We start from the raw sequence: 143355 nt of genomic DNA, 5'->3' as shown, positions 1-143355 counted from the left end.
GTAGGAGACAGAGAGCATACGCGTCTGGGAAGGGCTCCTTCATTGGACCTTTTCAGGGGCATAGCCGGTTCTGTCAGCGGGCCGGCTTGTGTGCATTTAGTAAATATGCAGAGAAAAAGAACAAGAACAACTAATATCTATTCCATATCTAACAATATGTAGTATTCAGTATCAGTATGCCTGATTCAGACCACACATTAGAAAAGTAAGATAATGAACATCCTCAGTTTTTTCCTTTGTGACTTGTGACTGACTTGTGTGGAGCTTGCTCAGATGTTGCAATATTATCACAAAACAAACCTGAGAGTGAGGCAGTGACAGGAATCAGAGCCACGCTTTAACAGGGCCGGTATCTCACAACCTCGGTGTGTTCCCTTCACTCTCCAGCTGTGCGGCAGCATCAAAAGCACAGCTTCGGTTCAAGGACCAGGAGGAAGAATTCTCTCCTCTGTGACCCTGAGCACTGTTTGCTATAGCAATCTGCTTTGAAAAGGGAAGATGTGCTGATGTAGACATTGTACATGACAACTCATCATGTTCACACAAATACTGTACACTTAGAGAGACAGGGTGAGCATCATTACTCGCCTATACCAGTACTCAATGCCCACTGTTTGTGTTTGTGTTATAATTGCTTTGTGTGTCGCATATAGATCATGTTTTCTCTGTAAAGGTCAGATACTCTGTGACCTTTAACCTGCTGCTTTCTGTTCACACCTATCAGACCCTCTGCTCCGTCACGTCATTCTCCGTATGAGAGAAAATATCCGACTTGGACAAACATTTACAGCCTGTGCTGTGCAGAAGAAACATTTCCTGGAACCGCTGCATTGCACATGAATGATCACTGTGGCAGGAGCATTGACTTTTACTGCTCCCTGCTGGGCATGTTGTTTTCCTGCACACAAGATCAATTATCCACATCCCCTTGGCTAACATCTAAATTAAGTGTCATTGTATTTCTTCAGTTCCACATCACAGCAAATTACTGCGAGCGATGGATATGTGTTTTTTTTGTTCTGTGTTTCACAATTGGAGTCTTACTTTATACTGAGTTAAACTTTTTCTAAAATGTACTCAGGCTTCTGAAACACTGCATCCATATCTCAGGATCAACTCAGACCTTCACACTGACAATGTTTTTCTATTATACAAGGGCACCTGTTTAATACATGGATTATGTAACCTTGCAGTGTGTTATGTAACAAGAAATTATCCTCCATAGGATTTATTTTCCTGAACTAAAGTATTTCAAGGTATGTATATCTTCATTGCTGTCCTTAATCTCAAGGTACTTGTACTTTACTTGATTTTTTATTGTATATTACACTACTTTATATTTCTACTTCATTACATCTTCGAGGCAAATATTGTCCTGAACTCCCCTACATTTGTCTGACAGCTTTAGTTGCTAGTTACTTTTCAGATGACAATTTTCCTGTCCAATCTCCAAATGTATTTGATTTTAAATGTTTGTGATAAACCGAAGGATTAAAGGCTAACCCCACCAATTTTACACATTAAAGTGTGTTTACAGGTCTTGTGTAGTACTACTGCATATGTGAAAAATGTAGTATAATGTATTTTGAAGCTTCAGAGGAAGCTACATGTAATCTGATAATTGCCTCCGGTGATGTCACTCAGTGGCTAAGTTGCATTGTGGGTAAAGGCGATGGGTAATGTAACACTGTTGGACAGTTTATAAACAAACGATCAAAATCAAACAACAGAACCAGAGATAACTTTTATATTACACGCATTCTTCTTCCTTTTCAAAACCTGGTGCCTACATTACCCACAATGCAAACTAGCCACTGAGTTACATCCCTAGAGGAAATTTATCAGATTACATGAGCTACACAAGGTTTTATACCGCTTTTTCACATATGCAGTAGTACTACACAAGACCTGTTAACACACTTCAATTTTAACTTTTGTGTAAAATTGGTGGAGTTACCCTTTAAGTTGTACTTTATGTGTTGACTACTTTTTAAATAAGAACTATTTAAAAACCCTTTTGGATTAGCTGGAAAATGCATCATCACAAAGTGTAGGAATGTTGTTAAAATGAACTCAACCTTAAACATCTACAGCAGTAAAACACAATATACCCTATAATGCAGCAGTCATATTCATCCAAAACCATCAGATCTAATAGCAAAACACTGACGGGGAACATTTTATTGCACAAAGTAAAAGTAATGTTGGGGGAACATATGGTCATCAAATGCATGTTGTTTAAACGCAATCTGCTGCTTTACCCACACTGACTTCTGTTGTGCTGACTGTGTGAAGAGCTTTGAAAAAGTGAAATCAGTATTGTGAAATGCACATAACTGATTTATACAAATGTAATAACTGTGAATTATTGTGTGGTTTTGTTTGCCCGTGTGGTGTCCTGGTCTCAGTGTCACAGATACAGTAACACTGTGAAATTACCACTAGGTGGCAGCAAGGTTATCTACATAGCACCGTTCAGACACAAGGCAATTCAAAGTGCTGCATGGCGCCACTGAAATACAATAGGAATAAGACATGAAACAGAATATTGCATTTAAAAGAAGCAAATGAATAGTTATAGATTGAAAAAGAGATCTGTTTTTATTGGAAAGCTACAGTGACGTTATCAGGAATCTTGCTCCACAAGTTGGGAGGGTGGAAGCTACACGCTGCTTCAGCTCGCTTGGTTTTGATCCTGGGAACACTGAGTAAACTTGTCCCAGTCAAATAAATCACAGTTGCAGTTAGGCCTGAAACCATTTGTGCTTTACAGACAAGTAATTAGATTTTAAAAATTTCATCTGACACACAGGAAGCCAGAGCAGGGATTTAAGGACTACTGCAATGTGCTCCACTTTCAAAGCAGCAAAAACACAAAGTCAGAGAAAAGAGCGTCTTATATAAAGTGTACCTGCCCCAATCTTCACCCTGACAATGTATATTAATCTCAATATTGAGCTGATTTAAACCACAACTAACAGCTGTGGGTCGGTGATAGGAGCTATTACAGTCAGGTGAGTCCTACGTGAATTGGAAATATTCTCCCTGGAATCGCTCAACGTCAATGGAGCAGCTCCAGCCTTCCAGGAAATTCAAAAATAAAAGTAAACAGCACAGGAGAACGTGTCCCGTGTTGACACTACACGGTTTTATGTCTGAACTGCCCTTTTGATCAACATCATCAACTTCCTCTTACTCTCTGACTGATATCATACACTTCCAGTAAAAGTGAATCTCCGCAGACAACCTATGTGTGAGGAGATATGAGAGGTCAGAGAGCGCAGGAAGCAATAATTGGATTATCTGTGGAGAGGTAATAAAGATAATGGCTAATGATTGCAGCCAATGGCTTACTCTTGGAGATTAGTCACGAGGGTGTGTTGTGTATTGTCTTATTGGAAAGTAACTGAACATGTGTTGGTATGAGCTTTTAGCCTAACTCTGCAGATGAGCACAAGACTGTCTGTCCTGTTTGTGTTGCTGTAAATATGTAGATGTTGTTCTGTATTGACAGACGTGTGTGTGCTGACACAGATGATAGGAAGGAGCAGGAGCAGCAGGGATGACGCACAAACCAGATCACAGAGTTGATCAGCTGGCGGTGAACCTGCAAACTCCAGCTTCCTTTGACTGTCCTTGTCTATTTTCTCCCAACGGACAGACATGCCTGTGAGCGGGCCCACCACACACACACACACACACACACACACACACACACACACACACAGATAGACACATGCACGCTCATGCACACGTCATAGTTTCCATTCTAAAGATAAATAAACCCCTCCTGAGAGCATAACCATACACAGTCAGCTGTATGAGGTCTATTATGACACCCCAGCTGCTCTTGTCTTCATGCTGTACAGCGTCACATGATGAGCGAGCGGCTGGAAATTTTTCACAGCAGCTCATATCAACACAACATCCGATGGCTCACCGAGCTGCTCATTCACCCCCGAATCAATGTTTTGAAAGATGCCGACCAAATTTTAGGCTGATGTCAATACTATGACCTGAAACACCCCAACACTTGAGAGTCTAAATGACCTTCAGCAGCTAAATCATTACACAGTCACACCATAATGACCTCCCACGTGGTGCTGAGCACATGATCCACTTTAACAACAGGGCAGCAAAAACATAACCCAGTCTGAAGTGTAAGTAAGCTGCTGCTGTGGAATGGTATAGGTTTGTTTTATCATGTTGGTGTTTATAGATGTTGTAAAGCAGGCAGGGCAGTTCAATTTGCAATTTGCAAATTCAGTTGGGATGGATTGTGAAACCAGGAAATGAAGAGAGGCCAGACATTTTCAGCAACCTATTTAATTTGAAACCTTTTGTTGTCTTTTAGGAATGACACATTTTTAACTTAAAGGATAACTACCGTTTTTTACAACCTGGACCTTATTTCTGGCAAAATATATGATCATTTACTCCCCCAGATAACTTTGGTGTCATTCGGCGTCGTTCGGACGAAATTAGATCCAGTGTAGCGGCGATATATCCATATAATGGGAGAGACGGGGCAGCGACACACAGCCTCTATATAACGCATTATCTGCCACGAAACTAGTTAATTTCATCAATATTTTGTTATGAAATGCTAGCGCTATTAGCCTCTGAGTCCGGGCTCGTCCGTTATCAACATCCGGGGTCAAACTAGCAGTAGCAGCTACAGGTAAACAAGCCGCGCTGTCGCGGGTGCGCGCGCAGCTCAGAGACGACATCTTCCAGGTCAGAGGTAGTAGATCAGCCTACAGACCCCGGATGTTGACAATAGACGAGCCCGGACTCAGAGGCTAATAGCGCTAGCATTTCATAACAAAATATTGATGAAATGAACTAAATTCGTGGCAGATAATGCGTTATATAGAGGCTGTGTGTCGCTGCCCCGTCTCTCCCATTATATGGATATATCGCCGCTACACTGGATCTAATTTCGTCCGAACGACGCCGAATGACACCAAAGTTATCTGGGTGAGTAAATGACCATATATTTTGCCAGAAATAAGGTCCAGGTTGTAAAAAACGGTAGTTATCCTTTAATCAAATGAAATTGTAAGTCTGCACGTGTCCAGAGAGTTTGCTGTTTCTCAATGTAGTTTCATATCACACGCTTTAATAATAAGAATAATTGCAAATTAAACCCACGAGTTTGGAGCCCTGATGACGACCTAGTAGTCGAAACCTTTTCGATTTTTTTTAAAGGAGACATGTTATGCTCATTTTCAGCTTCATGCTTTTATTTTGGATTACTACTAGAGTAGGTTTACATGCTCACGCTCAAAAAACACCTCAGTTTTCTTATACTGTCCAGTGCTGCAGCTCTGTATTTCCCCCTCCGCTGATTGGTCAGCTTACGCACACCTGAGCCAGCACTGCTAACAACAACAGAGCAGATGTGCGACATCAATTCTTACATGCCGAATTTACCGCTCGACATAAATTATGCAAATGTGTGTCATGGTGATGTATTGTGATGTCACGAAGTCACAAAATTAAGGGCGGGACTACTGACGAGGCGTTTCAGCAGTGTTTTCTGTGGGAGAGAGGAGCATCTGTTGGTGCGGACTTTGACCCATTTAATTTTCAAGATCTTTTATATACACAGGAACCATAAAACACTGAGGGAAAGGCTAAACATGCAGGACAGATCTTTAATAACTGGCTTTGATGAGTTATTTGATACACTTTCTTACATTTTGAGTGCCTGGATTGCCTCAAGTTTTTATGAAATGTATCATCTTCTGGATGCAGTCTGATTAAGTATATGATATGAGTATATGGCAACTTATACATCACATCTATAAGCATATGTGTGTGAGACATACATGGATATATACACTGTATGTGTAGTATACATTCTTTGTCACATATCATATTTAATTTTCACTTGGAGGTTGCTTTTGGGCCAGATTTGACCCAGGTGCAGCCAATTTTACAGGCCAATAGTAAAGGTCATATTTATTGCCTGTGATGACTGTAATAAACAGTGAAAGTGATCAAGGTCTTAACTTAATGTGTCACAGTGGAGTTCTCCATCTAACACCTAGGCACCCGGAATTTGTTTTCAGTCTGTGTATGATTAATTTTCATGTCTAATTGTGTTATAAGTCTTATTAGTTTGCCTGCACGTGCATCTAAGAATGTGCATCAATGATATGTGTGTCATTGAGTTTGTATTGGTGTCTCCTGCAGGTTTAAAAACATGAACACTGGTCAAAGTGAAGAAATGTTGGTACATGTGTATCGTAGCTGCCCTTTCCTCTACTTTACGTATGTTTCCACATCACCTGCTGCTGTATAGTTCACACACACTGTTCCACATGCAAGAAAATACAGTACATTATTGATCTGGACCCTTTCTAACACTGTACACAATCTGGGTACACAAGTTGCTTCTGGGTCAGTTTTTTTTAAAATCCTGTTTTCAGGAGGAGAGTCAGTCTCAACAGTAAGTAGGCTTACCAATGCTAAAATGAAAAGGATAGCCATTTTCATTTTCAAGTCTTTATGTTAACAAAGAACTAAACCTGTTCTCTCTGGTCTGAGCTGAATTTGATATCCAACCTCTAAACTGGGCTGAGAAGCTACATCCAGTTAGCTTAGCTCAACACAAAGCCTGGAAACCTGAGGACACGGCCCGCCTGGCTCTTTTTTAGAAAAACCTGTGTCTGAACTTGCTATCAGCCAAACAAGTATACAATATGTTCCCTTAGTGTCCCTGTCCCCTGCTACAGTAGATTGTCTCTGTCAATCCCCCAGCATTTTGCACAGAGTTGGTTTTTGAGTTAGCTTTGTTTTGTTAATTTTTGGATTTCTGCCTACAAGCTCTCTGAATTTGAACTTGTGTCAGTCAGACTGACCTCTGGTATGTCACCACCTAAAATTAAAAAGAAAAAAGATCCACAGAGCTTATATTCATATTTTGAAAGTAAAAGCCATGATCTAATGTGGAGTCTGACTCCATAAACAAAATTCAGCACAAACATAATTGGAAACTGCTGTCTCCCCCAAACTGACTGACAGATCTTTAAATATAGAACTAATCAAACCTCTAGTCATTTAATAATTATCTTGATTTGGCCTTCAACCAAACAAACATCAAGGTGTGCTGTATTGAGTACGAGTTGGTTTTGGTAAAAAAGGGTGCGGTGCAGCAACCAGGAATTTATGTGCGTAGAAATGTGGTTATAGTAATTATTAAACCGGATTGTGAAGCGACAGTTATTGTACATGCATGTGTTCACCTGTGCATCTCTGTTGGCAACAGAGCAACAGACTGTTGCTATGTTTTCTTATCCCCACTAAACCAACTGCAGTGCATTTTCCTTGTGCTTGCAACGAGGTCTTGTTTTGCACATGTCAACATTGTCTTTCTTTCTTTCTCACAAATCTCCTGTTCTCATTCTTTCCCCTCAATGGTGCCTGAAATTCCCTGGAGTTTCTATGATATCTGCATCATCACATCAAGATACCGACGTGCAGCACTGTTGACATGTGTTATAGATCTTTCTCAGTGTGAGCCGTTTATTATTACTGTATATTTTTTATAACATCTTGATCTTTTCTTCTTCTCCTGCCCGCTTTGTGTACCGTGCTGTGCAGAGAACATCGCTGAAAAGACGTCTCCAGTCACAGACCCCTGCTGACGTGGGATGAGATGAGATTCTTTTCACCTTTCTTGGACTTTTGACTCAACTCTGAAGTTTTCTTTGAGCCTTTATGTTGCTCAGAAAGTTTGCATCTAAAGGTGCAGCATTTTATGTATGAATACATGGGGACCCAGCAGTGAAAAGCGACTCTTTCCCAATACGTAAGAGCCTCTATATTCTCCTTATTCACCTAATTTATTAGCTTGACATCATATGTTTTCTTGGAACAGGTACAAAGATGTTTTTAGCCAACCAATGTGTGAATGTCCCTTAAGCACAACATCCCCTCGGGCCTATATTACCTTATGATGTGAAAGCAGACACACAGCCAGTGTAAACACAGTGACATCACTTGTCTGGGTGAAATGTCATGATGCTAAACAGGTCAGTCCATCCCGATAACGACGTGGCACAACGTTCTGTCAGTCTGAGCCACAGTGTCAAGAAATATGGACTTTGAAACAATCGCCTGCGTCTGCAGCAGAGGTGGCGTCATGACAGGTGATAGACATGTTTTACAATGTTAATTTACACAGTGGGAATATCAGTGCATTTTTTATTTTATTTTTAATACGCACTTTACTCTTGAGCTGTCTTTTCCATATTGCACTCTGACAACCGACATGAAGGACGTGTTGAAAGGTGTGAACTTGAATGTTCACACCTTCGTCTCTGTGGGTTGAGGTTTTCCAGTCAAGGAAAAGTGTATTTCACTAAAAACACAGTCTGTTCTGTGCCTGCAGAACACTGTGATCCGTGACATCATCTACGCTTGGCCATGTTTTTGCAAAAATAAGATTGGTGTTCCTATTAAATATGCAAATATCTGTCATAAGCAATGATGCATGTATGATAGTATAGGGTAATGCAACTTTTTAGGGCTGTTTGTGCCTTTATTTTGATAGGGTAGCTGAAGAGTTGATAGGGCACGTGGAATGACATGCAGCAAAGGGCCACAGCTTGAATTCGAACCACTCTGGCTTCAGTGGGGACACAGCCTCTGTACATGGGGCACACACTCCACCAACACAATTACCTTTTAATATCTACACTACAAAGTACTATGAGGAGCAGGAAGCAGGAAAACAGTGTAGGGAAATACACTACTGAGACAACCAGGGCTGCTGTTCGTCAGATCTCTCTAAAATTACTCAACTACACTGGTGGACTCAAAAACACAGTGAAGTGCCCTCTTAGATGCCCCTATGGTAGATAAAACATGATAAAGTGCCCACTGGGCAGCTCTACCAGTGGACAAAACGTGGTGAAGGGCCCTCTCTTCACTATAAATATATGACTTTCTGCACGTTGGTGCCCTTTTTATCTAATTTGCCCCTCAAACATCTTGTCCACCACTGTTCAACCACACAATATAGTGTCACATAAAGTTGTGTACTGTTTGAATTTTCACATGAAATGTGTTTCCTTAAAGCATTTCACCTCGATCATTTTTGATAAAGGTAGAATAGGTAGATAAGGTAGATAACGTGTTTGTTTGGTACAGGAAGCAACAAGGAGATATAAAATTGCGATGCAAGAAGAATCGTTCCATCTAATCATGAATCATAGTGCAACTGTAATATCTGCCAAAATAATTGCGATGATTTTTTTCTACCATATTGTTCATCTCTAATTATTATCATCATTATCTTCCAATGTTTTGATTGAAATGGTAAATATTATGAAGACCGCTTGTCCAAACTCCAAACACTGTGAACAAAAAAATGTATTCATATAATAAAAAAACAGCTTGAAACAATGACTGGAAAATTTCCATCCAATTCATTAGTGCCCTTAATCTCTGTACATACACTACAAGTGACAACTTGGCTGGACAAACAACATTCTGATGTGGATTAAGGACGCAGCTTTTATTTGTAAGCCAATCTATGATCTCCCAAGTCCTGCAGATGAGTGCACTGTCATGCTAAAAGCATCCAGATGAGACAGTCTAAGTAAAATATGCAGCAGTGGAACATGATGTGACTGCTCGTCTGCTTGATGAAAACCAGGATGCTTACAAATTGAGAATGGCGACGTTAATATGAAGTCTTTCCTTTGTTCTCGCAAATCTAACCATTGGATCTGACTTGATCTGCACGAAACTAATTCTGTTCTAAGTATGAAGCTTCTTAATCAACACAGAAATGTAAAGGTGCTTACTCAGAATCAAATTACTCGGCTCCCTGCTGAAATTGTGTGCACACATAATCGGAAAAATGAACTCGGTAAACTTTGTGTACCCGAACATCGCCTTCGGTTAGCAAATAGCAGTCTGTTGACATTCCTGCATCGGGCATTTAGGTGCGGATGCATGCAGGTAAAAGGGAACAGCTTTTAATTCAAGCCACGACAGGTAGACTGCAAAACAAAAGAAAGAAAGAGTCTCGACATTTTCATTGGTATGATCTCTTACGCCCTGCAGGATTAACTGTGATCACAGCCACAAAGACTTGCTAAGTCAGAGCTGCAATGCAAAGGTGACTGAGGTCCAGAGAAATTATGTAGGTCACACTTTATAGCGCTTACACAGAATCCTATTGGGTTGAATGCACTTCCTTATTTTTCAGCTTTTGTATATGAAATACCATTTTTTAAAAAACGTTTTTCTTCACAGAGATCACAAATACGGCGAACAAGTTCAAACTTATTTCAACGTATTCTTTCCCAGCAATCAAGCTCTGGGCTTTTAAACAGTTTTGAGTTGAACTGTTGTGTCATCAATGGTAGGCGTTGCACAATGCACAACGGAAGCAGCAATAAAGGCAAGGTGGCAGAGTGCATTGATAACCTGTGAGCTTTTGAAGAACGACAGCCCGAAGAAAATATGACACCTCAGATCAAGGAAAACCTGCTATTTTGTGGCTCCGGCTCGGTACCATGCACCGAACGGTTCAGATTTAGGTGCACGAACCAGAACGGATCCCATTCCGTGTTGGTGGGAAAAGGGTAAGGACGAAAAAGGGAACAACTGCTCCCCAGCTAATGTAATGTCTTCTCTGAAACCCAATTCATGGGAAAATACCTGACACAAGGCACATGACAACACCCCGTCCCCTTCAACTCCCCTCGGATAATTTGTGTGTGTAATGTTTGTGCTCATATATGTATGTGTGTGTGTGTGTATTGAGTTTCCACCCCACCTGTAGCTATGTATACCCCGCTGCTTGGCTGACATGACGCACACAGAGCTCGACCTATTGCACAGCCTCTGCATTCACCGCATTGCATCGCTCTCTCTGACTTTCACACTGTGTGTTTGGTAACAAATAAAGCAGTCATGAGGCTGTACTCATAGAAACACTGCACACATCGAGTACACACACACACACACACACACACACACACACACACACACAAGCACACACACAATAAATATAGCCAGTTGTACACAGTACAGTCATCACAAGTGCCATTGATGTCTTTCAACAAGTGGCGTGACTTTAACAACAGCGGTGCCACATCACAAAGCACACACACACACACACACACAAACACACACACACATATGCATATGCATACACAAGCTCACGCCAGCCAACTTAGACTTTGTTGTGCCCATGCCTGGATCAACCTTTCCAGTGTGACCGTGTCCCCTCTTGCACTAATTTTCCAACACTACAGCCACAGCACCACAGGCCAAATCCAAGTCATTATTTCAACAATTGAAATATCTCTTCCCAGTTTCACACAGGGTCACGGCAGCTCCTCTGGGGACGCACACCGAACCGTTTCTGGGGTTTTCTCAGTAGAAAGATAAAAAAAATAAATGGGACAGGTAAAGTGATCCCTGGGAAAGCACCTTGCAGGATTAGGGTTAGGTCTCTCAGGACATAGTCTTTATCTTGTTGCAGTAAAATGCAATGGAGTTTTGTTTCTAATCAGTTAAGAAAAGTCCCTTTTGGTTTAGATGAGCCCATTAGCTGTTAGCACACTTTTTTCTTACAAGCAATTCGGTGTTTGTCCCTGGCTACGACGCTCAAAGAAAAAGTGTGAAAATAGGCTGACAATTATAGGATATGTGCAAATGTGTGTTTTATTGCTGTTAAATTCAGCTTTTCATTTGTAAAGGAATTCTTTCTTCTTTTAGAACACATTACATAGTCGGACTTTAAATGTTCGGAAGTGCGTTAAAATGTCATTTGCTCAGTAATGCTGTACAGCAATATCTATTTTAAATTAGCCAACATTAGCTGAGTTCTAACATTAGTAGATGCTCATGTTGCAGCTGCACAAGATTAATAAGTCAGCGTACTGACTCAGTAATGGTTATACAGCAACATCTATTTAAAGTTGGCTAACTTTGGCTAAACGCTAACATCAGTAGGCCTATTTCTTCTTTTAAAATGTACCTAATCTAACATTAAATTGTAATAAGTGCTGATTCAGGACAATGGTAAATCCTAGTGTTACAGTCATAAAGTCAGCCTAGCCTAATGCTTATACAGCAATATCTATTTAAAGTTGGCTGACATTAGATAAATGCTAACATTAGCAAATGCAAGTGTAACAGTAGCCTATCACATACAGCAATATCTATTTAAAGTAAGCTAACTTGAGCTAAGCTACTGTTCATATTAGATCAAGTAAGGCTGCAAAATGTCTGTTCTTGAATAAAATAATGAAATACAAAATGTCGTGAGGCAAAATAACATAATGCTTCCCTCCTGTATCCTTATTTCATTATACCTTGTCGCCTTCTCTCTCTTGTCCTCCTGGATATTAAACCTATTCAGCCTCTGTCTGTCAGTCTTGCAATTTGAAATATTACCACCATGTCTGAAATCTTCCTTCCTGCTGTGTGAAATTAGCCTCACAGACAGAAAATATTGTTGTTGGCAGACGGTAATATTGCAGCATTAAAACAACATTTTGCAACAGGCCAGTAAGTCTTTGCTCCAGAGGTATTACAGCAAATCTTTTCACTCTTTTCAAATGAGACCAAAGGCGAGGAGACAACTGACGAGTGACATTTTTTAAACCTGAAGCAGTTGGACAGAGTTTTCCTACCTAGAGTAACCTACAGAAAGAAAGGCACTTTTTTGTATTTGTATTCCACACTGTCACATAATTTACCAACACAACTTTAGCCAGGTCATGCCTTATCTAATCTGCAGTGTGTTGACTCACATTGATTCGTCCGTACCAATACGAATTTGCACCACGTGTGTGTAAGGTCTTAACTTGACTGTACAGTTGGCAAGGTCATGGTTCAACAAGGACGTTTAATAATACACCTGGGGCAGTTCATCTTTGAGGTCTGTGTGTAAACAAATAGGTGTACGTTTCAGAGATAGGCCTGCATTGTCCATACGTTTGAGCCAGGGGAGGCGGCAGGTGTGTGTGTGCGTACCTTAGGTGTGTGTGTGTGTGTGTGTGGGTGGAAAGATTGTGTGCATTCTTGGCCATAAGTAAACACTGCAAATATCTATAAGTCTCCTGCGATCCAGAGGTTCCTACTGGACACAGATGAGTATTCAGACTGTGGTGTGCATATACTGCAAATGTATACTGTAGGCTTCCAGGTATGTGTGCTCAGCTAAAACGAGAACATATACGTGCACAGCCTCTCACCAGGGCAGAACACGATTTGCAAATAAAGACCTCAGTCAGTCAGAGAGTTTGAGGCGGCGAGCCGGCAACCTCTGACTAGCCGCATGAGAAAAGCTGTTGTTGGTTCTGCCACACATGAGGGATCTCGTGTGTGCTTCCATTTAGCAGCCAGGCTATATGTGTGTGTCCATATTAAAAGATGTTAAAATGGTCGCTTTGAACCGTCTTCATTGATGGTCAGTACAGAGGAAGGTGGTCACTTTGAGTTTACAGCAGTATGCAGGACATGTTACGGTTGAGATAAAGAGCATGACCATAGCAGTTATACACACACACACACACACACACACTGTGGAACCACTGATTTGCCAAAATAAACAGTCGGAAAAGAAATAGCTGAAATATGCAAAATAAGCATTTGCATAAGCGGATGACCTTGATTCCATGGCAGTATTTTCAAAATATAAAAGATATAATTCAGCAACTCATAAAAACATATTTTGGGTCATATTTGTATAATTGAACCTTAAGTCTGCAGCAAAGTTCAGACTTTGTTCTGTATAGTTTGTATTGTATATATGTAGCAAGGGAATTTAAGTGTGACAGCTGAGAGCAATGTTGATTTTTCATTGTCTTTGGTATCGTGTGTGAGAATATACCTATAAGGAAAGCAAAATGATCAACATATTGTGAATAATACCATTTTTGACTTTATGATGTCTATGTGTTGTGTTGCAGAGATGAAGTGAGCATGTCAACAGGCTAACGCTTGTCCCAGTCCAAAGCTCTAGTGTAAACGCTAACTGAGCTAACAAGGGCAGCAGCAGTTATCGGTTACTCTGGTGATATGCTGCCCTGTATTTCTGTTGAGTATGAATTTGACAGGTGGCCAATTCTTCCATATTGCACTTCCAAATATTAAAGACAGGATCATAATAGATGGGGAATGAAACAGACAGTGAAACTAGGGATGCACTATACTGGATTTTTGCCGATATCCAACATGCTGATGTTTTCCAACTCACACTGGCTGTTTCCATCTTATCACTGAGAACATCAAGTCTCTCCTGAAGTGGAATTAGCATCGTGTTATGCCTCCTCTTATTGTAACGACCCACTGACAGTTGCAGATAAATAATCCTTTTTAAGGTTTAAATAAGACTTTTTCAGGTTTTAACATTGTCATTTTAGCAGAAATGTTCATTTTGGCCCAGCGCCAATATTTAATTTAAAGCCTTTATCAGCTGATACAGATGACATGCAGTGCATCCCTAACTTAACCTACAGAAAACTATATCATACTTCGGGCTGCACAGATGTGTGCAAACTGTTCTCTCCTCTTCTAGGAGCACGCCCCAAAATTGTATAAATATTGAGATCATGAGACAAAGCTCCTTTAACACACACACCACACCCGCTCACAAAATGTTACTTATGAGTAATTCACATAGCTAACTTATTAATTCTGCGGGTTTTATTTCACAACATGAAGCTCTGACTGCACCTCTGCTGCCAGGGACAAAACTCTGGACACTGACTCCATTATTCCTTTTGTGCTGTGAAGATAGGCAAATTTGAAATCTACTAATCAGTCTACAAAACAGCCCACCAGATGTATCTTCACAAGGACATGACCTCAGTGCAGCCCTGGACACTGGAGCAGTGTGCTTGATTATAGATATGCCACATGTGACACGTTGACGGGTGTGATACAATGGGCTTATTCCCTAATTTGACAGTCACAGCAGCTGTTTGCACTCAATGTTGACACTCGGAATTTCTTCAGAAAGCTCTTCAGTGGGAGTTGATCGTCATCTCTCATGGCTCCAAGTCAGTCAGATGATACAGGATCAGGACACAGCCCGAGCAGCCAGTCAGCAGCCTGACTGTGACCCGCCTTCAGAGGGGCGGGGTGAAGTGTGGGGTGAATGGCACGTTGGAGGGGCGGGGACGCTTTTAAAATTACTACATCCGACCATACTGCTGCTACCACAGCCACTCAGTTTTCAGATTGTGTGTGTAGACCACGACGATACGATTGGACGTGTTTCTTCGAGCCTTATCAGAAGACGTACTCGACATTTCTACATTTTTTGGTTGTTGCTGGTGTTGGTGTGCGTCAAGTTCAAACCAAGAAGACAGATATTCTGCTATGGCTAAAGGAGAAGGAGGTGAACAATACTCCAACGCCAGTTTATTGAATAAACCGGTCAGCTCGGATGGCATCCAGCTCGCCAGAAAGGTGAGTTAATTCATTAATTAAAAAAAGAGAGTGATGTTTTTTTATTGAAAATCACCTCACCAGATAGCAGTAGATGAGGATGAAACCTGGTTTTGACGGAGATGCAGGTTCAGCGTTTGAATGAATGGAGCACACCGGAGTCTGGTGGGCTGGGAGTGGGTCTGGTGCGTTAGCTAGGCGCGCTGTGCTCATTGTGGTGTGTCGACACCGAAATATGACTCATTAGTGACTCGATACAATTTTAAATGAACGAAAAATTGGTTAAGAAATGATAAACTTGAACAAATATAATCCATTCCAGGCCAATAAATCAATACTACTTGAGCCGAGGAGTCTCCCTCCTCTCATCCTCTTCATTCTTCAAACGGTTAAAAATGAAATGAACCGAGTATTTGGACCGAGCTAAACACGGTTAAATATAGCGGGTTTAAGTCATAATTTTTGTTTGCAGTCTGTAATGATAGTGGTTTTCTGTGTACTCATTACCCCAGCCACGCAGAGCTAAATTTAAACCCCTGAAAATGCTAACGTTAGCCACTCCTCTTTCATAACGGCTGCATTAAAATATGATTTTATTGCCGTCGCTAAGCTAGCTTGTCTCATTTAGCCATAAAACGTTACACTGGAATTCCTCATTTAGATAATGGTCTCCCATATTAAATTAAATTAAATTGAATTGGATTAAAAATGTAAATGATGGTGCAGTCACGCTGAAAATGTGAGTCTTCAGGGTGCTGTCGCCTGATAATAACATGATGTGTGTGCTGCATCATCCATATGGATTTATTTGGGATTTTCTGTCGCCAAAATAGGTGTGTTTGAGTGCTGCGTTCAAGGAAGCCCCCTCACATCTGAGAGAAGGGAATCCAGCCCTAACACTTACTGGCATACGCAAATCGAAAGCTAAATTGTGAATCGAAAATGTCACCAAACAAAAGTTGTGTTCTTAGGTGTCTTTTGGTTTCAGAAGCTAGTGTGACACAGTGCTTTGGATTATAGTAGCGAAATTAGGAGGAGGAAATTGGCAGCAGCGTGTTAATTCAGTGGTTGTTATGAAACGGTGGTAAATGATCACTTTTCAATGTCAAGTCTTTTTCTTCTCAAAAGTCTCCTCGGTTGTTGTAGAAAATCCACACTTCATTTGGTATTTCGAGTGCATTTTTGGGGTAATTCCCATGTTTCCTGCGGCTGTGAATGCAACAGGAAGCACCCAGGCAAGGCGACGTGTCAGAGACGGAGGCAGCAGCCAGACGATCATTTCCCAAAAGCTCATCCGAAATGAGAGTTTTTGCTATTTCTGTTTTTAAATATGACATTATTAACAACGTTTTTGCACATTTACAGTAAACCCCACCCCTTTTTGGATGTACATTTGATGTACGCATGTTTTCAGCCGTCAGTGGTATCTTATCATCACTGGTGGCGCTGATAAGAGGAGTGGTAGCCTCTGAGATATTATGGGGTGGCTAGTTTTTACGTCACTCAACACTGTTGGACGTTCTCATGAAATAAACCCTCTGTGAAGGAGGCTGAAAACACCGACAAGATACTTTCACCCTCTGCTGTTACTGATTTAACAGATTTAGCATCGGTGATGCAAAGAGTCATTGAAGTGGATTGCTCCAAAGCCCAGTGACACTAATACAGTGTCATAGTGACACCTCCCCAAAACAGGTCCATGACACAGTATGTACACTCACTGCAATGTCATGTTAAAACAAGGAGTGGCAGAAATGTGTATTATTATGCAGACAGGTAGAACAGGTGTAGGAGAACATGTAAGAGTTTGCACGCTGTCTGCAAAAATGCTTTGGTTTGAGATCTCCATCATCACAAGTCGCTAAAGTCTCCAATGTTTTGATGGTGCTGGTTCCCCATTTCAGCCCGAGAGTGTTTTGTCACCTAAACAGAGCCTGCGTTGGCTGTATCAACAAGACAGAGGCCGGTTCATTCGGTCACAGTGATGTTTTGTGTTGTGGCGTGACCTAAGAGGCAGTGTCCATTTTCTTCTTATACATGAGGAGCACCGAAATGTGGCCACAGGCCAAGGTCGTTTTCATAAGCTGGTGATACTATCATCTATCTTTTCTCCGAGGCCATAACAGTATCTGCATTCAACACCAGTACGATGAGGAATTCTTTGCCCAGCTGAAAAGAGGGCAGATTAGGCAGCACCGAAAACAACCTTTTGATTGGCCAGAGAGGAGGGTGTGTTTTCACCCGTCTTTGGGCAGCAGTGGTTAGAGCACTGGTTAAACTGGCAGGCGGCCGCTCAGATATTATGCCAGTTCAGCCTGCTGCCAATCGCTGTCAACCATTCCTTTTTGGTGTGGTGTTGTCAATCCCTGGCAGTGATCAGCGGAGATTTGTGTCGCTGTTAGAGGAGTTGTTTAGTGTCTGTCTGCTGAGGAAATTATTACATCTACAGTGGAGAAAATGGAAAAGAATGAGCGCTTGTAAGCAAACCAAGGGTTTCTTGTTTCCCAGTGGCTGACTCTGACTTCTGCCAAATATGCTACACGATGGTTAGCTTTTTGCCAGCTGAACTCTCTGCTCTTAAGACTCTGGCGATTAAGAATTTAGGCCACATTCCTAACGAGGCACCGAAAAATGTGTTGTCTTAATTGGACGAGTGAGAAGACTTAGGCTGAAAATTAGAGTAACAACAGGTTTAGGATTTGCTCGTTCAGACAGAAACTGAGAAAGTTACCTATTTATAAGCCCTAGGGATACAAGTGTTTGCTGCTGTATTGCAGTCACCCTGTTAGGAACCTGCACATGCTTCGGCCTGTCAAAGCCCGGAAAGATTGACCGACAGCTGTAAATACTTACTATACTTACTTTCTTTAAAAGCTGTTAAATGTTGAATGTGTAATCTACCTGAAATCATATGTGTATATCACCTTTTAGATGATAAACAGATCTTGTTAGAGCTGCGACTCATGATTATCTCAATTATCGATTTAATCTGCCGATTCTCAAACGATTAATTGATCTATAAGTTAAGTCTACAAAAAATGTTTCCTTGTTTTTCCCCAGAATGAGCACAGGAACAGGCTGTCAGTCTGCAACAAGATCTGCTATGCCATCGGCGGAGCACCCTACCAGATCACAGGATGTGCCTTGGGCTTTTTCCTGCAGATCTACCTATTGGACGTAGCTCAGGTGAGTTGGTTGCGATCCTTTCACACCTGTCCAGAGATTTGGTGTCACTTTCATATTGCAGACCTAATTATAGCCCCCCTGCTGCCCTTTGAGGACCACCTCCCTGGGAACATACTGTGCTCCTACACTTGTCCTTCCTTTACTCTGTGTCCTGCCACAGTATGCGCGGTGGCATTTACAGACTCAAGGACAAGGACTCGTACACGATCTTTCCTGTGCCCTCGAGCCACCTCTCTCATAAGGGCACACACAGGGACATTGTGAGTGCCAAAGCTTGCTAACAAAGGAGGCGATTATCCTGGAAAAATGAAGAGGTGGAAAAAGTTTCCATTATTGTCTCCATAATGGAGCTGTACTGTATGAGCAGGCTTATACGGGCTTGCTCTGAGAAATCTTGGGGAGGGGGGTCTGATTGGTAGCACGACGAGGAGGGGCTCACTTTAATGGGCTCTGACACTAATCTGATGGTAAAGGCCAAAACAGCGTGTAAGTCAACCGCTTCCCAGGGGTTTAGCTTTGTCCTGCTACTAAGATCGTTGATTAAGAGTCTATTGGCCGACGCAGCATGGCGCAGGAGTACAGTTGGGAGCGGAGCATTCATCGTGCCTGGCTTCCAGTCAGGCTCGTCTCCTCTGGATGAACAGCAGAGGGGCTGAGCTGCCAAATGGCACCTTCACTATTTGACTTGATTCTTGCTGCCTTTTGATTATTGACTTAAAACAAGCTGCTTCATCAAATGGCTTAACAGTTTAACAATACAAACTATGTACCCTTGTCAGCTTGCTCATGACAGTTAGTCACAGCGGAATGCATTAACAATGCCTAGCCTTGGTAGCAAAGGGATTAAATTACACCTGAATTACAGGTTTTTTGAGCATCAGCAAACAACCCACTGTATTGACAGTTGTGTACTTTTACAGCCACAGTTGCACTAATTTGCGTTTCTTCTTCCTTTGGCAGCTTGATCCCTTCTACGCCTCCATCATCCTGTTTGTTGGCCGAGCATGGGACGCCATTACGGACCCCACAGTGGGCTTCCTGGTCTCCCGAAGCCCATGGACGCGTTTCGGACGCATGCTGCCCTGGTAGGTCGAAATCCCAGCTACTGTTTGACTTGATTTCTATGATGACTAGATCTATTTTTAGAGCTTTTTAGTATATCTGAGTAATTGTCTTGAGAGCATCCTCCTCCTCCAGCTCTAATGTTTCTGTCACACCATTTCCATTACCATGTTGTCATTAAAGCACTTGTCACGCATTTGCTGTTGGAAACCCTGAATGAGTCAGAGCTGCTAGTGGAAGTTTTTCAACCAGATACTGTACATGTGTCAGTGTTTGGGGGCGGGGCTTTGTGCCAGGACTGTGTTTGGGAGCCTCCCAGGAGGGGTTACTGTGGGTTGTGCTGATGCAATTACTGCTGTACGACTTCGTTATTGCCCACACATGCGTCCTTGTGTCCGTTCGAGCTCCCTCCCCCTTTTTTCATACGCACACACATACTCTACTATGAATACAGGCCATGAAGGAATGTCCTGAAGAATGTGAAAACTGTGAAATGGTCAGGGATGGACCACTAAAGCCAAATGCAAAGACACTTCCAGCCTTTTTGTTTTTATACCAAACAAATATTGGGAGTTCCTGCAGGTGCTAGGCTTGCACATTTCCCAGAGCATGGCCTTTGGCATGGCATTGACAAATATAGCTCCTGCCTGCTACCAAGTCTGCTTCTTTCAGCAACCAGGAGGACTCGGATAACTGAATCCATGTATGTCTGAATATAGAGCTCATTTCAGCTATCAGATATTTTGATTAGAGCCTTTTGGGTGGGGGGATTAAAAAATACCTATATCGATATACACACTTTTTTTTTTACAATAATCCCTCTAATGTGGTTATCAAACACCTGTGACAAATATATGTAACAGGATATTTTACAGTTTAACAATTAAAGTGTATTGTTTAAAATTACGACATTTAAATGTCATTGGGAATTAAATCATTTTAAAGGTGCAGAGAAAAAGAGCAAACAATCTGTCTTTGTTTTCGCCTTCATCATTTTTTTTAAATAAACAAACTGACCTTAAAGGACAACACATTTTCATACTGTTTTACTGTTTATATTTGGCGGACCCTGCCACCTTTCTAGCTTCAGCTTTTAGCCTTATTTTCCTCAATAATATTGTAAATATTAACATTTTTGAAGTTTGAATTTCATCTCCAAAACTACATAGTTTTGAGGACGTTCGTTTAATTGCATTGACACTATTATTTCGTTTTTCCTGTCCGTTTGACAAGAGCAACAATGACGTCCCCTCATAAAAAGCAACGCAGCCTGAAGCTAAATTAATGTTAGGATGTTCACTTTGTGTGGCGGCCAGGCTGAGGGAGTGGGAGGCCTGTGATCAGACCTTTTTCAAAGAAGGTTACTGACCCCTTTTTCTTTATAGCTGCTATATCCCCCTCCCCCACACTTCTGCCTCTCAACCTAAGAGCAGCCTACTTGCCTAGATATCTCATGAGCTATCTGTCTGTTCATGACTGGTGCATGAGTGTTAACCCGCGGTTCCTGCATTGTCAGAAATATTTCAGACCTCCTTCGGCTCTCATGTCTAACAGGTTCCATTCACACTGTTACGTGAGTAAAGAAGTGTAGGGTGTCAGTGAGATGCTGGATATAGGAGTGATCGCCTGTCAACACCGGAGACATTTTAGAGCTACTGCACCCTCAGTGTTGAGCAACATGCTGTGCCTTATTGAGTGAAAAGGTGACAAGACAAGGTAAATGTCTCAGAGGGCTTAGGCAGCACATATAATGAGCAGCACAGGGAGATGCATGGCCTGCTTGATTAAAATATGATCTCCCTAGTTGGGTACGAAATGTGTGAAAGAAGGGAGATGAACCCAGTCGCGAAGGTCTTGTGTGGGCCCCCTCCTCAGCTTCTTGTTTTAATGCTCCCATGAGTGTACGTACACAGAAAACACCTGCATAATGAATATAGAATACAAAGGAATGATCTTCCTCTTCAGCTGTTGGCTAGCAGTTCCCAGGGAGGGACAGAAATGTACCTCTGTGGTTGGGAAATCAAGCGGTGGCAGTTAGACATAAAAAACACTGAAGTAGCTTCTTGTTCTGCAGGTTTAAGATGGAGGTTTTATAAGCAAACGATAGGAGCCCTCTTTCAGACAAATATCATTTCTACACCTTATCTTGACTCACTTTTTAATCCAAAAAATGTAGAATTGAATGCACCCTTTAGAAATGTTGTTGCAGACTTAATGTTTGTGCATACAAGTCTGTTTAATTGAACTAATGTGAGGGAGGGCTGAGGCTATTAAATCATTATTGCAATTTCCAGCCGACATCAAGATGCTGATGTTTGAGATCTCAGAAGTGGGTCACACCACCGCTGCTCGTGCGAAGCGAGATGCAGCTCGTCCATGTATTGTCAGAGATGGGTGTGGACCCGGAGGCTGCTGGAGGAAGAAGGGGATGGAGGAATGATTGGCATGTTTCGTTCACACTACAGTCAGTTGGGTCGTAAAAGATGTGAGGAGATGGTTGCGGCGCCTGAGAGAAGGGAGGAAGCAGCGGAGAGGCAGCCGGAGCTGCTCCATCTTAAAAAAATCCGTGTTTAGGAAGGTGGGGGAGGGGAGAGCGGGTTAGGTTTGCTTCCCATTGGTCCAGCCCACAACACACCACACGCGTGAGCCAATGGCATGTCAGCTCTGGGCTGGGAAGGGCCCCGGTAGGATTTTTAAAGACTGGCTGAGGAATCCTGGAGGTTACTAGAGTTCAAGTTGCGACGCAGGGTTAGACTGAGCCGCACTGTTGCTGCAGAGCTGCTGGAGCAGTCACAAGTGACAGACTGCAGGTTTCCTACTATTCCCTTAACATGCATTTAATTTAATTAACTTGGACACTGTTGAGCATCTGAAGTTTTTATTAGTACCTCAACAAATACAGGCGGTTTTGCTTAATGTGAATTTCAAATTCAGCAAAGTGTGCTGAGAGATGTGGGGAGTTTTACCTTACCACTGACTGATTTATTTTTTCACATAAAGCATGATTTATTATTTTTTTAATGTAGTTGTTGTCAAAATATGTCGACATGAAGTCAAGGCCTCAAAACTAGAATGAGCCTCACTGAAATATCGGTTGGCCAATATAACCGGCCAATATTGGCCTGTCACAGATATATTGGTATCAGTGTAAAATATTCTTTTTAGAGATTGTAATGCAGGAAAAGATTAATATTAATATGGTGTTTTCAGGGTAAAGTGCTGGAAGTTTTAGGCCTAACTGCATTACTTTAATAATAAATAGATTTATATTGGCTCACTTAGGTTAAATACAGTAGGATGCCAAGTCTACTTACAGACAGGTGACACATTTTGAAACATGAAACTTTTTTGTCTTTCCTTTTTAGAAAAAAACTTAATTTTGGCTGTTTATTGCAAAATGATTTAATGTGATCATTTCAAGCACATGTCTATAAATATGTAACTTAAAAACAGATGTAAGTTAGAAGAGCTTGAAAATACACCTTGAAAATGCCTGAACAGTGCTTGAATTTGACTATGAAGTTTACTGTTTCAGTACACTGGTGTCATTTTAGACAGTAAGTTTATAGTTAACTTGTAAATGATCCTGCCTCCATTACATATCTTTATCACAAGAGTTTGATAACCACATTTCAGGGGTCATTGCCAAAAATGTGTGTATATCGGTGGATATATAGATGTCTGAAACTTTTTTTTACTTCTTTACCTCTTATTATTGGTATCAGCTTGGTTGTCATCTTTAATTACAGCTTCTCTACAGATGGATCAAGTTATATATCTATCTATCTTCTCATGCACCCAGCCCAATGATGGCTGCCAAAAGAACATTTTTGCATGTTGCTGTCAACGTATACGAGATGTTCTCACAGATAGAGATGGACTGAAAGCTGTAACTTGCAACCAAGTTAACCAGCTGAGATATAATCCCCGATCCTGAGTCAGCATGGTTATTTCAGAGGACATTTGAATATGATCCGGGGGGGCATTTGACTACTATTTATATGGCCTACTACTTGTGTCACTGCACTTATGCAAGTACAGTGCAACTGTTGGCTCAGTCTTGCAGCCTGTCTGAGAACAGCATACACTGAAGTCAAATCAAATGGCATGCATACATGAGTAGGTGTTGGTCTCTTTTGGCACAGAGGAAATAAGCTTAAAAAAAAAAAGCATTCCTAAGCGTAAAGTCATCTCTGGATGGAGCACCTGCTTTGACTTGTGCACCACGCCCTCAGTGGCTTCACGCCAGTGTGCAGTTAACATCACATGTGGGAAAGGGAGAGTCTGCACAATGCTGCTCCTCCGGACGTGTCCGTCTCTGTGAAGCACACAATGTTCATCAAACTGTGTGTTCCTGTAAGAAAGGCTGAAGCTGGTCAGTGTTGAGTCTGCAGTGAAGTTACTTTGATTGGACATCAGTCGCTGCCGAGCGTCATTTCTCATTTATGTATATGACAATGGAATGCCGCTGCGGGGGTCAATTGTGATGCCTTTATGACCTCACATCCTGTCTGATGGATCACCTGATGTTAAAAAGTGATTAACATTTCCCGTGGACAAGCAGGATGCCCGGGCTGCTTCCTGTTTTGTGGATGAGGTGTGGTTTGCTTTCACAATCTGGTATGTGATTGGAGAGAGTTGATCAGACCACAGCAGAAAGGAAGTGACTAAAGAAATTCTACTCTGGCAGGATTTCAGTATGTTTCATATTACAGTGACCTCATTTTGGTATTTACTGGATGTTACACTTATGAGGAAGAGGAGGAGGAGGCTGGATACAGGATGGCACGGATGCGTTCAGGAAACTTGAGTTATGTTCTTATTCATATCAACATTCTTCTACTACTAACACACGTACAAGTACCTCAATGACGCATTTTTTTATGCAATGAAAGTAAATGAATCCTCTGTACATGATGAGATCATAGCAAGTGTCTTGTTTGGCAACATTGCCCCCCAACATAACCGTTACATCCAGGCCTGAAGGCCGACCTGTTTCATGCGAGTGAAGGCAGAGAACACTGTCTCTCTGTGCTTGATGATCAGTGTGAAGAAAAGTTGGCACAATGCAATGAAAGCCATCCTTAGACTATTTGTTATGTAACGCGTGGCCCCTCTCTTTTATAAAGGCTGCTAATTGTTTACAGGGTCGGAATGTTTCACACACGAGTAGGCTCACGTTTTTGGACATCCACTGATGTTGTTGTTGTTGTCTCTCCTCTGTTCTTCTGCAGGATCGTGCTCTCGACCCCTCTGGCTGTGCTTTCCTATTTCCTCATATGGTATGTTCCTCCGTTTGAGGATGGCAAAGTCATCTGGTACCTTTTCTTCTACTGCATCTTCCAGACGCTTCAGACTGTGAGTACCACACTCGTGCAGACACGCACACACTCGGCATGTGACTGCTAAACATTTCTATGACTCAATGTTGCACATGAGTTTTACACTTCCTAAATAACTCCTTATTTTAAAATGAAAGGTTACTATGGGGTCAATATGAAGTAACATTAATTGTGATTCACCCTTTTTTTTTTGACTGATTTGATAATCACAAAGTGTAGCAATCGTTCCATCACATTTTTGTCAGGAAGTATCATATAATAATATATATATAATATAATATATATATATAATAATCTAAAATAACTGATGTAAAAGAAATAGTTCCTCATTTTGGGAAAAAGCATTGTTTTATTGCAAAGAATTAAATGAGAGGATTGATACCACTTGCACTCTGCAGAGCTGCAGCAAGGGAAAGGGGGCTAAGAGCTAGCTTTGCTCTTTTTAAACACGTTATATCGTGTATGTGTAAAAACAAGAATTTGCTGAACGGTTATACTAATGGCTACATGCGGGCCTATTTCTTGGCTAAAAGCAGTAACTTCCTTGAGTCTCATCTGGTTGCCTGGAGACTGCTTTTTGTAAGGACTAAACAAACAAAATGTAACTTTTTAATAAGTGAGTTTTCAAGGTTATGATGGGCGGATTTTATTACAGCTGGACTGAGCCAAGATAGCTTTTCTCCCCTTTTCCAAATGCTTTCCAGTTGTTGATAGCAGCCTCAGATTTAATTTACAGACAGGGTAATCTTCTCATCTAACCCTCTGCCAGAATGCAAAGAAGCAAATTACCCAAATTGTCGAACAACTCCTTCAACTCATCTTTTCTTCTCTGCATGACAATCAATAAAGCTCTGCGCTCACTGTTCTCACTTTGTTCTTCTTTTTCTTTTCAAATCAGTGCTTCCATGTGCCGTACTCTGCCCTCACCATGTTCATCAGCTCGGAGCAGAGAGAAAGAGACTCGGCCACAGCGTACAGTGAGTATCACAGTCTGCATGTAAAACTTTCCGAATTAAATCTCCTGACAGGAAAGACAAGTGGCGTGTGTCATCTCCTTAATATCTTTCCTGTGTTTCCCTCAATCAGGGATGACGGTGGAGGTTTTGGGAACTGTTGTTGGTACAGCCATCCAGGGGCAGATCGTGGGCATGGCGAACGCTCCCTGCCTCCCAGGGCCCGGCGACATCGTGGCCAACCTAAGCAACTCCTCAAAACTCCTCAACGACTCAGAGCCTGTTATTTCCCTGGAGCACACGGTAAACACACATACTCATTAGTCACATTTTTGGCAGTAAACCCTAACGACAGCTTTACTGTTCCAAGGAAAAAGAACTTTTGGAAAACGGATGATGTTTGCTAACTGTTGTCCTTTTCCTCTCTCGTTCCTTCCTTACAGAGAGCGGCCTACATGATCGCTTCCGGTGTCATCTGCTTAATCTATGTCCTCTGCGCTATCGTGCTTTTCTTCGGTGTGAGAGAGCAAAAAGGTAAGGCATCGATCTGTCGGTCAAACTGGCTCTATTATCACTCTTTGAATTGAAAAGTGTAAAAAACTCTCAAATAAGGGGCGAATCAGAGACAATTTCTTTGCTCATCAAATTATTGATCCATGCCTTTGAAATTGCATCATATTTAACGGTCATTAAAATGTTTGGTTTGAATTTTTAACTGTTAAATCAAACACTTTCTTTAGTTAAAAGCGTTCATTGATTTTTGCCACTTTCCGAAAACCATTAAAACGCCATTCGATCGAGTTAATCTCCCTCATTGGACGCAAGCAAACACTCTAACGTGAACAGTGAACAGAGCCGTCAATGACGCTTCCACTCTAGTCCAATAGGGATGCAGAATCATAGCTGTCTGCTGTGGTCTGACTGTGGGCTGATGGGCCGTATGAGAGCACACAGGATGTGGGCCAAATTAGAAAGCTTGTGACTAGTGACGGCACTAATAGAAATCCAGTTAAGTACGAGCCTGAAAGGCCGCTCCTCCTGTACTGAATGAAAATCAATGGCAGCAGGAAAACACGAGTTAAAAAACGTGTTCAAGTGGTAATTTTTTTAACCTTTGTTTATTCTTTTCTCTTCCAGAGTCTTCTTCTCGTCCCAGGTCAGAGCCCATGTCTTTCTTCCAGGGGATTAGGCTGGTGATGGGGCACGGACCGTATGCCAAACTGGTCATGGTCTTCCTCTTCACCTCACTAGGTTTCATGGTGAGTATAGAGACACACACGCATCATTTTACTATGGGCATGGTTAGTGTGTGTCCGTCCTATGTTTGTTTTTTGGTGAATGAATTCAACCAAATCACAACTCGCTCCCAGCCACAGTTTACACAGCGCCCGCGATGTTGGCCGGCGGCGTGTTTGTGTGTTTAGGCAGCAGAATCTGACTGAGTGAGTCTCTGTGCTTTCGTCCCGCAGCTCCTGGAGGGAAACTTCGCCCTGTTCTGCAGCTCCACGCTGGGCTTCAGAAACGACTTCCAGAACATTCTGCTGGTCATCATGGTGAGTCCACGCACGCACGCAGGAGGCATTTTCAGACACGCAGACATGTAGGCTGTTCCCATGGCGATGGCCACATATCCCTCAGCGTATGAAACCTTCTTTGTGTCGAATAAGTTTAGCCATTAGCTCCGAGTGCAGACAAAAGCTTCCCTCCCAGGGCGAACACATAAATTGTCTTCAATTACAAGCCTGCTCTGTTCTTGGTTAGAAAGCAGTGTCTCCTGGCTGCACATTTCCATAATATGTGTCCACTCTGCCTGAATGCCACCCCATTCCCACAGACACTCGAGGAGCCACACTTTTATTATCCTTTCATTTATCTCTCTTGACCCTTTTTGGAAAAAAAGCTCATCTTATCAAAGCATCACCTCACATCCTGACAGGTATTAAAGCCAATTAATCCACAGATGTGCCTCCAGTAGCACGCACAGTCCTGCTGTACGGGCTGAGAAAGTGCAGGTTAGCGAGGGTGAAAAGATTACATGCTTTGATCCTTGACTTTATGGAAAGGATTACGGAGCCAGGGCTGCGACTTTCTGTGGAAGTACTACATTTATTTAGTGAAATGACTTTTCACAGAAAGCACTCCTCATGAAGTTACCCATAATCCTCACCTGAGTAATTTGATGAGATGTGCGACTAATCCTGGAAACTTGGATCTTATTAGAGCAAAGCTAAGTTAAACAACATTATACGAGTACTTGTGCTTGAGGCTTTATTGCGAATATAAGGCTTTCACGTAGCAGAAAGCAATGCTGTATAGTATCTTGTTGTCTAGCTTTGCTGCTGCACGGCAAATGAACTGATTTTCCAGGGCTGGGCAGTGTTTTTGTTGGAGAAGTAGCCATGTTTTTCTACTGTTTTATTTGGCAGGAACATACTGAGGTCAGTTGTGTAAAGCATTCTTTATGAGGCCTGTTTGGAAGATAAAGGCATGTTAATTGATAGTGATCGATTCGTGAGAGGAAGGCCAATAAGCCTCACATTGCAGAGGTTGGTGTGTCAGACTTGTGGTTTTGCAGAGGAAGTTTAGACACATACTGCTGTTACGACACAAAATGAAAGCTGTGAAACGGAAGGAAATGACGTGAGAAACCACATAAAACGGCGATTGAGGCTGCACAGAATTGTTATTGTAGACTATCGAAAGGATGCGTCAGTGGTTTATCTCTTTCATGAGAAAAAGGTGGGAAAAAAACATAGCTCCGCGGCCTTTTGTTATCTTTACCTTAGGCAAACAAGCAGGGGTCAGAGGCCAAACTGATCCGAGACAGCCCTCTGCCCCTCCTGTAGAGTCATAGGGTGACCCCTGCGGAAGTTTGCATCACACGGAGCTCGAATTTGTTTTGGGAAGGGCCGCAGAAACCATATTGTCTTCCACCGTCGCTGTTGTGTTTGGCAGGTGCGAGAGGTCAGATGTGTGCGTTTCTGCATCGCCGCGCAAGTGTTGTCGAACCCAAACAAAGGCTAGAGCATTTTGAGAATGTTTCTAATGTCGTGTCTGTACTGACTTATAATGTTACACAGAGAGTCCTCCCTGTAAAAGAGGGGCCTTTACTGGAATTTACTGAAACTTCTGTGAGCTTTATCTTGCCGTGTGTGACAAAACAAAACCAGCTGGTTAACCAGAATTTGTTTTTCCCCCTTCAGCTCTCTGCAACTCTGGCCATCCCCTTCTGGCAGTGGTTCCTGAGTCGCTTTGGAAAGAAGACTGCGGTTTGCGTCGGCTCCTTGGTAAGGCCCACACCACTTCTAATTCAAATGAAGCCTGTAAGATTTACAGGACATAAGTCATATTCTCTGAGATTAAGGAAAATGGCTCTGCAGCTATTAAGAGACTTGTTTTGAGAAGTAAATCTGAAAGACAGCTGATCTTGTGTGCCTTAGTGGTCTAATGTGTTGCTTTTCTTTCCAGTCCGTGGTTCCCTTCATGATCCTGGTGGTGTGTGTAAAGAGTAACCTGATTGTCACCTACATCGTCTCCTTTGCTGCCGGAGTCGGAGTGGCTGCAGCCTTCCTGCTGCCCTGGTAAGAACCCTGCTAACTTCTTTTTTTTTTCCTTTTATGTTTTCCTCACAGGAATACTAAATGTATTTATGTGTTTATCCAATCGTGACTTAAACTGTGTGTTTTTCAGGTCTATGCTGCCCGACGTTGTTGACGATTTCCAAGTGCAGAACCCCGACTCCACCGGCCACGAAGCTCTCTTCTATTCCTTCTACGTTTTCTTCACCAAGTTCGCATCTGGAGTCTCCCTTGGCATCTCCACACTCAGTTTAGAGTAAGTATTCACTTAAACACACACACACAGCGCTTATATTTAAAGTCATTATAAAGGTTTTTGTAGGTGTTTCATTCACCAGACTGGGACACACAAAAAAAAAGTCTAAATGAGGCTAAGCTAAATCTCTAGCACATAAATCCCACATCAAAGCGAGGAATTTGCTTTCATTAGATTAAGTACAGTAAGGCCGTAGTGTAGAATCACATGACTGACTCCTCAGCAGACTGTCGGCCTTTGATCAGCAGTTTGGTGCCTTCACATCAAGATCTTTGCTTTACTAAGAAAATAATAGATTACCACAGGAGATGTACGCCTCAACACCGACATTCTCTGCACCACAGATTTCAGTTTCATGATGCGTCTTCTTTTACAGTTTCGCAGGTTACATCAGTCGAGGCTGCACTCAACCAGAGGCAGTAGATCTAACCTTGAAACTGCTGGTCTCCGCCGCCCCCGTGGCTCTCATCCTAATCGGCCTGGTCATATTGTACTGGTATCCGATCGATGAGGAGAGGAGGCAAGGCAACCGCAAACTGCTACAGGAACAGAGGTAAGGCAGGACATGTTTTACTCTCTTGTGTTGCCGTGTTTGAGCGAAGCTGGACTCCAACTGATGACTCTTTGTTTTCTCTCGCAGGGACAACGAGGCAGACTCAGAAACAGACTCCACAGAGCTGGCCAACATGGTGTAGCATATTTTAGAGATCCACAGACCAATCGAGCTATCGGCTGGTATTTTGCACTGGGCGGGACCAACGGACCTGGGCCTGTCGGACCAAACAGACACTGCCTTGTCCAATCACACTGCTGCTGTTCCACCTCTACAAAACTTGACTATGAAACATTTTCCCGGCATGAATTTCACTCTCCTCGTTTGTTCAGTCAGAACTCAAAAGCCTTACTTTTTGTATTACACACTACTTTTGAGTACAAAAATCTTTTTTTTTAAAGGTTGGTCCTGGTTCTCAACTGAAATTGCACAGAACCATGAAATGTGATGGGAGCACGTTTTGTCAGTGCTGCCATTATTGGTGCTACTCACTGGAGCTTGTACATAACACATCGAGCATTAATGACCTTGAGCACTGCGCTAAAAAAAAACAACTAACAGCTGTGAGACGTGAACATTGTGAGAAACTTGAACAAACAGTGAAAACGCCTTAATTTTAGCCCTGATTTTAGGGTTAAGAATTCTAAACTGACAGACTGATACTTGTGTCAGTCACCTGCTCTCGAGTCATGACTTTGAACATGTTTAATTTTACAGTTAATCCTCACAATTTACTTAAACCAGTCAGCCAGTTTGTGTTTCCACCGCATTCCCATCCCACTTTACTTTTAAAAGGTGCCATTATAATGTGATGTTGGAACTAGTGGCCTGAGTAGCAGCTGTGCTCTGAAGGGCTCCTTTTGTACCATAGAACTGAAACCACTACAATACTAAAAAAAATTTAGTTCACATAAAAATGTTTATCCAGTATTTAAATTACTCTCATTACCTTATTCATAGGACAGCTACTGAGGACAGGAAATGCTTCTTTCTTCTGAATGAGTCCATTTCCGTGACACTGAGAGTAGCCACGACTACAGCCGGTACTAATTTAGTGACATTGTTATTTAAATATTTATTAGTTTTTTTGATTTTACTGTTTTTGAATTCATGCGTGCTGGAAAGTCCTGCGTCTTGCAGTATTTAAATCTCTTTAAAGCTTGTAAGGTTCCAACCGAATCAGACGTCTCAAAATGAGGAAAAACGGGCTGTGAGTTAAATTTTTAAAAGAACATTTACACACCTTTTAATGCATGTTGCTATTGCTACTGTCTTTGCTCCATATGCATTCAAAAAGGGAAGCACATAATTGTTGGGGGGGAGGGGGGGAAAGAAGATTGAAAGATGTGGGAGTGAACGTGTCGTTGCCCTTGAGTGTGTTTTTTGAATATGTCTTTTTTTTGTATATATGTGTGTTTATTGAAGGAACAATGAGAATGCTATGTGATCATCTCAATCCCTGTCATGGAAGTGTGGATTGACATATTTCATATCCATTGATATGGAAATGTGTACATACAATGTCATATGTTATACATACTGTTACATCTTCGACATGTTGTCTCTGACAACTGGTTTGCCGATGTGAAATTGTTCATATTTCTTTCACTTTATATTTCCCCCCTCCCCAGAGATCCCTTACTGTACATGAGAACATGGTGCCATTTTCACTCACTAAGCCTGTAATAATTGTACATCATGTAAATCTCACCCTGTTTTATTTTGCCAGTGTTTTTGTCTTTTATGGACCTGTCAGTGAACTTCCCTCATCACTCTTGAGGCTGTAGCCAAATGTGTGAGCTTTAATCCCACAGGGACACACAGAAGCCTTGTGTACATGCCTCCTGTGCATATGTGTATATATTGTATGTAAACCTGTAAATATCTTTGATATTTGTGGCTGCGAGTGAAATGAACCTATGTACACTGTACTGTAGTTTATTTAAGAAAAAATGTTGAGATTGAAAAAGATATTGTTAATAAATACTAATTGGTAAGTGTACTGTGGACGAGTTGTCAGCATTTCTTGACTTGAAACAACTGTTTAACACAAACTGGATGTTAAAGATGAACAGATGTAAGAAAACTCCACATGTATCATGAGGATAAGTAGTCATAACCCAACACCTACTGATGAGATAATGATATTTTAGTAGCTTTCCATCCTCAAAACATGTCTGTCCTCAAAGGTAGCTGGAGCAGGTTGTGAAAGCTGCAGCAACAACAAAAGAACCACATCAAAAGTCACATTTTAAAGATCTACAAATGTGATTTGAAACGTACTGAGTAATGAAGACGACGACTCAATTGTGTCGTTTTCCAGTCAAACACAACATGATGTGCAGAAATTATTAGCTTATTGTTTTGGTTATTACAAAGTTTATAAAGACACACTCAGCCCTTAAGTTCACAGTACGCCCAGTTCTAGTTACACACGGAGCGTTATTCATGGTAAACGACTGCCATCTAGTGTCAGGGTCTGGTCCCAATTTAGTAAATGACATTTAGATAATAGATAATGAAAAGTAAATCCCTGCAGTCACACTAAAGGTGTAGTAAATCAAACTACAACCTATTCACTTTGTTCGTCTTCTATAGGAGCTTTGTCTGTCACATTCATTCCATTAAAGTGTTTCTGGGGAAAATACACTTGACTTGAGACCGTTTAATTTCAGAACATATGACATATTATCCTTTTACAATGTCCATTCTCTGAGTTATTGGGCAGCTTAATGGAGGACTAAAACTACCAAAATCAGAAATAAAAAAACATATATAAATAAATGACAAAAAATATGTTTTTAAATGCACCAAAAACAAAATTAAAAATAAATAAATGTAGGCATTAATCAATGTATAAAATGTGACTACATAGATATTTCGGCTTTAATTTATTTTTAAAAATATTTATTTCTGTATTCGTTTCAATTTGCATTTTTCCCCAATTTATTTCCACAAATGTATTTATTCCTGTAAGCCAAAGCCAATCACAGCAATGAAAATAGATATACAAATGAATAAATAATTAAAGTGCGTGTAAAGCAGCAAAAAAAATGTGTTATGAGTTTGTCACACCACAGTAACATGTATCATTGACCACTGAGCCAAATTTGAAAGATTAAAAAAATTGCTAAGTATATAAAATTAGGTCTCAAAATCATGGAAAAACAAGCACTTCTCTCTGCTGTGAAACGCTGGGGGCGTGTCAGTTAGAGGCGCTGGAACCACGCCCACGCGCGGGAGGGGAGCCCTATGTGTACTGCACAAGGACGTAGCCTAGCAACAATGGAAGCTAGTGCTAGCAGCATCGTCTGAAGGACCCAGCACTACCTGTTTGAGTCCGACACTGATAGTGCTCAGCCTCGTTCCTCACAGTCTCCATCAGAATGGTAATTTATTTCCCAGTAATTTAAACCCCAGTCTACATATAATTCCTTGTCATAGCTATATTGGTGCACATAAAATATTACCTGTGGATTATCATTGTGCTGTCAGATGGACTCGCTCAGGGAATCAGGCCAAATCATGTCATGATTAAATGCAATAACATTTGCTAACATTACATGGGCACGATGTAAAATCACTTTCAGGATTTGCACCTTCAGCAAAATACATTTAATTAAACGAATACAATATTTATAACATAAGCACACACTTACACTGGCGGGCACGTAATGCCGGTGGCGGAGATGAGAGCACCTACTTTCGGCGGGACAGAGAGGATCGGTGGCGGGCACATCCTCTCCGTCCGCCGACAGCGGCTGCTACCATCACGGCCACCGGCATTACGTGCCCGCCACCGACAGCAGGTGCTCTCTCTCCGGTGGCCGTGATGGTAGCAGCCGCTGTCGGCGGACGGAGAGGCTCGGTGGCGGGCACGTAATGCCTGTGGCCGTGCTGTAACTATCGGGGGTAATGTGGACACTGCAGAGACTGGTGTTGGTGGTGATTTTGAACTCTCCACAGTAGCTCCTCTTGACAACATCGATCCACCATTTCCTTACGTTGTCTCGGTAGGAGACTTAAATAGGCAAACTGAACCGTTACCCTGGCCCGCACACTGTGGCATCCAGGAAAGATGCATGAGCTACGTGGAGGAGACATGACTGGTTAGCTAGCTGCAAACTATCATAAGGATGCTATCCGAGACTCGAGAGCTAGCGGAAAACCACCGAAGCTAACGCACTGAACGTATTTATACTGCTTCCGCAGCAGGGCGGGGTTTATGCTAATAACGCGGCTATGATTTCTGACCCGCCCATTAAATCCTGAACACAGAAATGTTGCAATACAGTTTGGCAGCCTAGCTCCATAACTAAATTATAAATGGCTGAATGGCTTTTTACATGTTTTAAGGAAATACATTTATAACCTATTTAATGTGTTTAGAAGAAAATGGCTGAATTTGCTTTACACGGACTTTAAATAAATGGAAACTTGAACGGGAAAGTAAATAAATAGTTGAATCAATACAAAGTAAAATAAATACAGAGGCAAATTAAAGCAGAGATATCTATTTAGTCACATTTGATAAATTTGTTAATGCCTACATTTATTTACATTTTTATTTTTGGTGGATTCAATAACATATTAATCAATCTATTTAGCAATGTATATACTTATTTTTTAATTTCTGATTTTGGGCAAGTTCAGTCCTACATACCAGAGTTTTTGATTTAATTATGAATGATGTCTTGTGAACCCACTTATCATCACTTCGTCACCACAGTGCAGATTATGTATTATTGTGTTATGTAAATAATAGACCAATGTCGTTTCCTGACCAAATAAAGGAAGAGTTCGTGTAAATACAGTAAAAACTTGTTAGAAGTCATGCGCTTTTATTTTGAAGGACAAACACTCGTACCGGAAGTATTTACCTTCTGTTAGCCTCCAGCGGCGAGTGTGAAGCCGAAGCTCCTCAGCTCCATAACGAGTTATCTCTGTTTTCTTCTCCATGTCTGAAAGAAACTACATCGATTCTAGCCGAACAAGCACATAACATAATAAACACTCTCGGTTAGTTTCTCCATGGACTCGTAAAACCTTTGTGTCCACGGCTAACTCCGCTAGCTTGACATGGCTGCTAACCCTCCAGGACCAGGCTTTCAGAACAAGACGCGGGTGGCCATCCTGGCGGAGCTGGACAAGGAGAAGCGACGACTGATGCAGGGCCAGTCCATGAACAGCCCCGGGGCCAACATCCCTCTGTCGTCCAGGCCCAGCCTGAAGGAGGTGAGGGACAGCGCGGAGCAGCAGCACATCGCCGCCCAGCAGAAGGCCGCCTTGCAGCACGCTCACGTCCACTCGTCGGGCTTCTTCATCACTCAGGACTCCTCGTTTGGGAACCTCATCCTCCCGGTGCTCCCGAGGCTGGAGCCCGACCCCTGACTCTCAGTCTGCGGGCAAACACTGAGCAGTGCCTCGGCCCGGCTGGACATCCACAGCAACTCACATGCAAATAATACATGTTGTCCTTTTTCTCCTTTTTTCGCGTCCTTTGTCCTGTAATCAGTCTGATGTAGGTGTCCGACAAGTTCTCCTACAGAATAAAACCTGATGCTTGAACACAGTCAGTGTTACTCCATTAGCAGGGGTGTAGATAAACAAAGCAGGGTCCCCAGAAACAACAGTGCAGTCAGCCCTCCTGTGATGAATGCATCCTGCTGTAATTATACAATCATCATCATTCCTCTTTTCATTAATGATGATACAGACATGTGAGGCTATAAAAGTGTACAACTCATTAATAACACACTAACTGCTAATAGATGAGACTTTTATGGTGGGGACAGGAATGTGATACAGGGGAGGGGAACCATTTGTACCCCCAGGGTTGTGATATTAAAACATGTTGTCAGAAACTAGAACTGTCAGAGGACCCAAGACTGTGAAGGGCTCCAAATTCACTGTGTGTTCATTGTTTGCACAGACTTTGAATAATTTAAAAACTTTATAGGAATTAAAAAAACTAGCGTTTGATATAAACTAAGGTGGTGCTACTTTAAATACAGTGGTGGGATGTTATTAAGTACATGTACTCAAGTACTGCACTGAAGTACAGATTCAAGTTCGGCCTATACGTGCTTTACTTGAGTGTATCCATTTTATGCAACTTTATACTTCTGCTCCAATACATTTGTCTGACATCCCTTTCCTCACCAGTGAAAACCGTATATATTTCCAGATGTGGTGATTTTGAATGTTTTGTGATAAACTGGAGGATTCTTCCCGTATGTTAAACTGAACACCGTGGATTAGCTGTAAAATGCAACAAAGCTGAAAACATGGATCTTTTATAGGATATGAAGCATGTATATAAAGTAGTTTAAATGATCGGTTTGTCGTATGTACTGTTTTTGTATACTGTCTGTCGTATGTACTGTCTGTCTGACGGTTAGGGTGCTGTGAAAAGGAATTTCCCCTTGGGATAATAAAGTCCGATTCTGAGTTCAACCTCAAACATCTACAGCAGTAAAATACACATTAATGCAGCAGCAATATTAATCCCAAAACATCAAACATATCAGTAAAACAATGTCAAGCACCATTTTACAGCACGAGTACTTTTACTTTCATATTTTAAATACATTTTGCAGATAATAAGCTACTTTTATACTCATGTAATGTTTTGAGTGCAGGACTTATACTTGTGGAGTTTTTCTAATGGTGTGGTATTTACTTAAATAAAGGATCTGAATACGTTTGGTTAAATAATACATTTATGATTATTTGCCTTGTCTTGATTGTTGCAGCAGTACAGCGTTTTCATGTGGTATACGTGTAAATTTACTTATCTATCGACTCTTATAGTGTTGTAAAAAAAAATGTCAAAAGTGTCATATCTGACAGGACAAAATTATACTGAAGCGTTTGTTCAACCAAAAAACCCTTCAGTTTTCATTCCACTTCATTTGGTAACACTTCATAATAACCATCATTAATAAACTGGACATTTATAGTTATAGTTTGTAGTTAGTTAACAGTTATTTGACTGTTAAAAACAATTAAATGCCTTGAAAACAATGTATTAAGCAATGGTTTATTGCATCAGTTGCAACTGATGTTTATAAAACATTACAACTGTTTAATAAACGGTTTATAAAACATGTACATGAGTGATTACAGTGAAATAACTATTAACTAACATTCAATTAATTTTGCATTTAACATTTATTAAGGATTGTTTATTATAAAGTGTTACGAGTCATTGTCACTGATAGTTATAACTAGAACATTTGTGTAATCTCATACAGGTTACCTTTATACTGTGATGTTTTCTGAGATGGTGACACCATGAAAACCTTCTTGTACAGTGATTAATTAAATTACTATTGAAATACAGCATGTTACAGCCCAGGGATAGTGAGAGGACGATAAGTATAGGCCTACTGTCTGCTGTGTGCATGTTAAAATCAGAACATTTTTATTCCTCTGGTAAAAGCAGATCTTTTGTTTGCGCCTCTGCACTCGATTGCTTCCCCCTTCCTTACTGAGGAGCTGGCAGCAGCGGTGTCCTGTGAGTCGATAGCAGAGTCGATGCTATCGCTGATGCAACACTGACAGGTCTACCCACCGGCTTTTCTCACGCACGTCTCATTCCAAGAAGACAGGTTTTGAGGTGAGCCGACAGCTCTTCAAACTCGGCTTCATTGTGGACTGGTATTGCTGTCAGATAAACTAATCGTACAGAACCGAATTAGTCGCACTTTTAACCCGAAACATCACCGCGGCGACGTAACGTTAGCTGCACATGGTTTTGTTGCTAGCTAGCTAAACAGCCTTAGCTGGCTTTTTCATTCATTTTCAGCGTGACGTGAGAGCGAGGTGAGCTGGCCGGTGAGGTAGCTAGCATGTTATCTGAAAGTTGACTGAACGGCATGTTTCTGACATATGGAGGAAACGGGGTAATTGATTGTAAAAACATAGCGTTTGCCAGGAGCTCCCTGTTTCTTGCTGTCAGTGGCTAACCGCCTCAGGTATAACATGCCTAGCTAAAGACGTTTTAATAACATTCATGGTCTTCTGGTAAATTCGGACGATGAGAAACAAGTCAAATCTCTAGTTTATACTGTCATAAAATGTCAAAGATTAGGATGGTTTAACGCTGCTCAGTGAAAGGAGATTTTTGGGAAACAGCCAAGTCAGCTCAGAGACATGTTTTATCTTCTTGTCTGGGGCAAAATTAAACTGAAAGTGATCTAACAGATTGACACGCTCTAGTAAGAATGAAAACTTTAACGAAATATTCAACTTCCTCGTCAGAAAGTCCCTGCACCATGGCAGATCAGCTGAGTCCAGATGAGAAGTTGAACCTCATCACCAGGAACCTCCAGGTGGGACACACAAAGAAAAACATATAATCATGGTGACTGAAGGTCCCCCAGCAGCTTGGTCTCATTTATCTCTTGACTGTGTGTACTGCAGGAGGTCCTTGGAGAGGAGAAGGTGAAGCAGGTTCTTCAGGAGAGAGAGCTGAAGGTGTACTGGGGCACAGCGACCACCGGCAAACCCCACGTCGCCTACTTCGTCCCCATGTCCAAGATCGCAGACTTCCTCAAGGCCGGGTGTGAGGTGGGTACATCCAGTTGAGCTTCAGGAAGGAATTTTGATTTTAATATGTAGCTTACATGCATGTTTTTGTTTCTTCTTCTTTCCCTCAGGTCACTATTCTGTTTGCAGACTTGCACGCCTACCTAGACAACATGAAGGCCCCCTGGGAGCTGCTGGAGCTCAGGGTGAAGTACTATGAGCAGGTCATCAAGGCCATGTTGGAGAGCATCGGTGTTCCTCTGGATAAACTCAAGTTTGTCAAAGGAACTGACTACCAGCTGAGCAGGTCAGTGTTGCTGATGATGCTCAGACTGTATTAACTTTACATTCTCCGAAACAGACTTTGTTGCTGCAGCCTTTACTTAAACTAATGTTTTAAGCCTGTATTGTCTCGTTTATCAGAGAGTACACTCTGGATGTGTACCGTCTGTCCTCCATGGTGACAGAGCACGATGCTAAGAAGGCTGGAGCTGAGGTCGTCAAACAGGTGGAGCATCCTCTGCTGAGTGGTCTGCTCTACCCAGGACTGCAGGTAATTAAAAAAACAAACTGTCAGACTCATCACACTTATACTAATATAGGAGTGGTATAAGATTACTTAGAGTAATCACAACAACAGCAATGCTAAAATTAACCACACTTATTACTGTAATTACAGCAAAATGTCCACATTTGGTGACATAAGTACTCCAAAGAAAACAGATTTTAAACTATAACTGCCAGCAGAGGTGATCATAGAACAAAACGATTTGCATTTGCATCAAAATAAAAATGTTGGTGTCAGAATTTGGAATGTAACTAAGTACACTACACAATGCCACTTTATACTTTATTATATGATAACTTTAGACATTAGTTACTTTGTGCTTTCAGATTATTCAGTGTTGATATGCCATGACTTGTGACGTGTGGACAGGACATTGAGTACAGAGAAAGTAAAAGGATACTGCATCGGAGCCAAAATATTGCATTATAAATTGATTTATTACACCGATAATCAGGAAAATGCTGAATATTGGCCCTGATAATTAGTCTATCCCTAGTAGATGTTGTACTTGCTGATAAAATTGATTAAAGTCTTGATCTTTGTCCTCAGGCTCTGGATGAGGAGTACCTCAAGGTGGATGCTCAGTTCGGAGGAGTTGATCAGAGGAAGATTTTCACTCTGGCAGAGAAGGTAAGATGTCCCTCCATCTTTGTACATTTATTTCAACCCTTTACTGTCTCTCTTCCCCACATTATTTACCTTTTACACATAATGTATCTATTCAGCTCTTGTAGACCCTGATGATCGGTTAAGTAATAGCTTTGAATTTGTTGACAGCACATGGCTCATTCTTGCAGACTTCTTATTGATTTCTTTCATGTGTAGACATACAAACCAAATTATGAAGATCATTTATAGGAATTGGCTATTAATGTTACAGCAGGATGATCCCATAAAACAGTTTTCAGAATAAGATCCCTGTTAACTATAAAATGTAACTGAAGCCGTTCGTTTGTCTTCAGTACCTGCCCTCTCTCGGCTACGCCAAACGTGCCCATCTGATGAACCCGATGGTACCAGGACTGACAGGGACCAAGATGAGCTCCTCAGAAGAAGTACGTCACAGTAAAAAAATTAATAAATCAACATTTGTATGAACCTTTTCTTCTAATAGTTATGGTAATTTATAACATGATCTGCAGGAGTCAAAGATTGATCTACTGGACACCAAAGAAGACGTGAAGAAGAAGCTGAAGAAGGCTTTCTGCGAGCCAGGCAACATCCAGAACAATGGAGTCCTCTCCTTTGTCAAACACGTCGTCTTCCCTCTACGTGGAGGTAGAAAACTTCTCCTTGAATCTGAGTCTGTTGTCTTTGCTTCAAACTTCCCCACTTGTATAAAGAATATAACATGAGTTGATAATTGGGACCATTGTGTTTCAGACTTCTGCGTCAAAAGAGACCCAAAGTGGGGTGGAGACAAAATCTACACTGTGTTTGAAGAGGTGGAGAAGGACTTTGCTGATGAGGTAAAGTGTAGAAAGTTGTTTATATGAAGAATAAAATTCCTCTTTTAAACACATTCTTGCTAAAACACTTGATTTTCCCTTCATGCTCTGCTCTAAACATCAGTAATCTCTGACCTTGTTAGACCATCCATCCAGGAGACCTGAAGGCCTCAGTGGAAGTTGCACTAAACCAGCTGCTGGAGCCAATCAGAAAGAAGTTTGAGTCTCCTGAGCTCCGCAAACTTACAAACTCTGCCTACCCCAGCGCCTCAAAGACGAGTCAGTATTTTACCCTTCGTCTTTAGTGTGTTCCCTCTCTCACATCATTTCAATTCCTTTAATCCAAATACAGAGGTGTGACTAGTTCTGCATAACATGGGATGTCAACAGCCTTACGTGACTTGTCATCATTTGTGGGGTTTTTTGTGTGATCAGAGGCAGCAGGAAAGGGTGCCAAGGCAGGAGGAGGTGGAGGAGGAGGAGGCGACGATGAGCTGGCTCCTTCCAGACTGGACATCAGGGTGGGCAAGGTCGTCAGTGTGGAGAAGGTAGGACGTCAAGATTATCAATGGAGTGCCTCATCAGATGATGTGTGTTGAGATGATTCACCTGTATCACAGCCATCTCCCTCTTTGTTCACGTGTTTCTTTGTTGTCCACCTCCCAGCATCCAGATGCCGACTCGCTGTACCTGGAGAAGATTGATGTGGGAGAGGCGGAGCCGAGGACAGTGGTCAGCGGGCTTGTGGCCTATATTTCACAGGAGGACTTACAGGACAGGATGGTGTTGGTGCTGTGCAATCTGAAACCCCAGAAGATGCGAGGGATTGAGTCACAAGCCATGCTGCTGTGTGCCTCGATGTGAGTGTTATTTGTGTTTTTTACACACGGCACATCCCTCAGCATCATTTCTCTTTAAAAAAAATTCATTCTTTTTTTGTTTGGTTGATTTCCAGTGAAGGGGAGCCCAGGAGGGTGGAGCCTCTTGACCCTCCAGAGGGGTCATCGCCAGGAGAACAGGTCTTTGTGGAGGGATATGAGAACGGCAAACCAGATGACAAACTCAACCCAAAGAAGAAGGTGTGGGAGAAACTACAGGTATGTGTCAGTCATTAGTATGCTTTTTCTCTAAAATCCAAAATATTGCGTTTAAGTTGCTGTCATTTGTTCCATAATGGCATATTGGAATAAAATGAATCAACCTTTTGTACATTAAAAATGTATTTTATTTTTTTTCTGTCTCCAGGTGGACCTGAAGATCTCAGACGAGTGTGTAGCTCAGTGGAAAGACAACTACCTGATGACTAAACTTGGACAGATCACATGTAAGACACTCAAAGGAGGCAACATCAGTTAGACACAGATCACACTGACCACCGACGCTGCTCCTGCCGGCCACATTACATCAACTACACTCTCATCAGAAAAATCGCCCTGGCAACCAACGGTCAGACTTCATCTGGGTGTGATGATGATGGGACAATTACGCCAAAAGGTGCTTTGGACTGGCTGCAAATTCTGTGACCTTGCTTTGACTGTTGGAGGAAAAAAAAGAGCCTTGTACAACAACAGTTATGTAACTAATCAGCCTGTGATTCATTTCTGTCTTTTACCAGGGGTTGTTTGGTGTTATTAGCACACTTCAGTATACATATATGATACAGTTTCTTTCAAAGAGACACATTACTACTCAGAAGATGAAAGATGGAATGTTGCAGAGCTGGTTGTTCCTGGAAGTAGCTGATAAGGATTCTCAGGTGTTTGCAAAGGGACTTAATGTTTCAGTAGTTTTCCACATTGTGTTGGTTGCCTTCATGGTCAATGTCAGGGCAGTGACCAATCTGTCAAGTCCAATTAATAAGAATGGTTTTATGGGTTTCAGAAATCGAATGTGTATAATAATCAGTATGTGATGAACTGTAAGACATGGGACGGTTTCATCTGGGCAAGTGTTGTACAGAAATAATTATCTGGAGTTTAACTGTCATAATCAAATAATGCATCATCTCTTAATATGGAATAAACGCTGGCTGAATTGTGGTCTGTACGAATGAAATATATTTGTTTTAGGTAAAGAAATTACATGTGTACAGATCTTTCAAGACAGAAAACAGGAAACCACATATTTAATACACTTAAATTTTATTTATAGAAGTAATAACTGTACATAATTCTTTATAATCATCAAGATGTTGATTTTTGACCCATTACAAAAGGTCAGTATTATTCACTCACCAATGATTTTGCTAGGGAAAAGCATTCTGTGCAAATAGTGAAGAGCTGGATTTTCCACCAAAAAGGCTTCGGGCCAAAGTTTTAGATGCAGAGCATTTATTAAAAACACTGACCTCACACTAAGCCTACTCCAGTGTATCAATCATCCAGGGCCAGTCGTCACATCCATAGCCCTAAAAGTGGTTTTCAGATGAAATAGATTCTTAAATATTTCAGATTTCGGTAGGAAAGGTGACTGACAGTGCTACTAGTGGAAACAACCACACATAAATAAATAGGATACTTGTGTTACCTTTATCTGAATGTGTAGGGCTGACCTTGATTAAACCCAGGAGGAAGATTGTGCGGATTATGTAGAAGCATCTAACTGACATTACAGCAGTTGCTGTCATCAGATGCATCTCTGTGTTAAGTCTTACCGGTTTATTATCTGTAGCTTTACAAAAGTGCCTCTGTCCTAACTGACAAAATATCTTCCTCTCACTCTTATGAGTATGCAGCATCCCTTTTTCTTAAATGCTATTCCTGATATATCTAGACACAAAGTGAAACTGGGCCTGACAATTTGCTTTTACCAGATTTTAAGCAAAGAAAGCGATAAAATACTGATTAGTCCTGTATTGTATGTCATTGCCAGCCTTTTCTGACAACTGCTTGAATCTGTATTATATTACAACAGGGAAAAAAAGACTTAACAGACGGTAAACCTCTGTACATAAATGCTAAGTCAAGACAAACGCTTTTCTCTGAGCTGCAGTTACCACTACCTAATTCTACCTCTGGGAGGCGATCTCACACAAGCCAAATATTTACAGTTCAGCCAATGTACACCATGTCATCCTGAGGGGCCTTAATAAGAGATAAACTATAGCTTAGAAAAATACTTCAGAATAAAGCTATCATAAGAAACTGGGAGTGACACTTTTTTTTGCATAAATATGTAGGAAGGCCATTACAGGCTAAGGCTTTTGGAGAGAAGACTGAGCACACACAACACTCTGATAGTCGAGTTAAACGTCTCTCAGTAATGTCAGTCCTTGCTTTGAGTTGTCCTTTTACTTGCTTGGAGTCTTTGCATGCTCATCTGGCATGGTCCTCAGTTAATAGCCGCAACTCTCTTTTCAAAACAGTGTTTCAATTGTGTCCGCTGTCACTCTCGTAGCTGAAAGGGGGACAGAGAGGAGGTTAGACATCAACATAATACAGTTACAGCCAAACACGTAATGAGTATTCTGTCACTAATCTGATTTAGTCACTGAGACATGATCATGGGCTTCAGGTTATGGCTGACTGACTGAAAAAGCTGTGGGCAGGCCTGCCGCATTTGTATTGTGTTTTTGTGGAAAGGCGGCTTGCGCATGCAGTTTTGTCTTCTTGGCATGGAGAGCAAAAAACAGGTTCTTTAAGGCGATGTGAAACTGCCAAGTTGTTCAAGATCATGGTAATGCTAGAATTTGCATTTTGCTTTTTCATGACAAGAGAGTGGCATGTCAGCTTATTGATTTATGCAGGCACTGAATCTGCCTTAATGGGTTTACAAACTCAGCAGCAGTACAGAGACACACTGATGAAGGCGGTCCTTCATGACTTAAAGGTGTAATTTGTAAAATATGGCCAGAATTCGAAGGTAGCTCCAAAACTGTAGGGGGGAACAGAGTTACTGACAACTGCTACCCTTTGTTAGCTACCATTAGCTAATTAGTTCAATTAGCCATGGAGCTAATGGTCCTATTAGCTGACTGGAGTCTGCCTTGACTGCTACCTCAGATCATGGGGAAGTCACCGTGTGCACCGGAGCTCATCTCAGCCGGGCTCAGCCACCTCCCAGTGACCACAGCTAGATTTCACACTGGGACTGAGCACAGACTCTGAGACCTCAAGGGGTCAATTTGATGACAGTATGGAGGTGATTTACAGCAGCTCAGATCAAAATGACTCCGGGGATGAGACGACACAGCAGGCAGGGAAATTAGAGGCATGAAGTGGTAGAGGAGCAAGAGAGATTGTAGAGCTTGGGTATTAACATCTCACTTGGTTAATTGAGGATTTATTTCGACCAAACCAGAGGTGAGAAGAAAAACCAAGACTGTGCTGGTGAGTTATATTTTGGTGAGCTTGAATATAGTGTGTTTTACAGTGAGTTAACAAGGCACTTAAACTCATCTTAGTTTGGTAAAAAGGGAGAAACTTGAATTCAAAAGGTGTACCATTGTATTTCTGTGTTAGGTAAAGTTAATAGATACAAAAGTTTTCCTCTCTTGAAAGCTATGAGAGCTTGTAAAACATAGCAAACTCTCTGCTTGCATACATCTCTCTGATGAAAATATGTTTTATTGATATCGCCTTTTGAGGTACAAAATAGTGTTATGAGACAGGAAGGGCCGTGGCTAGTCGGTTAGCATGCTAACTAAAGTAAACGTCTCTACACACTGCATAGACTTGTTTGACATAATGTCAACAATGTTGTTTCTTTACATTCTGATGATAATAGTTAAAGATAATGACAGAATATTATGGTTACAAATAATGTTGCTTCTCTTACTTGTGGTCTCAGGATGTGATATTCCACTCATATGTTGTACTCCTCCTATTGCTTCGTTTCCTTCAACACTGAAGTCCATTTTTGCTGCACAAGCAGGAAGATTGTGTGAAGGACTGATGCTCCCGTGGGCTGGTTTCTTAGCTACTGGTGGAGGAACTTTGTCAGACTTCACCCCACCATTGGAGAAAGCGATGGCCTTTGATTGGTCAGACACCTGCATGAGCTCGGCCGCCAAGCTTTGCTTCAGACTCGCCTGAGCTTCAGGGGAGGAGGAGGCTGCAGTCTCTATGACAACCTTTTTTGTGCTCCTGGAGAAGATGAAGCTGGCGGTAGAGGCCGGGGACTTGTGCATGTCACATCCTTCAGGTGATCTCAGGGCCAGAGCCCCTTGTTCACTGACACAGCTGAAAGTGGATGATCTCACACCCAGTCGTGGTGGAAGTCCATCTCTTGATGACATGGCTGCAGTTTTCATGCGTATGGCTTCCTGTAAGCGCATTGAAGGGGTGTTTAGTGTCACAGAGGGTGTTTTTCCTGTATGTGAAGGGGATTTTAGTGACAGAGACTTGCGGATGGGCTTCTGAGGAGTGTTGTGAGGCGCTGGGATTGAGACTGGGTAATTCTCCTGAACTGGAGCTCCCTCATTTGTTGACTTGTCCCCCGATTGAGCTTTCACCTGGTCTTCAGTCATGTTGACTGATCTGAGGCGAACCATCTGAAGCAGGGAGGGGGTGACTAGAGGTATGTTAGCATCTTCTTTGGGAATGGGTGCACTTTTGTGGCGGGAAAGGAGCTCCTTGCTCCTGGCGTCTCGATTTGCTACACTGGGCTGCCTTCGGAAAGTAACCCCATGGTTTAAAGTCTCTGCTGGTAAAGGGGGGGCCACTGGGACAGATATTGGAGGTTGGGCACTGACGGGAGGCTCAGAGGAAGGCTGATCTTCAGTCTTCAGAGTGTCTCGCCTCAGGAAGCTGCTGGGAGGACCTATAGCAGAAACTGTTACTGGGCTCTCTGCCCTTGTAATAAGTGGCAAAGAAAGGGCTTCCACTGGTGGAGGTGGGACACTCTCAGGAACTGATAAAACATTTTGCATTGGTCTGTAAGACATCTCATTGACGGTGTCAGCTTTTGAAACTTGCAAGAGAACCTCTGGTTCAACCTCACGTACTGTTTCAGGAACAGCAGGGGGCAAATCTGGAATTTGTTCATGTACAGATATCACAGCTTCTCTCAAATCCTCAATTGTCTCTTTGACTTTTTCTGTGGGACTTTTTGAGACATCCAGCTCTGTGATACAACTGTCCAACACATTTGGCATACTTTCAGTCACAAAGGGTGGAGGAGGTGGAGGGAAGTCAACCTCATCTCCTCCATCAAAGACAGAGTCCCCTTCCATTGGAGGCGGAGGAGGTGGCCAGCAGGACTCTACAACTTGGATCTCCTCCTGTACCCTCTCTAATTCATCTGGTGGTGTAGACACTGATGAAGGAGGTGTCTTTCTGGACAGAGGAGGTGTAGGGTGGTATGCTGGGGGAGGGGTAGGTGGTGGTGAGGCCTTACTTATTTTGGGGACCTCTCCAGAAAGCATCTGCATGGATGTGACCTTACACTTGTCCATGTCATTCTCGCTCTTATCAGCTAAATCTATAATCCCATTCTGTCTATGGTTCTCAACAGGTAACTGAAGCTCTGTTGAGGCACTGCTACTCATTTTCCTTTGCTGTCCCTCCACTGAGTGCTCTGTTGACACCAGTTCCTCTCTGTGCAGTACTGTTGTGGGTTTCTTCATGACAGGAGGGGGGTCTTTCTTTGGAGAAACTGCTTGAATCTCAGGTTCCTTCACAACAGGGATCGTACTCTGTTCTTGTCTCTGAACATCTGCACTTGCTTCAATCCTCTCTTGTTTGGTACCAGGACACTCCGTATTCTCCAGCTCCTTGTGAACACCATCAGGACCTGTTGCTAACAATCTCTCAGACTCTGCTTTGCTTTCTGCCAATTCCAAGACAGATTTGTCCATGGTTGATTGTTTTTCAACCAAATCTTGTATCTCCTTGCTGGCCTCGGTCTGGGTTTCTGCTTGTTTAACTGTGCTCTCTTGTATCTGTGCTGGTTTCTGGGTTACTTTGCTGATATTTGGGCAAGGCCCAAACATTAGCTCAAAGGAACGTTTGTTGTGAACCCATGCCTCTGGAGGAGGAGGACATGGTGCTTTGACTTTGGGAGGAGGTGGTATGTTCATCAGTTCTCTGACATCAACGCTTATAGTTGAAGAAGTGTTATTTGGAATGAGTTCTTTTGCAGCAACAGTGAGTGGAAGTCCCTGTTGAGGCAGACTAGGGTTACATGGGGAAACATCTTGATTCACAGGTTCAGATGTGCCGGATGATAGAGAGGTAAGAGAGGAAGAAGGAGAGGCTGCTGAGGATGAGGCCCGAGACACAGATCTCTCTGGTTTGACTGGTTTCTTCTTCTCTTTTTCAGGGGAGGTTGGAGAGATCCCTTTAGGGGAAAGTGTTGGAGTGCCACTCTGACTGGAGTAGCCACTGGAAGGGGACATGGTCCGTTCAAATTTACCCCCTTCCGAGGGAGTTTTCTGTGGGGAGGAGCTGCTGGATTCTGTTGCTCCTCCTACCTCATTGGAAGAGGCCTGTGTGGGGCTCAGAGGATTGGAGGAAGTATGTAGGGAGCTGGACCCAGTGGAGCGTGGTACAGTGATCTGGATCTTACTGGTACCTGCATTAACCAATTCTATCTCCTCCTTTGCTACAATATTTTCTGTGGCATTTGACACATCTCCCGACACAGAGTCATTGAGCTCTTTGCTCTCCACCAGAACTTTGGTGTTGCTCCTAAACTTATTATGATGCAGAGAGTTTGTTCTCCGCGGAGGTGCCGGGGGTTGTTTGGTCTTCATAACCGATAGACTGCGAGTGAAATTCTGTTTGATCTTTGGATCCTCCTCGGCAGCCACTGTCCCTGAAACACCAGGCTCAGATCCTTGACCTGTAACAACAATTTCATTTTTACAGCTGGTGTTGCTAATCATGCAAACTGAACTACGGAGACTGACAACATCTTGGTCACCACTTGACTGCTCTGTCTGGCTGTCCTGCCCATTTAGACGCACCCTCTGTGAATTACGACTTCGCGTGCTACCCTTGGAAGATACAGGGGAGGAGTTTGAAATAATGGTCTTTGAAGACTCGCTCCAGTTCGAACCCGAAGTTGATGTGGGCAACACTGTGGAGTCGTGGGAATTGTCCGTCTGGGAACCATCACCATCTGATCTTCTGGACAACATAGGGCTGACTGATGAGTCACCAGATGCCAGGCTGCTCTTGCTTACAGTACGAACACTACCGCCATGATTTACACTGCTGCCACGTGTCCGGCTGCTGCTGCGGTCAATCTCTATGACTTCGATCGAGGCTGGCAAGACTGCATTAGGGATGATTGTAGACAAGTAGGTAGCCTGAGGAGATATGGACATCACTGGGCCCTAAAAAAACAGACATAGGAATTTTGCAGTTGAATGTCACAGTTGGTCAAGAAACAAGAAGATTAAATTGATATGGTGGAATTCTTACCTGGGGTTCCTGAAGGAAGTTAAACAACGTTGAAGGTGAGAAGGAAGAGGAAGTGGTCATGCCAGGTACGGCAACAGACTTGGGTCTCAGGGTTGGGGGGCAGAGATATGAGCCTAAGCCCTGTTGGTTTAAAGTCTGCTCGTCTTGGTACATTGCCTGCAGGTGCTTCCTCAACAGCTGTTCATCTCTGGATGCCTGCTTAGTAGTGGAGAGAGGACCATTATTAAGCGATAAATAACACAAAACCATGGATAACATCTCTGGATGAAAGAATTTTTTCCAGTGAACCCTTTACCTCGAGCTCCGAGAGGTGCACCCTCGCTCCCTCCTTATTTGCTACTGGAGTCCCTCCATCAAGCGTTGGAATGATAACAACACCTGATTGGCTGTTTTTGATCTGTCCATCGTGATTAGGGGTAGAAACGAGCTGCTGGAAGGTTGAGCTTCTGTGCAATGCTGGGAAAAGAGGGCACATCATTGTCAATAACAAGTTTACCGGCAAGGCTACAGAATGTTTACGCGTTTAGCGAGGATGATGGTCTGGACATACCAAGCTCTTTCTGGACCTGGTTGGGAATACCCATGATGGTGGTCCTCCTGCTCCTCTTCCTGCTCTTATCTAATCGTTTTACTGGATTCAGAGGTTTGAATGTAGAACCTGAGAGACAGTGGAAAAACTCTTGTTTCGTCTTGTTGCAGTAATTTAACTTGAGGAGGGTTATTTTTGCAATGAAAAACTGAATTCGGTGCAGGAGAAGAAACTGGTAAAATAATGGGAGCAGTACACTATAATGCACTAAAACTGGCTTTTCCAAAGGATTTTTAAAAGGATGTTTGAAATATGGATCAGAACACGAATCACACTTTCTTTGTGCACATATACTCATACACACAGAACTGCATACTTTGCCCTCCAGCTGTGATATGCAGAGGCAGCGACGTGCTGTCTTCAGATGCTTAGAACTTTTGAGAAACTGAAAAAAGCCTCAACTGCGTGTGTCTATGTGTGTGTGTCAAGTATCTTTCCCTTTGAATTTAAACCATAACTGCAGAGGCACCAAGCAGCCTGGAATGAGACATGCATGCTAAATAAGTACTGCTTATGATTCATCATAAGGCAGACAACTCAGGAAGAAAACTTTAACTGCTCTCAGAGACTATTATTAGCTCCTATTTCCCTAAGATGAACGAGATATAGATCCTTCCTTTTCAAGTCTTCTCTAAACACACACATGCTCACACACACAAACACAAACAGGACTTTCGTTTACCTTGGCGGGTGAGCACAGGCCTATTCGACACAGCAGAGGTTGCTGTGGTATCAGTACTCCCGGTAGTGGATCTCGCCTCCGGAGAGCCACCTCCGTCCTTGGAGCTGATATCCTGCTCTGGACGCAGAGTGTCTGTGGACTGCAGGGCACACACACATGAACTGTTTAGTTAGGTGGCAATCTTTGTGTGGAGGAAGTGAAGGAAAATGATATGGTGTTATCCATACTTACAGCAATGCTCTCATCGTCTGGAAAGTTCACTCCATTCTTGTGTTCTGCGCAAACCAAACAGACAAGGATCAGAATCTAAATACACTGGGACTCCATCCATAATCATGTATATACAGTACATCAATCACTGATGTCCCCATAGATAAAAAAGAAGGTACATTTCAAAGTGCCAGTAACCCCCGGAATCTGCGCTATTGTGTATGCTTTATATATCACAAATATATGCCAGTAAGTCTCTTCAGTATGAACGAATATGTTTATAGTGACCTTCCTGCTGTAGTATCTTGAGCCCTTCCTGGGCCTCGGTGTGCAGGTCCTCCAGGTACTGTGGCCTGCTGCCCTCAATAAAAACATTCTCTTGGTAGTGCTGAGAGGTCCTGTAGTGGACGGCCAACCTCTTCTGGTCTTCATTCCCCTTTGGACCAGCTGTTGGGATGGTGGAAAAACAAAGAAGACATTAATCGGCTTTTCTGATAATACACTCTTTGCTATCATGTCCTACAGTTTCAAGGAGAAATATTCCACTGTAAATAGCCTGGAATGGATACCAGACTAACACTGATTTAAAACGCCATTTAACAGCAGCTTATTACACTTCCCCTCTAATTACTCTGAATCTACCATGTTCTCCAAGCCATTTAAACTGGATATCCCACTGACGTCTTTGCCCAGGTACCTCCTTGTCCTACATACAAACATACAAACATCAACATACATACAAACAACAGGTGTCCATTTGCCAAAACATTTATCAGCTTTACAGTGAATCCTCTGCACCTCCACCTGGCATGAGTGTGTGTTTATCTGTGCACATTTGACGCAGCACACTCTTCAAATCTCCTCAGCCAAGAGGTTTGGTGGGCAGATGTCCAACCTGATCAGACTCTCAACGGTAAACTATTGCCCGGCTAATCTCCTGATGTCTCTTTCCTCCTTGCTGGTCCATGGAGGATTAGATAATCTGGATTGCTCACATGTAAAGATGCCACTGGACCCCCTACTGGGGGACCTCCTGCGTGGGAACTGGGCCAGGCTCTCCCTTCAGGATGGCTTTACTCAATGTCAACAGACAGCCAAAAGCAGTGACTGAACAGAAAATTAAGATTTGAAAACAAACTCAATAATTAGTGCTGGTACTAGTTGGACAGTAGTCAATATGGGCAAAGTGGCCCAGTCAGCTGTTGTTCAGTCACACTTAGTGTAGTGCAAAGTAATGATGCTTTTATTTTGGTTTCGTCCTCTTGTTATTGCCTCTAGTTAGAAATCAAGAGATGGCTGGCTTTATATTCTACTGCCTAGAGTATGTGCACACAAACAATAACATGGGATTTGTGAAGCCCTCTTGCCTTTCAATACTGTTGTATTGGTGGCTAACAAATGAATTTCTGATGTGATAAACAAGAAGGTTTGACTTTTTGTGCATTTTGCCCATTATGCACCATTTTATTCTATAATAATAATAATAATAATTACAAATTAGCAAGGGAGGCTAAATTACTATTTTTTTATTTTAGTTTGGTGTATTTGCTCATTTCAGTGTATTATTTCCAAAACCAAAATGCAAAACACATAACAACTTTTACCAACTATACTTTCCACATTCCATTCCAGAATAAAGGGTGTATATTAAAGGGGCAAAATGTAGTTTTGGAGAGGAAATTCAAACTCAGAATTTTAATATTAACAATATTAATGAGGTAATAATACAAACTCAGAAATATGTGAGTTAATAATAAAGTGAATAGTGGATAAACAAGCTGTTCTCAGAGGAAAATAAGGTCCTCAGAACACTGTTTGAAGCTAGAAAGGTGGCAGGGTCCGCCACATATAAACAAAGTAAAACAATATAAAATTATGTTGTCCTTTAAGGTCAGTTTGTTTATTCAGTCATGAAAACAAAGGAGTTTGTTTATTTAGTTTGTGTAGGCATTAAAAAAATCAGTCAATCAGTCTCTTCTGATTAACATTGCTTTCCCAGAGCTACATAGTGCACCTTTAAAGGTGTCCTCTCATGTTTCTGACCACTAGCTGCACTGTGGAATAATGTTTTTACGGTTGGTCCCCGTATTGTTGCTTTGGCAAGTGGCTTATGCTATACATGTTCATACTGTTGGTTTTGTGCTATTCCACTCATTGATCGTTGGTGGCGGAAGCAAAGCAATGCCCAAATAAAGTCACTACTGTCAGGTAAACGTCAATGTAAAGAAAGGAGGATTAATACCTCAAACAGTCGGCTTCACAAGTGTTTCATTAGGAAGGAAATGAACACAACACATATGTTAGACCTCTAAGGTTCACACAAAACATTTTGGTAGGAAAAAAACAAATGTAAACACAACTTTTGTTTGTTGACCTCAATGCACCTTTAAGGCCAAAAAAATGGAACAGTCCAAGTTTAAGCTTTGCGCAATATGTAAGTGATCTAAGTTGTATGTTGTCTGTTATTAGCTTATCAAAGGTCAACACAAGGTGTCCGGTTTCCCCCCTTTGTCACTTCCAACAGTGTGGCTCTCAGTCTCACCTGGTTAGGTAACACTGTGCGACTGTGGATGTACATACTGTACATGTTTATGTGTGTAAGGTAACACACACTCCTACCCCAGTCCTCCTACATTCACACAGGTGAGGCAGCCCAGACACAATGCCCTCCCCTGTGTGTGACTGTGGGAAATCTCAAGTCATTGTCAACCTGGGACAGTCTGATGCAATCCAAGGAGTACAGACACATTTCATTACGAAACAGCCACATAAAGTTCAAGGTGCTTTAACTAACAGTTGTGATTGATTGGGAGAGCAACCCTCGATGAGATTCCGCCAGACCCCTGCTGGAGGCTTAGGGCTTTTGGTTGATTTAGACGATCGCCATAAAAGTCAGTTAAGCTCTTTATCTCATTAGAGGGGACCCCCAAACTGCCTTCAACGATAATTCTTGCATGACGGTGTGTCTGTATTTGTGTGTTTGAGACAGTGACCAGTGCAAAAAATCTGCAATTATCATCACATCTTTGCACTAAAGCAAAAAATATTGCCAATAATTCATCATCTTAACTGCGTGACACAAACTTTCAGGATATATTAAGTATTGGAAAAAGGTCAGCTTAACAGCAGAAGCCTCAATCAAAGCTAAGTTAAAGAATATTATACTGTCGTATAAACCAGCGTTCACTTCTGTCATCGGCCTAAAGCCTGACAAATTCCTCCATGTGACTCAGCACTCACCCTTCTTCTTGAAGACAGACAGCAGAGAGTGGATGCTCTTCCTCAAGTAGATCACCATGCCTACACCAGCGCCATTACAAAATCAAAATAATGTGGTAAAGCAAAGCAAGAGTCCAACGAGTCCTCTTTCTGTCGAAGATCCAGAAGTACTCTCAGCATATAAAAAATGATGAAAGCGTGACAGCAGTTGAGTGAAGAAGCTCTCTCCTCCTCCTGCAGAGTGTCTGAGTGACTTGGGAAGGACAAGTGCACAATAAGATCTGCTTCCAGCCGGGCAGCCTGTCCCAGCTGCCTTATCCCTGAGTCTGATACCCTCCTCCCTTCCCCCTCAGCTCTCTCTCTCTCTCTCCCTCTGTAGCTCACACTGGCTCCCTCCATCGCCATTCCCTCTCTATTGTCAAATGAAGAACCCCCCCCACCGGCAAAACGGCTGTCAAAGTTTGGCTTTCAGGAGGCATCCACCCCCACTGCACTCAATGTAGACCGACACGTGTGATTGTGTGTATGCACACACACCACGCATGTGAATGCTCAGTTAAAGCACAGTACAGGCTACATCACGATACAAAATACGTATCTTGATATTTTGAAATCTCCTAAAAAGACTTCATAAACCTTGATACTGATATTGCAATGACTAAGTTCATCACTTTACTGTAATGCAGCCTTTAAAATGAGGAAAAGACAACACTTATGCCATATCATTATTTAACAATATCCAAAATCTAAGTAGATATAGTCATAGTGTAATGTATGTTAGTGCCCTTTACTTTATTATTATTTTCAAAATTTTACAGCATTTTGGCCATTGACTCTTTTTTCACTTGACTTAACGTGAACTTACAGTGACTTATAACAAACTTGTTGTGTATTACATCTGCCGATATCGCAGGGATTTTATAACTTTACTTAAAGGTGCAATATGTAAGAATTGGCCACCTGTCAAATTCATACTGACAACAAATACGGGGCAGCATATTACCAGATTAACCTCTAACTGCTGCTAACTGTAGCTGGCATTAGCTCGTTAACTCAGTTAGCCTTGCAGCTAGTGGCTCAGACTGGGAGCTCGGTGACTAGGGGAGTGTTAGTGATCACACCACTTGCACAGGGGCTTTGGACTGGGACGAGCTGGGGCTAGCTGGTTAGCATGCCAACTTCAGTAGATATCATAATGTCAAAACGAAATATTCACATTCTGTGCATCATTTTTAACGTTTTCAACTAAAATTCTTACATATTACCCCTTTAAAGCACCCAATGGCCACCCATACTAACTTATAATCACATCATAATGCATGATAACAGTGGTTCTCATGTGTTATAAAATTATTATAGTTTTGATACTTGACCTTATACATTATCATAAAATGCTTCATAATGAATGATTACTGTTACAATGCACTGTGAATGTTTATGATTATAGTATAGGCACAGTATAACTAATTATAAGTATGTCTTTAATGCATAATAAACACTGCTGCCATAATAAGTTATGATTATTGCCACATAGCATTGTGATTATTCATAAGTGCTTATGACTAAGATTAAACAGTGCTATGAGTGCATTATAACACATTATAAGTATGTTCATAATATGTTACAATGCGTTACAGACATGGGCTTCATAGGAAGTGTTACCTTAAAATGCATATATGTCAACTTTCTTCTAACGAGACTCTCCTCAGAGACTATAAATATAAAAATATTTGCCAATAAAACGAAAACACAAATTAATTTAGAGAAAAAGGATCAAATGTTTTACTTTAAATCAACTGCATTCTCTAGTTGCGCAGCACTGGAGGCTTTCCTCCTCGTATTTATTATTGCCAATTCCAATTGCAGCTGTAATAAAAGTTAAAACAACACCATAATCATTGATATATTTTATGGTTAGTTCTTTTTGTCTTTGTCCTTCCCCTAATGAAAGCCTTCAGCACCATGTATCTGTCTGACGCTCTGTCTCATTATCAAAGGGCTACAGGGGCTGCATGTGACAGTAGAGGTTGTGTCCTCACAGTGAAAAGCCAAACAACCACCATTTCAATGTACTGTAATGTCTCTGCTGAGTAACGCCATCCTTCTCTCCAGTGCCCTCTTTCCTCCCTCTGTCTCCGCCGATCTCTCCTCCTTCACGTCTTTCTCTTTCTCTGCCTTTCTCCTCCTGTCTTCCCCTTTGCCTTATAGCCACAGAGGTCTTGTTTGAGTTATAAATAGCTGACACAGCCTTGGTTCGTCGTCGCAGCTCCAGTGGGGCTGTGTGAGTTCCTATGCGCCTACTAATGTTTCCTGACAAACTGCAGAGGGTATGAAATACAACACGGCTGTGAGAAAAAAATAACTAAAAAGGCTGATTCTGTGCCAAACAAGCAACTGGTGCCGTGGTCCAGGATTAGGGAGGCAGCACGTTGGTCCACTTGCCCTCTGAATGGGTGTTTATTCCCAATAAAGTGGCACAGCGAGGGGGCTACAGCTGGCTCATACACCCGGACCAGCTGGAGGGTAGTAACACAATTACCTTCATCCATATACCCACCATCCCTCCTCACACCGCACCAACACAGAACTCCAGGCAATGGAAAATGGGTGGCGATACTAAGCTTCCCCTCCAGTGAAAAAATCTCCTCCCCAAGTGTCGAGGGTCAGATTGCCCAGCCCGGGGTGCTGGCGGTGGCTCAGCCTCAGGTTGAGTGCAGGCTGGAATGAGATGAGGCCTTCAGGAGAGCAGCTTTAGATACGGGAGTCATGCCAGAGGATTAACTCTGCCCGTGGCTTAACCTGCCCAACTCTTCACCTTACACTCCCTCGCTCCTGACATTTGTTTTCCCTCTATCAACACCTCTCATCTCACACCTTTCTAAATATATATACTTTTTTTTTTTCATACTTCACACCAAGTTTGATGAATCCTCTCAATTAATTCCCTCTAATTCATACATATTAACTAATATGGGACATGTGGGATCTCATATGCATATGAAAACTACTTCCTTTCCTCAAAAGATAAATCCTTTTCCACACCCAGTCCCCTCAAAGCAGACCTTTACTAAGTGCCAATTTTTGGAGGTCTCTGGCCCAGCCTGCGTACCCCCCTGTTGTTAACCAAGACCCCTCATATCAATATTCATTAGAGGGCCTAAAGAGACACCATCTGGTCTTGGGGGAGAGGGCAGAGGGGAGAGAGGGGCTTGAAATGCCTTTGATTCGGCACACAACACACCATTCCACTGCATAAGCAAAATAACACACTGCATTACAATAGAGGAAAGAAACATATGCTAACTTCATACTAATATGGATTTGTCAAACTTACAAACGTTTGACTCTAGAAGACAAAGAAACTACAAATATTAAACTCCGGACTGCTAGATACTTTCTTTCAACAATTTTAAATCAAGTTAGTGCTCCTTTCTAAGGGCTGTTCAGAAATTGTTTTACAGCATTTGTGTGCGACGCTAAAGATAACATCATAAATCAACTGAGCCGAACTGTTGGACTTGTTAGCAGGACCAACAGCCTGTTGGAGGACGATCACAGTTCAGGCAGCCAACAAAACAGGGCTGTTTAAATGTCAAAGGCCAAAAGACACACGCCTCATTAATAAGAGCCACATTCAAAATAACGATAATGATTTGACATGCCATTCTGTTTTTTTCGAGGCTGTGCTGTGTTGCTAAATCTCACAACAGCAGGAATTATTATTATTTTTAAAGCATGAGTCCCAAAATTAATAGCTGCAATAAAACATTCAAATCAAAAGTCTACGTATAAAGATTTTAAGTTATTTGTTTATTTGCTGCTACAAGGAACTTTCTTTTTAGTTGATTGTGATGATGATGGAGAAACAAAGTAAACTTTGTTTTAGTGCCGCACCACCAGACTACAGAGCAGCTCCTTCCTCAGGCTCTGAGACCTCTTAATTCATCCACAGCATTTTGCCATAAAAAATAATGTTATGATTTATCAGGCATTAATAATAACTAGAATGTTTACACAGAAAGAGCCAATCTTCATTAGCGTATGGTCTCATTTGCTTATGTAGGTCATATAGAGGCATCTGCATTAAACTTAGACTGTTTCATAACCAGTTAAATGTTCCTTGTAATGTTTTCAATTTTTATTTCAGTTTCAGCAACTTATATACTGCAAGCACAATTGAGTCATTTACAAAATAACCAGACACTGACTGCCCCATTTAATAAAATCTAGCAGTTTTACCAGAGCAGACACGGACCTCATCTCTTTGAGGAGGGACCACATAGATAAGCTGCACTACATCAACACTGTCACTGCCTGTACACACACACACATATAACTTGTTGCTCCACTAGAGAGTGCTGTATCAACTCCAGCAGCCGGTATGAGACTGCAAAAACAGCAGGTCATCTGATGAGGACATTAACTGTAGATACACAGGGGCCAGTTTATTCTGACGCCGGACGAAAAAGCAGCTAAATGTAAAATACGACTCCCGGCGGAGTGACCAAGCCCAAGCTCTGACACGAACACAAACATAACAAACATACACACTTGTTAGAAAACGTAATCCTGATACCACATGGTGAGTATTAGCTCATCTCATGTCCTCAGCTCAACCTCACATTTGCTGCACTGGGTGAAAACAGAGAAGCAGAGAGAGAGAGAATAAAAAGTGATAGCTGTTCAGCCTTTGTCATAACCTCGCCCTCGGTATCAGGTGAGCAGACAGGCCACTGGGCCATGAGGAGTAACAGGGTTTCCACTTCATGCCCGGCTGGGCTTGAAAACAGCCACAGTGTGTGTGTGTGTGTGTGTGTGTGTAAATGGGTGTGTGGTTCAGTGAGTGCATGCTGGGTTCATTAGAAACAAAGTGGGGGGACATAGGGACGCATGGACGGAGCTATAAAGGCAAAAATGAGAATGAGAAACATTGGAAACAATTTAAATATGGATGATTGTGCTTGTGCGAGTGGGAGCAGTGTTTTCCACCAGGTCTCAGCCACACCTGCAGAGCCTGGACAGCTGTGGAATACACAAGGACAACAGGCGCTTGTTCAAGACAGAGGGGGTGGGACTTTATCATCCTCACCTCGAGGTTTCTGGGAGATAAACTTAAACTTAAACTGAGTGTTAAAGTGTAAATATGCATATGTCCTTATTCTGTATTTTTGTTTAAGTTAACAAATCCAGCATAAGAGAACAAATAACAATGTGTTTCATCATCTTACAATACTTTCCAGCTGCCCTACCCTGTCTGTGGCACTCAGCCCCGATATACATTTCTTTAAAAGCAAGTTACAAATATAAGCTTTCATTTAAGAAGGCTCAGTGATTTCCTGGGTGCTGCTGTTTTGAGCAATGTCACTCAAACAAGTGTAAATGCATTTGTTGGGACCTTTTTTCAGACCGGATTAATACACATTCAGTGCTCACGTACAACGCTACGACAGCGCACGTGGCATTGATGAAAATGAACGCCAGTGCCTATCTTACTGGAAACAAAGGAGCCAGTCACCCTGTGCAACAGTGTGGCTCATGGGCGTGTTTTAATAGTTTGTGGACAAAATGTATGGAGGACTGAAACTGCCAAAACATGAATAAATAAATTACTGAACAAATAAATTAAATTAAATGCACCAAAAAGACCCCATGACACTCTGAATGATAGCCCACTCATTTGCATGATGAAGCGGGGATATATGAAGAAATGCCAAAAGAAAAAGTATTAAAGATGAATAAGTTTGTAGAAATAAATGAAATGAAATAAATTATCTTCTTATCTTTAATGAGTTTATCCCAGTGGCTCTTTCCATCCCTGTCGACAGAGGTAATGAAACTGCCAGTGTACAGGAAGTGAGGGTTAAAATGTGACCAGCAATAAACCTCCAATCGCCCCAACACACACACACACACACACACACACACACACACACACAGGTGTCATTATTCAGCTCGTTGCCGCTCCCCTGATTTGTATTCTATGGCTGTGGTGGACTTGAGTTATGAGCGTGCCTACATCGAGTGGTGTTGTATTAACCAGGGGGAGAGCGAGGCAGGCTAACCTACATCCTACATGCACATATCTGCCGGAATATTTCATGTATCCTGTTGTGATAATATCAGGCACCGCACTGTCTGCTCGGGTGGCCTGCACAGAAAGAAATATGAACTGTGTCATGAGGCTCATTCTTTACTGTATCTATCTTATGCGAGCTATTAGAGGTAGAGGAAGCATAAAGAAAAATGTTGAACTTGTATTACAGGACCCCGGAGATGACGGGCAGGAGCGCCGGAGACAGGTGGGCAGGGAAAGTAAGGAAGGGCCGGAGAAAGCGGAGGAGGAGAGAAGGGCGCAGGCCAGGGGGAGGACATAAATCACAGTACAGTAACTGTCACTACTCATGAACCATCTGCATTTTTGATTTCCTCTGGGTGGCTTACAGAGCGAGTGAGATAAAGGGGGAGAAACAAAAAAGAGTGGGCTGAATAGAAATGGGGAGGAGGACGAAGAGGGCAAAGTGAAAGAAAAAAGAGAGAAGGTAGTGAGTCACTGCGGAGCAAAACTGTGTCATAGAAGTTCATGCAATTTGCTGAAATTCTGACCCTCAGGTTATCTTGTGGTCATATATAGTGCGAATATTATGCTTCTTTAACGATTAAAGGGACATTATGTAGTTTTGGAAAATAAAATGTAATTTATTTTATATTTCACAACATTTTAATATTTACAATATAAATTACATAATAATATAAACTCAGAAATATTTATTTTTTCCATTACTGAATAAACAAGCTCTTCATAGAGGAAAATAAGGTTCCCAGAACACTGTTTGAAGCCAGAAAAGTGGCGGGGTCCGCCAAATATAAACAAAGTAGTATGAATGTTAAAAAACAGACATCACACAGCATATTCAAATGCAGGCTGAGAAGTAGTAAGATTGACATGTTAATGGGTCCTTGATGGTTTATATTGTACTGTTTGTCTTCCTAACCTCTGTTGTCTCACCTCCTCAGCACAGATGAACCTCTCTCTGCTCCACTTCTTAATCGTGACCTGCAGCAGGTTGAGCACCAGAGCTGAGGTGACTGATTGCACCTCAGGACACAAACACGAAGCTAAACTAAGCTGCTGCAGCATCCACCGTGCTCAAAAATAGTAACTATCACTCTTTTTGTAATTATCCCTCCCCCTGTTCTGTCTCCCTCTCTGATAAGGGGATTGTGGGTATTTTTCCTCAAGGGGAATGAGCTGTTTTTGCTCCTTGTCGTTCCAACTTAAAAGCTTTTTGTGAGCCAAGCTGAAAGCTCTGTAAACACAGATACAGATATGGATGCCTCACAGCGGAGACACAGTTGACCCGCTGTTCACCACGTTCATCCACAGTCTTCAGACAAGATTATAAATCTGTTTGTTGCCAATTGGCAAGAGAGTGAGTATAGTCCTCTGGGTGACCCTGGAAAATTAGAGGCTATGACGAGACACAAAGGCCTCCAGAGAAAACCACCCAGAGAGAAGACAAAGTACAAGTGTAAAGATTACTGCAAAAAACTCTTGACTTATTTATTTTTTTCAAAAAAGAATCGCAGAGACTGATGCCAATAACTTGACCAAAGCCCTATAAAAATCCACCTCTAAATAAACTTGCATTAATGGTCAGTCACGTAACCTGGAGATATATTTACCTCTGCCAAAATGTTTGGTAAAGGTGGATTTTGTTAAGTTTAATCAAACTTAGATAAAGTTCAAAAGAAACATAGATAACAGCTGGAAATAGAGGTGCTGCAGGTTATTCCAGTCCACGTCTCCCGACCGGTGAATGGTCTCATTTAGTATGATGGATGAGTTAATGAGAGACCTTCAGCTTCCGCACAGACTCATCTCACAGCAGGACAGGACAAGACAGGACAGGCACCATGGCCTCAAGTCTGATTCCTTGGTCGGACCTAAAGTCTGGACTGGCAGGTTTGAACTGAAGCAAAGTTCAGAAACTAAACAGGCTCAACAAAATAATACATATTTTATCGCACAGTCTTATGTTCAGGAGCTTCGTTGATAGTTAAAGGTCAATAGTTGGACATTTTGGGGAATTTGCTTTCTTGCTGAAAGTTAGATGAGAAGATTGATACCACTTTCATGTCTGTTCATGTTCTGCTCAAACATGAAGCTGAAGAAGATAGCTTAATCAGCTTAGCTTATCTTAGCATAAAAGACTGGAAACTCCGTCCAAAGGTAACAAAAAGCCACCCACCAGCTCCTCTGAGGCTCATCGATTAACACATGATATCCTGTTTGTTAAATACCAACAAAAAAAAGCGTAAAAATGCAAGTTGTCATTGTACACAGGGTTTTGTCCTCATCTAACTAATCTGCTCCTGGCAACAGCTTCATATTTGCCATTGAGATATGAGTCTTATTATCTAACTCTCAGCAAGAAAAAAAAGCGCATTGATCAAAATTTTGAACTGTGCCTTTAAAATGGTTTCAGTTCAGTCACCGGCAGCACGTTGCTTTAAAGGTCAAAGCATATTGAGATTTACATTTCCTTTTTGATTGTTTCAAAACAATAAATCCAAGGAGAAATGCACACAGCCTGTAATCAGAAACGATTTCTTCAAACGAGCTGTTAACCGAGCAGAGCTGAGGCAGATACACGGTGGGCGGTGCCTGTTCAAGCCTGTGAGAGCTGACCATTCAGAGCACACTGGGCTATTCGGTTGGGGGCCTTAAAGAGACAGGCACTAAAAACAGAGAGCCCAGACATGGGCTGAATAGAGGTGCTGCAGCAATGGGACAGTATGAGAAAAACAATGTGCTCACTGACCATTAAAGCATGTCAGCATTCTCTAGTAAAACCTAAAATCAAAGAATCAACCTGATTATGAGCATGTGTGGCCTTTAAATTAGGCAACACAAAGATTTTCAAAGACACAATTGATTAAAGAAAATTCCAGTAAACTTAAACTTGAAACTGTGAGTTCATCCATGTCACTGATTCCCATCAGTAAAAGCACTCACCCGCACTCACTTTACATGTCAGTGGTTTCATGGATTTACTTATCTCTCCTGTTGTCAAACAATCTTTTTTCTTGGACTGCCACGAGACTCAGACTGACGGAAGACAAACCGAAAGATAACGCTTCTCTCCACTGTCACGGACTGAAACCCATGAGCCCTGATTTACCACCATAAAACTGCCACTGTAATAAAGACGACTATTTAACAGGAATAATTTGTTTCACATTCAGCAGCTGTTCAAACTACCAACGTCCTTTTCTCAATCGCTATAGTGACACAAAATCCAAATGTCACCGTCTGGTTTGGTCTCATTAGCGAACCAGAATGTATATCTGTATGTGACTTTCCTTTTAACCAAAATGTCATTTCCATCATTCATGTTCTCATCCTCCTCTGGAAGTTAGAGATTGTAAGGATTTCCAGACACGCACTGGTCGAGACAATCCTCCCTTGTTCTTTTCTGTACATGGACTCTCTGTCTATTATAATGGAGTAAACTCATGTGATTCAGCCACAGATTGCTGAAACATAGAGTAATGGATATAGAAGATGTTTAACAATGGAAAATACAAAACTATGCCTACGAGATGAAGTGCTACCTCTGTAGCCAAGGAAATATCAATGCTTTTAATCAATATAAGGGGCGAGTTTACATACAAAACACATCTGCTGACGTCAAAAGTGCTGAGCTGTGAGGTTCAAGCGAGACGACTTTAAGTTCATTTGACTGTGTGTCATCCGAATCACACTGAACACATTAGGCCTGAACAGACGCACCCTGTTTTCAATGCACCACACATGTAACATAAACGCACAGGCAGTGAAAGCACTACTTTGTTCATCAGCAATATAAGTGCGACAATGTGTGTATGTGAGTGAGAGATAAGCAGAGAATGACGGTTGTGTGTGTAAACTTGTGCAAGTGCCTCCTGCCCTCAGAAAACAACATGTCACTCTGCCAATTGTGAGCCCAAAAAACACACTCCTCCTCGTCACTCTTCCTCAGTGAAATCCCATTATGCGCGGCCAATGAACTAAGCCTCCCTTTGGTAAACAAGTTGAAAACATTTTGACTGAATCGCTTTGAAAACGCTTGTAAATCCGTGTGAAAAGACGACCAATGTTGAAAGTGTTGAAGTACAAAAAAGTGGCCGAGGCGGGAGCTGGATCGACACCATCTGCTTGGCACAGACTCTGGCCACCTCAGTGTAACCCCTCCGCCCACAAGTCCAAGATGATATAACTTAATTATTACTGATGTCATCAAAGTATTACAATTATTGACATATTTAGAACGTGTTCATATATATATATATTTGTTTTATTATGAACAAATGATATCAACAGCTGTGGTCGCTCAGAGCGCATCAATCAATCCCACAGTTGGTCATTTTACTCGCCTGATGAGGAGAAAAGCTTCTGGACAGTGGTGGAACATCAGCAGCACGACAGCCAACTGTTTAAAAAGCTTGAATTTGACACTGAAAGTCTGCTTGTTGCGTCAGTGCTGAGTGGACTGAGTGCACAAGAGCCTGGATTTTTATTTCAACAGTGTTGATATCATTTATGCACAAATGTAGTTTATGTCATGAACTATGTCACAGTTCCTCTCTGAGCACAGCTGATGCATGTTCATATGTCTGATTTTACTCAAATCCAGCAGAAAAGGCTGCACTGAACCGTGTCTCACTCTGCCTAAAGGAACTTCTAATGCACTCAAAAGATTTCACTTTAATCATGTGTCATATTGGATGAAGGGAAGGTCTTAGCACCCTACAATGATCTAAAATGCAGCTTCTGAGACTGTTTCATGTTGATAAAAATATTTTGAACAGCTGGTTGTGCTGCTCGTGATGGTCAAGGGTTTCTAACCCGAGGCAGAACATAAATAATTATTGCAGTTTAGCAAACCAGATTTGTTCTCATCAGAGTCAGAAGAAAACTCTAAACGAACACTTAGGGTTCAAGTTTGATGTATAACTAAATTTCAGTGAAGTTTATTCTTTGATATCGCCTTCTTCTCCAGCAGCAGAGCTGGCTCAGGCTGTCACAAGCTTCAAATTACAGATTGAACACAGGGATGTTGAAAAAATTAAGCCTAATGTCAGCAATAAAAGAGGATTTTGTTCCCTTCTCAAAATGATAAACATCAAATCCAAACCATGACAGTGTTGAAATAATGCCCTTTGAAAGACGAGGTCACAAGCAGGTCTGAGTGTGTGTGTGTGTGTGTGTTGTTAATGGTATGGTCTGATGCTTTAATTCAATTTAGGTGGCGATGCAGGAAGCCAATGGACTGAGAGCCATTACAGAGCAATCCAAACACTGGGTCCTTTCATACTGGAGACAGTGAGATCACTCTGATACACTGAAGCTATATGAGACTTACACAGCAACATGGCTTGTACATGGTCATAACCAGAGTTATGTTACATGAAATTAATGCAACTCAAACACAAATTACACAACTTGACATGAAAGAAAATGTATTCATGATTTTCCTGTCACCTCTTCTACATATAATATGAAAGTACTTTCCTTTCTTTAACCTAAAGCTGCATTAATTGATATTTCTGACCACTTTGAGGCAGCGCAAAAAACAACACTGACGTATTAACACTTAATCAAGTTGTTGTTGATGATGATAGCAAAGAGAGTTTCTGGCGACCTGATGAGTGCAAGCTCAATATTCATTCTCCTTTTAGCTCTGTTTTTGGTCTCCACCGACTCAATAGGCAAACATCTTCAGCTGCTAATGGCTTAACTATGTTAACCCATTAGTTTCTAACTTTTTCTGCACTGATCGGCCTATCTGAACAGCCAATCAGAGTGATGTCTCTCACTGATGGCCAATTCTACATGCTGAATGGGCCAAAAAGCCTCCGACAAGTGGCCGTCCAGTGCCAACGGTGCGGGACACACCAAACTGACTAGAGTCACGGACGCTCACTGGCTGCAATGACAATGCCTGATAACCGACTGTCGGCCTGGTGTGTAGGAGCCTTACATGCACAAGTAATTTGATCCATTGTTCAGATAAAATTGTTGACTAGTGCAGCCTAATTCAGCACAGCATTGAAATGGAAAATTGAGCAGATAAGCGGAGTGATGGATTACTGCCTCCAGGTAATAATCTTTTTTTTTTTTAATGAGTAATAAGCCCAACACGTTTTCTAACCATGGCTGAAATAACAAGATTTCCTTCCAGTGGCAGCTCAAGTTAAATTTGGGTCAAGATAACACATTTGTAGCAAACAAATACACTCCACATACACCTACTAAGCAGCTGTGGATCATTTAGAGGTAATAATCCTTACTTTAAGAGCGCGCTGGTTATGCCATCATCCGATGACTACAAAAATTCCCATGCTACATTTAGGAACAGAGAATGCAGACTAGCCACAATTGCATGCTGACAAAAATGTCCGTTCATGATGAATAAGACGTTAAAAGTTCCTTCTGCTGGAGGGCATGAGAGGACAGGACGGAGGAAGAAGATTCCAAAAAACACAGGCGACACTTTGGTGCAAGAGGCCAGAACATGATGTTACACGTGAAATATGATGACAACATTTAAAACAGGCTGAGCCAAGGCAGGCAGTGCTGCTATTAATGATTTGAGAGGTTAATGTCACAGGACGGAGGAGAGGAGTGATGAGTGACAGGGCTTTAAGAAGGCCGAGGGCTCTTTACTTTCACTGTAAGACTTAGATGTACATTTACAGTAAAATCTCAACAGTATTATGCTGTATTAATGCCATACAGTATCATACTGTAAACTGCAAGGCAATCTGGGAAAAAAAGAACATGATTACAGCACTTTAAGAGAGTTCCATTATCTACAGGAATTTACTGTAATTTTACTGTAAACAGCTGAGCATCTTGGGAAGGTGAAAAGTGTGGGAGCTCATTTGAAAATTAACTGACAAGACAGGAGCTTTTTATTTTCTGGCAAAAGTTGTTTTTGCAGCTTGTAGCAGTCCAAATGTTTGACTTGCTATTTTTTTTTTGTTTGGGCTGATTTTCCTCATGACTGATTGCAGGAGATTCAGAGCACCTGTGTACAGGTGGGGAGGCTGACCCCTGATTTGAGGAGTGGAGTGGATTTGGGCATTTCCCTCACAGCCAATCATGATGTGACGACACCCTGTTTGAAAGACTTAAAAGAGGTGGGAAATCGCACACCAGTGGCTCTCACCCTCACACTGAATCTGCCCCTGGCCCATGCTGAATCGCTCCATGAATTACCAAGAACTTCATTCCCCTTAGATTGCCAGCCAGAACTCTGGTCTATTTGGGTCCTATTTTGTTTCTGGGCTGCCCACATCTTTAGTGAGGAAACTTTTTTTTGGGAACACTTTGCTGGCGAAGCTGCTGCCAGTAAATTACTGTAAGTTTACAATGAAAAGTTTTACAGTGTATAGCTTAAAGGTGCACTATGTAGTTTTGGGGAAGAAGTTTTAATCAGAAGAGAAAGATCTTCATTGATTGATTTTTGTATACATATATTAACTTTGTTTTCATGACTGAATAAACTGAATAACTGACCTTTTATAGGACAAGACAATTCCATACTGTTTGACTTTGTTTATATGTGGCGGACCCTGCCACCTTTCTAGCTTCAAACAGTGTTGTGGGACCTTATTTTCCTCTGAGAACAGCTTGTTTATTCAGTTATGGAGAAAAAAAAAATCAGAGTTTGTAATAGTACCTTATTTTAAAATATAGTGCCCCTTTAATTGTGCAATATGTAAGAATTTGAGTTTAAACCATGAAAAAAAAAACCTAAAATTATTAACAGAAAGTTGGCACACTAAATAACTAGCCCCAGCCGCCAGCTGCACGGCAGCTCACTAGCTAATGGTAGGTATGGTTAGCAGCAGTTAGTCATTATTGTGGTAATATACTTCCCCCCTATTGTGTTTTAAGTATGAACTCAATAGACGACAATTCTTACATACTGTAACAGAGAATTACAAAGTTGTAGATGGAAAAGAGAAAAACTGAAGAAAGAAAGAAGATAGAGGTTGGTGAAAGAAGAGCTCAGTCTTCCTACTTTTTTTGTCTCTAAAACTAAAAGGAGAATTGAGGTTACATACTGTAAAGATGTATCTGTGTGAGCAGGTGTTGCTGGCTTGCATGAAAAGCAGAGGAGAGCAGTGAGATGCGCAGCAGCAGAACATGAAAGATCAGGCGAAGAGTCATCTCCTCTTTATCCAACTGTGTGTTGCCTAAGCTCTCTGTGGGGAGTCAGTGGCACACAGTAAATGGGATCTTCAAAGGAGAACCAAGAAGAGAGCGTCTTAGCCCCGCTTACAGAAATCAAAAGGCTTAGGCGAGCCTTACCCTGCAGGATAATGGAATATGGAATATCACACCCCGCACAAGACAGCCATAATGAAAATTGCAGGGAAATCTGCTGGCAGCCTTGTTCTCGAATTATACACGTTCCTCTCGTCTTCTCTCACCATTATATTCTCTCGGGTAAAGTCACCTTCCTTGCGTTCTGCTTTTTCTAATTCTGTCATCAGTTTTCACTTTACTTCACCTCTCAATCCGTCATCGTCCCTTAAGTCACAATTTTTCCATTTTTCACAGTCTAAGGCGTGCAGTCAGAGTGAATCTTACTGGCTGTAGATGCAAATATCTCCTCTTTGGAATGCTGGAAGATGAATAACCAGCCAACAATCCAAGGTCAACAAGATAACAGCATAAAGGAGAGGAAGAGAGGGGAGCGTGAAGGAGTGAGACAACGCTAAAAGGCAGATAAGGTGTGTGATTTCAACAAGATGTCTGAATATTTCGGTTGCAGGCTTGCAGTGACACTAGTTTATTAAATGGTTCATTTTAGACACACTGAGTCAGTCTATCCAGTGATGAGAGCCAGCTGAGGTTCTCCCTGCAGAGTATGACAAGGTAATATGAAACATCTGGAGAAGCATCAGCTGCATCCAGATGTTCATGAGTTCAAATCCTCAAAAGAGAATGAAAGGATGACAGCGCAAAGAGTCTGTGTGTCCGTGTGTGTGTGCAGTTTGTGTGTGTCCTGCTCCCTCTGCATCACTGACCACCTGTGGACGCAGTATAGTGAGTTCATAGTGAGCTAATCTGCTGCTCACACCACCACATGAATAAGCATCTTTGTGACTTTGGAGCTCAGCTGGCCACATCTCAAGTCTGCACACCAGATTGTGTCCTTTAACTTATAAGGATCAAAAAGCGTGGGACAGAATTGTTCCTATAAAATGCTGTTTTTAAATAATTTGCTTCGAGTTATCAAGTAGTCTGCTTACTGTGTTTATGTTGGGTCTTTTCTTACATGCCAACATATTGGGAAAACTATGGAAATCCAATTGTGGCAACCTGTCTGCTTTCACCTAGGTACCTGAGGCTGGTGCTGTGTGCACACTGAAATCATGACAGGTGGAAGAAAAGTCATTTTCTCTGAACGAGGCCAAAGTCTCCTCAACACTAATGAAAAAGCTTATGTGGTCTACTCAAACAACGAGAAACAGGCTGCTAGTGATGGAGATGGAACGAATACACAGGGGGAAAGCACCTGTGGTCCATTCTCAGTCCACTTGACGCGCTCATCAGGTGGACAGATAATGCCCAGTCACGTGAAGCCCCCTTCAGTGGGCCCTCTGTGAGAGGAAAGCTGTACTGTGTATTTACTGTAAGTCAGAAAATAGCGAAGCTGTATGTTTTATTACTGCATAATCATGTAATAAATGTACAAATGTCAATTAGTGGTTATAATAACCATCTGCTTACAGTGATCAATCTGACTCTGACTGACGTGATTGGTTGCTGTACTTGAATTAGTAAGTTGATAGTGTGACTGAGCCAGTTGCAACAATATTTTTAAGGTGTTTTCTTGTTTTTGAAACGTGTTCCTTGACATTAAGTGTCACATTACTTAACATACACAAATAATATTGGTTTAAATAAATAAGTTACAATACAAAGACATAAGGCAGGTTGTACAAACTGTCACATTCACCTCAATTAAATGCTTAGTGTGTTCACTTTGCTACATAATAGAAGACTATCTTTCTAAATGAATGTCCCTCAGCAGCTGCAGTCTAAAGGTTTTCCATAGCATTCACAGCAAGTCAAGTGTTAAGGTCAGTTGGTCTGAGGTAAGTGGGTGAGACTTAATTAATACATTTCAGTTTAAACCTTTTAATGCATCTAGTTTCATCTTTGTAGAAGCCAATAAGACAATTTTCCCTGTTTCTGTTTCATATTTAATGTAATAGCAAATTGATAGTATTGAGTAATGATAACCTGAATATTGACTCTTTTTCAATTATTTCTGGATTTCAGGATCGCACCACAGGGCCACACGTTGAGCTCACAGACTGTCGGAGTTTCAAGAGGAGACACTACAGGTATGCATTCTCCCAAGTTGATTACTTACATCAAGACAGTTATTTCTTGCATGACAATTTTTATGTTAAAATATGAAAATCAGGCTATCTAATATAAATATTCACTAACTTGCATAAATGCCCTGAGCAGAAATCTGAACGGAAATAGACACTGAAAAAAGACATATGGAAACTAGCACAAAAGCTCAAAATTGACTGGTGCATGAAAATTTTCATCTGTAGTGACTCTCCTTAAGGACATGTTAACAATACTACAATTTCAATGTCTTTTCTTACATCCCAGATTTGGACACATTAACATTCTTGTGTAACATGAGCAACATCTGAAAGAGAACACACCTTTGACTGACCTTGACCAAAAATACAGAAAAGGCAAGTCACTCTATGTGTGACATCCAGTCGTTTCCCAGTCTGTTAAGTGTTGTGTCTCCCATTATAAACAACCTCTCAGGTGTTGTGAAGGACACAGGCGGGGTTTCTGATTTGGAACAGGGCCACGACCACAGACATGACACATATTTTGGGAGCACAGAGTGAGGATCTTGTCACGGAGTTCATCTCCTGCATGTTTCATCAGCCTGCTACACACACAGAAGAAGCTGTGTTACTGCAGCACATATACACCATGACTGTGTGTGGTTGCTGCCTATTCTGTGGATGTTAGCTATGGTTTACTGGTATATAAATAAAGTCAGCAACTCGCATCAATACGGCTGCACATAACCTCATGTGCAATTACAACTCTATGGAATACAATGCTCTCTTTCCTTCTTTCTCTAAATCTGGCTTCGTTTTTGGGCATTGTGTAGCAAAGTCAGCTACAATCACCTCATAAAACCAGAAATCTGCCTCGTTTCATGAAAGCTCGGAGAAGGTTGTGTGTTTGTGTGGAGGACGGGTGCCCATGCGTAAGGAAATTGGCTGGAATGTAGGAATGCATTCACACCCCGAGTGTCTGAATAAACTCCCCATGAATGAGGCGGTGAACACGAGACAACGCAAGACGACAATCACACACCCACATAGACGTCGACCACCCTGAGAGAAAACCAGATCAAGACCTGTTCGTACACACAAGTTCATTATCTACAACGAGAGAACCTTTTTTTTGTACAAGCACCCACACACACAAACACCATCCTGATGTTTTGACAAGACAGGATCCTCGACTGCCCTGTCTGGTTTACTCACAGCTAATGCATACCTCCACACCATTAAGACACAAGGTTCACTAGGGTCAGCTGTTACCACGGAAACCAGTAGCATCAGGGACCGATTTCAGCCGTATTGGTTGAAACAAAAGATGCGCTGACGGATGAACTGAACTACCAAGGCAATTATAAATTAACTTTTTTTCCCTCCAAAATAGAGGTTACAATATGAAATAGATTAATTTCTCCCATCTGAAAGTGTAACTGCAACGGAAACAACAACCCTGCAAGCAAAATGGAAGTCTGTGAAGAATCAATTTGTCTCGGTCTGATTGTTATTGCTGTTTGGTTCCAGCTAATGTTGGTCATTTTTCATGATGTCTAATGCAACAAGCAGTTAAATGCATTTGGTAATATTCTAATGCACTAACTCCAACTAATGGACATAAACCATCACTGCTGTTAGATGGAAGAGGCAGCACCGATCTATGGCAGGTTTGTGGTGGACAAATCACTCCATTAGCATCCGTTCATCACAAGTCTTTGCACTAGTGTTTATCACTAATGTCCTTACAGGTATCGGCTTGAAGCAAACAAGGGACATATTGTATCAAACCTTGCCACACTGACTAAGTCTTTTGGATCTGGTACATTATTGTCTGCTGAGAAGAAGTTGGACGGAAACCAGAAGACTGATATGAGTCAAAATGAAACTCAACTGGCTTATATTTATCTATCAGTTTCAATTGTGCCTTATAAGTGACCCAGGTGACAGTCTTTGCCAAGGTAATTGAGAATACACCAAAGCAAGAGTAAAAATGAAAGAGAAACATCAGTGTCAGTTATAAACTGTTTATCAGAGCAACATAGCAATTATAAATTCAAACTGCAAAGGTCCAGGTGTCTATTATTAAAGCAGCAATCATTTATGCTTGGTCTAGTGTTGTCACAATACAGCAATTAACTTCAATACAATAACCTGAAAAATGTTAATGTTTAATACTACTGTATGTTGGAGAGTGGTAGGAGGTGGGTCAATGTGGCCACTGCAGCGGTGTGTGTGTGTGTGAGAGAGAAGTGTAGCTATTATGAGTGTATTGATACTGTGTTAAAAAGCTTCAAGTATTCAGTATAGAAATGCTTCATTTTGGTCAATTAGTGCTGCAGAACAAGCTCTAAACACAACACTGACATATTATTAACATTATACCTTAAAGATGCCATATGTGAGAATTAGCCAGCTGTCTAATTCATGATATGGGAGCAGCATATCACCAGAGTTACCACTGACTGCTGCTAACTGTAGCCGCTGTTAGCAAGTTAGCTCGGTTAGCCATGCATCTAGCGGTCCGAACTGGGAGCTCAGAGCAACACTTGAGTGTTTTGGTGCCTATACCTCTTGCAAAGGAGCTGGAATGGACAGGCTAGCTGGTTAGCATGCTAACTTGAAAATTGTGCTACTACCTACTCTTGAATGAAATGTCTCGCTGCTAAATGTTCCACCCTGTTCACCAGCTAGTCACTACATTTGTGTGTCTTCTGTTTAGTGCTGGGAAGGTAGCGTAAAGTGGGATTTTCTGAGAAAACAAAAGGTTGATAAGTGAAACAAAACACTAAAGTTGCAGGTAAAAAAATACGTAGATACGTAAATGCGCAGAAATACGTCAAAAAGTTCTGTAGAATTGATGGGAACTGCAAAGTCCAGTGATAAGTCCCTGAGTCATCTTGAGCGACCCCATTCATATTACACATAATAAATGGATCCAAATATTATGGCAGCTTTATGGCTAGAGTTGGTACATGCCACCCTGTGTCCTGTCAACAATTAGCCTACCTAAGAGGCAGAAAAGAGATGGGATGGCATGATGTAAGACATACAGGGAGGGGCAAAAATAGTCCTGGGTCACAACAGAAAATAAAACAGAAACAGAAAGCAACACCTGAGAAACAGAAGAAGTCAACAATCTCAGCAGCACAATCGGACAATCTGTCCTTGTCAGTGTGAGCCGCCGTTAAACCTGTTTGTCTGGTGCTTTTTGCTGCTTCGGGGACTGTTAACAGAGACAATGATCAGCGTGGGACAGGCTCAGCTCTGTTTTCCACTGCAGGTCGAGTGGTCGGGCAATAACCACTTACACAGAGTCATAAAATAATACCCACTCTAAGCCCCAGGATCAGACACACACACACATTCTCTGTGGCGCTGAAGTGCAGGGAGGTTTGGGGGTTTGGGTCATCTGTCAGCAGGAAACAAATCACAGGGAGAAAAAAAAACTGAAAATAAACACTCTTGCCCACACACAACCCTCTTCTGCTCACTTGTGCAATAAGCAGGAAGCCTTGAAGCTGACTAAGGTGAAGTCAGCATGGGAATATTGTCAGTGTGCATCTAAAAAGCTTACTGTGGGAACTAATTCACATGCACGACCACACAGCAATTAAGTCACTGCTTCTCAAACTGCTCACATTCAAGTCCGATTTTACAAATTCAGATAAAATGCTGCTTTTCCATCAGTTAGCTTTCACATTTATGATGACCGATACCTACGGATCCACTCCAGATACTGTGTTCCCCCTTACCTGTCTTCAGTTTATCCGGACGTCCAAACAGCCAGGAGCCTTTAGGTTTTCCCCTGCTGGGGCTTAGAGATGAGTGTGGAGAGAAGTTGCTCTCTGTCTGGACCTTCCTTTTCTTCTGGATGCTGTTCCCCATTTTGGGGCAGTCCTGGAGCCCCTAAAGGGGATCTATCATCTCGTCGTCCTGTAACGTTACATCTGTATTCCTTTTCTCGAGACCTACATACAGTCCTTCGCTCTCCAGCATGGAAACACACCCTGAGTCAAAGTCAATACCGCGCTCCTCAATCCCTGTGGTCAAACAATTCCACACACACACACACACACACTGCAGGATAGAGTGTGTGAGTGCTAAAGAACCACTGACACCATTCCTACAAGACTCCAGTTCTCGTGCTATCACACACACACAGATCCAGCAACACAAACACTCAAATCAATCCTATTCTCCAAGACGTTGACACACTTCCAGTCCTGTTCATCCAGCTGCTGTAGCATCGGCAGCATCCAACACTGACAAGCTCACTACCAAGTGTGTGTGTGTGTGTGTGTGTGTGTGTGTGTGTGAATGTGTGTGTGAAGTGCCCCTCCCACTCTGTGACTGTGTGATCGCTGAGCTCTCGAGCCGAGCATTCACACAGCTGAGCATTTTCAGTGTCGGAGAGGGCTGAAAACACAAGCACACACGTACACACACACACACTTATCTCCGTCATATAGATGACTGAATGATTCACACGCCTTTCTCTCGTGGTTAATGGCACTCTTCAGTTGTGTACATCCTCGCAATTTCCTCTTGCAGTTAGCAGTGATCAGTTGTCTTTATTCCAAGCCATTATAAGCCCAGCTGACAGATCCTGTCAACACAATGTGGTGATGGAGAAAACACAGACTCCTCTACAAGAGACACACACACACACACACACACACACACACACACACACACACACACACACACACACACACACACACACACACACAGAGCAGTATATCAGTGGTGTTTATGTGTAGGAATGAGTAACTAAAAGAGAGAATAAAAACAGATAAAAGCAAGAGTGGGAACTAAAAACGGCATAGAGATGCTCAATAATTCAAGTGATCTTCACAGGTGTAGCTGTCTGGCATGTTTTGAAATTCCAAACACACACACACACACACACACACACATGCGCGTGTGAGCTGACGTGTGCATAGAAAAATTAAAAAAGAGCAGGATATACACCAGTCAACCGGTGACACTGATCAAAGCTTGTTTGGTGATGAGAACATCCCAGCTATGCTTCGAGGAAACACAGATGCTGAACCAGAAGGGTGAGTTACAGAAACAGTCATGATGGGGGATTCCAGAGAAGCAGCGGCGCTTTTCACAATGTGAGAAGATATTCAACAAATGTAAGCGAAAACAACGCCCAACCTTTACTGTAAACTCATCCTCTACCTCATTCCCTGTGTTCTGTTTCTTGCCACCCATTTTCTTAACAAAACAATTTTAACAGCGTTGAACAGTCCCTAACAGTGACGACTTGGCAGGGTGTGTCCCACAATGATGATGTCACGACTTTTGCCGTCACTTAATGCTGGTGACACCACTCCTAGAGATTGCGGATCGATAGCAGCCCTCCAGAACGAGGTCAGAGAGAGACGGAAGAAGAAGAGAAATGCCATGAACACACTGGAGCTGAGATTCCTTGTAGGAACCAAATGGAGGAAGAGGAAGAGAATGTGATGATGAAACCACACACTCCTCTTCATGGTCACCCTGCTCACGTTTCTTCCTATCTCTCCACCCCCCACCACTCACATGTGTAGAGAATTGCTGGAAGATAAAAAGCTTCCAATAAAAAGGAGATTTACTGACTGTGGGAGTCGCGGCGGAAGAATTTACTATCCCTCGTTTTCTAGGAGAGGAATCAATTTGGTGTCTGAAGAGCAGGAGGACTTAAAGAGAATTTCCAAATAGGAGTACATGTGCATAAATGTATCTGCATGATAGAAAGAGAAATGATGGATGTGAGAGTATGAAATCACTCGCGCTTCCCGTTGCAGAGTGTAAAATGATCTGCAATAAAGCGCTCACTGAGAGATGCTGCCTCTTAATGCAGCCCCGGCAGAACCACACCCAGTACATTTGTGCTGGTGGAGTACTCCGTGCTCCCTATCTCATCTGTCATAGAGCCATGAGAGTGCACTTGGAAAGTATGTGTGTGTGTGTGTGTGCTCTGTACCCCGACTTCACCTACGAGCTGCAATACAGCGTGCAAACATGCCCCAGATACATTTAAATAGAGTGTGATCAAAGTGTGCGTCATTGTCAGGAGAGATTTTAGGATTTGACAGCTGTGTGCAACTCAAAGGAGAGCGCAGCAAGCGGGTCTGTGTGCATGTGTGTGTGCACCTACGCACGCGTACATTAAAGGACATTTGTGTAGAGGAATGCGGTCGTCAGGGGATAGTTGTAAGGGAGAGTGGTTGTCAGGGTGACCATCGCCAGGGCCTCAAGACAGGATTAGAGGATCCACCTTTCTAAAGGTCTGAGACTAGTGGCATGAATTCAGACAACAAAAAAATGAAATGGTGTCAGTCATTACAGATTGAGCTTTTTGACACTGATGCCATCTTGTCTCCTTAGTGCAACTCTTTACACTATAATTCCCACATTCAATGCATCTGCTGGCATCAACCCAGCACTACCATCTTGTGGCAAGGCCCTGCTACCACAATAAAAACCCTGAGGGCATACGGTACAGTGACATTGATACAAAGAACTCAAAACCATGCCCAGTCAGTAACATCCAGACATGCAACAGTTGCAGACATGAGCCATGTTTTCACAGCATGGTACGACTCAGCTTAATTTGACACGCTTCAGGTATTTCTTTCGATTTCGTTTTCCACTGCAGCTGGTTCTCGCTCAACGTAGGCGAGATTCTTTAGCTGATCTTCAAAGCAATGCTGTGTGAAACGCGATATCATCCTCCACGCCACAAGCAAACAGGAACAATGGAGGATATCGTGTCCTTACGAGAGGACACCTACTGGCATGAAAAGCAGACGCAGATGTGGAGATGCCAATTTGCGCCATCTACAGGCAGGGAAAGTAATGGTACGGTATCACGCTGATCTAAATAGAACTGTGAGTCTTCCGAGTTACAGTATCGTGTGTTGATATAACTTGTCTCAAATATATTTAGAAATTAAGATTAAAATATTATCCATGTATGTTGACGAAGTTCTCTCGAATACCTTAACTATAGACTTTTTCTCCAATTCACAGATAAACTTCATGAGAAGTGTTTGTCGTATGCTTCAGTGCTTCAGAAAGCCGGCATCAGTTACAGGTGATCTGTGTCCAAAAATATCACTAATTTTTCCGAAACCGACAATCTAACAGTCACATCTGCTTCATGCAGTGATTGGACAGGTGTGTGGAGGTATGCGGGAACTTGCAGGTGGAGCCAGCGAGAGAAACACTACTGCAGAAATTCAAGACAGGAATACAACATAGAAGTGAGAAACTTTCTCTGATGTATGCACCAGCCAAGCAATTCTCATTTGACTGGATAGGTGCCATTCTTTGGTTCAGCATCTAGTTCTATTACAAATCTATGGCCGTTATTCCCATATTTAGACAATCATCGAGTCTGGTCTCAGTGACATGCAGCTTTTCACCCCTCTTTTGAGTGCTTCCACTCAAATCAGAACGCTTTCTGCTTTTCGACATGGTTGGACAACACACGGGATGTACTAGTTATTTTCTAACAAAACCCAACCCTTTTCTTGTCGGATCGTCATGTGGCTGAAAAACGCTTATAAAAATATGTGTAAAGGAGTTACGGAAAAAAATATGAATCAACAAAACTATACTGTACTTTCTAATTTCACATCCGATGGACTTCTGTGCGAAACGATGATGTTTCACTCCCTAATTTATTTTCTTTATTAAATGTAAAACCTCATCAACATGCACTTCACTATCAACAGCATCTATTTAAAAAACAGACACGTACATCTGCAGGTCCAAATACTGATCTGTTCTTGTAGAAAATATGTGGCCTGCTAAAAATACATATGTGAGTTAGAGCCTGTGAGGCCAAGAGTCTAGTCACATATGATACATCACAGTGTTGCAGTTTAAATTAAACATATTAAGCCTAATAAGATAAAGTGGTCAATGTTCCAAGAGCTCAACCCATCAGAACATATATGGTCCCAAGTGTCACTTGTGGACTGACTGAATTCCTCAGTTGCTGTGTCATCGTCTGGTCTATTCTTCTCTTCACAGAGAAAAAAAGTCAGACAGAGAGAGCACGCAGCTGGATCAGGTAAACACTGTTCAACAGGTGTATCTATTACAGCAAGTTACGTAACAGGAGCCACACACACGGTCTTGAGGCTAAATCAGTTGTATATCCATCTGTTTATGGACTCCCACTCCCTCAGTCCCGCGCTGATTTGTTCCAGCTGCTTCCCCGCCACATCAAACACACTCCATGTCCTACAAAACAACCCATCAGCTCTTATTCCATAAACAATACCTCTGGAGGAAAGCACTGCATGCTGATCACAAGTAATTTTAGTATCCCCCTTTCTTCGTATTTTACATATAAGTGTATGATGTGTTATACACATGGGTTGAGTATGTGTGCGTGATTCCCTAAAGACATATGGTAAAAATATCATTAAAAACACTACAATAAAATGGTCTTCTCCACTGTAGATAATAGTGCAAACACATTATCATAACAGATGAAAAGGAAAAACAAACATGTTTCCATATCGTACTGATTTTTCATTAAGATCTACAATGTGTTTTGAACATATGAACAGTGTGGGTTGTGAGTAGAGTTGAGCGAGTACTCAGGTGAAACAGGTACTTTCAGGTAATATACTTTAAATGTCAAAATCGGTGCTTGTTTCATCCAAGTTTCAGGGCTCGAAGGGTTCAACTGTTGGCTGGTGGTCGCACATGCACTAAAAAATCTGTCAAGTTTGACAAAACATTGTCATTGGTTGCACAAAATATAGCCTGTAACAATATTTTTTAAACAAACACCAATTGGAGATGTAAATAGAAAAGTTAGGCACACCAGCGCAACCAGTGTAAAACATTTTCTGAAGCCCAGAGTTTATAAAAATATAAATATCATATCAATAAATGAACAGATTCTGGTTCAGAGACCAGCCGTTCATCCTTAGTTGTGACCTCAATTCTTATGATGCTTTCTCTTTCATCTCCAACTGCTCATTATTCTCCCCCTCTGCTTCTCTACTGTATGTCCTCACATTAAACGTGACCTGAAAGACGATTCAAGTTTCCCTCCGACATCACAGTCTCACAGTAGTGCTGCCACAGCGAAGTGCTCCTCACAATGCCGTTGTCTGGGAGACGTTTACCTCACCTGCGTGGCTTTAGGTCTGCGGTGATGGATGAGGGTTGAAGGTATCTGCTTACCCAGGTAAAATTACCGGGCTCATCAAAGTGTGTGTGTGTGTGTGTGTGAGGGAGAGAGCGGTGAGTGATGTTCGCAGGGAACATTGTGCGGTGGCATTAAACTTTCACACTCCTCCCTCTCTGCCGCATGCCTTTCTTTACCCTCCACTCGCTGCCTTCATCCTGTCAAACTGTATTAAAGCAGCCCTGAGTTGTGGCCTGTAATAGAGCTAAGGCTGTATACAACGTTCTCCGTGTAATGAGATGTTCACTCTTCAATTACTCTGCTGGGTCTGTAATCTACAGTATAGTTTGTGAATCTACACACCCTGACTGTTTTTTCTGATGTGGCAGCCACACACAAGCACACAAGCACACACACAAACAAATCCACGCACATAGAGAAACTGAAGCAAAGAATGGGATCCATTACAAACGAGGGCACTATAAAAAGTGTTCTCACACGGATACGTACGCACACATGACTTCACAGATGCAGCAAACAATGACTACACACATGGACGCACATGTGGAATCCCAGGGATTGTGCAAAATTACCTCACCGCTCAATCAGCCAGCAGCTGAAGATGGGCTGTGCTGGACAAAGCAGGTAGTTGCGGGGGCTCTATACACCCTTCTGTGTGTGTGTGTGTGTGTGTGTGTGTGTGTGTGTGTGAGTGTGTGTGTGGAGGTGATGTAATGAGTGTTGGCGCTGGGTTGGCGCCGCCCTAAGCTCGGCAATATGCTGCTGACACACAAACACAGAGATACCCTCTGATACAGGGTAGCACTCGGTCACACACCCTCTCAGCAGACGTCAACACACACGACTTTAAACACACACTGATTGCACAATAATAAGCAGTGAAGACCAACACACACCCACAGCAGCGCTGAAAAGACAGCATTAAGCAATCTGAGAAGCAAATCAAAAACAGTAATATGCAGTGATGAATAGGCAAAAAAACCTGAAAAATCTGAGCGAACGATACACGACACGTGTGTGTGTGTGTGTGTGTGTGTGTGTGTGTGCTGAGAAGTTGCTCTAATTAAAAAAGCATTGAGAGAGTGTTCCCTAAGAGTCCTCTCAAGGCTGAAAGGGCCTTTGTGATTCGTTGTAATCTCTCCTCTCCATCGCATAACTCTAGGCCCAATCTGGCATCCAGGCTGCCATGCACGCACACATGCACTCTAACAGACCTTGACACACACACACCAACCACCCTGATGCACAGCTCCCAGGAATTCAGCACATCAAAGAGTGTTTTTCTTTTTTTCTTTTTTTTTATTAGAGGAATCTCTGTAAAATATAGCCGCCAGTCAGCGCTGGACTGCAGAGATCACGGACGAGCAGATCTGAGCCAGTCATGCAGGGATGGCAGCCAAAGTAAACGCACCAATGAAGAAATATTATAGCAAGAGCTACATGTCATTGCTACAGAAACAAGAAGGTGCAGAGGTTTGCTACAGGACAGGGGTGTAATGATACGTGTATTTCTCTTCAACTGTTCTGTACAGGACATTCGGTTTGGTATGTGACTTCCTCGCTTCGGTACATCCTGTGACCCAAACAGTTACTGTCAAAATAGCCTATGACTGAGTACTTGCTCACATAGAACACTTAGAGCAGAAAATCTAATGCTCAGGTTTTACAAGTTATGTTTGGGAAGTGGACCAGTTGTTTTCTATCACCTGTGGCATGCTAGGTGACAAAGCCTGGTTAACCAGGTGAGCCAAGCGCATGAAGTGTCAATGCCTCCAGATGGCAGAGGTGGCAGAAGTCCACACACAAGTACAGATAAAAATTTTTTTAAAAATCCTCTGGTAAAAGTTGAAGTACTGATTCAACTTCTTTAATAAAGTAAAAGTAATAAAGTACAGTAAATGTACTCAAAGTATAAAGGTAAAAAGTATCCCTCTTAAGGACATTTCTGTGCAGAGCTAACTGAACTTTACACCATAATAATATAAATATTAATATGGTAGAATCAGTAGGATTTGTCCTGTCTGTTTGTAAATGCACCAGAAAGATAGTTGATTGTTGAGTCTCATTCCCAGGACATCCAATACTGACATTTTGGGTTGGCAATTGAAAAAACAAGAAAATCCAGGCACAGGGCTGTAGGGTCTCTGCAGATACAAGACACTAACACCCCTTTTCTCTGCATTTGAGTCTCCCTCTCTGTCTGTTTCCATCTTCTTACGTCTTGTTATGACTTTAATGTCAGACTCATCTTGCTACGTTTGCTGTGCCTGATATGCGCTGAGGGGTTGAAATCAGTCTTGTGATTTTTGTTGCATCACAGGGAACGTAATTTTCCCGTCCTTCTTTAGTTTGGAATCAATTTCCATCACTGCTGCAGACTTTGTAGAACATAAGATGTTAAATGAGCAAAGGCAAAGCGTCGTCTGCATATTTTGCGTCGTGTGGGAATTTTTGAGGTCACTATTTTGTGCAGAATGAATGAATGTCAGATGAAATTAGGGAACTAAACAGAAATGTGTGATTTCAGATTTACGGACCCGATTCCACTTGTGTCTGATTCAGAAAATGTTGCTGAAAATATCAACTGCAACTGAAAGATAATGACACTAGGTGTCAAGATGTGAGAGATAGTAAAGGTCACCGCTTAAGCTTATATCAAATTTTGCTTTGAAAATGGGGAACACGTCAAAATATAAATAAATAATATACAATAATACTTTAAGAACCAAACCAGCATAGTCATGAAGACCAGGGACTATGTGGATGTGTGTAAGTGAGTACAGGTACAGTATGTGTCTGGTGTGTGCGTCTGTGTCTGACAGTGTTCTTTGTACAGACTTTGCTTTGTCTCATCAGGTTGGTAAAGTCACCCAGCAGGTTTAGGAAGAATGAACTGCAGCAAGAGGAAAATAATAATAATAATTTACTGCTGGGAAAACAGCCTTCCCTCTTAATCATTGTGGGAGACAAAGTGCCAAAGAAAACAGGACGATCCAAACCTAACGACTTCACACATACAGGTGAGACAGAAAGCACCAGCTGCACCAATCTGCATAATTGTTTCTTTTGTTAGAATAAGATCAGACTACAGACCACCTGTGTTGACAGCAGGTTAACTTTGGCAAGATCCAGCCATGGCTGCACACTGTTATAGAGTGAGAATTAAAGGTCCAATGTGTAGAATTTAGGAGGATCAACTAGCAGAAAATGGAACATCATCATCATAATCATTCATAATTATGTTTTCAGTAGTGTATAATCACCTGAAAGTAAGAATCGCTGTATTAGGCTTGCCTATGTTGTTACAAAGTGTTCAGGCATACACCGATTACATTACTTGTCCATCGTCCCCACCATTATCATTAGAGATGCTGACAGCAGCAGCAGCAGCAGCAGCAGCAGTGCAGGAGCAGTACAGGAGTCGTAGGATTTGTTGTCAAAGCAAAATGCAGAAGTGCCTATGTGGCAATACATCCAGTTTAAACTAAATGCAAATACTAAACCTGGTAATGTTAATGAGGGAAAAGGAGTTGGTAACTTCACTGGGAAGTTGGAGGTACTTTTCTTGTCCACCTTTTCTCTCCAAAACAAAGCTTTAATCAATATTAAACACATCTGCAGTTTCATTAGGACCCACCTCTGGTCAGTCACAATCAGTCGACAAACTAAAACAATATACTTGAACCCAAAATAAATCTAGGGTCACAACAAAGCTATTATCTTGCGAGAACGACAACCTAAAATGCTCTAAAACAATAAGGGAATACAGTGAATGAGCAAAAGCCTCCATCACACTACCTCTAGGTCACTTTTTTAATCTGTAACTCTCTTATTATCTGCAATCTGTTTCTTGGACATGCTTGACAGTCATCCCCTTTTGTATTCAAATCAGTAAATCACTGAAACAAAATGCCAGAAAAAATGTTTCCCACACATTCTTGCCATCAGCCTTTGACCACATCCTCTGCTGGGGAATTATTAGCCTTACTACTAGTTAATCTTTGGTTTCAAATGGAGTCACTGTCTGTTACCCATCCAGTATTCATAGTTCTCGATAGACCACACAAAACCACATCGTATGGCATAATAAGGTATCATGGAAGTCCCTTTTAGGCGGAATGTGCACAAAAACCACAAAAGACCAAAAAAGGTCTGAAAGACTGTGAATCTGGATTTCCAAGAGTTGTTGGATAGTTACTACAGTAACACACACACACAATGACAGAAGAGAAAGGGATGGCTTTAGCGGTGGAACAAAAACAGGAAATGGGGACTGTGGGTAATCTCTGTGCTGCCGACCAAGCAAACGCATCAGTAAACAGAAAGAGGGATTAGACCGGTGTGTCATTCTGCGTGTGTGTGTGTGTGTGTGTGTCACTGTTGCCAAGTTATAAATATGCAGACTGATGTTCTGACGATAACAAAATCCTGATTAACTTTCCATCTTAATGCAAAAGTCTGTATATTTCTTTGAAAGACCATGATCATACAGTCTGTGATCATGACAGACAGAATTATAGAGTAGAGCTGCCAAACAAGCAGAAGCATGGCTTCATAAATCTATCTGATCCTGAACTCAACTGACCCTTGACAAGGAATATCCACTCCGACAGAACCTCTATGCATTTCTTAGATAGAACCTTCTCTCATTGATAGCTGATTTTCTGAGGAGGATGATTTCTTGGTAATTTTACAAATGACCAAGCCTGCATTCGATGGTTTATTTGGCCACTTGGGGGCAGCGCAACAAGCTGCAAACACAACACTGACAATAAGTACAGTATATAACCTCATAAAGTTGTTCAGGTATAACATAATAGTTAACACTTCCAGCATCCAGTGGACACAGACCAAATAAGAATTCAGCTGGAGTTGTGTTTCTGACTGTCTGGATAATTTTAGCTCCTTTTTGCTTTCAGCTCTGTTTACGTCTCCACAAACTCATGACTAACGTTCTAACTGCTAAATGCTCCACAGTGTTCACCAGCTAGTTGTAACTTGGTTTGTCTGCTGTTTGGTGGTGGACACGTTGCTAACAGTGGGTTTATTAGTTTTTTTTTAGCTAAAATCAGCTGTGGTCAAAAATTGGGTTCATGAAAGGGCTGTTGTGATAGCTGCATTATCAACTGATCGTATATAGCTTATTAACTTTAGAGTGTATGTGTAGAGTGACCTTGACTTTGCTCGATTTCGCTCTTTACATGAGTGTTTATCTCCGTAAGAAAGTCACAGACATTTTAGCCCACATGATGCCACAATAACTAGCAGAGTCTTCCTTAACTTTTTCAATTTGGTTGCAGCACCTAAGTGTTCTTTTTTCCACTTTTTATCCATTGTTTTGTTTATTTTATTTGTGTTTTACTTATTTAGGATATTTTAATATTTTTTTCCCACATTCCAAATCCAATGTTTGAATATTCAGAATTAAAAATGGTTTGATCTTTGAAAGGGTGTACTTGCACTGCTATGCTTTTATATTATCATTACAGCGATGCCAAAACCTGACCTGAAACAATGAGCTGAAAGATGCTAAAATGGTCCATGAAGCTTAGTGAAACTGCAGAGTCGGGTGATAATTTCTAGGGATCCATTACTATGGGCGACAGCTTTTACGTTAAATGTAGTCACTTCATCCATTGTTAATGTAAAAATATGGATTAGTGCACAGATTAATGGTATAATTGTATTAGTTCAGATTACGACTTAAAATATGCCTTTTTATGTTCATGAATACAGACTACTATAGCAGTCTGTAGAATAAAACTACATGGATTACATTTTGTGTTGAATTTTGTAAAAGAACAACTTTTTCTTCAAGTCAACTTTTAATGAGCCATTGACTGTCAAAAAACATACAAAATCTACAAAAGCATTGATTTTGGCTATATATTTGTCATAAGTGTCATTTTCAGTGATGTAGGAGTTAAAGCTTCTTCTATTGTCTTCTTCTCCCCATCATCACTGTGTAGAAGCATCAGCTGAACACCTCAAATTAAAAAAGGTTAAGTATAATCTCTTGACCCACTCACCTTTTGCAGGGTCATGGTTCTGAAGTCCTAGTTTGGCATCCGTCACACCAGCACGGTTCAGCCCGTTAGTGATGCACTTCTTCTTGCGGCTCCCCTTTAACCAGCTGAAGGCCTGTCCCAGGGAACTTCCTGGCTTCTTCTGCCCACGTTGAACCCTCGCCTCTCGGGCTAAGATCTCAGTGATGTCCTTGGGTACCAGGTCGCCTGTAGACCTCCTCCGGGACATAATGGAGGTCCTGGGAGCCAAGGCCCGGTACCTCCACCCGAATCAGTGTGTCTTCTGTTACAAGTCAGAGGATCTGAAATCTCCCTGCTCTCCAGGGTTGGATGAACCCCTCTGTCCCTCACTGTCTCTGTTTTTTCTGTCAGTCACCACCTGGGACAACAATGAAACCAGCAGGATGGGAGAGAGAGAGGGCGAGATGGAAAGACAGAAAAATATGGTTAAAAATGGAAACCAGAGGGATGACAGAGTGACATGAGAGGCAAGAACAAGACGAAGAAAAAAAGAGCAGATCCATTAAGTAGGGAGATTAACTGGAATAAGTCAAACTCACATAGGATTATTACAGACTAATGAGGAGAAAATATGAAAACACAAGGATTAAACAGGAACATATAACAGCCTGTTAACAATATAACATTCCTACATTGTCCAACTAAAGTTTCCCCTCCACCCCCACTTTTCCCCATTTTTCTATTCTCTCAGATTTGTGTATGTAGAGAAGAAGCCCCAGGGAGGAGAGCTGGACCTCTGCAGCGTCTATGTGTGTGTGTGACATGTGGTTCACATCAGCAGAAACGTGCTTATGGGTGAGTTAGAGAAAAGAAAAAAGCTCAATTCAATAAAACTGGCAGTGGGAAAAAAGTACTTCAGATACATACTTCTACTTCATGAACACACATTTAAAGAACACAGAAGGACACATGCAGTTCCTCTATGTGCTGTCACGTTAACAATCGATGCAAAACATTTGCTGTAAAAGGCACAGACAGGACATAACAGTATACAACTTACTCAGCGAGCGTGCTGTCCTCTCCTCTCCTCTGCTCCCCTCTTTTCTCTCAGCCTGAGAACAGCTTCGCAGACCATGTGTGTGTGTGTGTGTGTGTGTGTGTGTGTGTGTTTAGCGGAGTGAATGAAGCTCCATGCTCTCCGAGTCCCTCCCTCTGTATGAGAGCCAGCCTCTCCTCCCACCTCTCACAGTGTTGTTAGGAGTTAGACACACCATTCCAGCGCTAGTTCCTCACGTTCCAGACAGCTGCTATTCAGCATTTTAGCTTCAGCATTGAGTTCTTGCACGGATCATTAGTAGTTTCTTGTCCCGCTGTTGGCTTCCCTTTTGTCCTTTCTCTTAGCCTCCTTTCCTGGGATCAGGTGCAGTCATCCCAGACTCCCTCAGGAGGGGAACCCCTGGGTTTCGAAGCATTATGGCAGCTAGGAAAGAAAAATACACACCTTGGAGCAGTGTATTCTTAGATAGATCACTCTAAAAGCCGGACTAAAAGACGGAAAGCCTTATGTAGCTTTCATAGACAGGGCAGGTGAATTTCCTTTCTCTTGAAGTAAAAACAAAAAAAGGAAATCTGAACTTCCTTGGGAAACTACTGAGCAGTCCAGTGTTGGAGAGGTGGCCTGGCAAAGGTGAAGAGGTTCAGCTGCTTTTCTGCAGACAAGAGGGAGGGGCTCTTTCCTGTCAGTGTGCAGCCAGGTGGAAACTCGACACCCCTTGTTAAACATGACACACACAAACACACACACACAATTAGACAGACAGGTAGGGCTGGTCTCAAGGGACCAGTTACATTTCGGTCATGTCCAGTTTTGCTCAACCTCAACATACAAACTCTACCACTGAACTCTGAAGTGAGTTTCAAATTGCACTGTGATGGTGACGAGACAAGCTGACATCACTGTAAATGTGTGGGTGGGTGGGTGTCATGGGACTGGCTCATCTGGTTTGAATGTGGTGAGGACCCACAGGGGTAGGGAATGGGAAGCAAGAGGACAGAAGGTGGAGGAGGTGTAACAGCCTTGGGGGAAAAGGGCTAAGACACACCTGTGATTATAGTGTACAACACTTTGTCAGTTAGAAACAAGGGGCTTCATTGGACCTGTGGTGAATGAATTGCCAAAAGAAGAGCACTGTCTTTTGTGCTAATTTAACATCAACAAATTTAAAGGGTCACTCCACCGATTTTCCACACTAAATCGTGTTTACAGGTCTTGGGGAGCACTGCAACATATATGAAAAGCAGTATAAAGCCTTTTGTGGCTCCAGAGGAAGCTGCATGTAATCAGATAAATGGCATTTGGGGTAATTTAGGCACCAGATTTTGAAAAGCAGCCCATTGGTCTAACATTATGGACAGTTTAAATAATCAAAATTGATACAGCCAAACCAGAGATATCACCTTTTTTATTCCACACATTCTTCTTCCTTTTCAAAACCTGGTGCCTACAATACCCACAAAGCAATTTAGCCACTAGGTGACATCACTGGAGCCAATTTAGAAGATTACATGCAGCCTCCTCTGGAGCTACAAAAGGCTTTATATTACTTTTTTCACATATGCAGTAGTACTCCCCAAGACCTGTAAACACACTTTAATTACGTAAAATTTATGGAGTTACCCTTTAAATCTTTCACTGACTATAAAGAACTGTCATAATTTCAGCCCCCTAGCCTTTGTCACACAGTAGCCTCCACAATCAACTAACATCACAGAAGTTACTTGTTAGTTTGAGCAGCGATCCAGCAGAATTATCCAAGTTTTTAGCTTTCATCTACCATAAAAAAGCACTATACATTAATCACAAAGCAAAAAAAGAACCTGGTTTCACAACATCAACTGTTTCGAGAGACAAGTATGTTTAACACTCACGTCAGTTTTCCAGAGTTTTGCTCTCTATCCTCTTAACTGAAGCCTCTATCTACTATTGATTACCGGTGAGTTGAAAATCACATCAATCCAGATTTATAGTGTGCATCTTTGTGATATGATAAGAGATAAGTTACACAACTCTTGCACTGTCATATTCACAAGGTCTGTTTCATCCCTTGTCACTGAGCTGTGGGTCACTGTCTTCATTTAGCTCCTGAGATGAGGCAGCCAAATTACCTGTCTGTTGGGATTCCTGGGCTACTTCTGGCACAAGTCCCAAGGCTATTACTGTCACGATGGTACTCATATGCTGCAACTTTAATGGCCTTTGTCCTTCGAGTCGATGATATACCCTCAGTGCAAGTCAGCAGCCTCCTACCATATGTCATGAGCAAACATCATGGAGAATCATAAGGATTATCTCCAGCCAAGAGTGGATTCATACATATGGAGTACATTTACTTTATACAATAAATACTGTGTCAAATCAAGATCATGCGGCAGATTCTCTTTGTATCCCTTAAAATTGATTAAAAGTTAATTTGCTTTTTTCCCCTCAAAAAATCTGACCTATTGCACATTTGGAGTGAGTGATGATTCAAGATTTTCTCCGTGCAAGATGTTTTTTTTTCCTTTTTGTGTGCGTGTGTGCGTGTGTGCATGTGGTCGGGGAATCCATACCGACTGCATGTCATGGTGTGCTGGGAGGGGTTGAAATGACTCAGAGTTTAGTTCACTCACGTCTCACAGATTGAAATGTTTTAACGTTTCCATGGTGATACAGTAGAAAACAGCCATGGTCTGTACATCTGTGAGGGAGCTGTACAGTCTGTGTTTGTGTGTGTGTATGTGTGTGCAGTAATAGGTACACAATCATTCACCACCAGAACACTGAGAGCCGACTGGGGAATGTATCACCAATCCTCCCTTCCTGTGTATTTCTCCTTCTCCATTCCTACTTCTCTACCTCAACTGTTGTAGCTACAGTTGCTGGTGATGTTCACATGCACACCCATAACCTTTTCCAAGCCTTCCTCCTGCTAGAGAAAAGATTACATCTTAATACATTAGTTTGGAAGGCAAATGATCATGCAAGCAACTTACTCACTTAAATTTGTAGAGTAAGAAATATCTATATAAGTATGTAAATAATGGGATTAGTGAGATATTTTTGGAATCCATTTTCTGTGTAGCTGCAACAAATTTAATTCTATATAATTAGTGGATGAATACAGACATGCATGAAATCTTTTTATTCATGGACATGTGATTATAGAGAAATACAGGACCTTGTTAGGTTCAAACTGTCAGACGAAAAGTCTCAAACCTAACTACAGAAGCCTTACAAATAAGGGTGGCCATAAGGATAAAATCTTCATATCATGCATAATGTAAAATGTATATCACACAGCCCAGAGTCATACAGTAAAATAGTTTGGCGTGAAGCAGCCGATCCATCCTATCCTCCTATTAAATCCTGAGATCCTGTCTGAAAATATTTATTTCGGAAGATAAAAGTTTAATTCCGTTCTGTTCTTCTTCTGTCCTGTCAAGTTTATAACTACAACTTTTAGTTTTGCTGCCTAAATGTGCCTCAATATTTGTTACAGTGACATAACTGCACGCATGGGAACATTTAAAATGACTGAAAGCAGCTTCTCTAATCATAAAATCAGAGTGTATCCGTGTAAACAGCAGGAATAATTCTGTGCCACTGACTTTAGACAAGCTTTTTGTTGGTCTGTGGCGCAGTTGCTTTCTGCTGCCTAAAGATAGCAATGTGCCATCAATGCACCTGACCACACCTCATTTTAAGACCAATATGCCTAGAGGCGCACAGGTGGGCACAAGTACATTTGCAATTAACACAACGTGGGCGCATTTGCGTGAAAAAAAGGACAACTGTGTCAGTCTGTAACTAGCAGTGACACTTGCACTGTGCTGTGCGCCACTTTGCGCCAAGCGTAAACCCTAAGAGATTACAGCTACCCTGGTGGCTCGATGAGGCACAGCAATATTTTAAGCTAAATGCTAATGCCATATGCTAACATGCGGATGTTTGGCAGGCATTGCGTTTCCTGTTTTCACCATCTTCGTTTAGCATGCTAACATTTATTGATTAGATAAAAACCTCAAAGTACAGATGAGGCTCATGGGAATGTCATCAGTCTTTCAAGTACTTGAAAATGAAAAAAAAAAAGAGATTTACCTGGTGATGGTGCTATATGGACCATTACTGTTGTTAACAAAGTTCATGATAATCAATCATGTCAATAGCTTTTCAAGCAAATGAAGAGCTAAAGTCATTATTATTCTTATATACTGTATATCCTCTGGGGACCATGAATGTCTATACAAACTTTGATGTTAATCCATCGAACAATTGTTAAGATGTTCTGGCTATACTATGAATCATCACTAGCTAGCTAAAAATCAACATACATCATCACATTCATGAAAAACATTTGAATTCAAGTTTCAAGTTTGAAACTAGAAGGCTGTTTTCACATCCATTAAAACTTGATGCCTTGAGTGCACTGAGAATGGACGTTACAGTGAAGTAGGAGATATTTTGTGTCCAGTGGTTAAAACTTGTGAAATGAAAAATATTTGCATTCAATTCATAAATTCTAGACCTTTAGTGAGGGATAATAAGTAGGTGCCATTTTAAGGATTTTAATGTGGTAATTAAAGGCAACTAATGAAAACTGTTTTATTACATTTTTTAAATGTAATATTATGATATCTGCACCAGTATAATGGAGCATTAGCATACAGCTGATAATTGATAGAATAGCATCTTAAGACCAAACGATGGAGCAACTGTGTCCTTTCTCAAGGACAATTCAGACTCACAGAGTACTAGACTGTGTGTATGTGTGTGTGTCAAATGTGACTGAAACGAGGCTGCGGGCAGGAAATCCATACTGCCGGTCGGGATAAGCCCAGTTCTCTCGGACCAGCATTATCATTCCCGACCTGCTTTTGTCCTCCGACAGACGCATTCTTTCTGCACTGACTGCTTCTCTCTCTCCATTTCTCAAACACAAACATACAACACTGAAACTACATCAAAAAACACCAAAACAGGTCTCAACTGCACTAATCTGTTTTTTTTGTTCCATAACCTCTATAACATGTGTACGTTCAACCCCTAGAAATGCATTTCTACGAACCAATGAGCGATAAAAAGCCCTAAAATGAACAAAGCTCTCTTAAATTACATTCCACAGCCCACTATTTATAACATTAACCAACTGAGAGGATGGGAGGGGTGGAAAGGGAGGTGTGAGAGAAAGAGAAATGAGGACAGAGAGCATCGTGGCATGTAATAATAGTTTTAAAAGAGAAGAAGGAGAGGTTCCAGGTTGATACTCAGCTGTGCAACACACAGAGGGGATTCCTCTGTGCAACAGAGACAGCTTTGTCTCACCAGCCTATGACTAGAATAGATGTAAGAGTCTCTGTTGGCAGTGACTTCTGGTTGAAAGAGGACTATGGGAAGAGGGATGAACCAAAGTCTAAAGCAGTAGTTCAAGAGTGATAAAGTGGCAGGTGAAAACAATTCTCTGACTGCACTGCACTCCATTTTTCCCTGTCCAGGCATGTTGTTGCCCCTTGGTGGTAGGGACAGCCACTCAGTGTCCCTACCACATTCCTCTTACCTGCCTTTAATGGAGGCACAAAAAGACTAGCGCATAAGGTTGTTAGAGCCAGAGGGAGGTGTCCATTTCATTGCCGTCATGAGAAAAGGGAGAAAGTAGAGGAAATAATGTTGAGTCATGTCTCTGGTGAGAGGGTTCAGTGAGATGAGGTGGACAGGAAAGAGAAAATATGGGTTGAACTTGCAGAAAATTCAGCTCTAAGAGTTGGCTGTTGTCTTTTTTATGGTGCCTCTAGGGAACAGTTCTGTCCAAAAGCCAGACTACACAGACAATAAGGATAAAGGAGGGGGCATTTATTTACTCGCTGTTAGTTCTACCCTAAAACAAGGCAATACTCTTGAAACAGTGCAGTTTGTGACTCTTAAAGTTACTACACTGTCATTCCAAAGGACAAGGGTCTGGAAATACATGACACAACAAACCTATAATCCATGAATAATGGAGTTTACATTACCACAATGTAAACTATGTTTACTTCTGTCATCTGAGACAACTGCTGCTTTGAAGCTGCCTCTAAACACAACTTTTGAACTTTAAAGCTGTGATGTAATGGAGAAACTTGAGAAGCTGATTTGTAATGTTGACCCTGAATCAGTATTTCCATTTGTCTGATACTATCTAGAGAAGAGGAGGCGGGTGGGTGTGTAACCCTATCACAGATCAGGTTTGTGACCCTTAAGCCGTCCATCAAATTTTATTAGCCAATCAGTGTTTGCTTCTGCCTGGACGAGTTGAGGCTGGCCTGTTGATGGTTCTTGATTTAAGTTTACATGACCCTCTCTGGATATACATATACAAAGACATAAAAAGGGAACAGTAAAAGTTCTATATGGTCGATGACCAGCTACACTGGAGCTTGTGTTTTTACAAAAAGATGAAATAATAAAACATAGTCAGAGCAAACACAGAAAGCCCTGTGTGTCTGACGTTCAGAGTGAAACTGTCTGCACAGTGGACATTTCTCAGAATCCTTGAGTGTTCTGAGCCAAAACACACTGGCTGTGTACAGAGCCATCTGGCCAGCGAGTCACATGAAGATACACCCACTGACGTAGAGACACATTTTACTCAAATAAAACCGCAAAGAAATATTTAGGCCTAGATGAAAGATACTTCTGATTAAGGATCTTGTTTCTTTGATTTTTCTTTGACTACAGTCAGCATTTATCTTATTTTTAGCTGTTCTGTCCCTCTGTCCTTTAGTTATTTGCATGTTTTGCTAGCTTAGCTGATTTATGCCTCGTTTCCACGTTGCTCTGTGTTGATATGCAAGTGAACTGGAAGTCCATTCATTCATAAGGGAACCTCATAATCTCCAGTGTGTTTGCAAAACCCCTCCTTCTGTTTTGTTTTTTATTTGCTCCAAAATACGCTACGATTACGTTGAACATTTTTAACTTTTTCCGTGAATTTCAGACAGATGGTATGGAACAGAAAGTTAGCATACAAATGAATTAGCCAACTGATTAATGGATGTAATACTGCTCAATTTACAAATTTTTTTTCAAAGTATGTATCGCATGTATCGTGGCTCACACATCGTTAACTAAATATTTCACAAAACTGGCTACACACCTTGCAGGCCATTTTCTATAATTAATTACCTTTATATACAGTATATCTTTTTAATTTTTATTAATCTTGTAATGGACATTTAAGTAACTATTTAAAAATATTTATATGACAACCCTGCACATGACATTTTTTGTACCCTACTGCAAAACCAAAATTTGTACAACATATGGTTGCATGAAGTTCCATGAACATCCTTTTATGCAACATGGAGGCTTTTCAAGTAAAACAAAAACACTGAACATGTTATGGTAAGAGTGAACTGGTCCTTTAAAAACATGACATGAAATATTTTTGCTGCAGGAATTCCTGTGAGGGTGTGGTTGCTGGGTTGTTTGGGACTGGACAAAAACAGGCCGCAAGTTTCCATCCATCCGTCCAACAATCTCTCGCTCTCTGTAATTCTTTCTTTCTTTGTCTCTCCCTCCCTCCGCTCACAGAGGGACGATCTGCCTGTTTTCACTCTCTCCGGGGGGGTCGTTGAAACGAGGCACTGACGTCACCAGCCAGGAAACCTGAGGTGACCTCTGTCAAATCTTTATTAAAAAAACAGGATTGGCACTCGCACAACATCTAATTAGGAGAGTTGAAAACAGAGTAGTGATTCTCTCTGGTGAAAACTTTTTTGGAAAACAACAGGGATTAAGGGCATATTTGTGCAGTCTAGGTCTAAGGCTTTTGGGAGTGTGGAACTATTTGTTAACTTTTGAAAAGTCATAAAAACGTAATTTGGTAGAAGTGAGTCATCTTAATATCTACTGTCATACCTCAAGCTAACATTTACACCACACCACTGAATGTCTTAAAACTTCTACAACAACATCTGCACATACTGTACCAGCAAGTGACTCGAAGCAGCAACAACACTGACTTTATGTCTAAGCTTTATATGTTTGGGTTTAGAGGAAGCTTCAGGTGGACAGAGTACCCTCTTGGAGCCTTCATGATATATGGTTGTGCTAAAGTGGCACCAGTAAGAGCTGGGTGAGCCTCTACTGGAGAGAGATGAGTTAGACGAAAGGTATGCTTCAATTTATACAGACTAGTGTGGTGGATAACATGTTGGTGTACTTTCTGTCTCTGTCTGGCAGCTCTGTGAGGCTGTACTTAGGCATATTGGTACTTTGAGCTAAATGCAAACACATCTTAGTTCAGCACGATAACATGCTAACATTTAGTAGAGTAATTAGCATTAGCAAGTACAGCTGAGGCTGAAGGGAACGGCATTAGTTTCACAGGTATTTGGTCAAGTACTTGATGATAGCTCAAGATGAGGAATTAAAGGATTATCAAAGTAATTACAGTTTATCTTGAGTGGTACAAAGCAATCACATAGTACGAGCCACAAACTGCAGTTCCTGGAGTGGCCACTTGTGGCTGGCTCCAAAAACAAGTCAGTCCCCATAAGACCCCATATTAAAATGCCCAACTTTATAGCAGTAATAAACATGTTTACAGCCTGGTATACATGACAGCAGTATGGGGGGTGAATTTTTATAACTCACTCGTTTTAATTATATAAAGGCTTAATGTTATGCATAATAAAGGCCGTGGCCACTTTGAATGACAGCTTATAGCTAGCTGTCTGCAACCAGGCATCATTAAACCCACCACAGATTCAGCCACACTCCACCTCTTTGCCCATTTTTAGATTAGCTGGGAGTTAAGTGGAGTAAGGCGCTGCGAAGATGAAAATGGCCGAAGCTACCACATCGACATCACAACAGTTCTTCAGAAATCTATGGGTTACATCAGACATTATGTCCATGTTATATACCGTCTGTACCAAATTTAATGGCCAACCCTCCAATAGTCCTCAAGACATTTCACTTAAAATCGCAAATTTCATGGTGGGGCTAGTCAGGAGATCACCAAAGTTAGAGGATACATCATCTGGGAACCATGAATGTCTGTCCAAAATTTGGTGCCAATCTGTCTGATAGCTGTTGAAACATTCTCAGGACAAGTGAAAACATGGCAGTGGCGCTACAGGATCAGTCAGGGGATTAAAAAAGTCATCAGAATGTGTCCTCTGGGCACCATGGATATTTGAAACAAATTTAATGGTACAGTTGTAAATCCACCCAAAAGCTATTCAGTCTGGACCAAAGTGGTGGAGCAGTCAACTGATTTATTAACAAAGAATCAGAATGGCTCAAATGGCAAGAACATTTCCTGCAACGTGTGAACAATACATCTGGATCTTGCAACACAGACTCTGTGGTCACTGACTCCTCCCACCTCTAACAGGAATCGTGTCACACTGTTGGCAGGAAAGTTTTTTTGAAAGGTGAGAAAAAAGATTACAGACTTATCAAATGACTTCTCATATCTCGTTCAGAAGAATACTGTAGGCTTACAGCAAATGTGCCCATTACATAAAGTCTGTAGACACAGCCTCACAAACAGCCTGTTGAATACATACAAAAACACCACTACAGTAATATATGCAGAGTCTCTATTTAAAACTAAAATCCCTAGACTTTGCATAAAGTTTAACAAAGGCTTGAATATCTCCTGGTGGTTTCATTGTTGACGCTGTTCTCTTTGTAGAGATCACCCATGACTGAAATCACACTATGATCCTCACTGACTGAGCACATCTCGTCACTTCATATCAGATGTTTTCATCTGCAGTGCCACTTCATGGGAACTGGTTGTGACTGTGCAACGGTATAAAGGTGATACAATGAACAATGAACGATTTTCATGAAAGTTTGACGCAATTACAAAAAAATCTGGGCTCTGTCGCAACACTTTAAAATAAGAGCTTTTTTGAAAACATCCAAAAAACTGTTGGAAAGTGAAGAGAAGTAGCCTCGTCTGAAAATAGTTTTGGGTGCAATAAAAAAGCTAACCAAAGCATTTTGGGAACAAATTGTAACTGCTGTGTCTTGTTAAGGGGATGCATGTCTGTCATCTTTAAATAGAGGACACATGCTTAATCCAGAACAGTGGAAAAACACACTGAAGAAGGTACACGCGGCCCCCTGCTTCATTACATAAAGTGATCCCTTAAGACCATGAAAAGCCAACTGGTACAAACACTGGGTGGCTGATGACAGTAAGAAGATGGTGGCTGACAATTATGTAGCTGAGAGACACTCTCTTTAAAATAAACACCCGATAAGGTCACTGTCATTAAAACACACTTAGCCAGTGGGACAATGCTTTATGATGCACGACATGACAGACGGCAGGGAGCAAAGTGAGAGAAGAGAAAATAGAGTTTGGAAGTGTTCAAATCCCCTGACCAACTGAGAAAATGTGCCTGGGGAAATTTGAGCAATGTTCTCTCTTGCTGCAATAAATAGCTGTTAAGGTGCCCTAGAGCAAGGCATTATCTCTTATCGCAGCAGCAGAAGACTGGTTGTACTGGGAAGAAGTGTCAATTTGAAGTTATACTGTGATTAAAGACCCATGCCCTTCTAACTTTGGGAATTCCATCTGACAATTAAATGCCTCTATAAAAAACAATGCATGTTGGATCAGATAAAGACAGCGACATTATTATTTTGGCTGCGGGTTGGTGGCTCATATTTTAGATGAGATTTAGATGTGCTACCATGTTTTTGTTCAACACAGCTAAAACTTTGATCACCGGATTATCTTTTAATTTAAATTATTTTCTAAATAAAACATTTGTGTAGCTACCAGACTAATCCCAGTAGTTTGTTTGGGTGTTAGATGTGCGCTGTTTTACAACCCGGATTTGGATAAGTTGGTACACTGTGTAAAACATAAATAAAACAAAATGTGGGTCCTAGAAAGGCTCAGTCATTCACAAGCAAGGATGGGGCGGTGTTCACCACTTTGGGAAACACATGATTATATAAACAATATTACTACATGGGCTCTGCAACACTTCATAAAACATTGTTGGTGAACACAGTTAGTTTGAAAAGGATTGCATTCTGTTTGTATTTAGATTTTACACAGCATGCCAACTTTTTTGGAGTCAGGGTTGTATAAACAATTACTTTTTTATTGATACTATTCAGCAGAAACGTCTTAAAGGGGCACTATGTCATTTATTGTGTCAAGAAATACAAACTCAGACATAATTACCTTTTCCATAACTGATTAAACAAGCTGTTCTCAGAGGAAAATAAGGTCCCCAGAACACTGTTTGAAGCTAGAAAGGTGGCAGGGTCCGCCACATATAAACAAAGTCAAACTGTGTGAAATTGTGTTGTCCTTTAAGGTCAGTTTGTTTATTCAGTCATGAAAACAAATAAAGTTTGTTAATTTAGTTTGTTTAGGGATAAAAATCAGTCAATAAGGATCTCTCTCTTCGGTTTAAAATTTCTTCCCCAAAACTACATAGTGCACCTTTAATGTTACTTTTTCGTGGAAAAATCATTAATCCCTGAGGGCAACATATGGTTACCACCACCAAATTTGACAAAAACCATGAGCACAACCAGAATGAAAATGAACTGTAAACTGTTCTTGTTAAAATGTTTTTAGAACAAACAGTGGACCATATTTTGAATAGGATATGTATTATGAAGAGGCACTTAATGTGTCCACCAGTCAACACAGATGTCAGAAAATCACACAAATACAGATGATAACCAGGAAACTTAGTAAATAATACAATGCACACTGTTCTGCAAAGATGCTCCTCCACCAAAGCCCAATTTTGAGCTTAAAAAAGCCTGAAATCAAAGGCAGAAAAGGTTTAAAATTGTTCGCAATATGAACTGTGGACATCTTATATGTTGTAAATCTTGTACAAAAGGAAACTAGTGACACAAAGGAATAAAAACAAACCTTTGTGATCGCAGCTTTCTCCAGATAGTGATGCCTTACTAAGACAGATTAAAGGATGGAAAGAGAAGAGAAACAGGGGGAAGAGGAGGACACACTGACAGGATGTTCTGGTGAGTCTGGACAGTACTGCAGTCCAAGTGAACGTCCAGCATATGGCCTATCTCAGTGGGACATTCAGTCCTCAGCCACAACGCCCCCATAAATATTTGGTCTCCCCCTTGTTCTACTCTACACCCACGCACACACACTGATGATCTCCCCATCCTCTATGAATGATAGAAAAGAGACAAAGAGGAGCTGAAAAGATGATTTTTATGGCAGGCAAGTGATGGATAGTCTCAAAGTCTGTGTCTAGATCCCTGTGGCTGTTTGGGTGTGCATCAGCACAACAGTGTTAAAACAGATAATCCCTGTGACACTTCATGTAAATTATCGTGTCTTTCCCAAAGCCTAGACTTGCCAAAACACAGAGTCACAGTGGTCAACAAGGGTGAATTAGATAAACATTACATCTTTCCTTGAGCACAAGGGACGTAATCTTTTCATGGAAAGACTGAGTCAGAATGTCCAAGGAATGACCGTTGCTGTTTTATAGGGTGTTAAGTGCAAATAAAAGTGTATTTAGTAAAAAAAAAAGGTCATATAACTACTCCAAAAGTGGGATTTAATGTTGGATAGTTTTGTTCATTTTGTAAGACACACAGGCAAAACAGGTTTAATAATTCTCTTTCTATCTCTTTATCCCTTTTTAAAGCAGGAATTAGTCTTCAATGACAAATTAAAGGAAATAACATGATAAAAAAACAGAAATAGGGTGAAAAGTTATGAATAGCATTCAGGTCAAGATGTCTGTCATCAATATCTTGTTACAAACTACATCATATTTGGCTATAATATTGGTGCTTAATCCTGTATTGACAATTTGATCATGACTTTATTATATCAATTGCTGTGTTCATGGAAAAGCCAACAGAAAGACTGGGTTGAGAGGCGTTTAGCAAAACTAGTTGTTCAAAGTTAGACTCAATAGTTCCTTTTGCGCTACCCTTATGATGAGGACTGAAAATTAAACTGTGGGGCCATCTAGTGGTGTTTGACTGTAACATGTGTTCCTACATTTTGAAAAATTATGTAGAATGAAAGGTATGAAATGAAAGTTCAGGCAAAAAAAGCATACATATATAAAATATCCTAAAATACAGAATAATGAAAATAATAAAAACATTTAGTCTTTGCAGCTCAAGATACAGGTCTTTCCACTGATCCATCTTTCCAATATTTTAATTACCATTGACTCCTCTATCCCTGGAACCTTTTCACTTTCTTCTTCCTCCCCTGCCTCATCTTTAACAGCCCTGTCTCATCCTCTCTGCCCTCTCTTTAGACTACAGAAGACCACCTGTGGTCCATTGTTGGGGTCAGAAGTTTAGGGTGAAAACCAATCCTCCCCGTGGGAAGCTGCCACAAATGCGCAGGGAGCTATTTAAAGACTTTGCGATAATGAAGAGGCTCGGGTGGAATCCTTGAGCCATGTTCTCTTTCATCATAAACACACACATCATAAACCCTCTACACATGCACACACCCACCTCTCAACAACAACCATAATAACTGCATCCAGCTGTGATGCCTCTTGTCAATCTGGTACTATGGAAGGAACAATTAAGAGATGTCTGTGCTCTACAAGTTCAACTGAAGGTTCATCATAGTAATGATCCTATCCTACATTTCTTAAAACTGTCTTGAAACAAAGCAGATTTCTCCTTGCATATGACAACATTGCCATTTGATTCATAAAAATGCAATTGTTCACGCAATAAAAACACGTCAACCTTTCACAGAGGTTGTTTTGAAGTCTTCTGACAAATATAAAATGAGACAAGCTGACAAACACATACGGCTACCAGGTGTTCGGTATCATTCTTATTGGTCCAGTTTGTCAAATCCTTTAACCCTCTTGGGTTCAAACAGCCTGCTGTTGCTCCTTACTCTGCCAGTCCAGTGTTTATTAATAAACCTAAACAGATTTGAGGTAGTCATGGTCACACATAGCAGCACACTGACTGAGAGAGAGGCTGGGTCAACTGTCTTTACTCCCCCTCCTCCTCTCTCAGTTCATCTGCACATTCTGCTCACGCTCACTCTTTGCCGCTCACTCTGCCTTGTCGTCTGAACCTCATGTCATTTCTAACGGATTCATCCTAAAGGATACCGCAGAAGGCCAGGAGAAACAAGCAAAGAAGTAAGTACAACTATATTTCATGTTTACATAAATTATGGTTTGTTTAATTGATGTTCAAATTTGATTGGAAGCCTCCTAAGAAAACCAAACTATAACCATTCATGCCACTCTCACGAGTCTTTCAAAACTTTCAACTAACTCTTATTTAGCAGTTAAAAAGATGAACGTATCACATGAAGACAAAAAGAAGTTTGATTTTATGATTACTATAAGGAGAAAAGTACATGCTCAGAGTGCTCAACAAATATAGGCCAGTGTTGCCTTTGGGTGGTGGAGGTCTAAAGGAATGTGACTTGTGCCCAGGCCTGTCCTGCAGCAAGACAGCTGGTGACTGTCCTGTCTTCCACAGGGCTTTGGTCAGCCATCCATAGCACAAAACTGTCCAGTCCTTGGGCACAGGGGACACACAGAAGGGAGCTCTTGGTGCTGTAGATTTTTTGTATCTGACCCAGTTTGACACAAACGCTCAAGCAGTGTCTTGAACTTTGGTTTAGGGGGTTTTGGCGAGGAGGCAGCAGCTATCAGATGAATGTCACACTTGTCTTCTATGCCATTTCTACACTACTTATCTCTGCCAATGACAGTATTGGGTCAATTTGATCAATTTACTCTCTGGGAGTCTCTGGCCAGTCTTGGCAAACACCTCAGAGGGTGAAATTACAGCTACATTATTCACCAAGGGAGAATGCAAATGCCCATCCATCGGCACAACGACATGTTATGATAACTTGTTCTCTAATGTAATCTGTGTAATGCCACTTGCTGGAGCTTCAGACGAAAGCCGGTTGTATGTGTTTACATTAGTATTGTTGCGGTGTTCATGTGAATGTATGAGTAGGCTTGTTTGAGGTGTGTGTCAGATCATTGCCAAGCAGCCAGTTGGTCCCTGGGTGATCCAGACTATGAAGACAGCTGCTGTTAGCATACCCTTTGCTCAGCGGCCCCTTGCCCAGCTCTACATGCCTGCATGTGCCAATGACATCAGCATAGTTTACTGTAGACATCTGGTCAAAATATTACCCCAACTCATCTGTTGAAATGTCATCAATGCAGTCTAGGCGTAGTGTTTATCACATGAGACACAACTGCCAGCTATCATGCTTAATATGCGTTATCTAGATGGTCTAACATATGAATCTGCTTTTGTCAAGGGATGAGACGGTTGTAAAGGCGACTTCTACATCGAAATTCGCTACAAGAATTAGGCTAAGCCAATGGAGGACCTGGATGATAACACTTCATCTACTGGGTTCGACCCTCTCTTCATTAAAGAAGAGGAATTGGATCCAGACAGAACCCTGATGGAGCAAACAGAGTGCAACATGGCACAATCTGGGCTCACCTTCACAGGAACAATGCTGAATCAATCAACCTTGATCAAGCCATACTTGCAGGAGATGGATGACTTACTGAAAAGCTGCGGGGAGCTCACTGGTATCCCTTTTGGTTCAAACTTCTCGGTCAGTTACAATGAAACAAGCCTAACGGAATCAAGTCATAGCCTCAAGAAAGAGGAAGAAGCAATGGAGAGCTATGGAGAAAGAAGTTCTTCTCCCCATGCATATCTTTCCACAAGCTATATTGACACACACATGGATGGGGCTGGATCAGAAGACCAGCAATTGCAAGGTCAGGCGCAAGGCCTGGGCACTACCACCAACAGGTGTGGAGTGACCACAGACGCTGCTCGCCAAAGAGAAATGCCTCTCACTTCAGTGGGTAACAAACTCAGTGACACCATGGTGGAGTATGAGGGCCAGCTGTTGGGAATGTTGGCTATGCTGGAGAGCTGTATGGAAGAGGCTGGGATGGACTTTGAGCCCCAAGACTGGGTTGCAGATGCAAGTCAAGAATATGTACAAATAAGTAAGAACCCTAATCTTTGTAGGGGTACGACACTGGTGCCCATACAGCAAGTGAGGCCAATGAGGTCAGAGACCCAGCCAATGCAAGTGGAATCCTGGGCTGGTCAACACGAAAGGGGAGATGAAGTTTCCAAGGAAAGCAGAAGTGAGGTGACAGTAGGTCCACTGACAAGTAGAAGCCAGCAGAATCCTGTGTTTAGCTGTGACAACATGGGTGGCTTCTTAATGGATGGACTGGAAAAGCAAGGCAATTTGAAAACAGACGAGATGGTTCTTGGTCCTCAGTTTAGGTTTTCAGAACCATCAATGCCACTGGATAACAAAGAAAACGACCCACTGCACCTTGAGGCTACAAAGACAGAATATATTTCAACTAATGAAGGCACAAGCGCAAACAAAGATGTAATTGGGATTGAAGTAGACAACACTGAATTGCCATCTGAAGAGGGACAGGAGCCAGACATGGACACGATTGATCCGGGATCAGGCATGAATGACCTTGCAGCACTAGGTTCTCAGATGGAGGACTGCATTGAGGAGGTACAGCGGTTAGAAAAGAGGAGGAAGGAACTACTGGCGGAGGTGCTGGAGTTGAGAGGGAATAAAAACAGAGATGAGGCAGAGGGGAGCAATGAAGAGGAGACAGAGGAGCCAACTGATAGCAAAGTGGCAGAGCTAATGAATGCACTGAAGAGGGAGGAAGAGGGGAGAAGAGAGGAGAGAAAGAGGGAGATTCAGAGCCTCAGGGAGGAGAGAGCAGAGGAGGAGAGGAGGATGTGGAAGGTGGACCTGGAGAGACAGGGGCTGCAGGAGGAGCTGAGAAAGCTGAAGAGGAGGCTGTTCACCATGGCAAGGGACTGTGCTCACAACCAGCTCGCCCTGAACACCCAGCACCGTGAAGTGGAGCTGTTAAAAAGGGAAGAGGTAAGAAAACCCCTAAAAGAAATCATGAACGCTTCATCATATTTCTAAGCATATGCCCACATAAAAATATCTATCATCCTAAACTAGGGGTGCAACGACTAGTCGACAAATAGTCGACTACTAAATTAGTCGATGACTAATTTAGTAGTCGACTAGACGTTAGTGATGTCATCGCGTGTTTATCCCACGGCATGCGATGCCACGCTTAACAATGTTTCACCGTAGCCAATTGGAGTAGCTCAGAGTGAGACATCTCACTTTTTCCCAACTCGTTGATACACTGACAACTTGGAAGTGGCTAAAGTGACGCCAACGCAAAATAACAGGTCCAAAGTTTGGGAACATTTCATCCTGGACACAACAAAGAAAACGGTCACATGCAAAATTTGTAAGAGCATTTGAAGAGGAAACACATTTTAGAAGACTCAGATGCGCCTCGGTCAGATAGTTAGCTCCCATGCTAGTAGCTAGCCTATTACTGTATGTGCAGATGGAGTTGTCTTGGCATTATTTTATTGCTTCTGCCACTTAAATATAATAAGAGCCATTGTTTTTTGTGCAATTCATAATCTGACTAGTCGACTAGTGGTTACAGCAGTCGATGACTAGTCGACTATCAAAATAGTCGTTAATTGCAGCCCTATCCTATACTTCAGGAGAAGCTGCAGTCACTGGTGCTCCAGCTGACAGAAGAGAACTCCCAACTCAGGACGGCCCAACAACAGCAGCTCTTAGACCTGCAAGCAGAGCTTCATGCCCAGAGCTCTAATCAATCCTCCAACACCCAGGATGAGCTGACCGAGTGCAGAAGGCACTCCTGTGGGGACATCCAACAGTACCTGCAGTGTGGGCTGAAAGCTCTGGAGGACAGGTACTCTCACTGTCTAGTACTGGCTTTACCTGACTCTAAATCATGTTTACTTGATCACCATAACTATTTTTTTCAATTGTCCTATTGTCAATGCGTGTCTTGGCCAGGTATGAACCCATTATGCTAGCATTGCTGAAGAGAAGGGAGGTAACAGCCGGTGCCCTGGTGAAAGCCAAAGAGCACGCCCAGGAGCTGAAGACACAGCTGAGACCCCTAAAGGAGGAGATCCAAAAGCTGAAGCTCCAGAGAGCTTGCTTGGAAGAGAAACTCAAACTAATTCACATACAGAGGAGAGAGGATGTGGGACAGTACAAGGTAAGCAAGATGGCATTACGGAGTACATGTAAAATGGGCAAAGAGGATGGATAGAAAGACGAAAAAAATAAAGGCAAACTGTCCAAATGTGCCCCAGTAAAAGGCAGGGTCACCCAATCCACAAACCAATATAGCTATACCATTCTTACAGGAGACAGTTTATTATCTGGAGGAGAGCAGCAGAGAGCTGAAGATGGAATTAAGGATTCAGACGAGAAAAAACAAAGAGATTCAGGAGTTGCGAGACAGCCTGGCCAAGCAACTGCTCCTTTACAGGTAAGATTTGTTGAACAATTCTGTACAATAGTTTTTAAAACCAAAAGCTCTGATTAATTAAAACAATTTTTTTTCACAGGGCTGCCATTGAGAACCGTAAGAAGGGTGACGAAGAGAAGACATGATTTTATGGTTTTAAAAAAAACTGAGTTATGTTTCATTACAAACTGATTTTTTATCTGCAATATAGTGAACTCCAAGGATCAATGAATGCACTTTAAACATTAAGATACACAAAAATTAAATTGAAAAGCTTTTTAGAACAGTCTATGAAGAACCAGACTGCAACTTGTAGAAAGGTTTTTGTTATGAATAAAGGCTTTGTGTTCGTGGTAACCCGAGTGTGACTGACGAGTTAATGTCTCTGCATGAAGAGTTTGTGTTCTTATAAGGGCAGTATGGCTGAAGAACTAAACACTGGGACACAGAGTAATAGAGTGAGAGTGAGTTTGGCAGACAGTAAAGCACCAAGACGTCACACCAGACACATAAAAAGGTCTGAGCAAAGTATGATCAGGCATTACCAACTCTTTGGCTAAAAGGATTAACGGTTGTTTAAAATATTTCCAAGCTTAGCAAGCCAATGATCTCATTACTATGTAAGTAACAGTCATATTGAAAAATGTTGACAATACATCAAGTGGACGCAAAGACTAATGAAACACGTTTTATTAAGAATGCACTCACTGTACAAATATTGAACATATAAAAAGTTCAAACACTACTCTATATCACGAAAACATTTAAATGATTTATGTATGAATAAGGTGAGGGGAGGTGGGACAACAAATGGACATCTAAAACGCAAATTCACTCCAAATTGTAATTTCATTCGGAAGTAGCTGGTGTGAAAATCAGTATCCAGAACAATAAGGTGATGACCAGACTGAGGCAATGAGACTGGCATTTTTATAACAATAAGCTAGCCTGCAAATAACATGTGTCAAAGTAACCGTCACTCTGCATAGTGTAAAGGACCCCAATTGCAATTTACTAAACTTTTTTCCCCCTGCAACTTCTCCAACTTTTGCTGAGGCGGCTGTTTATACTTTATGACAGTAGGTTATTGTAAATCATCGCTTTTTTGGGGCCGTCAGTATGATCAAGATCTAATGTCCTAGAAATAAATTTTATTTATTACAGAAAAACATTTCAGTGTAGATGGGAGAGCCAATTTGGTTACAAAAATACATATTTTATATGCACTACGAATAACATGGGTGAGATTCTTCAGGCAATATATTTAAATTAAATGAGTTCTTCACTTTGAGTATTCCAAAAGGGACCAGGGCTACACATGATCATTTTCTTTGTTGTATTTACAGTGATTTACGGCCTGTCCCACCAGTAGAGAAGGATGGGGGAGAAGTAGCTGCCTGGAACTACTGATGTGGCAGTTTGGCAGTTTGTGATGAGGCTGTAGGTAAATACACACAGCATGCAGTGGTGCTATGCTGTGGCTTCAGGGTCTGTCGAACCCTCTGGATCTTCATCGTTGTAGATGTTCTCAGCCTAAAAGGAGAATCAGTGTGTCAGGCACATACTGTTCAGTTGTTGTTGTTGTTATTACATATTTACAAGTCTGAGCATTTTTTCCCAGTACAACAAGAAAAAGTGCAATTTTTCAAAACAAGACAACGAAATGGTTAATTGGCAGCTTTTTCTGACATCCATTACAGTACAGTGATACAGGACAGACAGAAGTTCAATAGCTTACGAAAGCATTACACAGTGAAGGAAATAAACACACAACTGAGGTAGTATACTTACCATTTTTCTCTTCCGTCTCATCACTCTGCCCTGACTGAATTACTCCAAATGTTCTATCAAAAATCGATCTTGACTGAGATTTTCTTTTTGCAGTCGTTAGCTGAAATGTCAGGAACCTCCCATCACGCGACTTTTCTCTGCAAATTAATTGTTGGCTTCTCTGATCCACATGATACAGAGACAAAGGATCTTGACTGCAGACCTGCCTGCTCTCTGTAACCTTAACATGTCATTGCAACGTTTAATATCTTGTATACTGTTAAGAGGAAATAGTTCCCTCTAATGTATTACAAAAAGGAATCCCATTCTCTTTCCATCTGTAGCTAACAAGCATTATAAAAATGTGGTCTCAGCTGTCTTACCATTTGCCAAACTTGCATGATGTTGTCTTCAGACACAGAGCAGATGACCCAGGGCTCGTTGGGGTTCCAAGAGAAGTCAGAGATCTTGGCTGTGTGTCCTCCATGAATAAACTAGATAGAAGAAAAGCCACCATTTTCGTTATTATGATAAAAGATGATGTTAGCAATAACAGAGAATCTCCGTTTCCAAAGTTCAACAGGCTTAAATGAGACTCACCAGCAGCTCAGGTGGGCCATCCTCTGCATCTTCTGGTGACTGCTCCTCTCCGATTTTACTACAGAACAGACAGAGGAGTTCAATTTGGTACCAAACAATGTTACAGGATGATTAACCTGACATGTCCACTGGATGCCAAGACGGTGCTGCAGTTAAATATCCACTGAGAGCGTTCCAGAGGCAGGTTGTGTTCAATAGTTTCAATGACTGTTCAGCAAGTCCTCTCATCTTGAAATTTGATCTGTGTTGCATGATTAGGTTTCATTAGCAGAAGGAAAGCCAAAGCATCGCATTAGCAAAAAATATACCAAGTGCATTAGACAGCACAGAAAAAAAAAGAAAAAGCTGCGCTTGCAATGTGGTCGAGCCTCTCCGTTCACAGGATGGTGGACGTTACCATAAGTACTGGAATGGAGGGCATCATCTCTGGCAGCAGAAATGAAGCTGGAATGCTACAGAGCCGCATTAAGTGGAGAACTGAGGATAAAATGTTGTTTACCTGAGGTCCCAGACATTGAGGCGACGGTCTGTTCCACTGGAAGCCAGTATGGTCTCGTTATGAGGTGACCACTGAACCTAGAGCAGCCAGTCAGAGAACTCAAGTTAGATCACCCTGAAGAGCATCACAGATGTAAATTACTGAAACTCTCATCACAATTAAATTTGTCAGGAACATTTAACCCAGAGGGTGTATATCTGCTAAGTACTGATCCTTCTTTTTGTCTAAGAAACTTAAAAAATGTCAATCTAGGCATCTGCATGATATACCTCATTTTATTGTCTTTCTAACCAACTTTACAGATTTAAATACAAGATATCCTCCTTAATTCAAGGAAATGTCATAAAGTAATAAACATCTTACCTGGAAGATCTCATCCTTGTGTGACTCGAAGGAATGCAGCTTCAGTTTCAAGTTCCTCAAGTCCCAAAGAGCCACAGTCTGTGAGCAGAAGAGAGATTACCAATACATGCCTGATTTTCATAATCTCTACAATCACTCTGCAGTTACAAAACAGCAACAGCATTATCAGTATTTATTCAAATAGTTATAGGACGTAGTATCACAGAGTTAAGCAACATGCAGTATATTGGCAAAATCGGGACAATTAAGGTGTGTTGGAATATCGCATTACCTTGTCTGCAGACCCAGAGGCAAGGATGAACTCGCTGTAAGGGTTAAATGACAAACAGTTGACCTCTGCTGTGTGGGCATCGACTGCATGGCTGGGCTTGGAGGTGTTGTTTGAACGAGTGTCCCAACTGAGGTGAAAATGACAGATATCAGTCTATGGACTGAACAAAATCACTTAACTTTTCAGGTGAACCTTTTCTGTTCGATTTGACTTATTTAAAGTTTCTTACATCATGAGCTTCTGGTCATCTGCAACAGATCCAAAGAGTGACTCGTGAAGTAAGTGCCAGGAGACATCTTCCACCACAGCAGTGTGACCAGTGAAAATAGTCTTCGCATCAACAATCTTCCCCTCTTTTGGCACCGCACTTATGTCCCACAGGCAGACTGTCTGCAGATTAGGAAAGACGAGGGAAACAAATCTATCAATACTCACAAAATCTAATGCAAAGTAGCAAGAGTCTATTGTGAGAAGAATGTTTAAATTAGTGACACAAAAAAAACTCCCTAAATATGGAAATATGCCTGATAATACTTGAATACAGCAATAAAACCTGACTTGTCCCTTACATGGTCATCTGATGCACTAAGCAGAGAGCCAGACAGATTTGGATTCCAGGAGAGACCGTAGCCTTCTTTCTGATGGCCTCTGAGACGCAGATCAGGGCGACACTCTCCAGAAGCATCTGTGGACAATGAAGTATAATGTCTATTTCTTTTACATCATAAAACAAAAACAGATACACAGTAATAACAACTGAATAAACAAAATACTATTGAAATACAATTTAGTCCATGTTACTTTCTGAACGTGTTTACAGATCAGGCACCTTTAGCAGTATCTTGGACTGTGTATGATCTACGTACCTGGCTTGGAGGGGTGCTTGGTGTAGTCAAACACCAGCACATCTGAGGTGGGGGTCTTGGTAGCGATGATGCAGGGGTTTTGGGGCATATAGCGGGCACGGTTCACCTCTCCTTCATGGCTGATCTTGATTTCTATCTCGATCTTGCCGCTTACAGAGCCAAAGCCTCCAAACTCTGCAAAGAAATAAAAGAAAATGAGTTTAGAGTATACAGACCCAATAAGAAGTCCATACTTTATATATTATATATAGGATATTAATGGACAGCAACTCTGATCAGTCCAAAACAGTCTAATTATAAACATTATCACTGAAGCCCAGCTTTACCAAGTTATAACGAGAGTGATAATGTACATATTGTCTGTGTCTTTAAATCACATGGACCTGCTACAATTGTTCAGCACATTATAAATCTGCCGGACTGAATAATCAAACTTATTTGGAATAGGACTACACAAGTCTCCCACCTCCTTTTTCGCTGTCATAATGTGAGGCATCAAACTGGGCATCGTCATTGGGCAGCTGGACGCTGGCAATAACTAGGTGATTCTGCTCGTCAGATGTGTGAGTGCCCAACACCAGCCGGTGCACACTGTAATCCTTTCCCTCTGGCCTGGTAAGGAGAAAAAGTTTTGTTATCAATATCATTCACACTTATTGAGAGAGTGGATAATGGTGTACACATGTGAGAAATCCTCCTGGTCCATAGTGTAAAGTGTGTACCTGGAGACATCAGGCAGCCACTGAGCAGTCAAGCTGGGCCACTCTAAAGCGTGGGTCATAACCAGGTCATACAGGAAGGGGGTGTTTTTCTTCCATATCTTGTACTCCTCATTTATCACCCTCTCCTCAACTGCATCATCAAATGCACCTGCTGAGAGAGCACAGAGAGTGACAGACCAGCCATGAATGATAATCGATATCAACTTCAACTTACTTCTACCACTTGGAAGATATGTCTAAAGCTTACACTGACTGAGGGTGTTGAATATCTGGACACATGCCAGTGTATCTCTGCTATAGTCAGGGCATTAATGACAGTTAATGCTATAGCACTACATCAATGGCTGTTTATGGTTGTCTTTGCAGACGACTGACGGCTGATTAACTCGCGGCCTAGCTTGTGTTCACTATGTGCCAGGATGTTAGTATGTTTTCAGAAACATGTAGACGTTAGCTTACCTAACGATATCTATCACGATTATGCTCGTGCAAGTATTAGCATACTAGCTATCACAATTCACAGTTTAGTAACGTTTGGTAGTTGTACTGCGGCCTCCCTTTCAACTACGACATAACGTTAGTAGCAAACGTCAACTGGTGGTCAGCGATGCGAAAACAGGAGCTGTATACTGCAATAGCCCTCACAATGAAAGTTTACCCGGCTTTTGTTGTAACTGATAAAGGCCAGCTACAGAGCCACGGTAGCTAGCCGCTACCTAAGCTAGCTGAGACATGGCAATTAACCACGTTATGTGTCGCTAAGAACAACAAAAGCCTTTATTTTACCTTCCTTGTCCGCCATTGCAGCTATAGACCACAGAGACTCGAGGTTAGCTGAGATGCGGAGACAAAGAGAGAGTGTTGTCTCCGGCCCTCTTGTGTGCTCTGCTTAAAACACAGAGCGAAAGACGCTAAGCTAACAGCTAACCAAGCAGCCGACTGTGTGAGGGAGACGTAGGTGCATTCGCGCGCTCAGGACAAGAGAGGGGGGGCTTCCGTCCACCAATCCGAGCGCAGCTCGTGCTCACCAGCAGAGGGGCGCAGGATGTCGTGCGTCACTTTCTGCCGGTTTTCCGAAAAGAAGTAAAAGTAGGCCTACATATACTATTGCAAATGGCCCTATTAATTCATGTAAAAGTATAAACACTCATTTTTAAAAAAGTTCATATAATAAAGATTATATCGTGGCCTCTCCTAATTCAAAACCAACGAAAACACAGGATTATCTATTTCCTTTCAAAGGAAAATAGACAGGCCTGTGTTGTGACTTTTCAATGTACCTGTTCTGCATCGTGCATGCCTTGCATATTGTTTATCTCGTTGTTTATACTTTGTTCTATTAATTTTGTATGTCACGTAAAGCTGTGAAAAGGGCAGCGCTCTTGTCGATTAGCACTCCATCTTTACTGTTTTTTTCCAAACGAGAAGTGACTCCAGTTATAGCTCTTATTATTGTTGTATTATTGTCTTGTTTAATATGTTTATTTTTCTTGGATGAATTTTGTGTACTGCTGCTGTCTCATGTTGTTAGTTTAATGATAACTTGGGTAAATGCCATTATTTGTCAGACGGATATGCTTACTGAACTTAGCGTAAAGGAAATGTAAGACTAGTACAGAAAATGAAGATTATTTCAACACTTTTCTCTAACACCGTAAAAACTTTTTTGGCACATGAAGCTGTCATTCCTGAAAAAGACAACATTCCTTTCTTATTGGCGATTGGTCAGTGGTGAATTCCCTACTCAGTATGAGGCTATCTGATTGGACGCTTGTCTAAAACGGATCTGTCATTGGCTGAGGATGACGCGGGCCCTTAAACGGCAAACTAAAAGCTCATGGCAAGCTTGCAAACCACCCTCTGTCTCTCTGCCATGTCCTCCTGAGTGATATCTCAGCGGGTTCATGCTGTCAAAATGTCAACAAATGATGTGTCCCGTGCGCTCGACATCCTCCGCTCACTGTATCAGCACGTGCAGACACTGGAGGAGTTTGCTGACAGCATCGTGTTCAAAGAGGGACAGAGAGCCGTGCTCACTGAACAGTCCGACACAAACCGCTTCAAATCCTTCGTCAGGGGTGTTTTTATCTGCTTTGACAAGGAACTTCAGCAAGTGCCAAGCTGCAACCAGGTAACATTCCCCTAAATGAACAACTATCCGACTTGTCAGTGTCTTTGAGTTGACACGTATCGTTAATACTTCTGCACAGCACTGAAACAGTAACGTTAATACTTCTGCACAGCACTGAAACAGTAATGTTAGCTAACGCTTGTTGTCATGGCACCTGTATTAAGGTTGTAGCTAATGTTAAGTAATGTTTTATTAACCTATTGTACGGAGTAATATTCTACATTGTATGAATATAACATAACATGTTATCCCTCAATTTTAGTTGTGAAAGAGTTGAGGAAGACATGCTGTGGCAGGATATTTAAGCTATGTAAATATTAAACTGTCATCAAAGATGGCTGACGTTAAAGGGGCAGTATGTAGTTTTGGAGAAGAAATTCAAACTCAGAATTGTAATGTTTACAATATTAATGAGGTAATTATACAAACTCAGAAATATTGATTTGTTTCCATAAGTGAATAAACAAGCTGTTCTCAGAGGAAAATAAGGTCCCCAGAACACTGTTTGAAGCTAGAAAGGTGGCAGGGTCCGCCAAATATAAACAAAATAAAACGGTATGAAACAGTGTTGTCCTTTCAGGTCAGTTTGTTTATTCAGTCATGTAAACGAAGAAGCTTTAAAAAAAGGCATTAAAAATAACTAGTAAATTAAGATCTTTCTTTTCTGATTACCATGTCTTCCTCAAAACTACATAGTGCACCTTTAAGGGCTACAGTTACTAAATGAGCAGTGAACTTTAAAGTAATAGCTGTTGGGTTTATAGACGACATTTGTTTTTCTGGTAGCAAAAAAGACAGAAACATGTCAGGATTAAATAATAAAATCATCAACTGGGTAACTTCTTGTGTTGATGTTCTTCTTTCCACAGATCTGCACTCTGCCTGAACTGCTGGCCTTTGTTCTTAACAGTCTGAAAAGAAAAAAAAAGAGAAACGTCTTCGCACATGGCTACAATTTTCTGTCTGTCGCCCCGGAGGAGCGGGATGCAGACCACTTCAAATTCCAAGGAGATGTAACTCAAAGTGCTGCTTACATCCACGGCAGCGACCTGTGGAAGAAAGTCGCAATGCGTCTCGGCACAGACATCACACGGTACCTGTTTGAGAGCTGCTCTGTGTTTGTGGCAGTCCCACCTTCCTGTGTTTTCCAGGTGTGCGGCATTCCGGTTTATGACAGGGTATCAATGACTACTGCCCTCCCTGGGTTTTATCTCCAGCCTCAGTCCAGGACGAATAACGGTGCTCAGTTCGGAAAGTATCAACGAGCAGTGGCTTTGAAGGGACAGAACTTTGAGAATCCTACTATCAGCAAGAAGAGGAGGAGAACGGATGCAAGAGTGAAGAAAGGAAAAAGAAAGAGAGAAACGGATCAGAAGGATAAGGGGGAGATTATGACTTGTTCAGGAAAGAGGAGACGGGTAGGACTGCAAGAACCCACACAGGAAATCCAACAGGTTTGCACTGAAGCAGTGGAGCAAGTTCAGCCCATGCCTCCGGAACCAACTCTGTCTGTGAAACCTTTGGAAAATGGGGCTTCTGGTTCCAAACAGCCTGCTGAAATCCAAACAGCCATACTTCCCCTGGAGGGAAGACCTAGTTGGAGATCAGGGATTTTCCCCCCTTTGCCTCCCTCGCAATGTTTTATCCGCACTCTGGGATTCCTGTATGGGGGAAGGGGCATGAGGGGCTTCATTCTCAATAGGAAGAAGAAGAGCGCTGATGGATGCAGAAGGCTACAAGGGCAAGATCTGGTACGAACAGTCTTCTTTGAGGGACTGGCGTATCTAAATGGGCTCGAGAGGAAGCCCAAGAAACTCCCCAGGCGCTTTTTTAACATGGTCCCCCTTTTCAGTCAGCTGTTGCATCAACATAGGAGATGTCCCTACAGCAGAATACTGCAGACGATGTGCCCACTGGTGGAGGAGAGAGATGCCGGACAAGGAGAAGTAAGCGCTGTCTTGCCTCAACACTGTGCACCTCACCGGGTCTACCTGTTTGTCAAGGAATGCCTCTCCGCTGTGATCCCTCAGGAGCTGTGGGGCTCCAACCACAACCGACTTAATTTCTTCGTCAGGGTCAGGGGCTTATTGCGCAGCGGCAAGTTTGAGAAGCTCTCACTGGCTGAACTGATGTGGAAGATGAAGGTGAATGACTGTGATTGGTTGAAGATCAGTAAGACAGGTAAGATCGTCATAGGCGTGAAACTCTTTGTTCTCTTACTGGATGCATTTTGGCCTTTACCAGAGCGCTCTCATCTGCAGACAGGGTCCCGCCCAGTGAGCTCTCATACCGGACACAGATTCTGGGTCAGTTCCTGGCTTGGCTTCTAGACGGCTACGTCGTGAGCCTGGTTCGAGCCTGTTTCTACGTCACTGAGAGTGTAGGCCAGAAAAACGCCCTCAGGTTCTACAGACAGGAAGTCTGGGCGAAATTGCAGGATTTGGCCTTCAGGTACACACTCATACACACACTGCAAAGTATTGTCCTTGTACGATAGTCATGCTCACAAGTTGTTTTTGTTATTTAGAGGTCACCTCTCCAAGGGTCAGATGGAGGAGTTGACTCCGGCTCAGGTGACGTCCCTCCCCAAATCCACCGTCATCTCTCGCCTTCGCTTCATTCCCAAGACTGATGGCATGAGGCCTATCACACGAGTCATAGGAGCAGATGCCAAGACGAGGGTACATTTTGGTTAATGGTCATTAGAGCTCTATGAGCTGTGTGTTGATACATGTTCTCAGGATTCCCATAGGTCCATGAAATCCCTTGAACATTGTGTGAATTTGAGAGGAAAAAATGACAATAGAAAAAAAAGACAATGGTTGTTGGAGCCATATAACAATATTTTGGTTTGTTCTATTTTTATTTACTTGTAGTTTTTTGGTCTCAACACAAGGTGTCATAAGTGCCAGAGAAGGCATATAGGTATGCGCCAGGTAATGAGCGGCAAGTGTGTGAGAGGGGACTGCATATAGTTTTTTGACCGTGTTAGAGAGAGAGTGTGTTAATATAGAAATTAGAAAAAGTATTAGCGTTTTGAGTTAAATTTAATGGCAGGAATGTAAATGAATAAACGGGTCACTGCACCGAAAGTTACAGAACAACTGGACATTGGTTTATTGTTTTTCAAGAACACGCGTCCGAACAAAGAGTTCTCCCTGATCGCCGCCTCAGCGACGCAAATATATTAGTCTTTATAGGAAAGACTGTATATTGGTCATTAAATGTGCTTGAATTTTTATAATAAGAATATATTTATATATCAAGAATAGAAATTGAAGTTGTTAAGATTTTTTATAAAATTAGCATTAGTAAAAAGGCTATGATCTGTTGTCTGCATGTGTGTCTCCCGCAACTGTAACACAGTAGCACATTTGAGAAGTGATAACACATTCAAGCCTCTCTGTTTTTATACTGGTTATTAGTGAGCTTCTGTAAAACCTGTTGCTTCTCTTTATAAAAATTCTGTGTCATAACTGTAACCTTGATCCGTTTCTCAAATTATGCCATGTCGGGTCCTTGAAGTTGAGGGAATTAGGGCTTGAAAGTCCTTGAATTTGATATTTAAGAAGGTGTGGGCACCCTGTGTTGTGAGGTTGTGCACATTTTTTAGGACATTTCTTCTCCTCTGCAGCTCTACCGAGGGCGTGTCCGGGACTTGTTGGATATACTGCGGGCCTGTGTGCGCTCCACTCCATCCCTCCTGGGCTCCACAGTGTGGGGGATGACAGATATTCACAAGGTGATGCGCTCTATAGCTCCGGGCCAGAAGGACACGCCGCAACCCCTCTACTTTGTTAAGGTTAGTTTTTGTCCTTAATTAATTGTCCTGACTGATGTAATATTAGTGTTGCAGTCATACTCATAACATTTTTCCGGTGAATACTGCTAGCAAAAGCATAACAGTTTTAACATTCAACAAATAATTTTTTGGTTAAATGCTGCTTTCCTCCTTCCTTCATTTTTTCATTCTGTCTCCTCGATTAAGGTGGATGTGAGTGGAGCCTACGAGAGTCTGCCACACGACAAACTCATTGAGGTGATTGATCAGGCTCTGTCACCTGTCCAGGACGAACTCTTTACCATCCGCCGCTACGCCAAGATCTGGGCTGATTCCCATGAGGGCCTGAAAAAGGCCTTTGTTAGACAGGTCCTCTTAAACATACACAAGCATACTGTTCACATTATGCTCATGTCTATTTGACCCAATTAGAGAGTTTGTCATGTTTGTTAATGCAGGCAGATTTCCTGGAGGATAACATGGGATCCTCAAACATGAAAGGATTTGGGATGTCACTGCAGAAAAGAGGAAAAGTTCATCACACCATATTAGTAGAGCAGGTGAAAGCAACATCTTTTGATATATTTCTTTAGATAAGAATGTTTCGTACTTCTTTAAGCCATGTGTCCTTCTTGTCTTTTCTCCTTTCAGCATTTCTGCTCAGATCTTCGCGGCAAAGAGGCATTGGAGTTCTTCACCCAAATGCTAACTGGCAGTGTTGTTCAGTTTGGGAAGAAGTAAGTATTATCCACTTTGAATAAGCTAGTGTGTAGCTCTTTTTGAATGTAACCACTCCCTTGATAGGTGATTTAGTTTACTTTGCTTAATTCCTACTTAATTTGCGGCTATAAGTTACAATTAGATTTTTGCTCTTTGTGTTTCAGGACATACCGCCAGTGCCGTGGGATTCCTCAGGGGTCGGTCGTGTCCAGTCTGCTCTGCTGTCTCTGCTACGGCCACATGGAGAACGTCCTGTTCAAAGACATTACTGGAAAGAAAGGGTACAGCCATGTATTTTAGTCAACTTCCATAGATGTAATAACACATCTGTAGCAGCAGAAGGCAGTCTTCTTGTACTTTAGCTTGTTTCTGTTCACTGTACGTGTTATTTTCCACTCTCTGTGTCCTGTAGATGTTTGATGAGACTGGTGGATGATTTCCTTCTGATCACACCGGACTTGCATGATGCACAAACCTTTCTCAAGTATGACACTAAATTTTACAACTTTTTTATGACATAAGGGCTCTAAGCCAACATTCGTTTTTGACAGAGCCACGTTATCTTTATGAATGTACTTTTCAAATATCATGATTATTTTGAACCTGTAGAAAATCCATTATTAACCAGACTCAAGGTGAAGCAGTCAGCCTCTCATGACTGTAGGCAAAGTCGCATGCAGTGGCACCACTTTAACTTGTTGGAAATGAATTTGATCAGAAGCCATTCTTTTTTACTCCGCAGTAACATTATCAATGGAAGTTGTACAGTACAAGATATTTTGCAGTAGAAGGCTGCAATATGATTTGTACACCACTTTCTTTTCTACCAGTAGTATTTGTGTGGCTACATGTTAAAAAAGGTTGAAGGACACAGACTGTAATGCTGAATCTTAATCTTAGCAGTAATAATGGCACATGTACTGTATGTTGTGTGAAGGATCCTGCTGGCAGGGGTTCCACAGTATGGTCTGGTGGTCAACCCGCAGAAGGTGGTAGTCAACTTTCAGGTATCAGGAGGCGAGGGTTCTTGTCCTGACATCCGTGTGCTGCCCCCTCGCTGCCTCTTCCCCTGGTGTGGACTGCTGCTGGATACGCACTCACTGGACGTCTACAAAGACTACTCCAGGTTAAGCATCCTGTCAGTCGTGATTAGGGGTGTCATGAATCTCCAAATCAGCGATTGGATTTAATTCTGATTTTAGGAATAAAATTTTATTACATTTTCAATTTAGACTTTTTTTAAAATTCAGACACTAACAGCCGTGCCATTGCCAGACTATTGAGTCTCCCAACTGTCGTATACCTTTACCTGTCATAACTCTTGTTTAAAAAGACAACCAGTCAATTGCGAACAAACTGTTACCACAACAAGAGTCATTGGAGGACAGAAAGGTCCTTTACAACACCATTTTTGTTTTGTGTTGTCTTCAGATATGCACCAGAAATGTGTAAGTAGTTGAGAAAAAAAGCATATTGTCTCCAATCAGTTCCACTACTCTCATGCATAAACGTGGACATTCCCCCAGACACACCTAGTGGAGATCTTCGCTCTTCTAGTTATACTGTAGAATTATTGACTCAGTTCCCGGTCGAGAATGTATTGGACTTATGGCAGTCTTTATGGTTCTTGTATACTGAGTAGAAACCCACACATGAACTTTTGTACCTGCTGATAAATATTCTTAGAGACAACTCCCTGTCGAGCATGGATGAATAATAAAAACAGAACACAGTAAACATTATAACTGTCTGTTTTGTGCATGGCAAATTCTAATGTTAATGTTGCTTTTCTTTTGTGTTTACTTCTTACTTTCCATCTCTCACAGCTATGCAGGCCTGTCTTTGCGCTATAGCCTTACTTTGGGCTCTTTCCACTCAGCTGGACAGCAAATGAAGAGGAAACTGATGGCCATCCTCAGACTCAAGTGCCATGCCTTGTTCCTGGACCTGAAGGTCAGGAAAATAATTGTTATTTTAATGGTGCCTACATGACCCATAATGTAACGTAGCCACTGAGTGACATCACTGGAGGCAATTTATCAGATCACATGCAGCTTCCTCTGGAGCAAAAGGCTTTATACTACTTTTTCACATGTGCAGTAGTACTCCCCAAGACCTGTAAACACACTTGAATGTGGAAATTTGGTGGGATTACCCTTTAAGAACTAATGTTATTCTCTTCAGCCTTAGTTTTACTTGTGTTTAGTGCTAATTAGCAAATATAAGCCTGCTAAGATGGTTAACATAGTAATTAGTGCAGCTGTTAAACTTCAGCATATCAGCATTGTCATTGTGAGCATGTTAGCATGCTGACATTAGCATTAAGCTCAGAGCACTGCTGTGCCTAATGACAGCCTCACTGGGTCACTAACATAGCTGTAGCCTCCTTTTCATAGCACTTTATGTTCACATCAGCTGCAAACAAACACACGTTAGTTGTGTTCCAATTAAGGGGCCGCCTCCTTCGAAGGACACGGCCTACAAAAGTAGTAACCTGAACTCTGCTCTTCCTCTGACAAATGATGGCGTCAGGTGCCATTGTCAACATGTATAGTCAAAGATAACAAGCAGAAATTAAACTCGGACAACAACCAAGTGGAAAATAACAGTTGTAAACATGTCAAGTTCCATGATAGCTGGAATTATGACTGGTCATGTTTCAGTTCAACACATAATTGGCAAACAATGTAGCAGATAGGTAGTAAATGTCAGTGTACTGGACAAAGGGTGAAATAGGTCAATGAACAGAGGATATGACTAGTCCATATTGCCCTTGTTAGATATCATGTACAAATATTAAAAAACGTTTTTCATTCAGCATTTGATTAAGATGCATCAAGCCCCACATTTATTTATTTCTTTTTCAGTTCTTTTCTGCACCTTTTGCTCTTATGCTGAATATTATAATAGATAACTTTCCTTTCTCAGACCAATTCTCTTGAGGCTGTCTACAAGAACATCTACAAGCTGGTGCTGCTTCATGCACGCAGGTAAAGGCGTTTAAAGATCGAACCTTAAGTACGACTTTAATTAGGCAATTGTTGTCTCTGTCCATTCATTTGTATTACTCTGTCAGATTAAGTATATTTATATCGGCACTGTGAATAATTTCTTTCTATTACCCTCCTGAAGTATTGAAATACAATTGTGATGGGCACCGTTTAGCTCAGTTGGTAGAGCAGGCATCCCATGTCCAGAGGCTTTGTCCTCGCTGCAGCGGGTAGGGTTCGAGTCCCGGCCTGGGGCTCTTTACTGTATGTCACTCCCCCTCTCTCTCATCCTCTTTCCTGTCCACCTTGAGCTGTACTATCAAAAAAGCCACATAAAGGTCAAAAAAATAAATAAATAAATGAAATACAATTGTGATGAACACGAGTCAGGAACACACTGACCACTTCCCCTCTTGTGTGCGTTCAATTGCCCTGACTTGATAAATAGGCCTATAAAGGGAATCCTACTATTGAAGTAAGCACAGGGGTGGTTGTCAATCAATACCTCCACTGAGCTGAGAGTTAAATGTACCACCTTTTATCTCACAATGTAAATATCTGAATCGACAGGGCTCGTCTCTGTATATTCTGTCTTGTGATTTTTATTATTTTCTGTTTTGTCTTTAGGTTCCATGTGTGTGCTCAGAGTTTGCCCTTTGGTCAGACCGTTGCCAAGAACCCTATGTACTTCCTGCAGATGATATGGGACATGGCGGCGTACACCAGTCAGCTCATCAGGCTCAGCAACAAAGGCAACATTTTCTCTTCATACATCAGGAAAAAAAAATTTAACCAATATCAAGTTCAAAGCTTATTTTTATCATTTGCTTGTTTATATGGATCACCATTAGCTACCGTATTAAAACAGTAGTTACTCTTCTTATCTCTTCCTCTTTGTGCAGGACTGATATTAGGCAGTAAAGCCCAGACTGGCATTGTGCAGTATGAAGCGGTGGAGCTGCTTTTCTGTCTTTCCTTCTTGCTAGTGCTGTCACAACACCGTCCCCTCTATAAGGATCTGCTCCCACACCTGCACAAACGTATGTACTCTCAGATCAGAGTTGATTTCTAGTGGTGCAAGATGTTGAAATCACCAAGGGTTAGAGTTCTGTCATAATTTCAGCTCAATTAAAAGAAATTAATTGCTGACTGATCTTGTGCTGTGTCAAGAGATATTAATAATTAGTGAGGTTACAGCTGCTGAGCCATACGTGCTAACAATGATTTTCTTGTTTTGTCTTGTGCGCTTTTGCACCTCCCCCTAAAATTAAAAACTCACTCAGTTCACTGAGGTCAAGTGAGCCATCGTTTGTGAAAACCCAGTCAAGCCAGCCACTGCTTGGATTTTAAATGTACATCTGTCTGTGCTGTTGAAGTATGGCCAAAAAGAACTATTGATTGAGACCGTCCCTGTCTGCACCAGCCTGTGGATCTGTTTAAGTTGTTTAATTATAGTTATAGTTTTATTATAGTTCAAGGAAATCCATTCTTCAAGTTCTATAAGTGCACAATGTTTCCAAAGTCAATAAGAAATCATGTTCAATAATTGTGATTCCAAATTTGAGCAAGTGATGTAATGTATGAACTTACAATTCACAATACAATTTTATATATATATATGTGTATATATATATATATATATATATATATATATATATATATATATATATATATATATATATATATATATATACATGTGTGTGTGTGTGTGTGTGTGTGTATATATATATATATATATATATATATATATATATATATATATGTATGTACGATAATTCATACCCAGCAGCCCTCCTGCACTGCCTAATCATAAACACTGCACTTGCACTACAGCTGGAAAAGAAAAATAAAGCCCTCAGTCTTCTCGAAATAGACTCCATAAATCGCCAACATGAAAACATCCTCATTGCAGCTTGCCAGGACGGCCAATCTCTGTGAATGTGGACTCTGAACCCGACCAGACAAATCAAGATACATGTACACAAGTCAATGTATCCTGGACTTTGATTTGATTGTAAACGTGTTGGAAGAAGTTCAAGTGGGTGAATTTTAAAGTTCTCTTCCAAAGAGAAAAAAAAACATCTTCACATGTTCTGCTGTCATCCTCTTGACAGGAAAACGCAGTCTAGAGCGGCGTCTTGGGGACCTGAGGCTGTCGAGGGTCCGACAGGCCACTAACCTGAGGACCCCAGTGGACTTCTTGGCCATCCAGACGTAGACTACTGGTAAGCCCCAATTACAGCTCCCAACAAGACCATGAAACCCTCTGCAGCTGAAAGATATAGGTATATATATCAAAAATCATATAAAAAAACGGCGTGAGATGAGCCGTGTGTTGAAAACGGTCACTCTGGATTTATCCAATCTGTCAGTGTGCCAGAGTAAGTGTTTACAGTTACACAATGTCTGGAAAGCTAACTGCTGATAAAAGACGTAAAAACAGTCCTTAGTCATCGGATATAAAACACTCAAGTGATAAACCTCAGTCATAAACATACCCAATAAAAAAACAACAACCACATTAGATGAAAATTGTAAAGGACAATTGAAAACCATCCAGCTACCGAATGCACCTATGTCATCCCACAGTTGTTTGTCTCTCTGGACTTTGATTTTACGCTTGTGGTAGTTTTCCACAAAGAAGACACATCATCACTTGGCAAATAATTTATATGTTCCAAGATATCCATCAATCATCCATCACATGAAACGTCAAAAGGAAGCTCATAGGAAAAGTTCACCCAAAAAGGAGTATTCAGTCATTGTCTACTCACCCCCATGCATATACAAAGTAGACTGTCTACAAAACATTTCTGGAGCTCCACAGCAAAACAGCATTGCTGCATTCTCCCAAACAACTGAAGCAGATGGAGAAAAGTATGAACCCTTTTTATGTTTTATGGGTTTTTATGGGTTTTTTTTCCAGTTTTTTTTTTTTAACATTTTGAAATCCAGAAATGTTTCATGGACTACAAAACTTCATCTGACTTTCCACCCACATCGGGGTGAGTAGATAATGACTGAATTTCCATCTTTGGGTAAACTTATCCTTTAAGATCTTAGGGGATTTTGTGTCACTTTGAATGAGTGTAAGACTTTATGTTCAGATGTAAAGCTTTGTTTATTTGCAACCAGTGTGCTGTTTGTCTCATAATAATGTGTTTGATTGAATGTTATTTACACCATGTACACTACACAGCAATGTACAAAGGAAAGAATTTCACAATTGAATAAATACAGTTTTGTTATTGAGTTATGGTTATTGGTTTGAGTTCAGTGTGACTGATTAAATGTTCAGTGAATTAAGATGGACATTCCAAAGAAGCCATGATAGTAATCAGGATATACTTTTCAGTTCATGAATGCAGTGTTACAGTTTCTCAGCTCTGTGGTTGTACTGTTCCTGTGTTTCAATCTCAAAGCCGTCATTGTTGTAGGGATTTGGGTCAGCGTGAGCAGAGGACTTCTTCATTCTCCGGCAGATCAGTCTGTAAAGAGCCACCAGAGGGATGGGAATCACAGGAACTGAAGAGAGGAGGATGATAATGGCAAACACCCAGTCTGGGTAGGGCCTCACATCACTTTCGGGGAATAATTCCTAAAGAAAAAGAAGGTTATGATTTTGTTAATGACTACTGAACAGATTTCCACGGAACTTGGATGGAGGATGGGTCTCCAGAGTAGACCCCATTAACTTTTGGCGTGGATCCAGACAAAGACACTCTACTGAGTGCCAGTCTAGTTTAATACTAACATTTACAAGCTAATTGAAAGTTGATGACATTGTTCGACAGTTTGTAATATTTGTTAATACACCTTTTGCAGGCAGAAGATAAATATCACTCTCATGTCATAAGAGCGTATTAATCTTCTCGTCTAACTCTCGGAAAAGGCAAATAAGCCAACAAATGTAAAAATATTCCTTTACACAGAGCAATATTTCTTTGTCAGTACACGTGACTTGCTTACATAAGATGGATCCCAAGCAGGATAGGTGGGGTGATTCTCTGCCTGGACGGCCACGTATGCAATCAACACCACCAGGAGCATTAAAGGACTAATCACCATCCAGCATGCCTTCCAGTAGATGTTGGGCCTCGACCCAGTCATGAAATAGATGTCTTCGCTGAAACTGTCAGAGGACAAAGGGACCAAAATAAATGTAAAAACAAACAAGGATCAAAATTGTATATGAATTCATAAGACTAGAGAGTTGTACTTTATTGAAGAAGATGAGGAAAAAGTTACTTTTTCATTCCACGGATATAAATGACTCCAATAATCTCAAAAAATGCGATGATGAGCAGAGGCACAGAGCCCACGTAGCCGTTAAAGACCTCCACCCAGTAGTTCCCCGAACCCAGGGTGAAGATGAGACTGATCAAGAAGGATAACAGGCAGGTGATCCCTAAGAAAGTGAGAAAAAAGTTTTTCAGAAAGGAAATTCAAAAGGACATTTTTTTCCTTTGACTGTAGAACAGCTTAAGCTAACTTGCAGCTACCTGTTACGACCTCCATAGGGATCCACTTGGGCAGTAGTTTGAGGTCTTTGATGGGTGTAAGGACTCCCTCTATGTTACCAAACATGGAGGAGAGGCCCAAGCTGAAGAGCATGACGAAGAAGAGAATGGCCCATACCTGCGAGCCTGGCATCTCTAGCACTGCTTCGGTGAATGCGATGAAAGCCAGGCCGGTACCTGATGCGCTCTGGGGGAGGATGGAATTAACAAGGATGCATGAACTGACTTTATGTTCGACAGGCACACGACACGAAAGCAGAGGACAGCCGGGTTCAACAAAGGAGGGAAATTCAAAAAATGTTTTCAAAGTGACAGTACCTGGTCAAGAAATCTTTGCAGGTCACAGACCCTCAGCTGCAAACCGGCCAACTCATCTGGATATGTTGCATTTAGATGTTCATACCACTTATCATAGTTTTCAAGTGTTATGTTCTGGTCTGAAATGTGAAAGTGGTTGGTCAGAGCCAAGATGTTCCTGCAGATGGAATACAAAACAATCAGCCTAATTGGTATCAGCAAGAGAAGAAGAAGCTTTAGACTTACATAGAATATATCTGTGCATACGTACTCTGATCGACAGGTGTTGAAGGCGGTGGTAGCTTTAAATCCCAGGATGGAGAAGATAGAAATAGAGGCGTAGAGAGATGTGGCACTATTTATTACTCCAACTACAACAGCATCCCTCTCACAGTTGTTTCTTATGGGAACAGAAAAGAAACAACAGAGCTTTGATAGTCATCACACAAATCATCTGTTAGTTAGTTAATGTAGTAATGAGTTTTAGCCCTTACCTCTCTGGATTATAGCTGGAGAAGGCTATGAGGCCTCCAAAGGCCAGAGAGAGAGAGAAGAAGATCTGGGTGGCAGCGTCCAGCCAAACCCGAGGATCCATCAATATGTTCCACTACAGCGAGCGTAAAAACATCACATCAGTTCACTGTGTCTGGGACACACGAAACAAACAACTGTAGTGACAACAAGTGACCAAACTCACATCAGGAGTAAAGAGGTACTGCAGTCCATCAGTAGCTCCGGGCAGAGTGAGGGCACGGATCAGGAAAATAGTCAGCACTAGGTAAGGGAATGTGGCTGTCACGTACACAGCCTGAAACATGCAAACACATGATATATCCCTCAGTGACTCTTTCTCCCTTTATCTTGTTAGCAGTGGCAGAAAGTATGTATGGCACAGTAGCTGATACAGTGGCAGTAAACAGACCTTTCCCATGGACTCGATGCCTTTGATGAAGCAGATGAAGACCACACACCAGGCGCTGGCCAGACAAATGACCATCCACCACTGCAAGGAGCCACTGATCGCGATGTCAGGTGTGATGTTCAGTGTCTCACGGTACCAGAAGTAATTCACTGGAGTGCTCTTCTCACACTCTTCGTCGTAGCCTACATGGATGCATAGAAACAAACAATGACAGCATGAGATCTTTTAAGTTCTTAAACTTAAACTTTATCTTGAAGGTAATACTGTTTGTTTTGGTTTAAACATACATCAAGTTTTGTAGCAGAGCTAAGTTTATGTACTTTTGCAGTTCAGTATTAAAATGCCTGATGTTTTTCTGCATTAAAAACTATTTATCACCGTGAAAGAGATTTTAACATCTTTATTATTGACAACAAATGAGACCATGATTTGTGCTTTTTGAATCTGTCCCCGATTCCAAAATCTGTCACTGGTCGAAACTCTGTAAAAGCACGCTCTTTTTATTTCATGTTCTGGTGCAGTAGTTTTCCAATGAAATCTTGCCTGTAGTGCCACATCGAGCCCTGTTGGTAACCACTCCTCTCAGTGACAGTCTTATAACTTTATTGCAAGTGTACTAAATTGCCCATACAGTATTGAGTAGTCAAGTAGTGCTGTCAGTGTGGTAGTAGCAATCAGTGTGTGACGATAAGTGTATCAAGAGCAGCTAAAATGGCTTATCTTGTTACCCAAGCGGCTTTCATTGACTGGACACTGGCTCCATGGCAGGGGGTTTTGGAAAGAGTGAAAGAAGTACCAGAGCACCCAGGCCAGGATGGTGTTGTAGAAAATGCTCACCAGGAATGACACAATCATGGAGGCAATTCCTAAAGCAGGAAATAAATGATAAACAACACTATAAGAACCACAAAAAAGTTTTTTGATCATGAATTAATGAAATATTTGAAAAATATAATATCCTTGTAGATTTACATAAAGTTCTTGGGTTGTTCTGTAACCAATACCAGTATCAGAAGGTTGATCTGATATCGCTGTGTGGGTGTTGTTCCAACAACATCATCATTTAATGTTGCTCCAAACCATCATTGCAGCTGACCAAGTCTATATCTGGAGGATACTGTTGTAGCTGAATGGGTTAACACGGGACTTTTACCCAGGAAACTGTTTTGTGTAGGCATATATTATTTTTACACTCTGCCAGGCCGTCTTTGGTTGCAATAAGTATTCCATGCAACAAAACAGGAGGTTTGACATTATACTACATCCCAGCTGCACTTTGTAAAGTAAAGCTTCAGCATGTCCATGGTTTGCAGAATGTACATTGCAAACATTAATTCTGGCGATCAAGTTCAGGGGAAATATGCCAGGCTGTACGTTCCAGAAAAAATTAAAAGTGGTCTCACTGTGTATCAGAAAGGGAAAAATGGTGTTGGAAGATCTCTAAATAGTTTTAGGCCACCCACCGACTCCACCCAGCAGCGGTGAGATGGAGTTCCAGACACCGATGCTGCCCATGCGGAGCCTCTGTCCTATGGCCAGCTCCAGGTAGAGCAGAGGGATGCCCTGAAACACCAGCGCGATCAGGTAGGGAATGAGGAATGCACCTGGGGACAAGAAGTCAATATTCGCCTTAAAGTTAGACATCAGACAGACTAAGACTGTCTCTATCAACATACTCTGCAGAGAAGTTTTGAAATAAGGTTGTGGCTATTTCAACCATCTTCGTGAATCAAATGAAAACTGCTTTTAATTGCTAAATAAGTGCACTGCAACATTTTTATGTTTTCCAAGTGGCCAGGTGGAGACAGGCTTATAAAAACAGTACTACTTCACATAACACAGATCTAAATGTACTCAAGGAAAAGGTGACAAATAGAGGCTCAACTGAGAGTATCACTGCCTGTGAGATCAGGAATCTCAGAGTCAATATGTGAAGATGATAGCCCTATGCACTTTGTGGGATTGGCTGTTTACTCGACTTTACCCTGACCCAGATCCTTTAGAAATCTGTGGTTCGGGGAATCTAGAGGAAGTGAATAGAGAAATTATGGCAACCACTGTTGATCATTCAAACCAAGATAAAGTTTCCCATTTCGAGAGCAGAGTGATAAGGACTGTTCTAGTCCAATGTTAATGACTAATCATACTGAGACAAGAGAATCTAAATTGTCGCAGTTATACATCTAAATCTCTTAATTTACATCTGAATCATCTTAATCTATGATGATGAGGATGATGTAAGATATAACAGCATCATATAATAGCATCTTACCTCCTCCATAGATTTGGCATAGGTAGGGAAAACGCCAGATGTTTCCAAGTCCCACTGCAAAGCCAATACATGTTAACAGGTACTGAACCTTGTTGTCCCATTTGGGTCTCTCCTGCGTCCCAGAGTCTTCAGTTTTGCCCATCCTGAGCTGGAAAAATGGCTCAGCACAAGTCCAGTTCAGTTACAAGGATGCAGCTCTCCTAATCCTAACATACACTTCAATCAGTCAAACTAAATAAAAACGGTTGCTTATATTTCTTTCAGTCCAGAATCCTTCACCTGATCTCAGCACAGTATATGTCAGAAGAAACACCCTCTTGAGTGGTTTGGTCTAAATGTTGTCCAGTGCTCTTCTCAAGTCTCATCCTCTGTCCCTCTCCTTTGTATTATCCCCTTTAGTGGGCTGTTCTTTAATGTCCAATCAGGTGCAGCTTTGAGTCAGAGATTCAGATTTTTAGGAAATCAGGTATGAGGTTTTATTGGGAGCGTGCTATTTCTTGAATAATGGATAACCTGGTGATGCTGTGTCAATGTTCCACTAACCTGAAGCGAACTGTTTGGAAGGAGCCAATAAAAAAGACATAGTGGCAGTTGTAAAACAATCAAGTCATGTCTTCATTCAGTAATTCAGACTTCGCACAGTAAAGTTTGTACATTGATATTAAACAATGTCTTCAATAATATCTTACATCAGGTGGTGATATTACAATGAGAAAGAATACATTTACAGATATACCACAAATTCAACAATACTGCATGCAAAACTGTTGCATTATAATATTGTAAAATTTGACATTATACCTTCCACCCAAATCCTAACTTTGTTAAGTACAATATGATATCGCTGTGTTGATGTTGTTCCTGGAACATCTTAATTAATGTTGCTCTGGGACCATCATTGCAACTGACCAATCATTATGTCACAGCTTTGCAATGTGGGGAAAAAGACCAAAAAAATATGCATGTTGGAGAACTTATCCCTTCAAACACGTGTCTTACGTCTTGAAGGGTATATTTAAACCCAAACCCAATTTTTTTTTCCTAAACCTAACCGAAGCTGAAACTGAAAAGAAACTGAACTTAGTGTAAAAACAATAAGTGAACAGTGTAATATAATGTCCCCACCAGTCCCCAAACTAAGCCCACTTAGCCTCAACAGCTTACAAGAACGGCACCAACACAAGTCGCAAAGCCATGACACCACAACAGGTGGTCAGTCCAAAGTCATGCAGGTTAGATGAGTTTCTGTTTTGTCTTTAATAATCTAAGTGTCTTTCTATGCGTGTAAGCCGACAGATGTAATGACTGTTGGTCTGTCCAGGCCGTACCATGCCTCTCCCAATGTGAGCAGAGACAGGCAATCTTAACTATTATCTTGCTTTCCTTCCATTCTTGAACTACTAAGAGGGAATTTAATATCAGCTTGACTATCTGAGACTTGTGTAGCCTCATAGCAGCTTCAGATACACTTAAATACATTTTTGAAGTTGTGCAAAGAGGCAGTATCTTGTTGTATTTACCTACCATCATATTAATACTTGATAACAAATATCAAATCAGACTTTGTAGGAGAGATTGTCCTTCCCACATCAAGTTGAAACAAGACTATTACAAGCTGTTAATATTAATGAATGATTTCCTCCACTTTTAATAATGAATCAAAAGTTTGCCTGTCATACATCATTCCCATCCTCTTCAACAATACAGTTTCAAGCAGCTGTCTATGTCTGCCACCTACTGGTGTAAATATGCACCTGCATGCATAACGTGCATAATGTCAACACCCCCGAGTCTGTGTGTGAACATACCACGACAGTACAGCACAACAAGTTCCTTCGACAGTTATCAGTTCAGTGCAGAAATGACGGTTGCACTTTATTTTAGAGTACACTAGAAATAATATGGACATTATTAGACAGTTAACAAAGACAGTTATACCCGCAGGGAACTAATAAGATGTAATTAACCTAAATCTAACTCATGCTGTGATTAGAAACTGCATATGATGTCTTATTTCACCTAAGATATACTATACTTAGACCAAGCAAAAGCAAAGAATGTCTTTATTTCCTACCTCTTAGACACTTATTAGACTTTCTCAGACAATTGTAGCAAACTAACCTCCTAGAAGTCTAATAAGGGTCTAACATATAAGAAGTACAGATGGCTTTTGCTGTGTTTCTGCAGTACAGTTTCCTTGTAATTCGTTGTAAATTAACCTCTAAGAAAGCGTAATAAGTGTCTTGACAGGTAGGAAATAAGGATGTTTTTTTTGCCTTATCATGCAGTACAGTTTCCTTGTAATGTGTCACTAATTAACATCTCACAAAGTCTAATAAGGGTGTAACTGGTAGGAAGTAAAGATCTTTGTTTTATCTTGCAGTACAATATCCTTGTAATGTTTTGTAAATCAACCTCTAATGAGGTGCTAACAAGGAAGCATGTGGCTATGTTCTTGTGGTCTGCCTCAAACTCCACTGAGTCTGGAGAACATCCAGGCTACAAGAGACAACAATACAATACTGTTTGACTTTATTTTACAGTACATTTTTATTGAAATTGGCAACAAATTAGCCTCAAATAAAGTGAAACAATGTTTTTTGTTTGTTAAAAAAAGCACAAATAAATGCATTGTAGTTGGAGCTCTGTGTTTTGTCTGACCCTTATTGATATGGCACTACATTTGTCAAATTACAGCCTGTGTTGTCTCAGTTATCGTAGGTCCATGTTGGCAGCATTAAAAAAAGAGATTAAATACAAAATGTAATAAAATAAGGTGCAAAAGCAAAGTTAAGAGATTAGATGGTTGATAACATTCTCATGTCAGTAATCTTGCCTTACTGCCTCTGTGTTTTGTCAGTGTGAGGTCTCCCTCTGCTGGCCAATTTGGTGCTCAAACTCCTCCGTTAGTCTGAATATTCAGTCTACTGCATGGTTAGGACCCAGATACACACAACATCAGAGAGTGAGTGCTGACAAATACTTCCTGATGAGTTGCTTCTCGTCCCCTCATGTCTATAATTGAATGTGCTCTTAAACACACAACAGACCATATATGAGATTATATGAAAATGGATTTTTCATTTCTTTGACAGATCCTCTTAAAGCCAACTGTGAACATGTTCTTAATGTTCAAGCTGTACACAGTCCATGTAGTGCCGGCAAAATACTGCAAATAAATAAAAATAAAAATAAAATTTAATAAATTAATTTTGTTATCTTAAAAACTTGTGCATGGATATAAACATGTACACTACACAGCAATCAATCAATCAATCAATCAAACAAACTTTATTTATATAGCAACTTTCAAACAAATCAAAATGGGATTTCACAGGTTTAGAGACTAATGCACACCTATTGCAATAAAATGAATAGTTAAAGTAATAAAAGATAAAGAATTAAAGATAAAAACAAGCAGTTTAATATAATCATAATAAGAAGAACAAAAATAAAATGTAAATAAAAATCTAGACGAAATCTAGTGAATATGTACAGTAGGGCTATGATAAAAACAATTTAAAATAAGTATAAACATTAAATCCATAAAAAATTATAAGACACTACATTAAAGCCAGACTGAATAGATTTAGATTTAGTTTACATTTCAAAGTATCAATATTTCCAGCTCCTCTCAGATCCTCCGGCAGGCTGTTCCAACAGCTCAGAGCGTAGCGGCTGAAAGCAGCATCACCAAATGTTTTTGTTCTGCTTCCTTTACTGGCTCATTAACTCAAAGCATTTGGGCGATGTAGTCTGGTGCAAGGTCATGTAGTGCCTCATAAACTAATAAAAGAATTTTAAAGTTGAAATAAAAGTTGTTTTGTTATTGAGGAAACACATGAGCTGTGAGTTTGCCATTACTGATTAAATGTCAGCTGTGCGGTGAATTAAAATGGAAAATCCACATAAGCCAAGATAACAATCATGATGTACTTTTCAGTTTCAAACTCAAGCCATCATCACTGTAAGGTCTTGGGTCAGCACTAGCAGAGGCTTCTTGATTCTCCAGCAGATCAGTCTGTAGAGAGCTACCAGAGGGATTGAAATCAATATTGCTACATAGAGAAGGATGACCTATCCTACCCTATCTGGGTAGGGCTGCAGTTCAGTGTCGGGGAATAGTTCCTCAAGAGAAAGACAGAAGTGTAAACTTGAATGTGTAAAATATTATAAGATTATTAAGTATTAAAATGAAGTTAATGAAATTGTTCAACAATTTTTCAAACTCTTTTATTCTCTTATCGTGGACGGACGATAAATACCATTCTCATATCTGCCTGCTAAATATAAAGTGAGAGCCGACAGGGATTTAGCTTAACTTAGCTTAGCATAACAACTTAAAGTGACCGTTTACAGGCAAGGAATTCTTAGTTGGGTTGTCAAATTTAGCAATTGCAACTACGTATATTAGTATTTTACAAATAGACAAAGCCAGGCTGCCGTTTCTGTGTCCACAGTTAGTTTCCTGCTTACACTAGCTTTATATTTAGCATACAAACATGAGAGTGTATCAATCTTCCCACCTAACTCTCGGTAAAAGCAAAAATGCTTATTTCCAAAAAATGTTCCTTTAAACAGTATAAACAATATGTTCATCAGAGCCTTTTTGCCGAAAATCAGCTGCCTACTGTGGCTGCAAATTATACTAATAAGAGTAGTGGTGACCAAAACAGTAAGCTTAAAGATGCTAAAATGCTCTACTGGAGCTTAAAGGGTATTGAGTGAATTTAATAGAAATAGAATAGAAATTGAGAGGATTGAGCAATGATTATCTGAGTTTGTTAATATGAGCAACCCTTTTTACATAGAACATGTTTTTAATATAATGGATTTGTTACTTATACATTTACTTGTCAGAGCACGTGACTCACTTACGTAAGATGGTTCCATGCAGGATAGGCAGGGTGCTTTTGTGCCTGGATGCTAATGTAGGCAACAAACACCACTACACTACACTACAGAGCAATGTACAAAGGAAAGAATTTCACAATTGAATAAATACAGTTTTGTTATTGAGTTATGGTTATTGGTTTGAGTTCAGCGTGACTGATTAAATGTTCAGTGAATTAAGATGGACATTCCAAAGAAGCCATGATAGTAATCAGGATATACTTTTCAGTTCATGAATGCAGTATTACAGTTTCTCAGCTCTGTGGTTGTACTGTTCCTGTGTTTCAATCTCAAAGCCGTCATTGCTGTAGGGACTTGGGTCAGCGGGGGGCAGAGGACTTCTTCATTCTCCGGCAGATCAGTCTGTAAAGAGCCACCAGAGGGATGGGAATCACAGGAACTGAAGAGAGGAGGATGATAATGGCAAACACCCAGTCTGGGTAGGGCCTCACATCACTTTCGGGGAATAATTCCTAAAGAAAAAGATGGGAGTGAAAAGTGTGGAATGTAATACACAGAATACTATATTACCTCTGCCAAGAAGGTTATGATTTTGTTAATGACTAATCCCTTCCTCCCTGGAAAAAACAGATTTCCACGAAACTTGGATGGAGGATGGGTCTCCAGAGTAGACCCCATTAACTTTTGCCGTGGATCCAGACAAAGACACTCTACTGAGTGCCAGTCTAGTTTAATATTAACATTTACAAGCTAATTGAAAGTTTATGACATTGTTCGACAGTTTTTCTAATATTTGTTAATACACTTTTTGCAGGCAGAAGATAAATATCGCTCTCATATCCTAAGAGCGTATTAATCTTCTCGTCTAACTCTCGGAAAAGGCAAATAAGCCAACAAATGTAAAAATATTCCTTTACACAGAGCAATATTTCTTTGTCAGTACACGTGACTTGCTTACATAAGATGGATCCCAAGCAGGATAGGTGGGGTGTTTCTCTGCCTGGACGGCCACGTATGCAATCAACACCACCAGGAGCATTAAAGGACTAATCACCATCCAGCATGCCTTCCAGTAGATGTTGGGCCTCGACCCAGTCATGAAATAGATGTCTTCGCTGAAACTGTCAGAGTACAAAGGGACCAAAATAAATGTAAAAACAAACAAGGATCAAAATTGTATATGAATTCATAAGACTAGAGAGTTGTACTTTATTAAAGAAGATGAGGAAAAAGTTACTTTTTCATTCCACGGATATAAATGACTCCAATAATCTCAAAAAATGCGATGATGAGCAGAGGCACAGAGCCCACGTAGCCGTTAAAGACCTCCACCCAGTAGTTCCCCGAACCCAGGGTGAAGATGAGACCGCTCAAGAAGCCTAACAGGCAGGTGATCCCTAAGAAAGTGACAAAAGTTTTTCAGAAAGGAAATTCAAAAGGACATTTTTTTCCTTTGACTGTAGAACAGCTTAAGCTAACTTGCAGCTACCTGTTACGACCTCCATAGGGATCCACTTGGGCAGTAGTTTGAGGTCTTTGATGGGTGTAAGGACTCCCTCTATGTTACCAAACATGGAGGAGAGGCCCAAGCTGAAGAGCATGACGAAGAAGAGAATGGCCCATACCTGCGAGCCTGGCATCTCTAGCACTGCTTCGGTGAATGCGATGAAAGCCAGTCCGGTACCTGATGCGCTCTGGGGGAGGATGGAATTAACAAGGATGCATGAACTGACTTTATGTTCGACAGGCACACGACACGAAAGCAGAGGACAGCCGGGCTCAACAAAGGAGGGAAATTCAAAAAATGTTTTCAAAGTGACAGTACCTGGTCAAGGAATCTTTGCAGGTCACAGACCCTAAGCTGCAAACCGGCCACCTCATCTGGATATGTTGCATTTAGATGTTCATACCACTTATCATAGTTTTCAAGTGTTATGTTCTGGTCTGAAATGTGAAAGTGATTGGTCAGAGCCAAGATGTTCCTGCAGATGGAATACAAAACAATCAGCCTTATTGGTATCAGCAAGAGAAGAAGAAGCTTGAGACTTACATAGAATATATCTGTGCATACGTACTCTGATCGACAGGTGTTGAAGGCGGTGGTAGCTTTAAATCCCAGGATGGAGAAGATAGAAATAGAGGCGTAGAGAGATGTGGCACTATTTATTACTCCAACTACAACAGCATCCCTCTCACAGTTGTTTCTTATGGGAACAGAAAAGAAACAACAGAGCTTTGATAGTCATCACACAAATCATCTGTTAGTTAGTTAATGTAGTAATGAGTTTTAGCCCTTACCTCTCTGGATTATAGCTGGAGAAAGCTATGAGGCCTCCAGAGGCCAGAGAGAGAGAGAAGAAGATCTGGGTGGCAGCGTCCAGCCAAACCCGAGGATCCATCAATATGTTCCACTACAGCGAGCGTAAAAACATCACATCAGTTCACTGTGTCTGGGACACACGAAACAAACAACTGTAGTGACAACAAGTGACCAAACTCACATCAGGAGTAAAGAGGTACTGCAGTCCATCAGTAGCTCCGGGCAGAGTGAGGGCACGGATCAGGAAAATAGTCAGCACTAGGTAAGGGAATGTGGCTGTCACGTACACAGCCTGAAACATGCAAACACATGATATATCCCTCAGTGACTCTTTCTCCCTTTATCTTGTTAGCAGTGGCAGAAAGTATGTATGGCACAGTAGCTGATACAGTGTCAGTAAACAGACCTTTCCCATGGACTCGATGCCTTTGATGAAGCAGATGAAGACCACACACCAGGCGCTGGCCAGACAAACGACCATCCACCACTGCAAGGAGCCACTGATCGCGATGTCAGGTGTGATGTTCAGTGTCTCACGGTACCAGAAGTAATTCACTGGGGTGCTCTTCTCACACTCTTCGTCGTAGCCTACATGGATGCATAGAACAAACAATGACAGCATGAGATCTTTTAAGTTCTTAAACTTCTTTATCTTGAAGGTAATACTGTTTTGGTTAAAATTTTTGTAGCAGAGCTAAGTTTATGTACTTTTGCAGTTCAGTATTAAAATGCCTGATGTTTTTCTGCATTAAAAACTATTTATCACCGTGAAAGAGATTTTAACATCTTTATTATTGACAACAAATGAGACCATGATTTGTGCTTTTTGAATCTGTCCCCGATTCCAAAATCTGTCACTGGTCGAAACTCTGTAAAAGCACGCTCTTTTTATTTCATGTTCTGGTGCAGTACCATAAAACAATCCAGTAGTTTTCCAATGAAATCTTGCCTGTAGTGCCACATCGAGCCCTGTTGGTAACCACTCCTCTCAGTGACAGTCTTATAACTTTATTGCCAGTGTACTAAATTGCCCATACAGTATTGAGCTGCTATCAGGTAGTGCTGTCACTGTGGTAGTAGCAATCAGTGTGTGACGATAAGTGTATCAAGAGCAGCTAAAATGGCTTATCTTGTTACCCATGCGGCTTTCATTGACTGGACACTGGCTCCATGGCAGGGGGTTTTGGAAAGAGTGAAAGAAGTACCAGAGCACCCAGGCCAGGATGGTGTTGTAGAAAATGCTCACCAGGAATGACACAATCATGGAGGCAATTCCTAAAGCAGGAAATAAATGATAAACAACACTATAAGAACCACAAAAAAAATTTTTGATCATGAATTAATGAAATATTTGAAAAATGTAATCCTTGTAGATTTACATAAAGTTCTTGGGTTGTTCTGTAACCAATACTAGTATCAGAAGGTTTAGCTGATATCGCTGTGTGGGTGTTGTTCCAACAACATCATCATTGAATGTTGCTCCAAACCATCATTGCAGCTGACCAAGTCTATATCTGGAGGATACTGTTGTAGCTGAATGGGTTAACATGGGACTTTCACCCAGGAAACTGTTTTGTGTAGGCATATATTATTTTTACACTGTGCCAGGCCGTCTTTGGTTGCAATAAGTATTCCATCCAACAAAACAGGAGGTTTGACATTATACTACATCCCAGCTGCACTTTGGTCAGGTTTAGGCAGCAGAATACTTGTTAATGTTTATGCAAACAAATGCAGATATTTTTTGACAAAACATTGTGACATTTCCAGCCATGGTTGTGTCAGGTTATTTAAGCCAAAAAATTACCTTTTTCAAACCCTAATCAAGTGTTTTTTTTTTTTTTTGTTTTTTTTTTTTGTTCTAAACCTAACCAGTCCATAAACACAGTGTTGGCATGACATAAAATTGAAAACTGAACTTAAAGAAATGTAAAGCTTCAGCATGTCCATGGTTTGCAGAATGTACATTGCAAACATTAATTCTGGCGATCAGGTTCAGGGGAAATAATGCCAGGCTGTACGTTCCAGAAAAAACTGAACTTAAAAGTGGTCTCACTGTGTATCAGAAAGGGAAAAATGGTGTTGGAAGATCTCTAAATAGTTCTAGGCCACCCACCGACTCCACCCAGCAGCGGTGAGATGGAATTCCAGACACCGATGCTGCCCATGCGGAGCCTCTGTCCTATGGCCAGCTCCAGGTAGAGCAGAGGGATGCCCTGAAACACCAGCGCGATCAGGTAGGGAATGAGGAATGCACCTGGGGACAAGAAGTCAATATTTGCCTTAAAGTTAGACATCAGACAGACTAAGACTGTCTCTATCAACATACTCTGCAGAGAAGTTTTAAATAAGGTTGTGGCTATTTCAACCATCTTCGTGAATCAAATGACAACTGCTTTTAATTGCTAAATAAGTGCACTGCAATATTTTGTTTTCCAAGTGGCCAAAAACAGAAGTAGAGACAATCTTATAAAAACAGTACTACTTCACATAACACAGATCTAAATGTACTCAAGGAAAAGGTGACAAATAGAGGCTCAACTGAGAGTATCACTGCCTGTGAGATCAGGAATCTCAGAGTCAATATGTGAAGACGATAGCCCTATGCACTTTGTGGGATTGGCACGACTTTACCCTGACCCAGATCCTTTAGAAATCTGTGGCTTGGGGAATCTAGAGGACGTGAATAGAGAAATTAGGGCAACCACTGTTGATCATTCAAACCAAGATAAAGTTTCCCATTTCGAGAGCAGAGTGATAAGGACTGTTCTAGTCCAATGTTAATGACTAATCATACTGAGACAAGAGAATCTAAATTGTTGCAGTTATACATATAAATCTCTTAACTTACATCTACATCTCTTAATTTACATCTGAATCTCTCAATTAATCTATGATGATGAGGATGATGTAAGATATAACAGCATCATATAATAGCATCTTACCTCCTCCATAGATTCCGCATAGGTAGGGAAAACGCCAGACATTTCCAAGTCCCACTGCAAAGCCAATACATGTTAACAGGTACTGAACCTTGTTGTCCCATTTGGGTCTCTCCTGCGCCCCAGAGTCTTCAATTTTGCCCATCTTGAGCTGGTAAAGTGGCACAGCACAAGCCCAGTTCAGTTACAAGGTTGCAGCTCTCCTAATCCTAACATACACTTCAATCAGTCAAATTAAATAACAGTTTATATTTTTTTTCCTTCCAGAATCCTTCACCCAATCACAGGTCAGCAAATGTCAGAAGAAACATCATCTTGCGTGGTTTAGTCTAAATGTTGTCCAGTGCTCCTTTCCAGCCATCTGTCTCAATCTATTTAGTGGGCTGACCTTTAATGAAATGTCCTATCAGGTTCAGTTTAAGAAATCAGGCCCCCAAGAAGGGAGTGAAAACATCAGATATGAGGATTAATTGGGAGCATGCTATTCCTTGAATAATGGATAACCTGGTGATGCTGTGTCAAAGTCCAACTGACCTGAAGCAAACTGTTTGGATGGAGCCAATATAAAAAAGACATAATGGCAGTTAAGACAATAATTGTCTTTATTCAATTATTCAAAATGTATTCGCACAGTTAAGTTTGTATGTTGAAATTCAACAGGGAGTGTTTTAAGGAGAGTGAAAGCAAACGCGTGGAAAAATGAATAGTTGAAAAGTTTCAAAAAAGCCCAAATGCCTTTTCTTGCTCCTCTTTGATCACTGCCAGTGGTTTTCTGTACAGTCTGTACAAGTTAATATCAACATTTCTGAGCAGACCTGAGAACAGAATGTTACTAGTCAAGTCTGACTCAACGCCACCCTGGGAATTTCACCCAAGGAATAATATTCTACCTCAGAACAAGAATGATCACTCAAAGGCATACAGGTTTGTAATACTACAAGGCAAGAGACATGGTTACATAAAACAATAATTCTTTATTTTTAACAATCTCACAATAATAAAAAGACCAGTAAACACAATATAGACAATAATTATGGTGGGGCAAAGAAAATGACTGAAGCTGACGCTTACCAGTGGAGAGGTGGACCACCAGGAGTGAGGTATCCGGGAGAGAGTCACCCCAATCACACATGCACACGCATCCACACACGTGAAGGATCACACCCGGGGTAGACAACTACACACAGCACACAGGAAGAGAACACCACCACCAGAAGACACCAACCCCCACCACCTCAGGCTCTCAGCTTCCAAAACAGAAAGGGGACAAAATACAGTTAGTGGGACATCACTCATACAAATAAACAAAACACTGTATTACACTGACTAAATGCTGCAACACTAAATGCTGCTTAGCAGCTATAACAGCACAATGGACCTCCTGCCCATGGTGAAGGACCGACTACTTCAAGTGTCAATTAACAGCAGAATAAAGAAATATACGGAAGCCTTAAAGGGCCATGCATTCATACATTTTTTTCTCCGTTTTCCCGTGATAACGAGTTAATTTCATTTGTTTTCTCGAGATAACGAAACGTTGTTTTCCCGAGATAACAATATAATTAATTTGAGACCTCGTCATTAACTACATAGCTGGTCAGCTATGTAGTTAATGATGACATCAGGCTCACTTAGATTGCGCCGCCGATATAGCTGAAGCCTTGCCAACCATCTTTTTAGATTGCGCTTGTATGTGTATATTATCTGTAATAGCAAGGCATAATGCTATTTCAGCCTGTGTCAGGCCTTGATTGAAAAGATATGTGACGTGGTGATCGATATGCTCCTGCTCCTCTGACATTGCTACACTGAATGATATTTGCTGCAGTGATTTAATATACTACACTATCGTTTTGTTTTCTCAAGATCTCGAGAAAATTATCCCGTTGTCTCGGGAAAACGGCAGTTGTTATTTTACGATAAAAACTCGAGATCTCGAGAAAACAAATGAAATTAACTCGTTATCACGGGAAAATGGAGGAAAAAAAATGTATGAATGCATGGCCCTTTAGGGCTTCCGTAGAAATAAGATACAGTTTACGAAATAAACAACACAAAACCACATTAATGGTGGGGCTAAGCAGCCAGGTATGGGTAAATGAGAAATCAACAAAAACGAAATAAGATAAAGAAAATAAACAGAATCAACTACACAAAACAATATTAATGGGGTTAGAGGCGAGGCAGTTCGAAATTAAACAAACACAAAATGAAGAGTTAAGCCCCACTCTCAACAAGTGGGCAAAACCAATGGTAAGCAAAGCAATGGTAAGCAAAACCAATGGTAAGCAAAGCAGCGGTAAGCAAAGCAGCAGTGTAGTAAAACATGAGCCAGAGTAGCTGCTACACTTCCCAGTGAGGCTGCTGACCACCAACACCAACCTGCAGTCCTGATCCAGCCGTGCCTGTGAGCCCGGGGAGGAGAGCAGACGAGAGCCTATGGTGCTATTCCGCCACTACGAGCAAATTCCAGCAGCGATCGGTGAGAGCGTCACGTCTAAAGGGGAGAGGGTCCACAACAGGCATCTGTGACGGTAGCGGACATCGGGCGCACCCAAAGTGAGGTGTGCTTACAGCGACAGAGTGAGAGCCAAGAGGACCACTACCTACCTTTATAGAATGCCTGCATGCAATGATTGGCTATCAATCACAGAGCAATTGAGAGCAGAAACATATGGGCCCACATAAACTGGAGCAGAATATAATACAGCTCCGTTCTGCTACAATCTACCCCTCCGTCTGGTGGGGTAGATCGACCCGACGATGAACCAGTCAAGACATAGAGTACCTTAGCTAGTTCCCCCATGTGCTACTTCCCCCACCGGCCTTGGAAGATGGTAGACATTGGAATGCTGGCCAGCAGTGGACCGTGCAGTCCATCATACTGCCGCTTCACTGGTGTCAGGGTAACTGGTTGGTGGGACAGCTGACATAGCAGAGGGCTGGCCCAGCATCACAGTAGTAGGAGCCACTGAAGGACCTGGTACTGTGGGAACCCCGTCCGATTGTGGGAGCAGCAACCGAGGGGTGGTCTGTGTTACTGCGGTTGGTCTGGCAGGAGTCTCAGTAGGAACGGTCTGAGGAACGTCATGCCAGAGGACCAAGAAATCACCGTCACGTGACAAGTCAAGTGAGGGTGGCTCATTGACGGGGAGTGGGAGGGTCCTATTGAAGTGTTCGCATTGGCCATTGCCGGCTGGATGGTACGGGGTTGGGCAAGATTTCTCAATGCCATAAAGGCCACAAAGCTGCTGGATAAGAGCACTCTCGAAATTGCGGCCCTGGTCCGAGTGTATACGGTCTGGAACACCAAACTTGTAGAACCAATCCAGCACCAAAACCAGTGCCACGGTAGAGGCCCATTGATTGCGTGTGGGAACGACCAGTGTGTACTTGCTAAAGACGTCCGTCATCACCAGGACATTTTCCAGTACAGTATTGGCAAGCAACAGTAAACAAAGCAGCGGTAAGCAAAGCAGCAGCAGCATAGTAAAACGTGAGCTAGAGTAGCTGTTACACTTCCCAGTGAGGCTGCTGACCACCAACACCGACCCACAGTCCTGATCCAGCCGTGCCTGTGAGCCCAGGGAGGGGCAGCGATCAGTGAGAACGTCACGTCTGAGGAAGGGGAGAGGGTCCACAACAGGCATCTGCGACGGCAGCGGACATCGGGCGCAATGGAAGTGAGGTGTGCTTACAGCGACAGAGGGAGAGCCAAGAGGACCACTAACTGCCTTTATAGGATAGCCAATCATTGCATGCAGGATGAAATGATTGGCTATTGATCACAGAGCAATTGAGAGCAAAATCATATGGGCCCACGTAAACTGGAGCAGAATATAAGACAGCTCCGTTCTTCAACATATGCACAGATTTAACTAAAACGGAGGGGAAAAACAGTAGAGTTAAACAGTTATAGTGAAAGGTTGTGTATATAAGTATTTTTATCACCTAAACCTTACAAAGTATTTTTGTTGCCTAAACCTACTCAAGAGTTCATATTCTTCCAGTATCTATGGTGTTTTTTCTCAGGCTCCTCCATTTCAAAGATGTGCAATTTGGATGAGTTTCTAATTTATTCATATAAATCTAAGTGTTGTCTTTCTATACATGTCAGCGATGTGACAGACTGTTGATCTGTCCAGGCTGTACCCTGCCTCTCCCAAAGTGAATAGAGACAGGCAACCTAACCCATTACCATGCTTTCCTTCAATTGCAGCGTAACAAGGAAACACTGTTTTACAACTTTGGAAGATACAAACTTGATATGACAATCTCAGACTTCTGTAGCCGACAAAAAAGACTGGATTTTCCCCCATCCCTAGGAGAGACTTGAAAAATTGTGAACCAACCCTTTACTATCAAAATATTGATCAGTGTAGCTTTAAACACTATATTTAGGTTCAAAGCTGAGCAGCTTTATGATACCTTAATAATTTCAAACAATGAGTTGGTGAAAAATATGATGTGTTAAATGGCAGTATCTTTTTTTAAGCTACCTATTATATAAATGTCTCAAACTAGGGATACGAAAAATTTATTTTTTTCCCCCCAATACCAATAACTGACAATTACCTTGTCTTCATGGCCGAAACCAATCAGATAACAGATTAGTTAACATTTGTGTATTTTAAAAATAAGTTAATAACCTGCAGTTTATCTGAGGGTAAGAAAGGCTAAGATGTAATGAGCAAAGATACATAATTTCATATTCCACAGCTCTGATAGGATTGTGTTGAATCTCATAGACGTTTTCCCTCCTCTCTGAACCCTTACAGAACATGTATTACACATTACTATCGTGTGGTCTTCCTCAGATACTGTAAAAAAAACTACAACAAAAAAAATCAAAAACGTTCACCCCAACAATGACATGTTTGGCTCTTAAGTCTCCACTGTGTGGCTCAACCCAGGTGCAGCAGTAAACGCCAAACAACTGCATGGCTTCTTATCCCTTCATGTCTACACACCACAGACTATATATGAGACTATATGCTCATGGATTTTTCATGTCTTTGAGAGTTTCTCTTAAGATGAATATGTTTTTAATTTTCATGTCATTCCAAGTTGTAGACAGTTCATGTAATGCAGGCGAAATACTGTAAAGAAATTAGGTTAATAACTTTACATTTTAATGAGACAAAAATATTTAATGGCAAAACAAACAAGTAAGATATGTTCATGTAAAACATTATATGCGACTTGCTCCAGGTATACAACTAAGGTGGATGAGCAGAATATTTTGTTTTGTCTCCAGCGAGAAAAAAGATACAGTAGCTATAGCTATATTATAGGGCAGCCATGAAGTTGCACAAAACGAGCAGAAATATGGGGAATTTACTAAAGTGCATTAATACAAGTTCAAAATCTGCCTTAAAGGTGCAATATGTATGATTTTAGTCGAAAATATTCAAATATTAACCAAAATGATTAGCAGAATGTGAAGAAATAACAGATTTGACATTATGATGTCTATGTGTTTAAGAAGTATCTACTGAAGACAGCATGCTAACCACCTCGCCCCAGCCCATCCCGGTCCAAAGCTCCTTTACTACTGGTGAAAACACTAACGTTCCCACGGTGC

General features: G+C 41.5%; 9 protein-coding genes across 15 annotated transcripts; 5 read left to right on the top strand and 4 right to left on the bottom strand.

The window, feature by feature from the left end:
- Positions 1-15183: 15183 nt before the first annotated feature.
- mfsd2ab (MFSD2 lysolipid transporter A, lysophospholipid b) lies at positions 15184-32369 on the top strand. Its single transcript, XM_084379746.1, has 14 exons — positions 15184-15453; positions 18493-18618; positions 19579-19703; positions 24915-25038; positions 25921-25999; positions 26109-26278; positions 26419-26509; positions 27113-27234; positions 27445-27528; positions 29179-29262; positions 29444-29556; positions 29666-29809; positions 30186-30362; positions 30450-32369. Exons 1-14 carry the CDS (start codon positions 15364-15366, stop codon positions 30502-30504), a joined length of 1584 nt encoding a protein of 527 aa, XP_084235872.1. The 5' UTR covers positions 15184-15363; the 3' UTR covers positions 30505-32369.
- A 2825-nt stretch (positions 32370-35194) lies between these two features.
- Positions 35195-37087, top strand: LOC311272674 (SOSS complex subunit C-like). Its single transcript, XM_084379248.1, has one exon. It carries the CDS (start codon positions 35442-35444, stop codon positions 35751-35753), a length of 312 nt encoding a protein of 103 aa, XP_084235374.1. The 5' UTR covers positions 35195-35441; the 3' UTR covers positions 35754-37087.
- Positions 37088-37874: 787 nt separating this feature from the next.
- yars1 (tyrosyl-tRNA synthetase 1) lies at positions 37875-42949 on the top strand. Of its 2 annotated transcripts, none has more exons than XM_084379564.1 (14): positions 37875-37983; positions 38628-38698; positions 38790-38936; positions 39026-39201; positions 39318-39447; positions 40012-40092; positions 40425-40517; positions 40605-40740; positions 40846-40931; positions 41054-41189; positions 41346-41458; positions 41577-41770; positions 41866-42007; positions 42156-42949. In XM_084379564.1, exons 2-14 carry the CDS (start codon positions 38642-38644, stop codon positions 42264-42266), a joined length of 1602 nt encoding a protein of 533 aa, XP_084235690.1. In that variant the 5' UTR covers positions 37875-37983; positions 38628-38641; the 3' UTR covers positions 42267-42949. The 2 variants fall into 2 exon arrangements, with proteins under 2 accessions (XP_084235690.1, XP_084235691.1); XM_084379565.1 differs by having other exon boundaries at positions 37890-37985; positions 38633-38698.
- An 83-nt stretch (positions 42950-43032) lies between these two features.
- nhsl3 (NHS like 3) lies at positions 43033-87006 on the bottom strand. 6 transcript variants are annotated; one of them, XM_084379559.1, is made up of 11 exons: positions 86579-87006; positions 85561-85936; positions 51046-51204; positions 50779-50822; positions 50548-50686; positions 49827-49934; positions 49572-49732; positions 49277-49474; positions 47598-49188; positions 45687-47564; positions 43033-44306 (listed from the first exon to the last, which is right to left on the bottom strand). In XM_084379559.1, the coding sequence occupies exons 2-11, from the start codon at positions 85784-85786 to the stop codon at positions 44266-44268; spliced, it is 4545 nt and encodes a 1514-aa protein (XP_084235685.1). In that variant the 5' UTR covers positions 85787-85936; positions 86579-87006; the 3' UTR covers positions 43033-44265. The 6 variants fall into 6 exon arrangements, with proteins under 6 accessions (XP_084235685.1, XP_084235683.1, XP_084235684.1 ...); XM_084379557.1 differs by having other exon boundaries at positions 45687-49188; XM_084379558.1 differs by having other exon boundaries at positions 45687-49188; positions 49277-49471; positions 86579-87005.
- Positions 87007-100563: 13557 nt separating this feature from the next.
- sync (syncoilin, intermediate filament protein) lies at positions 100564-105742 on the top strand. Its single transcript, XM_084379744.1, has 6 exons — positions 100564-100701; positions 101853-103490; positions 104147-104361; positions 104469-104676; positions 104828-104952; positions 105032-105742. The coding sequence occupies exons 2-6, from the start codon at positions 101916-101918 to the stop codon at positions 105075-105077; spliced, it is 2169 nt and encodes a 722-aa protein (XP_084235870.1). The 5' UTR covers positions 100564-100701; positions 101853-101915; the 3' UTR covers positions 105078-105742.
- rbbp4 (retinoblastoma binding protein 4) lies at positions 105607-111003 on the bottom strand. Its single transcript, XM_084379745.1, has 12 exons — positions 110809-111003; positions 110023-110173; positions 109767-109912; positions 109301-109474; positions 109004-109119; positions 108664-108824; positions 108435-108561; positions 108164-108241; positions 107801-107877; positions 107302-107359; positions 107085-107195; positions 105607-106464 (listed from the first exon to the last, which is right to left on the bottom strand). Exons 1-12 carry the CDS (start codon positions 110822-110824, stop codon positions 106402-106404), a joined length of 1278 nt encoding a protein of 425 aa, XP_084235871.1. The 5' UTR covers positions 110825-111003; the 3' UTR covers positions 105607-106401.
- An 852-nt stretch (positions 111004-111855) lies between these two features.
- tert (telomerase reverse transcriptase) lies at positions 111856-125768 on the top strand. The gene is made up of 18 exons (XM_084380030.1): positions 111856-112153; positions 113023-114334; positions 114415-114604; positions 114681-114834; positions 115788-115955; positions 116142-116303; positions 116393-116494; positions 116586-116671; positions 116819-116935; positions 117067-117138; positions 117592-117780; positions 118481-118607; positions 119583-119644; positions 120272-120396; positions 120547-120684; positions 121759-121869; positions 123082-123209; positions 125330-125768. Exons 1-16 carry the CDS (start codon positions 111938-111940, stop codon positions 121860-121862), a joined length of 3324 nt encoding a protein of 1107 aa, XP_084236156.1. The 5' UTR covers positions 111856-111937; the 3' UTR covers positions 121863-121869; positions 123082-123209; positions 125330-125768.
- LOC311272307 (sodium-dependent neutral amino acid transporter B(0)AT3-like) lies at positions 122884-127797 on the bottom strand (the record flags this gene model as incomplete). The annotated part of the gene is made up of 11 exons (XM_084378653.1): positions 122884-123242; positions 123614-123776; positions 123893-124052; positions 124147-124351; positions 124483-124861; positions 124956-125068; positions 125159-125269; positions 125384-125565; positions 126112-126249; positions 126847-126987; positions 127656-127797. 11 exons carry the CDS (start codon positions 127795-127797, stop codon positions 123015-123017), a joined length of 1962 nt encoding a protein of 653 aa, XP_084234779.1. The 3' UTR covers positions 122884-123014.
- Positions 127798-132868: 5071 nt separating this feature from the next.
- slc6a18 (solute carrier family 6 member 18) lies at positions 132869-137916 on the bottom strand (the record flags this gene model as incomplete). The annotated part of the gene is made up of 12 exons (XM_084379302.1): positions 132869-133021; positions 133468-133630; positions 133747-133906; positions 133999-134203; positions 134335-134491; positions 134585-134713; positions 134808-134920; positions 135011-135121; positions 135236-135417; positions 135967-136104; positions 136946-137086; positions 137775-137916. The coding sequence occupies 12 exons, from the start codon at positions 137914-137916 to the stop codon at positions 132869-132871; spliced, it is 1794 nt and encodes a 597-aa protein (XP_084235428.1).
- Positions 137917-143355: the final 5439 nt, after the last annotated feature.

Source organism: Pagrus pagrus (genome assembly GCF_965226575.1).
Source record: "Pagrus pagrus genome assembly, chromosome: 17".
Taxonomy (NCBI): Eukaryota; Metazoa; Chordata; class Actinopteri; order Spariformes; family Sparidae; genus Pagrus; species Pagrus pagrus.
Note: the sequence above shows the minus strand (reverse complement) of the source record. Positions and strands in the feature narration are given on the sequence as shown.

Bases quoted from the DNA above. Each gene is read 5' to 3' on its own strand.
- rbbp4 (XM_084379745.1), bottom strand. The intron at 107,878-108,163 runs GTAAGATGTTTA...TGGCTGCTCTAG, and splicing joins ACAAGGATGAGATCTTCCAG to GTTCAGTGGTCACCTCATAA. The intron at 106,465-107,084 runs GTAAGACAGCTG...TTCTCCTTTTAG, and splicing joins TCATGCAAGTTTGGCAAATG to GCTGAGAACATCTACAACGA.
- LOC311272674 (XM_084379248.1), top strand. From the start codon at position 35,442: ATGGCTGCTAACCCTCCAGGACCAGGCTTTCAGAACAAGACGCGGGTG.
- yars1 (XM_084379564.1), top strand. From the start codon at position 38,642: ATGGCAGATCAGCTGAGTCCAGATGAGAAGTTGAACCTCATCACCAGG. The intron at 40,741-40,845 runs GTAGAAAACTTC...ATTGTGTTTCAG, and splicing joins CGTCTTCCCTCTACGTGGAG to ACTTCTGCGTCAAAAGAGAC. The intron at 41,459-41,576 runs GTAGGACGTCAA...TCCACCTCCCAG, and splicing joins AGGTCGTCAGTGTGGAGAAG to CATCCAGATGCCGACTCGCT.
- nhsl3 (XM_084379557.1), bottom strand. From the start codon at position 85,786: ATGTCCCGGAGGAGGTCTACAGGCGACCTGGTACCCAAGGACATCACT. The intron at 50,823-51,045 runs GTCACTATAAAC...TGGTTTGCGCAG, and splicing joins CAAGATACTACAGCAGGAAG to AACACAAGAATGGAGTGAAC. The intron at 50,687-50,778 runs GTAAGTATGGAT...TGTGCCCTGCAG, and splicing joins CAGACGATGAGAGCATTGCT to TCCACAGACACTCTGCGTCC.
- sync (XM_084379744.1), top strand. From the start codon at position 101,916: ATGGAGGACCTGGATGATAACACTTCATCTACTGGGTTCGACCCTCTC. The intron at 104,362-104,468 runs GTACTCTCACTG...TGTCTTGGCCAG, and splicing joins CTGAAAGCTCTGGAGGACAG to GTATGAACCCATTATGCTAG. The intron at 104,953-105,031 runs GTAAGATTTGTT...TTTTTTTCACAG, and splicing joins AAGCAACTGCTCCTTTACAG to GGCTGCCATTGAGAACCGTA.
- tert (XM_084380030.1), top strand. From the start codon at position 111,938: ATGTCAACAAATGATGTGTCCCGTGCGCTCGACATCCTCCGCTCACTG. The intron at 112,154-113,022 runs GTAACATTCCCC...TTCTTTCCACAG, and splicing joins AAGTGCCAAGCTGCAACCAG to ATCTGCACTCTGCCTGAACT. The intron at 119,645-120,271 runs GTAAAGGCGTTT...TTTTGTCTTTAG, and splicing joins GTGCTGCTTCATGCACGCAG to GTTCCATGTGTGTGCTCAGA.
- mfsd2ab (XM_084379746.1), top strand. From the start codon at position 15,364: ATGGCTAAAGGAGAAGGAGGTGAACAATACTCCAACGCCAGTTTATTG. The intron at 18,619-19,578 runs GTGAGTTGGTTG...TTCCTTTGGCAG, and splicing joins ACCTATTGGACGTAGCTCAG to CTTGATCCCTTCTACGCCTC. The intron at 27,529-29,178 runs GTGAGTCCACGC...TTCCCCCTTCAG, and splicing joins ACATTCTGCTGGTCATCATG to CTCTCTGCAACTCTGGCCAT.